General features: G+C 55.5%; 10 protein-coding genes across 13 annotated transcripts in view; 6 read left to right on the forward strand and 4 right to left on the reverse strand.

Moving 5' to 3' along the window:
* The first annotated feature begins 16,023 nt into the window (after positions 1 to 16,023).
* LOC142094282 (uncharacterized) lies at positions 16,024 to 17,577 on the forward strand. The gene is made up of 2 exons (XM_075176273.1): positions 16,024 to 16,171; positions 16,504 to 17,577. The coding sequence occupies exons 1-2, from the start codon at positions 16,034 to 16,036 to the stop codon at positions 17,575 to 17,577; spliced, it is 1,212 nt and encodes a 403-aa protein (XP_075032374.1). The 5' UTR covers positions 16,024 to 16,033.
* A 5,132-nt stretch (positions 17,578 to 22,709) lies between these two features.
* Positions 22,710 to 36,077, forward strand: LOC142094080 (uncharacterized). Its single transcript, XM_075175918.1, has 8 exons — positions 22,710 to 22,847; positions 23,316 to 24,302; positions 24,426 to 24,457; positions 24,574 to 24,584; positions 24,718 to 29,063; positions 29,199 to 29,667; positions 29,914 to 34,781; positions 34,881 to 36,077. The coding sequence occupies exons 1-8, from the start codon at positions 22,710 to 22,712 to the stop codon at positions 36,075 to 36,077; spliced, it is 12,048 nt and encodes a 4,015-aa protein (XP_075032019.1).
* A 3,423-nt stretch (positions 36,078 to 39,500) lies between these two features.
* Positions 39,501 to 41,495, forward strand: S100A11 (S100 calcium binding protein A11). The gene is made up of 3 exons (XM_075176239.1): positions 39,501 to 39,666; positions 40,801 to 40,938; positions 41,207 to 41,495. The coding sequence occupies exons 1-3, from the start codon at positions 39,664 to 39,666 to the stop codon at positions 41,357 to 41,359; spliced, it is 294 nt and encodes a 97-aa protein (XP_075032340.1). The 5' UTR covers positions 39,501 to 39,663; the 3' UTR covers positions 41,360 to 41,495.
* On the reverse strand, positions 41,484 to 62,888 carry COPA (coat protein complex I subunit alpha). Its single transcript, XM_075176238.1, has 33 exons — positions 62,792 to 62,888; positions 62,491 to 62,604; positions 61,944 to 62,017; positions 61,553 to 61,633; positions 61,179 to 61,255; positions 60,597 to 60,706; positions 56,582 to 56,691; positions 55,896 to 55,995; positions 55,169 to 55,304; positions 54,648 to 54,730; positions 53,925 to 54,075; positions 53,432 to 53,498; positions 53,251 to 53,326; positions 51,101 to 51,183; positions 49,975 to 50,114; positions 48,967 to 49,052; positions 48,400 to 48,538; positions 47,897 to 48,059; positions 47,652 to 47,798; positions 47,191 to 47,380; positions 46,963 to 47,058; positions 46,497 to 46,585; positions 46,138 to 46,261; positions 45,754 to 45,843; positions 45,554 to 45,663; positions 45,278 to 45,355; positions 45,003 to 45,071; positions 44,654 to 44,790; positions 43,877 to 44,063; positions 43,685 to 43,795; positions 43,310 to 43,471; positions 43,015 to 43,209; positions 41,484 to 42,701 (listed from the first exon to the last, which is right to left on the reverse strand). The coding sequence occupies exons 1-33, from the start codon at positions 62,829 to 62,831 to the stop codon at positions 42,642 to 42,644; spliced, it is 3,675 nt and encodes a 1,224-aa protein (XP_075032339.1). The 5' UTR covers positions 62,832 to 62,888; the 3' UTR covers positions 41,484 to 42,641.
* An 83-nt stretch (positions 62,889 to 62,971) lies between these two features.
* Positions 62,972 to 76,503, forward strand: NCSTN (nicastrin). Of its 2 annotated transcripts, XM_075176330.1 has the most exons (17): positions 62,974 to 63,144; positions 63,381 to 63,485; positions 64,909 to 65,032; positions 65,548 to 65,666; positions 66,736 to 66,881; positions 67,070 to 67,220; positions 67,697 to 67,806; positions 68,633 to 68,785; positions 70,182 to 70,286; positions 70,461 to 70,538; positions 70,686 to 70,855; positions 72,081 to 72,183; positions 72,459 to 72,554; positions 73,072 to 73,159; positions 73,297 to 73,448; positions 73,768 to 73,980; positions 75,519 to 76,503. In XM_075176330.1, the coding sequence occupies exons 1-17, from the start codon at positions 63,021 to 63,023 to the stop codon at positions 75,639 to 75,641; spliced, it is 2,160 nt and encodes a 719-aa protein (XP_075032431.1). In that variant the 5' UTR covers positions 62,974 to 63,020; the 3' UTR covers positions 75,642 to 76,503. The 2 variants fall into 2 exon arrangements, with proteins under 2 accessions (XP_075032430.1, XP_075032431.1); XM_075176329.1 differs by lacking the exons at positions 73,768 to 73,980; positions 75,519 to 76,503 and having other exon boundaries at positions 62,972 to 63,144; positions 73,274 to 73,448.
* Positions 76,504 to 91,033: 14,530 nt separating this feature from the next.
* NHLH1 (nescient helix-loop-helix 1) lies at positions 91,034 to 92,511 on the forward strand. Its single transcript, XM_075175984.1, has one exon. It carries the CDS (start codon positions 91,438 to 91,440, stop codon positions 91,840 to 91,842), a length of 405 nt encoding a protein of 134 aa, XP_075032085.1. The 5' UTR covers positions 91,034 to 91,437; the 3' UTR covers positions 91,843 to 92,511.
* A 7,524-nt stretch (positions 92,512 to 100,035) lies between these two features.
* VANGL2 (VANGL planar cell polarity protein 2) lies at positions 100,036 to 113,992 on the forward strand. The gene is made up of 9 exons (XM_075176138.1): positions 100,036 to 100,087; positions 106,533 to 106,720; positions 108,387 to 108,654; positions 108,752 to 108,872; positions 110,523 to 111,130; positions 112,120 to 112,256; positions 112,457 to 112,592; positions 112,936 to 113,167; positions 113,475 to 113,992. The coding sequence occupies exons 3-9, from the start codon at positions 108,584 to 108,586 to the stop codon at positions 113,733 to 113,735; spliced, it is 1,566 nt and encodes a 521-aa protein (XP_075032239.1). The 5' UTR covers positions 100,036 to 100,087; positions 106,533 to 106,720; positions 108,387 to 108,583; the 3' UTR covers positions 113,736 to 113,992.
* A 4,465-nt stretch (positions 113,993 to 118,457) lies between these two features.
* Positions 118,458 to 123,816, reverse strand: LOC142094296 (uncharacterized). Its single transcript, XM_075176297.1, has 8 exons — positions 123,749 to 123,816; positions 122,679 to 122,845; positions 121,526 to 121,732; positions 120,392 to 120,493; positions 119,796 to 119,828; positions 119,638 to 119,699; positions 119,338 to 119,436; positions 118,458 to 119,211 (listed from the first exon to the last, which is right to left on the reverse strand). The coding sequence occupies exons 2-8, from the start codon at positions 122,737 to 122,739 to the stop codon at positions 119,152 to 119,154; spliced, it is 624 nt and encodes a 207-aa protein (XP_075032398.1). The 5' UTR covers positions 122,740 to 122,845; positions 123,749 to 123,816; the 3' UTR covers positions 118,458 to 119,151.
* On the reverse strand, positions 123,090 to 131,139 carry LOC142094294 (SLAM family member 5-like). 3 transcript variants are annotated; one of them, XM_075176292.1, is made up of 9 exons: positions 130,992 to 131,139; positions 128,500 to 128,793; positions 128,147 to 128,410; positions 127,950 to 127,976; positions 127,151 to 127,252; positions 126,912 to 126,956; positions 125,344 to 125,396; positions 124,874 to 124,984; positions 123,090 to 124,633 (listed from the first exon to the last, which is right to left on the reverse strand). In XM_075176292.1, the coding sequence occupies exons 1-9, from the start codon at positions 131,041 to 131,043 to the stop codon at positions 124,496 to 124,498; spliced, it is 1,086 nt and encodes a 361-aa protein (XP_075032393.1). In that variant the 5' UTR covers positions 131,044 to 131,139; the 3' UTR covers positions 123,090 to 124,495. The 3 variants fall into 3 exon arrangements, with proteins under 3 accessions (XP_075032393.1, XP_075032394.1, XP_075032396.1); XM_075176293.1 differs by lacking the exon at positions 127,950 to 127,976; XM_075176295.1 differs by lacking the exons at positions 123,090 to 124,633; positions 124,874 to 124,984; positions 125,344 to 125,396 and adding an exon at positions 125,413 to 126,743.
* Positions 131,140 to 131,549: 410 nt separating this feature from the next.
* Positions 131,550 to 135,308, reverse strand: part of LOC142094293 (signaling lymphocytic activation molecule-like) — an 11,227-nt gene continuing 7,468 nt past the window's right edge. The window contains exons 5-8 of the mRNA XM_075176291.1: positions 135,091 to 135,201; positions 134,343 to 134,422; positions 133,571 to 133,738; positions 131,550 to 133,451 (exon numbers count right to left, since the gene is read on the reverse strand). Coding sequence (XP_075032392.1) covers positions 133,395 to 133,451; positions 133,571 to 133,738; positions 134,343 to 134,422; positions 135,091 to 135,201 — 416 coding nt within the window. The 3' untranslated portion in view covers positions 131,550 to 133,394. The remainder of the gene's footprint in view (positions 133,452 to 133,570; positions 133,739 to 134,342; positions 134,423 to 135,090; positions 135,202 to 135,308) is intronic.

Below are 135,308 nucleotides of genomic sequence, written 5' to 3' on the forward strand. Positions count from 1 at the left end.
CACTTCCTGGCAGCAGGGATCCACGCAGGTGGTGGTGCACTTGGACACTTCCTCGCAGCACGGAGGCACACACGTGGTGGCTCCGAAGCAGCATGGATCCACGCACCTGGCAGTCTGGGTCACACCAAGATTACCCAGGTTCACGTAAGTGGTGGTGCCCTGACGAATCCCAGGATAGCAGCAGGGATCCACGCATGGAGGCAAGCACTGGGTGTTACAGACAGTGCCACAGGGATCCACACGTTTTTTCACAGGAAAATTCCTCACCAAGACCTTGGGTGGTGGAAGGCAGACCTGTCTCAGTTGGTATTCGTTTTGGCAACGCATCTTTGAGGGAGGGGTAACGTCTGAAAGCAGGAAAGCAATATACTTTGTGGAAAACAGACACATTCAGCTTTCACAAGGCTATTTTATACACTGAGTTAAACTATGCTTTTTCCAGCGGAATACTGAACAATATCCTGGGAAAACAACCTGAAATCCATAGCAGGGCACTCACTCCACCTGAAAGCATTTTAGACAAGTTTGTACCTACTGGCTGCACGCACATTTCAAACAACTACCTCTCAAAACAGGAAAGAAAAGTGGTGTTATTTGGACTCAGCTAGATTATATTGCAGGGACTGAAGTCATGTCAGCCCCCACCTGCCCACAGCTCCCCTTGGTTTGGGATTAACTCTTTGACATTACTTCCCTATTTCCACCCAAAAAGGAGACTACTAAGCTTCTGATAATGCCCTGTCCAGACGCAGGTCCTCAGCTAGAGGACATGAGCGGAGGCTTCATGCCAGAAAACTTCCACAAGGAAAGGAGCTGACGCTCACAGTGCAGCTGCTTTCCCAGCCCTCCCATAGAAGTCCTCCTAGCTCTTCTCATCCAGACTTCCTTCCAGGCATTGCTTACCCTTGCAGCCTGCAAGTCTCCACTTCTTATCTTCCCTCCCACTTTTTTCCTTTGAAGTTCTAGCCTTGCCTTTTGATCTTTCTCAAACCCAATAATTTCCTGGTTAAAACAGGGTAGCAATGTCATTGGGGAAAGAGAGAGGTTAGTCCGCTCTCAACTACCCTGAGACGCATCTTGATGGAGAAAGCACAGCAACTGCAAAACATACAGCAAATAAAGACTGATAGAAGATGGAATGAATATTTACCCTTAGCTCAGCCGCTTGATAAGTACCATACACAAATCTGCTAAGCAGAAGCACTCATAAGTATTCTAACTTGCTTCTGCAGATAATATTTAAAAATTAAATAACCCCAGCCACTACCTTACTTCCCAGTAAGCCAAGAGAGACTTACCCAATTCACCACCAGCGACTAGCAAACGAAACCAAAACGGTTTGAGAAACACTACAATATGAATCCTTTTATATGATTTCAGTGTCCATGTCTCCGGAAGTGAGACACCTCAGGGGTATGGAAATAAAATTTTTAATAATCCAGACCTGCTCCACCTCCAATCCCTAAATTACTTGCTTACATTATAATTTTTAATGAAACCTAGCCACTGAGGTGGTACATGCGACACTATGACTGCTGCCTGCAAGCTTGAATTCCTGGTCCACCTATTTCCTATGGGGGATGGGGAACAAAGAACTGATGATACAGCCTGGAAACAATCCCCCTCGGGATTAAACTTTGTTTTGATAAAAGTTAGTTTGGTACATTTTCTTGCACCTTCCCCTGAGACAGCCATACAGACCAGGATTACAGATAGATAGGACTCTGTGAGCGGTTTTGTTCTGCTCTGCTGCGCACGTTTGCTTGCTCTTACTAGCGCACAATATCCCTCCTACTGAGAATTTTATTCCCGATAATCTAGTCAGAATTTCCCTTGTTGCAACTTGCAGTCATCGCCTCTCACCCTGTCTCTGGGCACCTCTGAGAAGAGCTTCTCCATTAATACCTTTTAGATAGCTGAGAGGGGCCCCAGGATCTCCCTAAGTCTTTTTCTTTCCAGGGTGAGCAGGTTCTTCAGCCTCTCCCCATCCATCATCTCATCAAGGCCCCTGGACCATCTTGGTGGTCTCCACTGGACTCACTCCAGTCTGTTGGAGACTGTCTTGCACTGTGGGCCCCAAATTGGACACAGCGTCCAGATGTGGTCTCACATGTGCCAGATGGAGGGGAGCACCCTCCTGGAACTGTTGGTGTACGCCGGAGAGTGCAATCCAGTACATGAGAGCACTCAAGTTTTCTGGGCAGCTTCATAACACCTCTGCTCCTCAACCAAGTGCAGTATGCCAGTATACCCAAGATTTGTTATGATTTTGGCAGTTAGGCAGCCAGGGAAGGCTTCACACTGTGTTAGGATCTTCAGTGTCACTTAGGCTCCTTCCAGGGCTTCTCCTGTGGCGGCCCATCCCTATGAAGTGACACTCCAGGTGATGAACCACCTGTGTTTGGTGCTCTGACCATAGTGTCCGTGGTAGTGGCCCTTTTTGATTTGCTGCACACATTTCTATCGTATAGGAGGCTAAACCGAGACTGAGATACACCGTTCACGGAAGATAACGAACTGTGCATGACTCCGCAGCATGGAGCCGCCACTTTCTGCCTGCCACCACTGAGGTCAAGTAAAGATGTTCTTGTCTGAAAATCCCTTGTTATAAGAGAGAAGGGAGAGCCAACAAGTGCAATGCCTGTGAGAGATCAAAGACTGAAACTTCCTTCTCTGCTCACTCCAAACTAGACTTAAGTCACTTGGTGACACAAGCATTGAACCAGTATTACTTGCATGCAGAGACGAGGGCATATATCATCCGGAGACGAAGGTGTGTTCTTGTGTCTGCACACTACTCTCCCTTTAAATGTGCGTGTCCATGTTACTGAGCACGGCGGTGTCCAATGTAGTGGCTTTTGGTTATTTAAGTCGAAATAAATAAATTTGGGCTGCGTGACCACTTGGGTTGCCAGTTTGCTGCTGATCACAGTGATTTGAATTAACCCTTAGTATAGTTCAGCTGACTTTGGTAAAACAGTAGGCTGAAGGGAAAAGCATGGCATCTCTCCTCCTATCACCCCTCTGCTCTTCAGGGGTGTACTGCGTGAGGATAAAGGCAACATCATGGCGACGGAGTAGTGTTATTTGAGTCAGAGCTTTAGGAGAAAATGCAAAACATCACGAGACTAGTGATGATATAAGAGTTTCCAGAACCGCGTCAGGACACTACCACCAGCAGCACCACATCTGAATAGGGCAGTGACAGACAGAGGTCAGATGTGGCTAAAAATAAAAAAATCCCCCAGATCCCACATCCCATCCTGTCTCTAATGGCCCGCATGATGTGTTGGGCTGGAGGATGTTTTACCGTCACAGAAAAACTGACCCATGACTGGCCGAGTATTTGAGAGCAAGCCGAGAGCCCATTCATTTCCCAAATTCTTCTCTGACGTCAGCCCCGCTGAAAGGACACGTGATTTGCAAGCCATCTTTGCTCACTCGAGGTTTTGCTACAACCACGGAAATAGCCCGTTTCCATTAAAAATAATTAGTCAAATAATCTGTCACAGAGCAGAGGCGGAGCAGGTCCGGGTTAGCAAAGGGTAGCTTGTCTGTGTGCCTGGGGCACCTCATCTCCGGCGGCCAAGCTCTTGAATATACAAGGCAGATCCCACGTTAAAGTTGCCGTGCCTGCTCGCCGTCTTTATTTGCTGATACTGAGCTGGGTAAGTATCTTTGGGATCGTACAGACCTAAGCCTATTGCTGCTGTTGATTTTCTACTATGTGCTGAAATAGATTACTACTACCAGCTGCGTAAGGGAAATTGTTTATTGGCTCTCACACCTCCATGGTGATAAGGGTTTGCAAGAGTAATAATCTTCTTCCTTCGCACTTACTTTGCTGTAATTCCCATGGATGCTCCGCAAAATGGTTCCTGTTGTCTCGGCGCTGGATTTAGAGGGATAAAACACCGTCTTGCTCACTGAACGCCTACACGGCAGGCAGGAGCCGAAATTCCTGTGCATGTAGTTATCGTCTAAGTGGTGAAGTGACTGCAGCATCGCGTACGGCAGCGGCCAAGGTCCCAGGTAAGAGTGCCTAGCCTCACGGTAAACCTGAACAACTACGTCTTTCTTTTACCTGTCTAGCCTGTTGCTGGTTTTAGCCATGGTAAAGGTAGGACAGTGATAGCTGCACCTCTTGCAGCTGCTGCAAGATGGGTATTCTCCTGCAAGGGAGTTTCAGCACAAGGAGAAAATGTCTGGAAAAGAGAGGGGATTCACTTGAAGTTTATAAGCCTGCTGAAAATGTTAATCAAATCCACTGCTCTCTGCGCAAGAAAATGCTGCTAGGGTGAAATTGTTTGGCTGAAAACAGATTTTAATAAGAAAAGCTGAGTTTGGAAGTTTATGCAGAAAAACAGAATGATCAAACTTCTTTTCATAAGGAGTGACTGCAGAATTTAAAAAAAAAAAACCAGCAATTTTTCTCTATATTCCTTATTTCGTGACTGAGTTGTGGCACAAACAGCAACCATCTTACTGAAGAATTCACCAGCCAAGAAAATGAAACGTCTGATGCTTTGGGTTAGTAGACACCAAATCGCTCTTCTTCTTTTAGGCTTGCCTGCAGTGCAGAAAGATGTCTTCCCAGTGCAAGCTGCCCTGCCTGCCCCCGTCCGCCTGCACGGGGGAGGCTGCACCCACCGACACTTGCCCATCGCATTGCGCCGTGGTGGAGCTGGATGCCTGCCCTGTGCAGGACATGCACCCCTGTCCTGACCAGACTTTCCAGGTGGTCCCCTGCCCGTGTCAGGGTGCAGCCACCTGCCTGGATGCTTGCCCTCAGGTTGGGCTCGCCTGCCCACCTCCTGCTGTCCCCATGCCTGGGGACGCCTGCTGCCCTGAGCACACAGCTGCCCAGGACTCCTGTGCAACTCCATGTGTGGGTGCCTGCGTGTGCCCAGCAGCAATCCCCTGCGACCCCCCTCAAAGCAAGGGAGGGACCAGCTTCCCATTCCAGCCCACACCCTCGCCAGTGGAGCCCTGCACCCCTGAGACACTTGGGACGTGCGTGGCAACCTTCCCCCTCCAGCATGCAATCTCGCCAGTGGATCCTTGCATCCCTGAGACAGCTGGGACCTGTGTGGAAACCTTCCCCGTGCAGCACCCAACCTCAGCAATGGATCCCTGCACCCTTGAGACAGGTGGGACCTGTGTGAAGACCTTCCCCTTCCAACACCCAATCCCAACGGTGGAGCTCTGCCCCTCTGACACAGCCGGGACCTGTGTGGAGACCTTCCCCCTCCAGCAAGCAATCTCTCTGGTGGAGCCTTGCACCCCTGAGACAGTTGGGACCTGCATGGAAAACATCCCCTTGCAGCACCCAATCTCAACTGCGGAGCCCTGCACCCTCGAGGTGCTCGAGGTGCACATGGAAGAGCCCTGCTGTGCTCAGGGTGTGATCATTGGTGATCCCTGCCTCGATCAGTGCTCGGTTACATGCGTGGATCCCTGCACATCCCAAAGTGTGATTTGTACGGAGCCGTGCGTGTCCCAGAGCGCCGCAGAACCCACAGGGACATGCACACCCCAGAGCACCGTGGAGCTGTGCACACCCCAGGGCACCGCAGGACCCGTAGACACCAGCTCTACCAAAGGCCCGGCCAAGGGGGACAGCGCCCACCCGTCCCCGCGAGCACCTTTCCGCCTCAACACCCGCACCGCCGCCATCGTGGAGCGGTGCCTTTCCAGGTGTCAAAACTGGCTACGAGGCAAGAAATAAGAGTGGCATCAGTGGGCACAAATGAAGAAGAGGTTCCCCTGCATAAATGAGACCTCCTCTGGTGAGTCTCTTGGTTTCTCATGTGTAACAACAAGAGAGAAAATTGCTTCATGTTAAATAAAAAATACTTTTCAATCATCTGTTAATTATGACTCTTATTTGTATTGCCTAATGTTAACTGCAATACTAATGGCAAAAGTGCAATGCAAGTATTAATTGCATTCACAGAGACCCGTTTCATCATCTTCAACCTTTTTACTTCCCACATACAAATAACTACTTTCATAGTCTGTCTTAAATTCAGTTATGATTTTGCCTTTGGGTTTTCTACCCTCTTTTTTAATGGTCTTTTAGATGGAAATTATTAAGAGAATATTGAGAAAAGTAGCTCAAAGGCATCATTTTAACATACTTTTAGAAAGGTCTTTTAAGCAGATATAAAACGGCAGACAGCATTTAAGGTGAAGAAAGAGCAAATGCTGAATAGAAAGAAAACACCAGGAGAAGAGTAATGCTGAGAAATGGGAGTTTTGTTGCACAATGTCCAGTTGAAGACTGGGTAAAACTCTGTATAATTAAAAGTTTTCGTCACGTAACAGCTTTCCCCAGAACCGGAGTTATATCTCTAAATATTAGCAGCAACCTAATGCAGTAGATGGATAAAGCTTTTAAAAAGTTATAGAAAGACCAGGAGGAGAAGGATATGCCAATTATTTCTGCAGTTGCCTGCCATGTAATTGATATATCATCTGACGTTTCTTGCCCAGCAGCCCTATCAGACTTGATGCTATCATCTAGGGCTCCTGGTGGTACTGGGTCACGAGCTGCTGTTTGCTGATTCAGCAGTTTGCTGCCGCTGCAAGAAGAGCCCAATCCAGCTCAGGACAGCCTGGAAGAATTATGAGAACCAGCCCAGACATCCATAAACAGCTGCTTAATGAAAGCCATTTTTATTGGATTATGGCACTTTGTTTGTTGGGTCTTTAACATCCTCTGTTAGAAAGGATTTTTCTGCCTCCATACGCACATCAGATAAAATATCTCTGTGTGTTAGCGCGCTCTGTGTATTTGCAAAGAGATTAAACAAGTCCTTGTAGTATAGCAATAATCGCAGCTTATTGGGTTGAGGGAATAAACGTTGATGAATCTGAAAAGTTTGTCAGCTGTTTCCATTTTTTTCCCAGTAAATAAATCAACAGATATCATTCTCAAGACACCATGCCAGATTACCGTGCCTGAAACTACATATAACACACATTATGTTGTAATATGACTCTTCTGTGAGTTAGATTAGATCTACAGTATTAGACTTTGGAAACACCTATAAATCAAACATTAGTGAAGATAGCCTATAGTAACGAAAAAATGATAACTAAAGATGAACCAGCAAAGACGATAAGCAGAGGAATACTGTTTACTGTAGCACCAAATACGTCCTTACAAAGTCAGATAAGCTCAGCACATTGTTACAAAATGCTCCTTTGACTCCGTATTACGAGGCTGTCCTTTACAAATTGTTGTGCTCTCCCACATAATCCCAGTTACAAAAATAACTTCTCATTACACACTTGCATCGCCCTGGCTGGCGCTTCCCCTCGCCACTGCAGCATTTATGGTTATGCCAACACAGCATGCTCCATCCCAGCGCATTTGACATTCAAACACGCATCTACTGATGCTCAGAGTTTGCTGGCATCACCCTGGGTGCTTCTGAGTGCTTACCAACAACTATAAACCAAAATCTGGAGACCAAGCCGTTTCCTCCAGCACAGCAGCCGCTTAGCAGGCGAGGAAGTGAGTTTCCTTTCCTCAAGTGTCAGTAAGCTGGAGGTGAACGTGTCTTTAGCTCTTTAAAGGACTCCACAGTCCACCCAGGGCCATAAGTATGTCATGTTTTATATGAAAACTAAACCTAGAAAACTTGTCCTTTTTGTTGGGTGCCTCGACTGTAATTTCAGCATTTCTTCATTCAAGCAATCTGGGCCAGAGATGGTCTTTGTGGCTGGGCTGCAGTGCCCTGATCCCAGTCCCGGACCTGCAGTGCTGGTGGTAGAGCAGCAAAGCAGGAAGAGGACCAGATCCAGCTAGATCTTTTCACTGGTCCCTGTTATCTGGGGATGTACTGTGCTTGCATCTCAAAACTCATGAGCAGCCTGTTCATTGCCTTCCCCCAGCTCTTCATTCCTTTGACGGTTCTTGTGTTCCCCTGCCAGGATCTCTTCCCCTCACTCAACTCTCATTACTCCTGCCTTGTGACACCTCATCATCATCAGGGTGGAGTGTAATTGGTACAGCTGAAAAAAGGCATCAGCTGTGATTGTGGCATTCCTAACATATCAGCTAGTAATTTATCCCTTTCCTACAGAGAGGAAGGACAAAATGTCGTCCAACCTGGGTTTGGCCAAACTTTGTTTCCAAAAAAAAGTCAAGGACCTCTTTTCTCAGGCATGGCCGACAAGGCTGAGAGCTTGCCTACGGACATCTCAGCTGGTACTGAGATGAAGGACCTTAAGCAGTACCCCAGGACTGGTACTGCTTATTTCATGGCGCCGGGTGAGTCATTGTAGGAAGCTGATCCTTCAGAGCCGGTCAACTGCTGCACGTCTGCACTTGTGAGCGGTGCCAGTCTGGAGTCCGCATTCTCCTGACCTGAGTCACCAGCTCCAGAGGGTCTTCCAGGCACAGAGAGGAGACCGGGAAGTTCAGCTGAAACTGAAGTTCAGCATCTCCCACCTTTTACTGAAAGCAGAGAGGTCAGCACCCCTTAGCACATCCAAGTAACTCTTCAAAACACACACGAGCTGCACTAAGTGAAGCATTTAACAAAAATAATGAGTTCAGCCATTGCCACATTGGCTCTGAATTCTCTATTTCCTCATCCCGTTTTTTCCCCCTCTGGTTTTCAGGCTTCCATCCAGCATCTTGCTGGGTTCAGGACCAGGTGACTTTTGCCCGTGGGCTGTGATTGGCTCCGTTTCGAGCAGGGTGTAGCTCTAAACTTCAGCAGAAACGTACACCCGGGCAAGAAGTTTCTGAGAATGGCTGGGAGCCTGCCAGAGCCCAGCACATCTTCTCCTGTGCTCACCTTCCCAGAGTAAACAAACAGAAATGTTGCTCTTAAACAAGGCAGGCCACAGGCAGAACTGGTAGAGCCTGGTTTCCACCGTCTGTCCTGTGTCCAACAGCCTGATGAAGGGAGAACTGATTAGTCCTTTCTACTACAGCATTAACCAAGTCTCTACTGATTTTCATGAAACTAGGAGAGATTTAGCATTTGTTTGAACCATGCCACTGTGTCAAATTTGCTTGCAAATAATAGGTAAGGACATTAAAATTGGGAGCGTAGAAGCTTTACTTCTTGGGAAAACCAGGCTAAAGAAAGATGAACCCCTATGAAGAAAAGAAAGCAGGCGATTTCCCTGTCTGTACAACTCTGGAAAAAAGGAGAGGAGCGGGCAGGGCAGGCAGGCGTTGCAGGACAGGTAGCAGAGTGCAGGACAAGGTGCATCAGCCTGCTTGCTGCCTGGCTTTCCCCCCTGCTGCCACCCCACAAGCCTTGTGCAAGCAGCTTCCAGACCTACACCGTTCACCTCCTTGAGTGCTGCTGTACCAGATACACGTCCCTGCCAGGCAAGATCCGTCTTGCCCCAGAGCACCCGCTCTGGGCTGCCAGCCCGACACAACGCCTTGTTCTTCCCCAGTGGCACCTTGCCCAGCCAGATCCACCACGCTGCCAGCCTGGCTCTGGTGGGGTTTCTGTCAGGTCGTGTTTCCCAACATGTCCTCTCTACCCCCTTCCACCCTCTGCTCTAGGCAACGCTCCCATTGTTGCAGCACAGCCACCTCCGAGCACTTCTTAGTTGCTTCCTCTCCACCTGCCCTCGATGGTCCTGTGGTCACTCCTTGGTGGCCAGAGCTTCTTTTCAGGACAGCAGCAAGCAAAGACACTAAACCTGAGACTTTAAGCCATTGCTCCAAAATTGCAGCTTCCTCCAAAAACAAGCTAGCAAAAGGAACTGAAGTTCTCCTACTGATGTGCTGGGCAGTGAGGAAGCTAACGGGCAAAGGCACCAAAATTGTCCCCACCACCAAGGGGAGCAGCCGAAATGAGTGCAGCCCATGACTCACTTCCACCACGGCCACAAGAGGTGACTCAGGTCCCCAGCAAACCCTCAGTTTTCAAGCCAGCAGAGACCACAACTGAGCCAACTGCCCTGTCCCATCCCAGCCCATTTCCTCCACCGACAGCCCTGGGATGAGGCAGCGAGCTCCACGGGCGCACGGGTGGCAGGAGCGATCTGCCGCTGCCTCCATCCCCAGCCGCACACGGCAAGAGCAATGGCTCTGAGCTCAGAATGATACAGTAGGGGAAGAAAATCAAAGAGGAGTGCTCGCAGCCAGGCTGCTACACCTGCCCAGCCTCCGAGCGCTACCTCAAAAAGCTGGTTCATGGTCAGAGCTCTGCCCACAAGCTGATTTTCCAAAGCTAAGCCCCGTGGCTGGCTCCGGGAGCGCGTCTGTGCGAGGTCTGGGTGCGGGCAGCAGACCTGATGGGAGGGATGGCGTCCCAGCTGCCCACACCAAACGCGCGCAGGTGTGTCTGTGCATGCACACGCTTGGCTCGGGCACCCACAGCAAGCATGCACACGTGTGACCGTGCATGCACACACGCAGCGTCCTCTGGTGGTGCACGGCACGGGAAGGGAGGGGGACATTTCCTGCCGGAGCTTGGAGAAGTTGAAAGGCAAGGAACATGCAGGCAGTGTCAAAGCTTGTTTTCTGATGACAGATAAAAAGCAGGACTTGGAGTCTTCTGGGCTGGAGGTAACGAGTAGTAGCTGCACGATTAATTTTGTCTTGATCGTCTGGCAGTAACAGCATTCCCAAACATCGGGGTTGAAGGACTGCCGTACAGCATGCTGCCTCACTGCCTGCCTCCACCTTACAGTGAAAAGCAGGCGCCTTCGGAGGGAGGTGAAATAGCAGTAAACGTGGGATAATCTCACCTCACCTTCCCCCCTGCCCTATTTCCACATTAAGTTTATTCTTTGTTTCTAGTTGCTAAAGATTTGCTTAGAATGAGATACAGAATTTCACACATGCTCTCCATGCACTGGCTAGCTACATATCATCGTTTCCTTTCCTTTTCCAGACCTAGAGCTGTTGAAGTAAACTCGTGAGTTCCTTTGCACCTTCAGAAAAAATAATTTACTCAGTGATAGCTTCTATGTTTTGAATCAAAACAGCCAGCTGGATAAGTTATGAGCAAACGAAACACAGAAAAATTCTGCCTTCACAAGGAGATCAAAGGGTGAGAGGAACAAGATAATCTGAGATACCTGTGTCCCTTTGTGAGTTCTGGGGTACAAATGCAAAGGAAGGGTTTAATTAACTTGTCTGTAAGTATAGTTAACGTATGTATTAAAACTGTCTCAAAACAAGAAAAGTATCCTCAAAAGCCTCATTTCAGCCAAGAGATTAATTCCAAATTTTAATTGTGGGATTATTCAAATGCGGAAAGAGTCTTTTAGATATTAAAGGCATTGCTAGCTGGCTTTCAGTGCATTACCACAGGGAGACTTAGAATCCAATTATCTCTGAAGAAATATGTTAAATATGCTCATTAACATGTAAAAAAGTGGAAACATGTATTAGAGAAAAGCTGATGTATTACAGGTCTTAATGTCACAATGAATTAGCAATAAAGAAGGTTGCAACAGAAGTAACTTGCTGAAATGCCTAGGCAGCATAGGAAAATAAAGCGTTTTATTCCAATTAGCTTAATTCCTGATAATGACATAGATGTAGTGATAAAACTCTCTGTATAATGGGCTCCAGCCCTGGGAAAGTTTAGGAATCGTGCTTTGTGTATGGAACGAGGCAAGAAAAGGGAGGTAAGCCTGAACCTCAGTGTAATCTGCCCTTAGCTCTCAGCAGGCAAAAGAAAGAAGGAAACAACAGGAGGAAAAGGCAAAGGAGGCACGTTAGGAAGGCAGTAACCACGGATAAAACCTCTGGGTCCCATGGCTGCACAGAGTGCAGGCACTAACCAGGCATTTGCTGCTGCTTTTAACTCCCAAAGCAAGCCCCATCCATTCGAGCCCCAAAGCCTCCCAGCTCTCCAAACCCCATATTTAAATGCTTTCTCACATTAAACCTTCACTGCAGCACTTTCCCTCCTTCATCAGCGCTAACCTACGCTTCTGCTTTTCCCTGCCGAGCAGGAACAATCAGAGTCACGAAGGAATAAACAGTAATTTCCTGCTTTATTTTTTGTTGAGAAACCTGACCACTCTGACCTAACTCCCAGCCCCTTGAGCCCCAGACCTTAAACACCCCCAAGTTCTAACACGCAACACCAGCTCAACACCAATCCCTGCCATTACTGCCCGACACACGCTCATGACACACTCTCGACTACTGGCAATGCTTTTTCTGTGCCCCCTTCCCTCCCAATGCCTCCTTCATCTGCTTCTTCCTTTCCTCCCCATTAACCGAGGAGTTGAACAATTTGCCAGATCCACAAGGTCTTCGGGCAGAAGAGAGGAAAACAACCCTGGGCTGTCTGAGGAGGCACCCGTTTTCTAGTTGTATTTTCAAAGAAAAGAATTTTAGGTGAGGTTAGTTTACCTGAAGTTCTACACATTAAAAAACAGCAGGAGAAATTTAAGCACGACCTAAGTCGTAGATCTTCAGCAATCACCATGGTGGTAATAACAGCTACTAAATTGTTTAAAAGCTCTTGCATAACCATACACACTTAGATTTTCCACACCTTTCTTTTTTTTCCTGCACATCCAACACGAATCTTGCTCCAAATGACCATGCCAAAGTCCCAGTGATGCCAGCCGGTGTGTCACCTCCAGCTTCACCCAGCCCTGGTGCACATCACTCCTCCAAACCCATCCCAGCTGTGCAGTCCACAGCCAGGGGAACCACAGCCACCCCTCGTGTGAACGCACAGACCAGTATGTTTAGAATATCCTTTTTTGCCCAAGAAACAGCAAGAAAGATGGACTGGACAGATGTGGATAAAATTAGGTGATCAAACTGCTTAAAGAAAGCAACCAGAGAGCATTTTGCCAACAGCCTAAGCTTGAATACACACTGCCTATCCAGAGAAGCTGGTTTGCCCAGTGCCCCAATGCATTTTCTACAGGTGAGCTCAGAAAATGGAGTTCCTTCAGCAAATACACCTCAAAGATTTGTGAATATTAGTGGAGTGAGTTTGCCAAGTAAACAAAGCGCTGCAGACTTGTCCCCTCCTCTGCCACACCATCCACCTTACCTCCATGTCCCTGTGGTAAATCCGCCTTGGAAAGCCAGCCCCAATTAATATGCATTTTGGCTGCTTCGAACGCAAACTCCCGAAGTATTGATTCTTCTCTCAAGTGCGGGTGGCATCACAGGGGAAGGAGCGATCGATCATGCTAAAGCGAGATGCTGTCCCTCCTGCCCCCAAATTTGAGGTGTGGTGCTAATGATGCCTTTCCAGCACCAGCACGGCTTGAAGGTCTTGGGGGGCCTGGGACTCTCTAACCACATGGGGCACAGCCTGGGAGGCTGCTAGCCCCTTTTGGTATTGGGTGAAAACAGAGAAACCAGAGCTCAAGCTTTATCTCAGCCAAAGGCATCACGAGCTAATTGTATTAAGCAATTTGGCTTTGCTGGAAGAGCAGTTTTTGGGGTAGAGAGCAGCACAAACGCTGCTTTTCTGTTGTAGAGGAGCTCCTGGGAAGATCGGCTTCTTTCCAGACCTTTTCAGAGAGCAACCCCGCCCAGCCCCATCCCAATCCTCCTCAAAACCCCCAGCATCATTGCAAACCAGGTGTGAGCTTGTGCAAAGCCTCCCCTCCTATTTCACAGCTCTCAAGGCAGCACCACTGAAGTTTCATGTGATTTCGTTAGCACAAGCCTCAGAAGCACCTGCCCTCCGCTCTCTGGGTTCAACATGATTTATTGCAAGCTCTGCCGAAAGTGGTGTTTTTCCTCTTTTCTGTTCTGCAGCACTTTTAACTTCTTCACATATCATTTGACCCTCTAACCTTTTCTGCTTCACAAAGCACGTATGCAATCCTGTACAACATAAACCCATCATTGTCTACGGTTGTCTACAAGAGGAGAAACCGCCCTGCGCAGGGGTCTGGGTGGTTTGACTAGAAATAACTTCAGCAAGAACACCCTAAACACTTCTGTCTCTCCAAGGTGCCCCCAGTAATTGGCCCCTACCCTCACTGCAGCTTAATGAGAAGATTAGCAGCAAACACGCCACATGTTAGAGGAAAGTGGTGTGTTTCCATGCAGACACGATAGAAAGGTTAATAGATTGATAGATAGAAATAAAAGGGAGATCATAGCTCCTCCCCGGGCACTGCCCGCTTGGGCTTAAAACTACAATATATTAGAAACCTCTCAGCTTAAAGAAAGGGCATGGTTTCAGACAGAACCAGCCAGAGAAGAAGCAGCCCTGAGCTCAAGAGGACTCGGCACGCAACCAAAGGACAGGACAGCCTGCAAAGCCCTCCTGACCCCGCAGCCTCCCATATCCATCCCCTCCCAGCCCTTCCCTGTACACCTGCAAGGATTTCACATAAATGGAGTGGGACCTATTAACCTTCCCCCTGCCAGGCATGGAGCAAACCAGGGCATTTTCCGAAAGTGCTTTTTTTAATACAAAACGGGATGGGTTTTATTTTCTGTGCCCAAAACACCCTGTATTTTAAAAGCTATGTGGACTTCTGATATAATTTTTTTCCACTCTTTCTTATTAACCATATATTGGCCAAGAAAAGGACTTTAAAAAATGGAAAGCTGTAGTGAGGACACCTAAAAGCCTTACTCAAAGTGCCTAGGAAACAACTTTCATGTCGCACCTGGGGGGCGATAAAACACCATTGGGAGATATAAAATTTATTTTCCTGAGCAAACAGCAATAACTGCATTTAGGCCTGTGGGGCTCCCAGTTAACCCACTGGTGGCCTCACCCACAGGACACAGGGTTGCAGCAGGGACTGGTGCTGGACACAGCACGAGTAATTTAAGTCCCTTCCTTGCCATGTGCCTCAGTTTCCCCTTCTGGTAAATGGGTGATTGCAGCCCACCATGCCCACAGTCCCCAGCTGCTCGCCGGCTCTGGGACACGCCATGTCACCCCCCCATCCTACTCCAAGTGCCACTTGGTGGCACTGTTTGAAAAGATTTCTTTGCTCGATGCCTACCTCCCTGTTGGGATCCAGAAGAGGGAGTTTCTGGAAGGAATCACATTAATCTTGGCATCACAATATCCTCATTTTTCTTCCTTTGTTTCCTTTTCTCTTTATTCACCATGCAAGCACTCCTGGGCGGCCTCCTCCCCTGCGTGTCAGTCACTGGGGATTTCCTTCTCACAAAACATTTGCCAAACACAAGAGTCCCGGGCGTTGCTCAGGTATCACCTTAAACTAAATCCTCCAGTGGTAAAAATAGCCTTTTCTGTTAAATTCCTCTGAAGTGTGTCTGCAGGTGGGGCAAGCTTAGGAAGCATCACGTATTAACTCCAGAGAAAAGCATCAGAGCAGAAGTTAATGAGAAAGAGACAAATTAAGACAGGGGCATGGCAGTGTAATTGGGTGAGAGATGTTTCAGGTCGCCCTGCCGAAGGGGTGTCTCCTCTGGAAGATGCAGGCTGTGATCCTGAACTCTATATAAGACGGCCGAGAGCCGATCTGCTCCAGACTGTGCTCCTGAAGCTCAGTGTTCCTGCTCCTCACCCAGGTAAGCCTGGACAGACTTTTTACACTGTCTGACTTTGCTACCAGCAGGAATGCAGGAGCTTCTGCCCATGAGGATGTCCCCAGAGCTGCCACCGCTGAGTTCTCCTAAAGGAAAAATAATAACAGCAGACGAGATCTGGAATTACACTATTCCATGGTTCGTTAGAGACGACCTCCACTCACAGCTCTGCTCCGCTCCAGAGAAAGCCAAACAGGATTTTTTTCTCTCCTCTCTCACTCTGTGCCCCCAACCTTTCGGCTCTCGCTGTCCCTCACCCCTCCAGCCGTCACCTGCTGGTCCTCACACCCAGCCCCCTCCGCAGCTGAGTTTCATTCTTCAGATTTTTTTTCCTGTGAGATCCTTTTTGCTCTCTCTTTCCCTGCCCTTATACTGTTCCTTTTATCTGTGCCCTTCCCCGGCTCTTCTTTCTCCCTCTGCCTGTCCAGCTGTGTTGTTTAAGAGTAACTTATCCGAAAACCAAGCAAACAAACAAACAAAAAAGCCCCTTTTTGTCTGTGTTTTTCTCGCAGGCTGCCTCAATTTTGCAGGGAGATGGCCCAGCTCCAGGAAAACATCAATGGCATCGTTGCTGCTTTCTACATGTGCGCCAGAAGCGACGGCAACTGCAGCCCCCTGAGCAGGGAGGAGCTGAGGCAGCTCATCGAGCAGGAGTTTGCGGACGCAATGGAGGTGAGGATCCGGCCCCTTCTGGCTGCAGGGTTGGGATCGGGAGTGCGGCGGGGTGGGTAAAGCCATGCATCCTCGTGCGGGCGTACAGGACACCCGGATCCCTGGGAAAGGAAAGGCACCGATGCCTTCAAAGCCCAGGATCTGCAGGTGAGAGGAGAGGTTGTTCGTTCTCCCAGTGCCAGCAGCTTGTAGAGCTCGGTGTGGGGAGCAACACGAACCACAGCAGGGGGGGACCATGGGGCTGGATTTCTGCCCTGAGACTGCTTGAGTGCTCCTAGAGAGATGGCACAAATGGCTCACGGGCTTTGCCAACACCGTTCGTCTCTTTACAGAACCCCCAGGACCCCAAAACCATCAAGAAGGTGCTGTGCTTCCTGGATGATGACAGCAACTGCAGGGTTGACTTCAGCGAGTTGCTCAGCCTGGTTTTCCGCGTGGCCAAGGCTTGTTACAAGCCGCTCCAGCAGCACCAAGCACCAGAAGATGGACAAGAGCCAACAGCACAAGAGAAGGCAGGCGGGGAGCGGCCGCAGGGGCCGCGCACAGCGGGGAGGGTCTCCAGTAACCAGCAGGTCCCCGGGCAGGGTGTGAAAAATCAGGTCCAGGACACTAAGACACAGGACCCAGACAATGATCAAACCCAGGAGAGTGAGACACCAGAGCAGGACCGGGACACCCGTCAAACCCAGGAGGGTAAGACGCCAGACCAGGACGCAGACGACCATCAAACCCAGGAGGGTGAGACGAAGGAGCAGGACCGGGACACCCATCAAACCCAGGAGGGTGAGACAAAGGAGCAGGACCAGGACACCCGTCAAACCCAGGAGGGTGAGACAAAGGAGCAGGACCGGGACACCCATCAGGATGATGGGACTAAAGCACCAGAAGGGGATCCAGAGAGCGGTGAGATTCTGGACACTGCAACCCCACAGCAGGACAGAAATACCCATAAGGCTGAAGAAGCTGAGACACCAGAACAGGACCCAAAAACCCACCAGGCCAAAGAAACTGCGGCACCAGGACAGGGTTCAAACCACCATCAGAGCCCAGAGACGGAGTCAGCAGAGCAGGACTTGAATTGTCCCTCTGAGACACGAGGAAGAGACCCAAACAACAAGACTTGGGTCTGTGAGGCCCCTCAGCAGGACCCCAACTCCAGCAAGACCCAGAAGCTGCTGCCCCCACAGCGGGGTGCAAGCCCCTGTCGGGATCCCAAGCCTTGGGGAACGTGCCACGACCCGGCTTTCCATCAGTTCCCTGAATCCCAGGTGCTGGAGCAGGAGCAGAGTGGGGCAGAGGCTCCGTCTTATCCAGCACAACAGCCCCAAGATGCTCATCACCAAAGACAACCCACTATAGAGCAACAGCTCCTGCAGTCTCTGTATCAGTGGCCACTACAGCAGTAAAGGCTGAACCTTAAGGGAGGCTGTTGCCCCCTGCGAGGAGGCACATTTTCTCCAGTCCCACTCTGGGTTTTGCATTTCTATTTGTCACGTCTTCTCCAATTCCCTGTTAACCCTGGGCTTCACACCCCTGGTTTGTACTGAGCTATGCACGACTGGAGAGCTTCCCTCTTACTCTGTGTTAGGCTGCCGCTGCCGCTGCCTCTCTAAGCAAAGCAATAAAACTGAAGGCAAAACTGCAGAGTGTCCCGGTGTGTTGCTGCAAGCGTGTCCTTGGCCCTGAGCAAACGAGCAGGTTGACATGATGTGGTGCAGAGGACCTGAGCGTCCGTCCCTTGCGTGCCATATGGCCAGATTGCTCCAGGGTGCAGACGGAGGGATGGCTGGCGAGGCAGGTGTGTCTTGGGGGTGGATCGCCTAAGGGAGCTGCTGCTCAGCCGCCTTTGCCATTTAGCCGAGGTGAATCGATTGCTCCCCACGGGCAGGGATGCGACATCCCTGCGAGAGGTGTCTTCAGAGGGGGTGGAAGTCTGGATTAACACCACAGCACGGCCGACCCGAACAGATTCCTCACAGCATCCATCTGCTCCGGGCATTTTTCATGTCTGCTGTGAAAAGAATAAACAGCTGCTTAACACTGAATGGGAGGGATTTGTCCTATTTAACCTCACTTATTAATAATCTCAGAAGCAAGGGGAATGTGAAGCATGCTATGAAGATCAAAAATCCCTATTAGAGATGGAAGTCTCCAGAGAAAGGAGTGGAGACATATTAAACACAGGAAAAATGATGATTTGGGTACATCCAGTCCCAGCAACAACTGGGAGGCCAGAGATGAAAAGCTGACACGCAAACCGTGCACAAATGGAGCCAATCTCAAACTCAGATTCAGTTCAGGCGGTTCGGGGTACCAGGTCCTCGGGCACCTGTCCAGACATGCACGTAGGAATGTGGATAACTCTGAGGGCATGAGCAGTCCGGTGAAGTCAGTGGGGTTTATTAGGGGGTTCAGACGTGCTGGACCACCAGGCAGGCCCAGGACTCGGCATCCCGCAGGGAGGGTGATGCTCAGCCTGTTTTTCACCATGCTATCTTTCACTTGTGACCTATCAGCAAAATCAGCACATGATAAATGCACCCGCACCTCCGGCTCTGTGGCCGGTGACAAGCAGCACGCAGAGACCTCACTGGAAAATAAAACGTCATTCCTCTGGGACACCCCAGAATTTCACAATTTGCTAAGCGCTGAATCAGAAAAACCAGCGTTTCAAAACTATCCCCAGAATGTACATCACAAAAATGATTTGGTTAAAAAGTGCTAATGTCAAAATTAAATGTATTAGACACAAAGTACACCGGTTTGCTCTACTACTGATAAAACATATTAGCAAAAATAAGTTCTGACCTACCTCATGACAGCTGTGGACACGCAATGGGAGAGTCAAGACTTAAATTTCATCACCCATCCGTCAGTATTCCATTCCATTCCATCTGAGACATTCCACAAAACATTTCATTTTCCAGAGAACTCCATTTTTCTTGTTAAATAGGTCTCAGTTAGAGGTTTGTCCAATAGCTCTTTGCTTCTTATTAGCTCTGGCTTAGGGTCTAAAATCACCAGACCCAGCCATACCCCCGTAGTCTCTGTCCATCAGCTGCCACCTTTTGCAGCATCAATAAAAAACTGACCTCCCAGTTCAGGCAGGCACCAAGCCCTGTTAGGGACGTGTTAATTATATCCTCTATTCCGAATAACACTACTTTTGCCATCGGGAGTGTCGTATCTGAAGTTAAGAGGGGGTTTTTCGTTCATTGTAAGGAGAACATTAAAATTATTCCACTGACACAAATACGTGTCTAAGAGTCCTGCAAGCCTGGGAGGTGTTGGAAGAGAAAAGATCTTTTATACACCGCATGAGGAGCCCGGTTCCTCTAAGATTAAATGCAATAGAAGTCTGGTCGCCCTGTATAAATGGTGACGGGGATTGGGTAAGAAGCAGGAGGACGGAGCCCACCCTCTTGGGTAATAGCTTTTAAAAACGTACCAAGTCCCATTTTATGAAAGCATCTTCGGGGAAAACGAAGCCCTTGGAGAAAAGGGGTTTCAGTGCTGCCAAGAACGTGCTTTGAAGCTCTTTGCTTTGTCCGGGGAACGGCAGCAAAAGCCGGGAAAGCAGGCAAGCGTGCCAGCATGTGCATGGCCAAATCGCGACGTACCTTTTCCTGCATCGATACCCCAACCCTGTCCGGTGGCTCACGCGGCGCCCGACCATCCCGCGCTGCCCCAACCCCTGCGGGGGGGATTACAGACTGTTACAGGACACCAAGCCGCACTGTAATACTCTAATTTTAATAATAACTCCAATCTACCATAAAATTACAGTTTCCCAAGGGTATTATTATCCCACAGGTGGGGTATAATTTGCACAAGTATAATTTAATCTTGAAAAAAAGCTCAAAAATGAAGTATGGTTAGTAACGATCCTTCGTACGCACTTGTATGAGTATCCCCAAGGTGTTACCAGCACTAATTAATTAGGCTCCTACACCCAGTATGATCTTACCTTACAGATGGGCCAGATGAGCCACTCACCCAAGGCTGCGTGACAAGTTCATGCTCTGAAGGCTCTCTGCAATGTCTCCGTCATGCCTGTCAAGGCAGCATCCTACCTCCAAAACCAAAAGCAGGGGCCCAGGTGGCACGGCTGGTATCTTCCTTATTTGCTCTGTGTACTGGGAGAGTTCAGGATGAATAAAGGAATCAGTTGGTCTCTAATTAATTTACTGTTAAAAGATTAAAAAAAAAAGAAGATTGTAGAGGTAATTACAGCAAAAGCTGCCTAGGGCAACCAGATGAAGATTCAACATGAATCGACCTCTCAGCAGAGAGGTTTGTGCTTTTATTTTTAATTAAAGATCAGGCAAAGTTGAAATGAAAGTCATTCGTGGAAGACAGTGCTTTACCGTGATTTTTCTCAATGAAAAGTCATTGCTTATTGAACAGATATTTTGTTGTACAAAAATTCATTTTGCAGACTTTACTATTTAAAAGTGTTCTGTTGGTGGTTGGGTTTTTTTCCCAACAAAAACCTGGATAATATAACAAAAAGGCTCCTTAATAAGAAGTTACCAAAAATAAAACACATTTTGCAGCACACTCTACAAGGACACCACACAAGCCAAGATCTGGAGGATTTGGGGATCTCACTGCTGTGCACCCGCATTTCACCATTTTCATAGCGCTTAGGTCTTCTTCTGTCCTTCTGTGAGCGAAAGCCCAGACCCAGACCCCATTGACCTCAGGCCCAAGGTGCTGAAGGAACTTGCAACACAAAAAGCAAACAAAAATAATCTCTGGTATTGCAGTACCAAGCTCATGGGCCATACAGATGTAAGTATGTCCCCGATAATGGACCTCTGCTATGATCAGCACTTCTGTCCCCATCCTCAAAATTTCATTGTGGTACTGTTTTTATGTGTGCGTGTGTATTATACATATATAAATTCATACTTATGCAAATGCACATTTATATAAAAATACACCCTCTCATTAATACATATATACACTTTATAGCCACTCTAGATTTTTTAAAATCTGAAATACAATCAGCCTGTAAAATAACTTTACAGTCTGGATTAGGTGGAACCAGCCAGTGCCTGAATTGCCACATGGCAACTGCTATTTCTGGGTTAAAATGATAGGTAAGGGGATGATAAGTTAAATAACCCGTTTGAGGACGTGAAGGTGCAGCTGGGCTTGGCCAAAGATGAATCAGGACAACGTCCACAAAGGGTGTCTCCTTTCTGTAGCTCCGTCAAGGACCCTATAAAAGCACCCCGGTCCTCCCATCACTCCGCACGGCTTCACAGGAATCCCACTTGATCCCGTTGGTGATTTGGGTAAGTCACTCCTTCTGAAATGTGCCCTTTGCTGGGCAAGGAGAAGTTATTTCTATAGGATTCATGTTGGGTGGCAGCGTCATTCCTGCCGCAGTATTTTCTGAGTCTTTTGTGTTTATATCCAGTGAAGTGTTGTTTTGTGTTATTTGGACACCTGCATGCTGTCACCGTCTGTCCATGTGTAAAGGCAGCTTTTCTCAAAGGGAAAATGCGAGAGGGAGCCAGGTTTTGTGCCTTACTTTGGTCTGGAGTCAGCTCCCGGCCAGAATGAACAGACAGGAGAAATTTTCTGTTTTCTACAGAAATACCAAACCCCAGGATTTCGTATGCAAAGCGCACATGTGTTCATGTGTATGTGCACGTTATAGAGGCAGCAAGGCAGACACGGCACAGCTTCCCCAGCTGCAAACTGAGATCTCAGCACTGATGTACCTGATAAAAGGCTTGGGGATCCTGCGAGGAGGAAGGAAGGAGGTAGCTTTTGAGGTTTCCAGACACAAAGCTCCAACAGGAGCACTGCTTTCTGCCAAGCAGATCTCAGTAAAATCAAATAAGTAGCTCTGACCTAGGTGATCTGACAGTTCTCCTCTGGCCATAATCTATCTGCCAATGAACTGATGCTGTAATGAAAGCTTTATCGATTGTTTTGCATTACTACTGGTCACAGGAGCATCAGCCACAGGGCTTGTTTTAACTCCCTGTAAGCACTCTACCTGTCTCTTGTAAGCACTCTACCAGCTAGATCTTGTCTCAGGCCATGCCAGCGCTGCGTTAGACATCCTCTAACCTGCTTCACAGAAGCTGGTGTGTCTCAGTGCCAGGCAGAGTACAGCAGCGTGGGTCCTGGAAACATAAGTACCTGGTATGGCCCCCTGGGGACAGGTTCTTGGGGCATCTCTTGAGTCATCATCCCCAGTCCCCTCCCTGCGATCCATAAACGCAGGCATCCTGCCATCCCCTATCAAACGTCATTCAAATACGTCAGTAGACAAGTTGGAGGACACTCCCCATCCCACTAAAACCCCTAAGCATTTGAATTTCTTCCCAGTGCTCTGGTGAAACAGAGCTCGCCATGGCACAGGAGCGGACACAGAGCGCACGGCACCCAGCGTCCGATTAACACACGCAGCCTGACCGCAGCAATTCTCCCTCCTCTTTTCACACTCAGAGGCAAGCAAATCTCCCATCTTTAGGTCTGCTCCTTTTCTTGCAGGCTTGCTTGAATCTGCAGGAAGATGTCTCGCTTCTTAGACAGCGTTTCCACCATCATCAGTGTCTTTCACAAACATGCAAAGGAAGATGGAGACTGCTCCAACCTCAGCCGAAGGAAGATGAAAGAGTTCATCCAGAAGGAGTTTGCAGATGTCATAGCTGTGAGTGCCGCTGTGAGGGGGAGGGCTTGAGGCCAAGACTGGAGTGCAGGGACTGCAAAATCTCCTTTTGGAGAGGGGATGCTTCTTACGGCAGTGGGATGGGGAGGCTTTCATCAAAGAGGAGCAGCAGTTGCGTTCCTTTGCACCGACTGCTTCGACAGCTCTTCCAAGACATTTTGGCATGAGCAAATGGGCAAAAGCTGGAGAATGAAGGGGAGGTATGGTTTTCTTTCAAAGGTAGGAAGGAAATGCATCCAGTAGAGGGATACAGCATATCCCAAAGAGAAGAGAGCTGGTCAGCCAGGATAATGGAGAACAAAGACATGGAGTTGTTGCTGAGCTGTAAAAGTGAAGTGTGAGAGATGGAAGGAGAAAAGATTGCAATTGTCCCTGTCTTTGCATCTCTCCAACAAGGAGCAGGAAGGCTACAATCCCTTTTTTGTTTCCCTGTGTGTGTTTTCCCTGCAGAACCCGCATGACCCTCAGACGATTGACAAGATTCTGCAGTTTCTGGAGTGGGATGGGGATGGGGAAATAGATTTTAATGAGTTCCTGCTTTTGGTGTTCAGAGTGGCTAAGGCCTCCTACTGGTACCTGCCGAAGGGACCATGCCTTCTGCAAAGAACAAAGCTGACAACCAGTGGCAAGTCACTCCGAGAGCCTGAAATTAAGAACAGAGAGAGCCGTCGGCAGCTCCAGGAGGAGGAACAACAAACCTGTGAGAGTAATCATCATACCCACTGTGAACCTGAGCTGCAACGAGACACCAGGGTCAACGAGCTTGAAACACTAGAGGAAACGGGGAGTCATCACCAGCAACGTAACACACACAGCAGAAACGATGCAAAACAAAACAGCGAGCCAGGGGAACCAATCCCTCAGGTATACAAAGAACGAAGCCAAGAGCCATGCGACCAACGGAAGAGCCAGAGAAGACGTCAGCCACCGGAGCCAGACAGACGAGGAGATGTACAACTCTGCAAGCACGGCAGCTTGCAAGCACATGAGCCCGGACTGCAGGCAGATAAAAGGCAAAATCAAGAGGGTCCTCAGCCAGAACAACTGGCAGATGTGAGAAGTCGCAGCCAGAACCATGAACCTCAACCACTGCCAAACCGGTGGAGTAGCCATCAGCCACATGAGCCAGCACTACCAGGATATGATCAAAAAAACCAGCGGCCACAAGAAGCAGATAGAGGAAGTCACAATCAGCCACGTAAACCTGAATTACTCACAGAAGAGAGAAGCCGCTACCACCTACGTGAGCTGGAACAAAAAGCACTTGAACACAGCAGCCACCAGCCACGTGAGCCTGAATGCCTGGACTTAAGACGCCCACATCAGTCATACATACAGGAACCGCTAGAACTTGACCTCAGGTACTATGAGACCTGTGAGGTAGAAAGAGGTATCTATGAACAAGGAAAGAACCAGGAAGATGAGCTTGAATGTCCAGCAAGCGAGAGAGACATCCATCAAGAGCAGGAGGGTGAAAAAGGAGATGACGAGACGAGGAAAAAGCCCATGCGGGAGACGAGGATCGATCGCCAATGCGAGCTGGAGCTGGAGGTCTATGAGCGCCGCAGCCGCCAGACACGTGAAAGGGAAGAGCGAGATGCCACGACCAACCAGAGAGACTCACGCGAGAGACGTGACTGTCAACCACGCGAGCCCCAGGACGATGGAAGGAGACAACGTGAGTCACTGAGGTACGAACGCACACGAGAGACCACGGTGGCGGCAGCAGAAGCAGACCTGAAGATCCACCGCGTGTCCCGGGAACTGGAGCCACGGCAGGACCTGGAAAGGAGGGACCGTCCCCGTAAGTGCGAAGAACCAGAGGATGAGAGGAGGGTTTGCCGGGAACGAGAGAGGGAAGAGCCCGTGCGGGAGACGAGGATCGATCGCCAACGCGAGCTGGAGCTGGAGGTCTATGAGCGCCGCAGCCGCCAGACACGTGAAAGGGAAGAGCGAGATGCCACGACCAACCAGAGAGACTCACGCGAGAGACGTGACTGTCAACCACGCGAGCCCCAGGACGATGGAAGGAGACAACGTGAGTCCGTGAGGTACGAACGCACACGAGAGACCACGGTGGCGGCAGCAGAAGCAGACCTGAAGATCCACCGCGTGTCCCGGGAACTGGAGCCACGGCAGGACCTGGAAAGGAGGGAATGTCCGCAGGAGTGCGAAGAAGCAGAGGATGAGAGGAGGGTTTGCCGGGAACGAGAGAGGGAAGAGCCCGTGCGGGAGACGAGGATCGATCGCCAACGCGAGCTGGAGCTGGAGGTCTATGAGCGCCGCAGCCGCCAGACACGTGAAAGGGAAGAGCGAGATGCCACGACCAACCAGAGAGACTCACGCGAGAGACGTGACTGTCAACCACGCGAGCCCCAGGACGATGGAAGGAGGCAACGTGAGTCACTGAGGTACGAACGCACACGAGAGACCACGGTGGCGGCAGCAGAAGCAGACCTGAAGATCCACCGCGTGTCCCGGGAACTGGAGCCACGGCAGGACGTGGAAAGGAGGGAATGTCCGCAGGAGTGTGAGGAACCGGAGGATGAGAGGAGGGTTTGCCGGGAACGAGAGAGGGAAGAGCCCGTGCGGGAGACGAGGATCGATCGCCAACGTGAGCTGGAGCTGGAGGTCTATGAGCGCCGCAGCCGCCAGACACGTGAAAGGGAAGAGCGAGATGCCACGACCAACCAGAGAGACTCACGCGAGAGACGTGACTGTCAACCACGCGAGCCCCAGGACGATGGAAGGAGACAACGTGAGTCACTGAGGTACGAACGCACACGAGAGACCACGGTGGCGGCAGCAGAAGCAGACCTGAAGATCCACCGCGTGTCCCGGGAACTGGAGCCACGGCAGGACCTGGAAAGGAGGGACCGTCCCCGTAAGTGCGAAGAACCAGAGGATGAGAGGAGGGTTTGCCGGGAACGAGAGAGGGAAGAGCCCGTGCGGGAGACGAGGATCGATCGCCAACGCGAGCTGGAGCTGGAGGTCTATGAGCGCCGCAGCCGCCAGACACGTGAAAGGGAAGAGCGAGATGCCACGACCAACCAGAGAGACTCACGCGAGAGACGTGACTGTCAACCACGCGAGCCCCAGGACGATGGAAGGAGACAACGTGAGTCCGTGAGGTACGAACGCACACGAGAGACCACGGTGGCGGCAGCAGAAGCAGACTTGAAGATCCACCGCGTGTCCCGGGAACTGGAGCCACGGCAGGACCTGGAAAGGAGGGAATGTCCGCAGGAGTGTGAGGAACCGGAGGATGAGAGGAGGGTTTGCCGGGAACGAGAGAGGGAAGAGCCCGTGCGGGAGACGAGGATCGATCGCCAACGCGAGCTGGAGCTGGAGGTCTATGAGCGCCGCAGCCGCCAGACACGTGAAAGGGAAGAGCGAGATGCCACGACCAACCAGAGAGACTCACGCGAGAGACGTGACTGTCAACCACGCGAGCCCCAGGACGATGGAAGGAGACAACGTGAGTCCGTGAGGTACGAACGCACACGAGAGACCACGGTGGCGGCAGCAGAAGCAGACCTGAAGATCCACCGCGTGTCCCGGGAACTGGAGCCACGGCAGGACCTGGAAAGGAGGGACCGTCCCCGTAAGTGCGAAGAAGCAGAGGATGAGAGGAGGGTTTGCCGGGAACGAGAGAGGGAAGAGCCCGTGCGGGAGACGAGGATCGATCGCCAACGTGAGCTGGAGCTGGAGGTCTATGAGCGCCGCAGCCGCCAGACACGTGAAAGGGAAGAGCGAGATGCCACGACCAACCAGAGAGACTCACGCGAGAGACGTGACTGTCAACCACGCGAGCCCCAGGACGATGGAAGGAGACAACGTGAGTCACTGAGGTACGAACGCACACGAGAGACCACGGTGGCGGCAGCAGAAGCAGACCTGAAGATCCACCGCGTGTCCCGGGAACTGGAGCCACGGCAGGACGTGGATAGGAGGGAATGTCCGCAGGAGTGTGAGGAACCGGAGGATGAGAGGAGGGTTTGCCGGGAACGAGAGAGGGAAGAGCCCGTGCGGGAGACGAGGATCGATCGCCAACGCGAGCTGGAGCTGGAGGTCTATGAGCGCCGCAGCCGCCAGACACGTGAAAGGGAAGAGCGAGATGCCACGACCAACCAGAGAGACTCACGCGAGAGACGTGACTGTCAACCACGCGAGCCCCAGGACGATGGAAGGAGACAACGTGAGTCACTGAGGTACGAACGCACACGAGAGACCACGGTGGCGGCAGCAGAAGCAGACCTGAAGATCCACCGCGTGTCCCGGGAACTGGAGCCACGGCAGGACCTGGAAAGGAGGGACCGTCCCCGTAAGTGCGAAGAACCAGAGGATGAGAGGAGGGTTTGCCGGGAACGAGAGAGGGAAGAGCCCGTGCGGGAGACGAGGATCGATCGCCAACGCGAGCTGGAGCTGGAGGTCTATGAGCGCCGCAGCCGCCAGACACGTGAAAGGGCAGAGCGAGATGCCACGACCAACCAGAGAGACTCACGCGAGAGACGTGACTGTCAACCACGCGAGCCCCAGGACGATGGAAGGAGACAACGTGAGTCACTGAGGTACGAACGCACACGAGAGACCACGGTGGCGGCAGCAGAAGCAGACCTGAAGATCCACCGCGTGTCCCGGGAACTGGAGCCACGGCAGGACCTGGAAAGGAGGGAATGTCCGCAGGAGTGTGAGGAACCGGAGGATGAGAGGAGGGTTTGCCGGGAACGAGAGAGGGAAGAGCCCGTGCGGGAGACGAGGATCGATCGCCAACGCGAGCTGGAGCTGGAGGTCTATGAGCGCCGCAGCCGCCAGACACGTGAAAGGGAAGAGCGAGATGCCACGACCAACCAGAGAGACTCACGCGAGAGACGTGACTGTCAACCACGCGAGCCCCAGGACGATGGAAGGAGACAACGTGAGTCCGTGAGGTACGAACGCACACGAGAGACCACGGTGGCGGCAGCAGAAGCAGACCTGAAGATCCACCGCGTGTCCCGGGAACTGGAGCCACGGCAGGACGTGGATAGGAGGGAATGTCCGCAGGAGTGTGAGGAACCGGAGGATGAGAGGAGGGTTTGCCGGGAACGAGAGAGGGAAGAGCCCGTGCGGGAGACGAGGATCGATCGCCAACGCGAGCTGGAGCTGGAGGTCTATGAGCGCCGCAGCCGCCAGACACGTGAAAGGGAAGAGCGAGATGCCACGACCAACCAGAGAGACTCACGCGAGAGACGTGACTGTCAACCACGCGAGCCCCAGGACGATGGAAGGAGACAACGTGAGTCCGTGAGGTACGAACGCACACGAGAGACCACGGTGGCGGCAGCAGAAGCAGACCTGAAGATCCACCGCGTGTCCCGGGAACTGGAGCCACGGCAGGACCTGGAAAGGAGGGACCGTCCCCGTAAGTGCGAAGAACCAGAGGATGAGAGGAGGGTTTGCCGGGAACAAGAGAGGGAAGAGCCCGTGCGGGAGACGAGGATCGATCGCCAACGCGAGCTGGAGCTGGAGGTCTATGAGCGCCGCAGCCGCCAGACACGTGAAAGGGAAGAGCGAGATGCCACGACCAACCAGAGAGACTCACGTGAGAGACGTGACTGTCAACCACGCGAGCCCCAGGACGATGGAAGGAGACAACGTGAGTCACTGAGGTACGAACGCACACGAGAGACCGCAGTGGCGGCAGCAGAAGCAGACCTGAAGATCCACCGCGTGTCCCGGGAACTGGAGCCACGGCAGGACCTGGAAAGGAGGGAATGTCCGCAGGAGTGTGAGGAACCGGAGGATGAGAGGAGGGTTTGCCGGGAACGAGAGAGGGAAGAGCCCGTGCGGGAGACGAGGATCGATCGCCAACGCGAGCTGGAGCTGGAGGTCTATGAGCGCCGCAGCCGCCAGACACGTGAAAGGGCAGAGCGAGATGCCACGACCAACCAGAGAGACTCACGCGAGAGACGTGACTGTCAACCACGCGAGCCCCAGGACGATGGAAGGAGACAACGTGAGTCACTGAGGTACGAACGCACACGAGAGACCACGGTGGCGGCAGCAGAAGCAGACCTGAAGATCCACTGCGTGTCCCGGGAACTGGAGCCACGGCAGGACGTGGATAGGAGGGAATGTCCGCAGGAGTGTGAGGAACCGGAGGATGAGAGGAGGGTTTGCCGGGAACGAGAGAGGGAAGAGCCCGTGCGGGAGACGAGGATCGATCGCCAACGCGAGCTGGAGCTGGAGGTCTATGAGCGCCGCAGCCGCCAGACACGTGAAAGGGAAGAGCGAGATGCCACGACCAACCAGAGAGACTCACGCGAGAGACGTGACTGTCAACCACGCGAGCCCCAGGACGATGGAAGGAGACAACGTGAGTCACTGAGGTACGAACGCACACGAGAGACCACGGTGGCGGCAGCAGAAGCAGACCTGAAGATCCACCGCGTGTCCCGGGAACTGGAGCCACGGCAGGACCTGGATAGGAGGGAATGTCCGCAGGAGTGTGAGGAACCGGAGGATGAGAGGAGGGTTTGCCGGGAACGAGAGAGGGAAGAGCCCGTGCGGGAGACGAGGATCGATCGCCAACGCGAGCTGGAGCTGGAGGTCTATGAGCGCCGCAGCCGCCAGACACGTGAAAGGGAAGAGCGAGATGCCACGACCAACCAGAGAGACTCACGCGAGAGACGTGACTGTCAACCACGCGAGCCCCAGGACGATGGAAGGAGACAACGTGAGTCACTGAGGTACGAACGCACACGAGAGACCACGGTGGCGGCAGCAGAAGCAGACCTGAAGATCCACCGCGTGTCCCGGGAACTGGAGCCACGGCAGGACCTGGAAAGGAGGGACCGTCCCCGTAAGTGCGAAGAACCAGAGGATGAGAGGAGGGTTTGCCGGGAACGAGAGAGGGAAGAGCCCGTGCGGGAGACGAGGATCGATCGCCAACGCGAGCTGGAGCTGGAGGTCTATGAGCGCCGCAGCCGCCAGACACGTGAAAGGGAAGAGCGAGATGCCACGACCAACCAGAGAGACTCACGCGAGAGACGTGACTGTCAACCACGCGAGCCCCAGGACGATGGAAGGAGACAACGTGAGTCCGTGAGGTACGAACGCACACGAGAGACCACGGTGGCGGCAGCAGAAGCAGACTTGAAGATCCACCGCGTGTCCCGGGAACTGGAGCCACGGCAGGACCTGGAAAGGAGGGAATGTCCGCAGGAGTGTGAGGAACCGGAGGATGAGAGGAGGGTTTGCCGGGAACGAGAGAGGGAAGAGCCCGTGCGGGAGACGAGGATCGATCGCCAACGTGAGCTGGAGCTGGAGGTCTATGAGCGCCGCAGCCGCCAGACACGTGAAAGGGAAGAGCGAGATGCCACGACCAACCAGAGAGACTCACGCGAGAGACGTGACTGTCAACCACGCGAGCCCCAGGACGATGGAAGGAGACAACGTGAGTCACTGAGGTACGAACGCACACGAGAGACCACGGTGGCGGCAGCAGAAGCAGACCTGAAGATCCACCGCGTGTCCCGGGAACTGGAGCCACGGCAGGACGTGGATAGGAGGGAATGTCCGCAGGAGTGTGAGGAACCGGAGGATGAGAGGAGGGTTTGCCGGGAACGAGAGAGGGAAGAGCCCGTGCGGGAGACGAGGATCGATCGCCAACGCGAGCTGGAGCTGGAGGTCTATGAGCGCCGCAGCCGCCAGACACGTGAAAGGGAAGAGCGAGATGCCACGACCAACCAGAGAGACTCACGCGAGAGACGTGACTGTCAACCACGCGAGCCCCAGGACGATGGAAGGAGACAACGTGAGTCCGTGAGGTACGAACGCACACGAGAGACCACGGTGGCGGCAGCAGAAGCAGACCTGAAGATCCACCGCGTGTCCCGGGAACTGGAGCCACGGCAGGACCTGGAAAGGAGGGACCGTCCCCGTAAGTGCGAAGAACCAGAGGATGAGAGGAGGGTTTGCCGGGAACGAGAGAGGGAAGAGCCCGTGCGGGAGACGAGGATCGATCGCCAACGCGAGCTGGAGCTGGAGGTCTATGAGCGCCGCAGCCGCCAGACACGTGAAAGGGAAGAGCGAGATGCCACGACCAACCAGAGAGACTCACGCGAGAGACGTGACTGTCAACCACGCGAGCCCCAGGACGATGGAAGGAGACAACGTGAGTCACTGAGGTACGAACGCACACGAGAGACCACGGTGGCGGCAGCAGAAGCAGACCTGAAGATCCACCGCGTGTCCCGGGAACTGGAGCCACGGCAGGACGTGGATAGGAGGGAATGTCCGCAGGAGTGTGAGGAACCGGAGGATGAGAGGAGGGTTTGCCGGGAACGAGAGAGGGAAGAGCCCGTGCGGGAGACGAGGATCGATCGCCAACGCGAGCTGGAGCTGGAGGTCTATGAGCGCCGCAGCCGCCAGACACGTGAAAGGGAAGAGCGAGATGCCACGACCAACCAGAGAGACTCACGCGAGAGACGTGACTGTCAACCACGCGAGCCCCAGGACGATGGAAGGAGGCAACGTGAGTCACTGAGGTACGAACGCACACGAGAGACCACGGTGGCGGCAGCAGAAGCAGACCTGAAGATCCACCGCGTGTCCCGGGAACTGGAGCCACGGCAGGACCTGGATAGGAGGGAATGTCCGCAGGAGTGTGAGGAACCGGAGGATGAGAGGAGGGTTTGCCGGGAACGAGAGAGGGAAGAGCCCGTGCGGGAGACGAGGATCGATCGCCAACGCGAGCTGGAGCTGGAGGTCTATGAGCGCCGCAGCCGCCAGACACGTGAAAGGGAAGAGCGAGATGCCACGACCAACCAGAGAGACTCACGCGAGAGACGTGACTGTCAACCACGCGAGCCCCAGGACGATGGAAGGAGACAACGTGAGTCCGTGAGGTACGAACGCACACGAGAGACCACGGTGGCGGCAGCAGAAGCAGACCTGAAGATCCACCGCGTGTCCCGGGAACTGGAGCCACGGCAGGACGTGGATAGGAGGGAATGTCCGCAGGAGTGTGAGGAACCGGAGGATGAGAGGAGGGTTTGCCGGGAACGAGAGAGGGAAGAGCCCGTGCGGGAGACGAGGATCGATCGCCAACGCGAGCTGGAGCTGGAGGTCTATGAGCGCCGCAGCCGCCAGACACGTGAAAGGGCAGAGCGAGATGCCACGACCAACCAGAGAGACTCACGCGAGAGACGTGACTGTCAACCACGCGAGCCCCAGGACGATGGAAGGAGACAACGTGAGTCACTGAGGTACGAACGCACACGAGAGACCACGGTGGCGGCAGCAGAAGCAGACCTGAAGATCCACCGCGTGTCCCGGGAACTGGAGCCACGGCAGGACCTGGAAAGGAGGGACCGTCCCCGTAAGTGCGAAGAACCAGAGGATGAGAGGAGGGTTTGCCGGGAACAAGAGAGGGAAGAGCCCGTGCGGGAGACGAGGATCGATCGCCAACGCGAGCTGGAGCTGGAGGTCTATGAGCGCCGCAGCCGCCAGACACGTGAAAGGGAAGAGCGAGATGCCACGACCAACCAGAGAGACTCACGTGAGAGACGTGACTGTCAACCACGCGAGCCCCAGGACGATGGAAGGAGACAACGTGAGTCACTGAGGTACGAACGCACACGAGAGACCGCAGTGGCGGCAGCAGAAGCAGACCTGAAGATCCACCGCGTGTCCCGGGAACTGGAGCCACGGCAGGACCTGGAAAGGAGGGAATGTCCGCAGGAGTGTGAGGAACCGGAGGATGAGAGGAGGGTTTGCCGGGAACGAGAGAGGGAAGAGCCCGTGCGGGAGACGAGGATCGATCGCCAACGCGAGCTGGAGCTGGAGGTCTATGAGCGCCGCAGCCGCCAGACACGTGAAAGGGAAGAGCGAGATGCCACGACCAACCAGAGAGACTCACGCGAGAGACGTGACTGTCAACCACGCGAGCCCCAGGACGATGGAAGGAGACAACGTGAGTCACTGAGGTACGAACGCACACGAGAGACCACGGTGGCGGCAGCAGAAGCAGACCTGAAGATCCACCGCGTGTCCCGGGAACTGGAGCCACGGCAGGACCTGGAAAGGAGGGAATGTCCGCAGGAGTGTGAGGAACCGGAGGATGAGAGGAGGGTTTGCCGGGAACGAGAGAGGGAAGAGCCCGTGCGGGAGACGAGGATCGATCGCCAACGCGAGCTGGAGCTGGAGGTCTATGAGCGCCGCAGCCGCCAGACACGTGAAAGGGAAGAGCGAGATGCCACGACCAACCAGAGAGACTCACGCGAGAGACGTGACTGTCAACCACGCGAGCCCCAGGACGATGGAAGGAGACAACGTGAGTCCGTGAGGTACGAACGCACACGAGAGACCACGGTGGCGGCAGCAGAAGCAGACCTGAAGATCCACCGCGTGTCCCGGGAACTGGAGCCACGGCAGGACCTGGAAAGGAGGGAATGTCCGCAGGAGTGTGAGGAACCGGAGGATGAGAGGAGGGTTTGCCGGGAACGAGAGAGGGAAGAGCCCGTGCGGGAGACGAGGATCGATCGCCAACGCGAGCTGGAGCTGGAGGTCTATGAGCGCCGCAGCCGCCAGACACGTGAAAGGGAAGAGCGAGATGCCACGACCAACCAGAGAGACTCACGCGAGAGACGTGACTGTCAACCACGCGAGCCCCAGGACGATGGAAGGAGGCAACGTGAGTCACTGAGGTACGAACGCACACGAGAGACCACGGTGGCGGCAGCAGAAGCAGACCTGAAGATCCACCGCGTGTCCCGGGAACTGGAGCCACGGCAGGACCTGGAAAGGAGGGAATGTCCGCAGGAGTGCGAAGAAGCAGAGGATGAGAGGAGGGTTTGCCGGGAACGAGAGAGGGAAGAGCCCGTGCGGGAGACGAGGATCGATCGCCAACGCGAGCTGGAGCTGGAGGTCTATGAGCGCCGCAGCCGCCAGACACGTGAAAGGGAAGAGCGAGATGCCACGACCAACCAGAGAGACTCACGCGAGAGACGTGACTGTCAACCACGCGAGCCCCAGGACGATGGAAGGAGGCAACGTGAGTCACTGAGGTACGAACGCACACGAGAGACCACGGTGGCGGCAGCAGAAGCAGACCTGAAGATCCACCGCGTGTCCCGGGAACTGGAGCCACGGCAGGACCTGGAAAGGAGGGAATGTCCGCAGGAGTGTGAGGAACCGGAGGATGAGAGGAGGGTTTGCCGGGAACGAGAGAGGGAAGAGCCCGTGCGGGAGACGAGGATCGATCGCCAACGTGAGCTGGAGCTGGAGGTCTATGAGCGCCGCAGCCGCCAGACACGTGAAAGGGAAGAGCGAGATGCCACGACCAACCAGAGAGACTCACGCGAGAGACGTGACTGTCAACCACGCGAGCCCCAGGACGATGGAAGGAGACAACGTGAGTCACTGAGGTACGAACGCACACGAGAGACCACGGTGGCGGCAGCAGAAGCAGACCTGAAGATCCACCGCGTGTCCCGGGAACTGGAGCCACGGCAGGACCTGGAAAGGAGGGAATGTCCGCAGGAGTGTGAGGAACCGGAGGATGAGAGGAGGGTTTGCCGGGAACGAGAGAGGGAAGAGCCCGTGCGGGAGACGAGGATCGATCGCCAACGCGAGCTGGAGCTGGAGGTCTATGAGCGCCGCAGCCGCCAGACACGTGAAAGGGAAGAGCGAGATGCCACGACCAACCAGAGAGACTCACGCGAGAGACGTGACTGTCAACCACGCGAGCCCCAGGACGATGGAAGGAGACAACGTGAGTCACTGAGGTACGAACGCACACGAGAGACCACGGTGGCGGCAGCAGAAGCAGACCTGAAGATCCACCGCGTGTCCCGGGAACTGGAGCCACGGCAGGACGTGGATAGGAGGGAATGTCCGCAGGAGTGTGAGGAACCGGAGGATGAGAGGAGGGTTTGCCGGGAACGAGAGAGGGAAGAGCCCGTGCGGGAGACGAGGATCGATCGCCAACGCGAGCTGGAGCTGGAGGTCTATGAGCGCCGCAGCCGCCAGACGCGGGACAGGGCAGAGCGAGATGTCAGGAGATCCCACAGAGAGACACGCGAGAGAAGCAGCCTCCAGATACTCGAAGAAGAGCAGGAGAGAGATGTTCTGTACCGCCGTCAGGTAAATGAATTACAGCTTGAGCCGTGTGAGAGTACTCCCTGTGAGCCCTCAGAAGACCAAGAATGGAGGAGCCACAGGCTTTTACATGATGAAGAAGCATGTGAGCCGAACAGGTGCCGGACATTTGAGGATGAAGGACGAAGGCACGAGAGGAACCTCTACCAAACCGTGGAGGTGGATAACCGAGACCTCTGCCTCCCAGGAGAGGAGGCGTCTGTCTCCGACATGAGGGTTCGTTATATCCCCGCTGAGCCCGATGTGCGGCCAGAGGTGCGGGTCCTCCCTCAGTCCTGCGAGCCTCAGACCATTGCGTACTTGATCCACGTGATCCAGAATTTGAACGATCCTGAAGCTACCAGCTACGAGATCATTTGCCACCAGCCCCACGGCCCGGGGCAGCCCATCTACGTGAAGAAGTGCTACGCGTCGCCCCAGCCGCCGGCAGTCCCGTGTGGCAGGAGCAAGCACCCAGAGCCACGACCCCAAAGGGACGAGCGAGAAACAGGGGAGCCCGAACTGCCACGGCCAAGGGGCACACCAGCTTTTAGCTCCCAGCAAAACACAGGGGATCTCCATGAGCCACAGGAGAGGTCTGAAACTGGGGTGAAGAAAGGGGCTCACCAGGCTCCTGCCACCAAGCTGGGTGGTGTTAAGGGTGACCCTTGCCAGGCAAAGGCCAAGGACAGGAGGGACAGCCAGCGCCCCAAGATGCCTGACGTGGAAGAGAAGGACCGTCACCCCCAGGGAGATGCATCAAAAGCTGCCAGGGAGAGAGTCCCGCGGGAGCCCGAATCCAGCTGCCAGGTGAGCAAGCGTGAGGACAGGGAGGCCAAGAGCTGCCCACCTCTGCCCCAGGCTCCAGAGCCACGGGAAGCTTGCGAGCCGGGCCGGCGAGCCACCAAAGAGAGCCGTCCCCAGCCACCCTGGAGAGATGAAGCGAGCCGCTGCCATGAGGATGCAGAGCTTCCCCCACCGGAGAAGAGCTGCCAGCCACGGCAGGAGGAGAACAGCAAGAGAAGCCCCCGGCAAGTGAGCGATGCCCAGCCTCAACGGGAGGAGGAACCACGTCTTTGCACCAAGTAGATCCAGGGTCCCCCGGTCTCCCAGGAGGCACCGAGCCGTCCTGCCAGGGATGAAGCCAAGGCATCTCCAGGGCAAGTCCCCTCCCTGGAGCTGGTGGGGCTTCTCCGAGTCTCTTTGAGGATCACTTCTGCTCTCTGCTTTCAGCTTAGGATGTTACCGTGTGGTGGCACAGAAGTGTTCGTCACAAAAGGGTTAATGGGGTGCTCTGTGAGGGTGTCAGGTGGGTTTGGGGTTTTTCCAGCTTACAAATCCTCAGCAGCTCGGCAGGCAGAGAGTTACCTCAGGATCTGCCACTTCTGCCTTCCTGCATTATGTCTATCCACCTTAATGCAGTATTTATTCACTTTTCTGCTCTAATTGGATTCCTTGGGTCTCGCTGTCCTTTATGTCCCTGTCATCTCTTCTACCCTGTGGCATGACTGTTCTGCATCTCGCTGCACTCACGTCTCCCCACCCCGTGACTGGCTCTCCTGTTAGCTTCTGCTGGGCAAGGCAAGAAAAATCAAAAATCCCAGTAGCTCAGTCATACTCGTTCTGGGGCCTGAAAATCCTCGAGGCAGGGAAAAAAACCCACAGTTGTAAACTCAATGCTTTTGGTTACACCTTTCTGCTCCCCTAACAGAATCCCAGCTCCAGCCTCACGGAGGCTTTGAAGCAGCTGAGTTGTGCCGTGGTTACTGCAGGGTAGTGGTGGCGGGTTGGGGGGGGGTCTCTTTCTTCTTCACACTGATGTATTGCATGAAAAATCAGAATAAATAGCTGATGACTGCACAGACTGTTGCCATCCTTCATCCTTGCATCTAATTTCTACAAGGGCCTCAGCTTGGTGGGAGGGCGTCCCGGTTCAGGTCACACATTCCTCCTAATCCCAGGCACTTAATCCAGACAGGGGCTGCTGAAAATCCCACCAAATCCCCTCCACTACGTGTCTAGGAGCCCACCCACCTCTAAAACTCTGGTCCTCACCACTGATCTGCATGACTTCAGGGGCTCCCATCGCAGCCCGCACGTGGTCCGAGACCCGCATGGGGATGTGCGGATGTGGCCGTGCGCTCCGGTGTTCATGACAGACGTGCACCACGGGGAGAGGCAGCGGTCCAAAGCCCTCCAGAAGCACGTTTTCCTGCCCACATACAGCTGTCTGCCTTCTCCCCCGGGCTGCCCCGTACCTGGGACCACTCCTGGATCCCTGGGCAGGAGAGAGGCAGCAGCACTGCACGGAAAATACACCGATCTCACACACGGTGCACGAGGCTGGAGATGGAGACATCCATGACCCTCCCTGGAGAAAACCAGATTTTATTCATTTTTCTTTCCCTTGAGCAAGACAGAACCAATTCCCTCAGCAGCAGATGGGGCTGCAATGTTGCAAGAAGACAGAGAGAGGAGCGAGGACAACCCCAGCACCATCTGTGTCTTGCTCTGAAATGCAACCAGAGCCTGTTGGCTGGTAACGGGGCCGGCCAGGAGGAACAAGGGCATCTCGGGTCCACCATAGCCTGATGCAGCCTCAGGGGGCAGCACCCAGGGCTTCTCACTCAATGAACCACGGCCACCACCCTGTGATGTTTGGAACCTGGTGCCAGAGGGACTCAGAAGGGTCTGTCCCAGCCCTACGCACGGGGCAACGCTCCGTGACGGTGGAGCGAGAGTCGCGCGTCTTGGTGACAAACATATGGCAGCACAGATGGTCTGTCTGCAACCGGGGCCAGGGCCTTGACTGCAAACACACAGAGCAGCGGCAAGAAAGAGAAAAGCTCCTGAAATCCCTCACTGCAGCCAGGACGGGGCCGGGCCACAACCCCCTCTGGGATTTGCTCTTGCAAAGGGGGAAATAACACTTGCCCCTCTGAGCAGCTCGTATTTTATTGTAAAGGGAGCGCAAAGAGGAGTTTGGAAAATGCAGGTGGAAGAGCAAAATCCAATGAGAGCAGCAGGTTTCCTGCCCTCAGTTCCCAGGTTTGGAAAATCCTTTCGATTTCCATGGACTGAACCGTTTCCAGTTTGGGAGGGGTTGAATGGCGGGGGGGAAGAAGTACTTTTTCCCCAATACATGGGAAAAAAGGAGAGTTTGGGGGCAGGAAATTGGGGCAAGAAAAGAAAATATATTGGGGACAGTTGCTGCTTCCCTTTCTCCTGCTCTACGCTGAATCACAGTCTCCAGCAGGATTTCCCGAAGAGCCCCGTCCCTGGAAGCTGTCCCAGATCCCAGAGCACACCCTGTTACCCCGACCTCTCTGCTCCAGGCTCCCCCCGAAGCTTTTGGGAAAACACGGCATCTCCCAGGGCTGGGAATCACAGGGAAATCCGGCCCTGGGCGGGCGATTCTGCATCAGCGCCGGTCACAAAGGCGTGGAGATGGGTGCCGTAACCACGGGGCGGCTGCGCAAACATGGCCAAACACCACGTGTCCGAGCAGCTTCCCCGGCTCCCGATGGATGGGGAGCGGCCGGGCACCGCAGCCCCATGTGCTGGGTTCTGAGCGGCACAAGCCCCGCAGCCCCCATCCTGCCTGCTCTGAGCTATTCGAGCACATCACTCGCCCTTCTGGGTGCCTTTTGGGTGCCTCCTGGCCCTCCTCCACCTCCCTGTCTCCCTCTTCTCAGCCCTCCAGGGATGCTCATTCTGCAGCAGCACGAGGGTGGTCAGCCCTGGCAGGGAGCTCAGCACCGCTGGGGACAAATCCTGGCTGCAGCCAGCTCCCAGCGCAGCACCCCAGTCCCACGGGGCTGCCTTTTACAACAGGAGAGGTTAGAAGGTGCTACCAGCAAAGCGCAGCGGGTGGGACCGGTCGGGGTTGAAGGGGACAGGCAGCCCCCAGGGCTGGGCAGCCCCAGCGGTGTCGGCAGGGGAACGCTGCCTGCTCTCTGCTGCCTGCTCTTCTTTCTCTGCCTGCTCTCCTTTCTCTGCCTGCTCTCCGCTGCCTGCTCTCCTTTCTCTGCCTGCTCTCCTCTGCCTGCTCTCCTTTCTCTGCCTGCTCTCCTTTCTCTGCCTGCTCTCCTTTCTCTGCCTGCTCTCCTCTGCCTGCTCTCCTTTCTCTGCCTGCTCTCCTTTCTCTGCCTGCTCTCTGCTGCCTGCTCTCCTTTCTCTGCCTGCTCTGCCTTTGCCGGCCTCATTAGCAAAGCTGGGGAAGCCCAAATCTCGCCGTAGCAAGAGGATGCTCCGGGCAGCAGCGAGGCAGCCCTGGGGGGGGGTCAGCCCTGACCCTGGGGAAGAAATAAAGGGAGCCATAAAGGGACAAGTGGCAAAGGACCGAGGGGTGAAAACAGGTAAGAAGGAGAAAATATGAGTGTAAGTAACTGCAAAGAATAAAACTCGGGAAGGAAAGGGACGGAGAGTCTAGAGGAGGGGCCCAGCACGTTCCTGAGCCTGCGCTGGGGACCGCGGGCACGTCCGGATCTGCCGTTAGAGCCGACGTTGCCCAACGCGGCGCAAGGGGCTGAGTCAGGGCTGGGCGCTGGCCGTGCCGGCGAGGGCGGCGGCTGCGGGGCGAGGCTCAAAACCGCTCATAACCGCCCCGGCTCCTGCTTTGCCACATCGCACGGCGGCCGAGCTGAGCATCGAGCCCCCTCCTCGCACCCCAGCCATGGTGAGTGAGCCAGGACCCGGGGACGGGGCGGGAGAGGCGACTCCGTAAGGGCGATGGCAGAGGAACGTTTCCCGCAAGCGGCCCCAGAGCTGAAGGCGAGAGGCAGTTTGGCACGGGAAAGAGCAGACGGTGCCAAGGGCTGAGCTAAACCTCTGCCGGGGATGGGGCCCCGGCGTGGGAAGAGGGTGCAGAGGTGGAGAGGGAGGGCAGAGGGTCCCTGCAGGTGCGGGGGACCGGGGGGTGGCATCTGTGCTGTTTCACCCCTCCTTTTTCCCACTGATGCTTCCGATGCCCATCACCAGACTCGGGGCTGCAGCTCTGCCCCCACCGTCCCGTCCCCCCCAGCGCGAGGATAAGGGGGTGCAGGGGAGCCAAGAGCCGAGAAGCTGCGGCTGAGGGGAGAAGCAACTCGGCTCCTCTCACATTAACCAAAAAAGGCTGAATTGAGCCTCAGGCAGGGCAGGATGTGGCAGGGAGTCCCCGGGATGCTGAGGTTAGGCAGAGAAGGGCGGACTCCTCCCGGCTCTCCCTTCCACTGCCCTTCCCCAAAAACTGGAGCCATGGGGAGGGGAAGGAGCCCCACATCCCCCCATCTCCCCCCTGTCCATCCCCACTGGAGCAGCCCGTAGGCCAGCCCAGCTCCATCCCTGCCCGGAGGCAGCAGTTTGGGGAGCTGACTCCGCTCGCATTTTTCTCTCATGACTCAGAGCTTCCCCTCTGTCCGGACAGGGCAGGGGGAGGGAAAGGGGGAGGCAGGCTTATCTTGCCAGAAAAGCAGCTCCAGCCGTGCTGGAGAGCATGGAAAAAAACTAGCACGTCGCTGTGGTTGTAGCGCAAGCTCTTCCCAGACCAGGACACTCCTCCGATGGGAGCTGACATCTCCCCAAGGGATTTTCCATGAACCACTCCCCAATCCTCTGGGTCCTTTCTGCACCACAGCGCTGTGCCAAGGCATCAGAGAAATTAATACCAAAGAAAAATGCAGCTGGACAGGTTGGGCACAGGAGACTCCTGGAGGAAAGGAATTGCAGGAGGCCCCCCTCACCCAGCCTTCCTCCAGAAACAGTCAGGTTGCTTTTCTGCAAGCCCAGAGCTCCCTGCGCTGCTCGCCTGAACTTGCTCTTGCTCCTGCAGCCCACGGAGACTGAACGCTGCATCGAGTCCCTGCTGGCCGTCTTCCAGCGGTACGCAGGGAGGGAAGGGGACAACTGCAAGCTCTCCAAGAGGGAGTTCCTGGCCTTCATGAACAGCGAGCTGGCTGCCTTCACCAAGGTGAGCAAAATCCAGGCCGAAAGAGTCTCCCGTAGCGTGCACTTCAGTCCCTGGGACAGCAGTTGAAGCCTCTGCCCCCCCAGGCACCCTGGGGTGGGCAGTGGGCAGAGCTCGCTCCCAGCAGAAGCCAGAGCAGGGCCCGAAAAGAGTTGGCCTGACTCAGTTCTGCTCCCTCTGCCACTCCCTCTCCACCGGCGATGATGCAGCTGCAGTTCCACACCTCCGCCTCGGGGCCGACATCGATTCCCACCTCTTTGGTCTTTTGCAGAATCAGAAGGACCCAGGTGTCTTGGACAGGATGATGAAGAAACTCGATTTGAACAGTGACGGGCAGCTGGACTTCCAGGAGTTCCTGAACCTCATCGGGGGCATTGCGCTGGCCTGCCACGACACCCTGATCGTTAAGGCCCCTGGCCCTTAGCCCTGGCTGCCCTGTCTCCCCCACCACTGTGAACATTCCTCCAACAAGACCGTTGCAAAGCTGGAAGCAATGCCCTTAAGATAGGAACATCCCCATTCCTCATTTTTATGTATAAAATAAACGGTTTTAAATCCTAGTGTAAGGCATGGTTTTATTTCAGCATCACGAGTGGGGAGAAAGCACCAGGAAAGCAGCCCAGCCAGAGGGAGCAGGATCTCTAGGTCCTGCCCTCTGCTTCTCCACCGATGCGAGAACACGCGTGTTCTCATCCTTGTCACTGCTGGAAACTACGATGCGCCTGGCTTTGGAGATCCTCCAGCCTGCCAAGTACCCTGGGGAAAGGGACAGTAATACTAAAGGGTACAACTACGCAAGGCAAATGCAAAGACAGGAGCACCCCCAATAAGGGTAATTTGAGCACTGGCAACAGCAATTACACACTAATAATTAGCGGAAGCAGCCCCTGCTGGCATGATAAATTATTTTAGGGCTACAGCCTCCATTTTCTGGAAACTTCAAAACCCTCCAAGTCTGGTAGCTTAACAGTGCAAAAGGGAGGGGGTGGGGGGAAGGTGAAAAGAGGAAATTAAATCTAATCTCTCTTCTACCTCAGTAAGACCAACTCAGCTGCAAAACAGGAAGATCAAGTTGGTCAATCTACTTTATTCATGAGAGAAGCTGATTATTTTGAGAAACGTTGCTAGGACAACAAAACAAAAAGTCAACACTAGCTCTTGGATGCTGAGCTGCTCTCTTGCCACTTCCGAGGGGAGCGGAGCTGGCCCTGAGCAGGGAGAGGCTCTGCGCTGGCCCCGGTTCCAGACAGTGCCGCATTCCTATGAGAGCCGGGCTCGGCATTTCCTGCTGTCCAGGCTGCAGCAGGGTCTTCGAGCTCTTCTTTCAGGAGCTCAGCATTAAAGGACGTAAGGGGCAGCTGCTGCCTCCTCGAGCAGTTTCTACAGAGTGCACTGTGTGGTAACCAGGGCTCAGCAAGAGCCGCCCTTTACCCTCTGGAAAAGATTTGCCTTGAGACAATGGTGGAGGGAAGCTTCACATCAGCTGGATCTGGAAACAGAAGCGCAAGTTGCTCCTACTTGGAAGCAGCAGAGAGTCTCACTGCAGCATTCCTGGGTGGGGAAGAGCAGGTAAGACACAGCACAGGCACGGCTACGGTAAAGAGACTAGACTAGAAGCTGGAATGGTGGGAGGCGAAGGTTTCCACACTGCGCTGTGAAACGGGACCCTTTCCCTCCGATCTCGCACCTCCCAGGACAGGCATGCCCTAGCGGAACTGGAGCGGGCTGATCCGCAGCCCGATGACATCTTTGCCGATCTCCGTCACCTGAGGAATAAAAGGGAGATGATTAATGCTTAAAAGCAACTCAACAGCCCAACCCCCTATGCAGCGTTCAGAGCCTAGATGGTTCTCGAGAACACACGCTGCCGATCACTGCAATGTCAGTCCCTGAAGGTAGCATTTAAACTACACCGTATTTCACAATTACCAAACTGTTACGCCTCACATGCCAAGTCCTGCGACATTCAGCACAATCCGCGCCAAGTCAGTTGAGGGAGAGCACGGGGGAAGCTGCTGAATGGGATTCTCAAGGGAAACATCATGGGCTAAGAGGTTACAGACGCTGAGGCTCCCTTACCGTAGTGACGCGGCAGATCTGCCCATGGAACTCGGGGCAGTAGCAGGCTCCACTGAGTGGACACTTCTCCACGGGTTTGCCACGGTAGATGGGTCGGTAAGAGGCTGCACAGATGTCGAAGGGGTTGTGCATGTCATAGTTGAGCTGGTAGGTGTCAGTGGGATTCTTCTCACACGCTGACAAGATCTTGCGAGTCTGCAAAAAGCAACCACATTCACCAGAGGGGCAGCGAGGAAGCAGTCCCAATCGGGTCTGCCACAGCAGATATTTCTGCCCATGCATCTCACAGACATACCTGCTGGGCCACCTCAGGCTTTGGACCCAGCTCCAGCAGCCGACGGGCAAAAGTAGCAGCTGTCTTGAAGTTTTTGAGTTTGAAAAAGAGGTTGAGCGCAGTACGCAGCACCAAGATCATGTGGACGGGCTGCAGGTTGGAGTGGGTGAAATAGGCAGCCATCTGCATTAGGAAGAAGGAGGGAAAGTAGCAATACAGTCACTACCAACCACGCGAATAACTGGATGCCCTGAAAATGCTGCGAGAAACCCCTCCCAGGTAATCACTGCCACGTCTGCTTTAAAGGAGGAAATGGCAGAATTCAGGATTCCCAACGCCTTTTTAAACCCAAAGGCTACTTCCCTCTCATAGTGAGGACATTCACAGTTTCTGTACCTCGCAGATTCGCTTCTGCTGCTCCAGGGTCTCTTTGGGCAGCTTCTTCCGCTCGATCTCCATCGAGAGTCCGACAATGTACTCGCGGCAAATGGCTATCAGCTGCTGGGCCTTTCAGAAAGGGAGACAGTCAGGCATTCGGCTCCTGCCCCACAGGCGTGCAGGCAAGGGACAGAAGAGCCTGCCTCTCACCTCAGCAATCTCCTGCTTGTTGTCCACCACCAGCAAGGGCACGCTGAGCAAGATGGAGCGGAACTTCTCCACGGCCTCCTCAAACTTGCCAGCCGTAGTGAGCTGGTAGCAGAGCTGCAGGCGCTGGATCAGGTCGTTGAGTTTCAGTCCAACGGCAGGGAGGGCATTCTTCAAGCCAGCTTCTTTCCTGGGGGCACCAAAGGGGGGTTGAGGGTACAAACGGGACCACTGCAGAGGCCAGCAGGAACACACACAGTCTCAGCTCGACTGCAACTTGTCAGAAATGTTTTGACCTAGGGCCACGCTGCTTTTCTTTGCCGTTAGCTTAGCACAAAAGACATCTGTGCTTCCGTAATTCTGCCACCCACAATGCCCAGCTCTCTCTGCATTAGCGCAGGCTGGGAAGTCTGGCTCATTTTTCTACAGTGGCTTCCAGGCACCACTGTAAAAACACACCTGTGGTTCTCCAGATGCCTCAGACCAGCTTTGTCAGAGGCAGAGCATTAGCGCTAGAAAACACAGCACGGCAACTGCCTCACCCCGGTTTTAGTCTCCAAAAAAAAATGAAAGCAGTTCTTTAACATCTTTACATCTAACAGCAGGCAGCAGAAAAATCCCACTAAGGACACAATGCTCTCTATTTATATCCAGCAAAGAGGAAGGCTCCTCCCTTCACAAGAGAGGGAGGAGACATTTCTGTCTACAACTGTCAAGGAGTCTGGGAGGTATATGGCACGAGGAAAAGAGCACAGAAAAGGAGCCAACCCGATAGCTTACCAGTTGCGATGTGGGTATCCATACATGGTAGGGAGACACGGCAGGGCTTGGTAGGTCGTACGGCCACGGGCATAGGTCTGCAGGAACAGCTGCTTGTAGGGTCCGAAGTTTGTTACTCCTACCTGGTCATGAAGGAGCTGAAAGAGACACGTTGATCTGCTGAGTAAAAGCTGTCCAGGGCTGTACAAAGGCCGCACAGACATCACTCAGGCAGCTCTTATTTTATACCCAGAGAAAACGATGCACAAAGTGATTCACAAAAGGACACAAAACAAAGACTGGATCAGAGACAAAAATACATGGGGACGAGGGCACAATCTTTTCCCTAGAAACTCCAGGGGTAACTTACTCTCATTGCCGTCTCAAAGGAGCCTGCCAGAATGTGGTCAACAGGAAGCTGAGAATTGTTACACCACACCTACAAGAACGGAAGGGAAACATATAGAAGAGGAACTGTGTATATGCACACATTTCTCTTACCTACCCTCATCACCCCTAACTCCCCTTAACAAAGTTCCTATGCTGTGCACACAGATGAGTGTCAACAAGAAGGACCGAACCCGAAAAACGAAGCGCCAAAGTAGAAAGTTCATGAGAAAGACAATCAAAGACTCGTGCCACTACCTGAGCTGGGCTGGCACCCTTGGTGGGTGGCACAAAGAATCCATCCTCTGCTGCTCCTGCTGGACCAGCAGGAACATCCTGGGGGAACACACAGAGCAGCGATTAGCGTGGAAGTTGCCAGCACCCAGATGAAATCAGAGCTGGCCACAGCTGTGGTGACCAAGTCTCTGAAGAAGCCTAGAACGTATTTGCCCCACCACCACTGCCACAAGCTGTCATTGCCTTCCCAAGTAACTACAACTGGGCTATTTAAGAAGCCTCTCGGAAGCCTCCTACCAGTTCAGGGGGAAGATCCAAATCTTCTTCAACTTCCCATCCACCTCCTTCTTCCTGTCCTTTACCTAGGCCTTCCTCTCCAAAGCCCTCTCCAGCATCCACAAAGCCATCTGCATGGAAGGGGACAGGAGGGAAATAGTCAGAACTCTTACACAGGCGCACACTTACACTTTGGGAGAAAAACTCTTGGATTCACCCACCTTCATCCAGCTGCAACTCTGCATCTTCTCCCCAGCCTTCGGTGCCAACAGTGTCGATATCAATATCAGCAGCCAAGGCACCCCCTTTGCCTACAAAAAGGGTAGGATCCTTCATTTACTCATCTCTGAGTGGGTCAGGTGTTAAGCAAAGAATTACGTTAGGCCAGCACCCTCCCCTCCAATTGTCAAGTCCCATCTTACGCTAAAAGGCCAAAGATTTGAGAGATTTGCCAAAGATGGTGTAAATGCCAAGCTGGATTCCAACCTCCGCTAGTAACACACAACAAATCTGAGGTTAACAGCAACTGTTCAGGAGCCACGGAGACCAATATCTCCATTCTGCGTATCCCAGCTTAATGGAGCTTTCCAAGTAGAAAGCAATACCTTTGCTAGCAATTGTTCCTTCGAAGAACCCCTTGGAGACAGTCAGCAATGGCCAGTTGGTATCCAGAGGCATGACAGGAGCAGGAGGCTGCAGCAGCTTTGCATTGTGATCGATGTCTGGAATCTGAGCAGAGAGGAGCAGAAAACAGTTAAAGGAGGAAAATCCCGTTCTTTGACATACCCGCCTCCAAGCGTCACAGGCAGTCTAAAGCCTGGTAAGCGGTGACTGGAATGGAGATGGTTCCTCCCTCCCAAACGGAGCTGCCTAGCCAGTCACGCTAACACCAGATCCCGCTGTCGTCTTCTTCCCAAACTCTAGAGCTCTTGTAATGAAGTAGGAAGCATCAGTCAGTGCTAACCGTTTCCTTTTCAGGATCAAATGTTTCCTTCAGGCTTTCAGCTTCCTCATCCAGGCCATGAGTTGCAGCCGTGAGATAGGCCAGGGACTCTGAAACGAGATATAACTAACATGAGTGCGTGCTCTTCATCGCCTAGAGAAAGAAAACTTCTCACACCAGCATGCACGGCCACACCGTCACAAAGGAAAGATTAGCACCGTACCGAGGTGTAGAATCACACCTTTAGGGGTGTCACTGGATTCAGGACTACAACGTGCAGGCAAAGACTGACCATTTGACCATGCTCTACGGTTGACTCAGGTCTCCTGGGTGATACTCTAGCTCTCGGGTTACTTTCTGCTCATCTGATTCGGTTTCTCAGGTAAGGGATTATGCTGATCTGCCTCCAAATATTACTGTTCATCCCAACAACCTCTCCAGCTTCTCCCCAGCCCACAGGCACATATGTTAGTCTGATATTACTCACTTTGCCCACAGTTCTTCAGGATCCTCACTCTCTCTGCCACATCTCCTAGATACAAGGCATTCTGGTAGTGGCCACTCATATCTTTACGGATCTCAGCTAAACCAAAAGAAAAAAAAGTCACGATAGCTTTGCTGTTCTTGGCCTCCACTGTGACGCTGCTCATTCTCTCTGGGAATGACACTCGGATCCTCTTATCTCATTCTTCTTTGCCACCGCCCCGGCACTCACCTATCTTCATCATCTTCCGAAGCTTCTCCAGATTGCCAGTGATGAGATAGAGGAAGGAGAGCCTATCAAAGTTCTTGGTGCGCTGGTAGCACATCTCCACAATCTGGTGATTTCCCTGCAGCAACGCCACTTCTCCCAGTTTCTCCCAGCAATTCTTGTCATCCAGAGCTTTGGCTGCTTCCAGAGCAATCTAACAAGAGAATTGACAGAAAGCAGTTTTCTCTGCAAGCTTCTGTGGATAATGCCCGTGATGCAAAGCACGGGATTACAAGGATCACTGCACTAAATCATGCCCCCAGCTGAAGGCCTGCACCTTAGTAAGGCTGCAATCGTTCTCAACTCTATCCCTCTCAACTAATATTACTTCTGCCCGATATTCCTCCTCCTTGCAGCAAAAAGTAAGGTTTGCAAGCGATGCCCCAAAGGACACGCTTGTCTCAGAGCACCACCTGCCACCTCACCTCAATGTTGCCACACTCCAGTGCCAGGCTGAAACGGGTCTTCTCATCCTTAACAAAGTGCAGGGCCACTTCTGGGTAGCCCTTTTTCTGCAGGTAGGCAATGATGGACTGGCCCACAAGCTTAGCATTCCTCACCATGTGCAGCACCTGCAAAGAAAAGGCCCAGGCATTGAAGCTGTCAACAACTTCCCTTTACCCTCAGGTATAGGTCAAGGAAGAGTGCAGGGTTTCTCATGTCTCCTCACCTCATCGTACTTTCTGTTGATCAATGCCAGCTTGAATTTGAATTCTGTGGGATCGATGGTGAGGACCCTGGGGCGGCACTCTCTGTCCAGGCAGTACACGTTGTTCCCCTTCACGCGGGTAACGTAGATAGGCAGGTCCAGGGTGCGGATAATTCCATGATCCCTATGCCAACACACAGCACATGCGTGACGTGCGTGCGCACACAACACATCTGCATGACTACATTCCCCACCTCAAAGGAGGCTCAACACTCTGTATGTTATTTTAGCCTGCATTATAAAAGCAAGCCCCAGTCAGATAAAACACCCAGCGATAAAAATACCAGTGCACAGGGTAAGCAACCAAACACGAGTATTTAGCTCTAGCTGTCTTTGGGCACGTCCATGCTGTAATAAAAGTGCCGTTTCACAAGCACCAGCTTTGGGTTCTGCCAAAAAAACCCCATGGTAGTCTGCACAAGGCCTGCCAGTTCAAGGACTCAGTGCACGACTCCCAGACTCACCCTGTGGTGACAGCGTATTTGATGTGATTGCTGGTGGTATAGATGAAAACACCACTTTCATCCCAGGCACCGCTCTTGACACGGATGTTTTCATGGATGTTACACAGTGACTCTAGCTTTCTGTTGCAGATCATGATGGCTGGAGAGGAAAGGCAAAAGAAGTAAGACTAGGGAACCCTCTACTGTTAAACATCTGCCTCTGAATTATGGCTTCTCTCTTCCATAGTCCCAGCAACAGGAACTATATTCAGAGTGTCAGGCACTAAGGAGATGATGGCAACCACAATTAAAGAGTCACCATCTGCCTTTGTTTTATGAGAGATTAGCTAGATCATTTTGAGGAGCACAAGAAGCCCTCTGTTTTACAAGCTTACAGAAAGGTTTATGATGAAGAGACGAAGTGGCAGGGCCCACACCGTGAATGTCTTCAGCTGCACCTTCCCTGCTAGCCATGGCACTGAACGGTTTCTCCAGCAGGCCACGCTAGCAGGGACTCTGCTCCCAACCAAGCAAGGAGCTAGCGTGCACTAGGATGCAGGTGAACGACTGCGCCCCCCCGCCGCTTACCGTGCTTAGCCAGCAGGGCTACATGGGACATGTCAGCCGACCAGATGACATATTTCACCTTGGAGATCTTCACTGAGGCCAGAGTTCTGGGAGAGGACAGCACGGACATCAGAGAGCTGAACAATACCCCTCCACAGCAAGCTCTATGATCAAGCTCTGTATGATAACTACCAGTGCCCAATAGCCTGAACCCAATTTGCAGATGTTCTGAAGCCCCTTTTTGCCATTCTGGAGCTATAAAATCACGAGGCAGAACTGAGTGTCTCTGCAGTCCAGTACAGCAAAACAAACCTCTCTCCATACCTGTGCAGTAACAAATATATTTGAGCGACAATTGACTTCAAAAGCTAGATTTCTGAGGGGGTTTTAGGGATAGATTTAACAGAACAAGGAAAATAAGGTACTTCCAAGCAGAATTTGTGTTGTTTAATTTACTTTAACTTTCCCAACAATACTAGAAAGACAAAGGCATACAAATAAGGAAATGAGGCAAGTTACGGGACATAAGCAATCAACATACACCGTATCTATCTGCAGATCATCCAGAACCTTGCTCAAGCCTACAAAGATGGCCAAAGGCACCAACTCCTGGCCTATTTCTTTGTGGCTAGCAACACGCATACCAGCACAAACATGCTGCCAAAAGAGCATTTTGAGCAGATGTAAAACTTAAGGGACAAGACATCAGGCAAGCTTAGCTTGATTGAGTTTGGGTTTTTTGATTTCTCTCCACTTTTACAGCACCCGATTCTGCAGTCACAGGATTTACAAGGGTATGGCACACATCTCCCTGTGATCAATGGCACGATGCCTGCAGCATAAATTGCACCTTGGCTATGTTTACACTCTGCTCTTCCTAACAGTTGTTAGCCGTGGTTTGGATCAGTCTGAAGCAGCCTGCAGCTGATGCTAAATTCTGGAGCGCATTAATAGCTATTACTTGTCCCCAGAGGGCATACACCAGCAGGATTACAATATTAAAACTTCTCCCGGCAGACTGGATCTTACCGCTTCTGCTGCACGTCAAAGAGGGTGATGGAGTCTGCATCTCTCAGTAACAGGTTCCCTGTGCCAGCATAGAAAATCTCATCACAGTTCGGCACCTGCACCTTCTTCGTGATCTCATTCTTCAGGTTTTTGATTAGGATCTGCCATTTGATGAGAGGAAATGTAACAGCACAGGACAGTTAGGTAGATTCTACACAGAAATTTAGGATTATTTTAATTCAGAATTTTGGTATAGCTGAACGTCAGTGACGAGAGGCCAAAATAAGAGCTGCAGCCTTTCTCGAAGCAGGATCAGCCTTCATCCTGCTAGAAAACCCAACCACAAGTTTGCCAGGGTGCAAACACAGTGTATCCTTTCTTTTCACCCCCCTTGCTGTCATTGCTAGTTGGCTGATGCAGTTTGCAAGCCCTCTCTACAACGAGTGTATGAACAAAGTAAATATTAGGGGGAAGTGAGAGAGAACACAGTGTAGATAGAAAAAGGAAACGAGGAAGTTGAGAGGGGAGAACGGCAAGTGGAGAAGGGGAAGGCAGGGAGGAGTAAGAGAATAGGCATGAAATAAACTTCAATTTACTAAGCCAAAAACCACCCTGAATTAAAAGGGAAAAAAAAAGGAAAAATACAATTTCCTGCATGGGGCAAAGGGCAAGACTTTTCTTCCCCTTCACATCAAATAAATTCAAGCAGGAAAAACTTTCCGTAACTGTCTTTCCCCCTTCTTTCTCCTACTACACTCCGCAAGTGAGAACAAAGAGCTCTATTAAAAATCTAACCTCTATTTTCACCATTTCCCCATTACTTTCATGCTATGAAAGTGACCTGGGTGGCTTCACAGTCCTGTTCTGGTCAGCTTTCATTCCTGAACTCACCCGCGGTAGCAGGCTTCCAGCAACTGAGCTAAGATTTACTGTCAGAGAAGTTAAATAATATTTCAACTCATTACATTTTCACCACATTATATTTCTTCATGTATGTCTGCAGCCCACCCTTTACTGACAATGCTTTGCCAGCCTACTTGGATCTCCAATAATTCCGTTAACCCAATCTCTCCGCTCTCCATCTGCATGCTTCCAAATGACAACACACCCCGTTAAAAAGATGACCCTATTAAGCTTGTCCCCTTACCGAATGCATGCGATCCAGGACTGCAAAGCGGTTACGAGCTACCCACACAGCTGTTAGCCCGGAGGAACGTTTCCCTTCAGGGGCTAGGGAAAGCAAAACGCAGGCAGTGAATAAAACCTCTGGCAGGCTCTTACGGCAACACATTAGTCAGTCTTGTTTGATTCCATCTTGGCTGTTGTAGCTGCTTCCTACTAATTCATGTTTAACCTGAGGCTATTCACAAGACTCATTTCCTCCCCCGATGTCCTTTCAGATCTCAGCGTGGCCAGCGCCAGCCCTTCTCTCCAGCCAAGGCACAAGACAAGTGGCTGTCTGTACCGCCAACGCCACTGCTTGGCGCCGAAGCAGGCCATCCTGGGCGACAGCACCGTCTGTCAAGCTAACGAGCAGAGCCTTGCTGGCCAAACGAACTGAGCAGCGAGGGTCCCGGCTTCAATGCGAGCCCCCCTCTCTCTCCCCCCTGCAAACTGATATAACGAGCTGGAGGAGAAAGGCTGCGCTCTCCCCAGCACGCAGCTGTTCTCCCAGTTTTAAAATGCTAATACAAACACAGCGCTCTGCGTGTCAGACAGCATGGAAAGAACAGTACTGCGGGATGCGCCTCAGATGTGGAGAAGGCTTTTTGCAGCAGCAGAAGGGAACAGAGAAGTGAAGCGAGAGAGCTGCTGCTGTTTTGGTAAAATAAAATTTTCTTTAGTTCTCAGCCCCTTTTCTCACCAGTCCTGCTGCTCAACACGAGCGTTTCTGGAGACTCACGCACTAGACCAAGTGCTACTTCACCAAGCATAATGCCGTTTGTGGCAGATCTACATCCTAACAAATGGTGATTTAAACCTGACTGCCTCGCCTCTCAGCCCTCATTTACTACCCAACACAAGACAGACTTGTCTGAATTCAATTCCCAGCTCCGCTTGGGGTTTTCTGACGGCAACTCCACCTGTTTTTCTGAATCTCCACAACTGAGCATTTTTAGTGGCTTTAAGCCTTTAACACTGACTGTAGATCAGGCAGAAAATGATTGAAATCTATTACTCAGAAGACTGTCGAAGAGCGATAAGAAAGCTTAGCTTCCCTGGTAGGTCAGGTAAATAAGCTGAAGCACATGAGGATGACAACTCCAAGGCACATGTTAAATACCTACATTATAGTCCTGAGACTACAGGTTGCCTACATAGCAGCTTGTTGGAGAAGATACCTATCAACCAGTAGAATTCTATGCTATTCTATTTCTTGAAAATGCATTAAAAATGCATGGTTTTCATGAGGCCTAGACGTTTCTTCCTCTAGAAGAAGAATAACCCCTTTCCTCATTTAAAGGGTCACAAGCTGGGCGTCCCCAGACAAGTCAGCTTTGAACATCTCAATCAAACTAAATATTTGAAATATATTCAGTAACATTTAATCTATATAAAGTTACTAAAAAGCTCCCTTTCTTTTTCTCTGTCCAAATACACCTGCTGACTGTACTCAGCAAAGAAATCTTCCCTCCATTAGACCCGCAGAAATCAATAAATCTATGAACAAGTGAGCTGGATTCCAGTCTAGCTCATTCATCACTCCCACTCGTTTCAAAATCTTTACTGCCGTGACAACAGAGGCAGGAGGAACCAGCTGGAGTTTCAGATCCCAAATGGAATTCATAGTTAGGAGAAAGAATTATTTTTTTTTTCCTAAATCATGTTTTGACTTGTAAATTGCACAAAACTGATCTAGAATTTGCCGAGAGGAAGAATTACTACTGGCACCCTGGCACTGTCACTTTTACAGCCACTTTTCAGAGTATAAAACCTCTTAGAACAAAACATATCTGGTTAAAATCCATCTCTGTTGACAAGCCAGGAAGGCTGCCTGCTGCGTCGAAAGGGAAAACGGAAAGTTCCTAATAACAAAATTATAAAATATATATTTGTAGCCGTAAAAGTTTGGGATGAACATGAATTTTTCAAGTCAGTGTAGTGTGATATAGTGAGCAGGAAGCCTGCCAAATGATGTGTGCTGCAGGGGCATTGGGAAACACAGAGAAAGAGTCCAACGAGAGGCTTAGAGAAATGAAGCTTTTTTATACACACACACACAGTTGGAGAGCGGAGGAGGGGACAACTACACAGCAAAACACTCACAAGGACTAATGTGAAATAAGAAATGCCTACCATCCGGATTCTGGGAGTCTGCATCCTTGGGAATGGTGTATAGGTCATAAGTACTGTTCTCTAAGTTGCTGGCTCTCTGCAGAGAGGGGGAAAAACCCATTTTGACATAGGATTTCACAGAACCGACATTCACAGTCTTGTGGAAAGTTCTTTAGCACATTATGCAGCAAAACTGACTTACTGTGCAGAGGAGGACAGCGTTCTCAGCTGGGTTGTACGACATGTTGAACACAGGGAACTTCGAACCACTGAAGAAAAGACATGAAAAAAAGAGAACGCTACGAGTGGACCACGATTATTTCTACCAGAGTCACCTTCTGATAAACGCTCTTCATTTTCTGAAATATACCAAGTACCAGAAAAGCTCAGTTTTGATTAATTTCCTGGATCAAAACCACTTGGAAACACTGTGAGAACATCAGCGTTTCATAAATGAAAGAGCTGGCATTTCAGTTTGAAACTTAAAACTAGTTAAAAAAAAATTTCTACCTACGTACAGATAAAAATTGACCTAAAAAACTTCTTGTAGGCATTGTAAGTTCATCTGACAGAAGAGTCAGTTGAAACTGAGGTATGCGAATACAACAATAGGACCTATCCGTAAGCGAGAAACTAACGAGGGATTCAGGATGCTGGCACCACCTCTTGTAACGTGATGAGCACCCATCTCCTACCTTCGCAGCTGCATGACAGCAACGTCTTTTGAACTGTTGAAATCAAGCTGGCGGAGGAAACGGTCCTTCACATAATAGAGCATGTTCCCATGCACAGCATAAGCAGGCCTCTCGCGCTCCAGTTTGAACACAATCATGCCACCGTCATGGCCTGAGAAAAGGCATGCGAGAATTCAAACACGTGAATTAAATCCTGTGTTTTTTCTCATTATGAAGATGACGCTACCAAGCCCTTCAAACCAAGAAAGAGCCAACAAAAATCATAACCAATGACTGCCAGCCATGTCTGCTGCTCCTCAGCCTGACTGAATTAAGTGATTCCCCTTCTTTCCTAAGGGCCCACCCCCCTTCAGGTTCCCTAATAAATCTAAGATTGGACACTCTTCTAGAAACACTTTGCCTCGCTGTCATGCATTTCTTTAACTGTTAATAGTCCGGCGTGGGTTCCCTTAGGATCTGTCCCATTCCTTCTTAGCCTTAGAGCATTTAGCTAGCTAATGCAGAGGCTATCTTGTTCCAGCTTTGAACTGCAGCTGATACAATGAGATTGTGCTCCACTAAATAAGGACCTTTTCCCTACGATACATTTAATAAAAGCATTTGCAAGTCAGTGTGTTCTGCAAAGTGTGCTAAGGAAAAGCAAATCCTATATGGATTTCCCTTATGGAATCCATTTTCTCATCATAGCAACCTGTCAGACAGTGAATAGGAGCTTTTTCTTACCTGCAGCAAAGAGGTTGAGGTTGGGATGAGCAGCCAATACCCAAAAGCGATCATGATCACGCCGAAAGGTCTGGACACCCGTGCTAAATATGCAGCAGAAGGAATAAGGAAGATAAACATGGAAACCTTGGTGTAAACTTCAGTTCCCAAAATGAAGATCATTGCCATACCGACCACCTCTAGCATTCAGCACCAGGAGTCCACTGAGAGTTCAAAACACTGTATTCAAAGCCTTCTGTCAAATAATATATTCTCATTTAACATATTTTCAGTAGCAGTATCACTAGACAAGTCAGCCCTCCTCCATTTGCTTTCAGACAATTACAAGCCTTGTTCTTAACATGTGTCTCAAAGGGACAGAAAATGTGAAAAACATGACTTCTCACTCATGAATTATCAAAGACTAGCACTGATGTTTCAAGAACTGCTAGTGTTCAGTTTCTCTACGAATAACTGTAGGTCTTTCATACGTGTAAAAACTTTCATAATAAGATCGAGTCAGAGGCTTGACAAGCACTAACCGTTTAGACATATCCCAGACACGGATGCTCTTGTCTTCCGAATTGCTGAGGATTAGCTCCTGCCGCGGGTGAAAGACAGCGCACGAGACATTGTTGTAATGCCCCCGGCAAGTGTCAACCTCCCAGGCCTTCGATTCTAACCAGAAGTGGAAAAGAATGAGGAAAATAATGCTTAAACAGGTTAAGCTCTGCCATAGCAGAAGCACAGCAAGCACTTTATAATAAAGCGAACTGCACCGGCCACTAGTTACTATACCATTCCCTGCCATTTACATTTATGATCTCTCTCCAACCACTAGCACAGCTCACCTAAGAGAAACAGATCAACCAGATTACTAAAGAGGTGCTAACAATTGTACGTAGTTTAGCTGGACAGAGCTGTCAAAAGCACAACCATTCTTGATGGAGGGCTTCTGGCTCTCGCATCATCTCCCTTTCTTATTCCATTGGTGCATATTCAAAAAACTTCAGAGTCAAGCTCTCCTACTCTTACAAGCTTCTACTCAGCAGTGCGTGCAAATCAAAAGAAGCTAGAAGCGTTTGCCAGAGAACTGAGCTCTCCTCAAACCGCAAAAGCCGATGCTGCTCGGGATTATTTACCCTTCTATCACACAGACATGTTTGCAAAGTGCAAATTCCCTCCGGGTCCTGCCTACAGATGTTCAAACATAAATTTCAACTCTTAACCCCCTTCCCCCTGTGGGCTCCCGCTGGAGAATCCTCTTACCATTCATCCGCCAGATCTTCACTTGCCGATCGTCAGCTCCCGACACAATAAGTGGCATTGTGGGGTGGAAGGCAGCCCAGTTCACCCCACGATCATGGCCCTTCAGGCAAAAAGAAAACAGTCGCTTGAAGCAATTTGGTAACTGAATGGAACGAGCAAAGGAAGGACAAAGCAACAAAGACTGTGGACAGACTTGCCAAGACACAGCTTTCACTATTTTTATACACCATGCTGCTCATACCGAATGCTTACAGATAGTAAGATTATAGATGTCCGCAATAATCTTTGCGGATACCGTTCTTCACCAGTAGAGCAAAGCTGAAGCTCGGCAGCAGAGCAGCACCACTTCCTAGCTTTAACAAGCCGTTACAGAAGGCTGTCTCTACTGTAATCTCCTCTGTTGCTTCCAGTAACACAAGGTAATAACATCTGCTATTTAACTGAGCTTTTGGCTGTACAGAGAAAACTGTATCTGTTTGGTTACAGTGCAAACATCTCCAGATTTCAGATTTTAAACTCAGAAAAAGTAATGCCATAATCTACAAGAGCATGTAACTCTATAGAGCTGATCCAGGTGTTTTAACTCTTTTTTTCCTCTGCTATTTTTCTGAGGATCATTTCTGTCACAGGGATTTCATTACATAAATCTGAAAAGGCTGTACTGCACACGCACATCGACACTGTACCTCAAGAACGTGCTTCACAACCGCATCTGTTGTCCCAAACAAATCCACCCCCGTTATTCCCCTGACATCTGACTCCACAGCTCCAGGGGACAGGTTCTTCTTCCTTAGGCCTTGTGGAACAAAGAGGAAGGACAAGCAGGGGTGGAGGAAGCAAAAATTATATTATCAAGACAATGCTTCTAATTTAACAACAAGTTGAGCGCTCTCCTGTGCTCTTACACACATCTTCAGGTGGAAATTGGGAACTTGAAAGAGTAGAAGAGAAACTCCCTTCCACTTCCTCCAAAAGCGCAAGCTCAGGTTAGACGTACCAAAAGGAAAGTCTGCAATGCAGCAAATCTCTCTCAGCTCACTGGGACGCAGACAGCGGCACCTCCGCAGAGAAGGACTGACACACTCCGATTTCTCCCCCTCTCGCCCCTTTGCTAATCTGAGCTTGCACCTTTCAGGGGACTTTCACCCATGCCACTTTGATATCCTCTTGGTTATGGATTTGGGCAATCTGCCTGGACACAAAATATTTTCAGGAGCTAAAGCTATATGAAATAAAGCTTCTGAAGAAAACCAAGTCATCCAAGTTAAAACAGACCTGTATCTCCTACCCTTCATCAAAACCCAATGGAAGGAGAAGTGAGGGAAGGGAGAAAAGTAGGGAAAGTGAGAATCAAAAAAAGCCTCTCCTCCAACAGTGCACAGGGAAAAGACTGTACACACAACACAAAAACAAAACTTAGAAAATATGCTTTTCCATTTAAAAGTATTTGGCCCAAGGATGCTGTCATGAAATTTATCAAGGATAAGAAAAAACTGTCTAGGATAAAAGCTGAATTGCACTGGTAGGGATGCCAACAGACAGGGAAGTGTAAGGAGAAAACAAACAATACTGAAGACAAAAATTATTATTTTCTTGTTGCAATTCTGATTCCCGAACTCTTCATGGATTAACAGCTCAACAACCACTCTGGCAAAGTTAGTCTAATGAAACCAAGATGTTAAGCAGTGTCTCACAGCAAAGCACAAATGCTCAGCGCACTGAGTGAGGTGCACGCACAGATGGCACGGGTAACGCCGAAGGACTTGAATGGCTGAGTAGATACTTCTACAAAGCTGACACAAAGTACCCCAGAAAGGAGGAATAAAACATACATAATCCAAGAAAGGTGAGTGAAGAAACACTAGACTTTTGGAAGAGAAAATACTTGAGCCTTTGCCAAGCCAGTGAAACAGGACTGGGACACAAGTGGAAAATTTCTGGCGTAACTGCACAAATCGAGGAAAGGCAGGACACTCGCAGAACGCACCAGCCTCCTGTGTTGCTCTGGGGAGGGAGCAGGGACAGAAAAGGGACTTGGAGCAGAAAGGCAGGTATTAGGCATTCTGAGGACAGCTGTTAAAAAAAAAAACCTGAAAAGGAGACTCAGCTCAACATGCACACGAGCAATCAGGAGAACAGGTATTAAAATAACCAGAGTAAAGGGGCAACATGCTACCTGTGAATGACAAGTTGCAAGTTAGGAGAGAAGGAAGAAGACAGACGGTCCTTTGCAAATTCTTTTGCTTTATTCTCTTCTTCAATGGAAACTAAAGAGGGCTCTTGGATACAGACTCTTTCGTGGCTGGGCTCAGGTTCCTTCCTGTCCCTGTAACCCATTCGCATTCAGTGGGCAATTAGAGGCTGAAGTTGTACCAAAGGTTTTGCCAGCCATCAACACACACCCACTGAGGGTGCTCAAGGAGAGGCAGTCTAGGTCTACAGGCGCTGTCTGGGGACTCTCAGCTCAGGTCCTCCCAGTCCCAGGGCTTCTCAACATTGCCAGCCCAAACCCTCAGGTGATCCTCACTTAAGCTGGTCATCCAGAGCCCTGACAGAATAAGGAAGTTTCCTGCCAAGCATCAGACATCGACATTTGCCAACCACGAGTAAGGTTAAAGAGGAGTTGGTATGCGATGTCAGAGCACACACAAAAGCACTCTGATCAGGGTAAGACCACTAACACCCTCCTCGGGGGTTAATATGTATAAAGAGACAGAGAAAAACAGGAGATTATTTTGTAGTTTCTGCAGGTTAATATCAGCATCACGAGCAAGACTTCATTCCACAGCACAGGTGATAATACAAAACGAATGTTCATGCATTTTAATATATATAAACAAGCTTATTCTGACTGCATTCACACAGTCTCTCTCAGGAGATTAGCAGGAAACAGACCCTTTAACCCTCAGCGTACTTGTTTTACATTGAAGATCCTTTACCAGAAGGTTTCAAAGCAAGGAGCACTAACTCCATAGGAATTCAAAACAACAGGGACATCTTCACATTCCGGTGCCCAGTCCGGGTCACGCTCCTCATCCCTCACACTCTCTGCTGAGGCTGCCAACAGAGCTGACAGTTTTGGGAGGAGGATTTTGGAATGCGACCTTTAAACTCATTTAACTGAGGGCATCAAAGAACCAGTGCTCATAATCCCAAAACCTGCTGAAAAAAATTCCCACTGATGTCTGCAGAAGCTGCAAGTTAACAGCAGCACTGAGAAACGGAGTTAAAGCTCAGCACCAAATGATGCTCGCTATGACTGGGATTACATGCACAACAGACATCAGACAAAATGGGGAAATAACGCTTCCCAGGAGACTGCTAGAGCCAGAACAGAATCCTGCTAAGGACATAAGTCATTTTGGGGAAAAATTGGGGAGTGGAATTGTATTTTGAACCCATTTCTCATCTCTCTGTAGGTTTTTCCACACACTAGTATTCTCGCAGTGTCGTGTCTGACTGGAGCGACAGCTGAGTCAATAATTCAGCATGTCTCTAAAACCCCTCATCACATATCAGCTGAGAAAAAAAGGTCTGTACCATCTCCAAACCAATTTGGCAGCTGGAACTCTGCTGAGAGAGAGTGTTTGTGGGAGAATGCAGCAGCAAAGCTTACTGGCAGAATAGCTGTTAAACTCCCCGTGCTGGCAGTACAGAGAGGGGGACAGGTTTTAAATAACCAGGATATCCTGTCCCCAGCCCCTACTGTTGACACAGCTGGCCATGTCTGAGCGTGTACTACAAATAACGCAGCGTGCCCAACCAAAACTGCAATGGCGAGAGCGGCAGGTCAGATGAAGTCTGTCTCTGGAACAGTTTATGCTGTAACACCACCAGAACCGCCCCCGCCTGCCTCCCACCAGTCCCTTAACTCCATCTAATATTTTCTTTATTTCTAGCTTTTCATTTAGGGATCATATTTCATTCTATTAAGTCACCTCGTGGCCTAGGTATAACTAAGAAACAGCTAAGATATCAGCAAAGTACTTCGGAGTTTTGACTTGCAACTCCTGCTCTGATCTTTAGGCCACACTTCACTTTATGAAACGGACAAGCAGACTGAAAAAGTTGAAAGAATTCCTAATAATATTCTCTTTCTGTCACCACCCACAACTAGGCTACCAAGAACAACCCCAAAAAACCAAAACCCTACCCTTTTTGCAGTCCAGAGGCCTTTTTATCTTTCTCCCAGAACGAATGACTTATTGCTGCCTCCAAGAGTTTTTCAAGGGGATAAAGGTGATCCAGAAATTTCTAAAGTCCTCCTACAAGTTTGGCACATCTGCAAAGCTGATCAGTTGACAACCCTATGTCCCCTCTGGCAGCAATACTCGTTGCCTGTATTGGCTATAAAACCAGACCGGGAGATTAGGTTGCAGAATCTCTGTCTTTAGAGGTTTTTTTGGCTGCACAAAGCTACAGCTCACCTCATCTACTGTCGCAGAAGACTTGCTGCAAGCAAAAGGGTGGACTAGATGACGCCCAGAGGTCCCTTCCAGCCAACATCCTACGGCTTCATGGAAACTGAGGGGAATAGGTTCCCGTCAATAGAGAATTTTCTGCCTGAGGCTCCTGCAGACAACAGGCTACTCTTCCTGCTCTCAGACCCCAACCCCTCTCCCCTGCCTCACTTGGCTTTCAGCAATTGCAGTTTTGAAGTGGGCTTTGCCACTGGGAACCCCCTTGACCTGGGCAGCTCACCAGAAATATCCCAAACGCGCACAGTCTGATCCAAGCTGGCTGACACTACCAGGTCCTCAGAGGGGTGAAACTGGGCACACATCACATAGTGGTTGTGTCCTGTCAGCACACTACAACAAAAAGGACAGAAAATACCATTTAAACATAAGATATATTAATACACATTCCAGTTTGCACCAAAAGCAATAAGCTCAGTCTCGGGAAGGACGATGCAGAATACAGGATTGCTAAATGCTGCTCTTCAAGAGTTAGCAGGACTGAACACTGGGCGCGCCTGTTCTTACAGAGAGCATTCAAGGGTCGACCTTCTGACATCAGTAACTTCACAGGCTTCGTATTGACACGTATTATTTTAACCTCAAAAAATTCTCAACCAAACAACATGTGAATTTATGAATACAAGTCTAGCGGCATCAGAATAAACGAGCAAAAGACAAGACTGACGGGAATATTCGTAACTGATCAGTTCTCTTTGTCAGTTCTATTCCTTCAACTAAGCACGGCTTCCGCTTGGAAACAACAGATGAAGACAGCTCGCCCCCAAACCGTGCAGTTATTTTTTAAAGCAACCATTGATTTTACCAAACACAAGTTCTGGACTGCCAGTTCCAAACCCGAATGGTCTGGTCATCAGAAGCACTCAAGATCCAGGGATATTCCTAAAAAGACAAAGTATTCTCTATATGAAATAACACGCATCCCGGACATTCCCTCCCCACATGATATTTTCCAACTGCCCCCAGGAATGACCCTTTTTAAATCTTATTTAAGATCTTGGAAGCAGAATTTATGCTTCTTACACCTCTCCAGAAGGCCACCATATCTGGAGCACCCTCACACCAGCAAGTCCAGCACAATTTCTTTAGCAGAGATTCCCACCCAGGGAAGCAAAAGACAGATTCCCCTGCACACACAAAGAGAGCAGGCACCATGGGGTAAGTACGAGAAGAGCTTACGTGGTGGAAGAAGGTAGTGCGAATATAATCCAAGTGCCCGAGCAGAGTGAAGAGACAACGGCGCAATTTGTAGTTCCAGACCTGCACAACAGAAGCAGAACAATGACAGTATGGGCCACTGCCCGCTAGATTTTTTTGTGTGCATTCTCACATTTCAGTTCACCTACAAGCCTCTCTCTTCCATTTTAAAATGTGTTTCCAATGCAAGCTACAACGAGACTTCAACTCGCTGCAGCTAACTCTCATGTCCCTCAAACAGGAGAATCGCAATTCCCAAACACTATTTCCCTCCCACACACATTCTTTCTCATCTTTTAACCAGTTTCTTTGCACATTCCTTTCCCTAGATAATGTCTTTTAGAGAACAAGGGCTAAAGGGGTAAAATTTTACCTTTATTTTGTAATCATCACCTCCAGAAACAAACAGAGGCTGCTGTTTGTGGAAATCAATACCTCGAACGGGTCCTACAAATAGGAACAGCAGGTTGGACACAGCAAGATGGCTGACAGCTGGAGCAGTCCCTTGTACCACTTCAAGACTACAATTTGCATTCCTCCTCACTCCTCTTGCTATTGATAAATTAAGAGCTTCAAAGCCACGATAAAAAGTCACGTAACAGTCTGAGATCCCATTCCCAAACCCATTCCTTTCCATCAAGATGGAGCAGCAACCCATCACAAAACATCCAGGCCCTCCAGATCTGTATTTACAGTTTCGTTTTCATACCAGGAACAAAACTACCACCCCACTTTCTGCATGTGCAAGCAGCGTTCAGAGCCAGCAAACCGGCCGCAAAGAAACACAGGCTAAAATAGAGAGGATCTGAAGTCAAACAGGCAGAAGCCGCAGCAACACTTCAGCAGAGCCCCCCTTCCTCCTCTCGCGCCCCAGTCTTCCTCCACAAGCAGGTCCCAACACCTCCCCCCGCCACACTGACCGTCGTGCTCGTCGAATTTGTCGATAAGGGTGCACATCCGATAGTCCCACAGCTGGATGACGCCATTGTGCAGGCTGGTAAGGATCCACGGCCGCTTGGGGTGAAAGCTGAGCCCTGCCGAGGCACAGAGGGACGTGACAGCGAGGCCTCCGCGCACCTGGGAGCCCAGAGGCCCGGAGCAGCCCCGGGGGAGTCGCCCGCCCCCCCGCTCCGGGACCCCAGGGGCGGGCGGGAGCTCCCGCCACGGCCTCCCGGGTGCCCCGGGGCTCCCAGCACGGCCCGAGCCCGGTCCCGCCGTTACCTTTCACCCGGGCCGACTTAGTCTCGAACTTGGTCAGCATCGCCCTCCGCCCCGGCCCTCGGCAGCGCCACTGCCCCGGCCCTCCACGTCGGCGCCCCGGAAGTGCCCCAGCTGACTTCCGGTTCCGCCACCTCCCCGGCCATCGAGTGCCAGTCCTCCCGCCATCGCAGAGCGGCTTCCGGCGGCGCCCGTGCGTGGCCGCGACGGAGGAAGCGGAAGGGCTGGGAAGATGGCGGCGGCGGGGAGAGCCTGGGGCAGCCAGGGGATGGAGGCCGCTGCGGGGAGCTGCCGCGCCCCGCTCCCGGCCTGGTGGGGGCTGCTCCGGGGGCTGCTTCTCGCCGTGCTGGCAGCGGGTGAGGCTGGCTGGGAGAGGGGCGGGGCGGGGCAGGGCAGGGCAGGGCAGGCCTGGCCTCCCCGGTTTGGGGCCGCTCCGCGACTGAAGCGGAGGCAGGGAGAGCCTCGCCTGGCCCCCTTTGAGGTGGGGGGGGGGCTCGTCTTCCCCCCCCTCCCCGAGTTGGGGAGAGCCTTTTGAGATGCGGAGAGCCCCTGGTTTGTCCCCCTCTGAGATGGGGCTGTGTCTTCTCCCCAGGCCCCTGCCAGGGGAACTCTGTTGAGAGGAAGATCTACATCCCCCTGAACAAAACGGCACCGTGCGTTCGCCTCCTGAATGCCACCCACCAGATCGGCTGCCAGTGTGAGTACAGCTGCGAAGGCCCAGAGCTGCTCCTGGGAATGGTCGTGCCGCGGGCGGTGGGGTGTAGTGCGGCTCTCCCGTTGGACTTGCCTACATCAGTATTGCCCTTGTTCTCAGCGCTGTTTGCCCTCTTGTCCAATCCTGCTCCAGTAATGCTGAATGTGCTGACCTGTTTCTCTAAACTGAGGGATGGAGACGTTAGAAAGACTGTATTCCTACCTCGAAAATCCCTGCCAAGGCAGAGAGCAGCATTTTGAGCTTGTGCTCTCAGTGCACGCCCAGGACAAAACCAAGCCAGAGTTTCTGGGGGTACGAGGCAAAGCTGTGAGTGTTGCAGAATGCGTTGGGATTAACGAGGTACGAAGGAGTGAGAAGGTGGCATCTGAAGGGAGCTTGGGTTTGGTTGAGCTGCTTGTGCAGTGCTTGTTAACTTTGTAAGCTTTTTTTTCTCCTATTGAATTGGGGAAGGCAGGACTGCATGACTGTTAAAATTAAAGGATAGATAAGGCAACCCCATTCAAGCAGTATTCCTGGCTGAAGTTAGTGTGAGTCAGTGTTTTGTTCCTTTCCAATTCAGTTTTGCTTCCGCAGCGAGCCACTCCCTGCAGCGGAGGTTGTCAGCTGCTGCTACAGGGCAGCGCAGCGGCGCTTGGCCTGTCAGATAACCGAGGGTGCAAGGTTCTCCTGACTCCTCTGCGTGAGCCTAGCGTTGGGGCAGACAGCCGCACGCAGTCCTGCCTTCCTGGTCACAGGCGGTTTCCGACAATGACAGCAGTTACTATCTGGGGGGTTGACAAAAGTGCTTGTTTTTGTCAGTAGCGTCTTATGGAAGTGCTTTGTCTGTCATCCATTTTCTTTGGGACGGGGCGAAAATGACAAGCGCTGGACCTGCTTTGTTGCTAATCCCCTTTGTTGTCACAATCTTTTGCCCCTTGTGCTCCCCCAGGCCTCGCGCTGAGCTGCCTTTGAGCTCTCGGTTTCTGAATTTGCGATCTTTACTCTTTGCTGAGGGGCAGCACTAAACCGCTTCTGTGGCTGTGGTCCTTGAGGCAGTTCCTGTCTCCTCCGAGCGCCTTCCCTGCTATCCTTCCTTACTCTCCTCAGTCACGGGAGACTCATAGTGCTTAGTTAGCTGAAGCTCCTTAAGTGCTTTGATGCGCTTAAACAAAAGATGCTTTCAAAGCATGAGTGCTTATTTCTTAATCTATGCTGTTCAGCTTTTTTCTTTCCCTACTAAAAGCCACTGCTCTTTTTTTCTGTCCTGCTCTAGCTAAATGGTGCAACTTCACCAGATTGCTTCCTCCAGCCCTCTAATCCCATGAGCTGTTCTTAGTAACATGCTGCCCTGCTATTCGGGGTGGTTTGTGGGGTGCGAAGGAAGTAAATCCCTGCGAAACGTGAAGGGCACACTCTCTTTCCACAGCCTCCATCAGCGGAGACACAGGGGTGATCCATGTGGTTGAGAAGGAGGAGGACCTGAACTGGGTGCTTGCTGATGGCCCACACCCACCCTACATGATTCTGCTAGATGGGAACCTCTTCAACAGGTCAGTCGTCATCAGTTTTTATCTTCTCAGGGTGACTGGAGCCCAGAAGACCAATACAGGTCCCTAATCTGGTGATGAAAATGTCATTTTTCAAGTGGCAGATGGCAGAATCAGCGCTGACTGCGCTGAAGTATAGTGAGGTTGAAATATTTGTGGGTTTACTGTGTGTTAGTCCTGAATCTATTTCTTCTTAAATGGGCTGGTTTGCTGCTAGAAGAGCTCTGCTCTGTGTAAATTCTCATGCCATGTTCATCACTGTAGCAGTTAGTAAAGTTGATTAAACAACGTGATTAAGACTGGTCACATCTCTTCCCGGCAGAGCAGGAAAGAAGTGGCTGAAGTTTTCTGCTTGTTGCTGTGTGCATAATCTCCTGCGGTTCTGAGAAGATAAAGAAAAAGGGACATATTTTGATCAAAAGCATCATCCCATGCTCAACTGTAATCCATTAGCGTGTCTTGGATTGTAACTCTTCATTAATGAGTTAAAAATTTCACTCGCATTTCCTCTCTTGCAGGAGGGTAATGCTGCAGCTGAAGGGAACCTCGCGAGTGTCAGGCCTTGCTGTGGCCATTGCCAAACCTAACCCTCCCCAAGGATTCTCTCCTGGTTTGAAGTGCCCCAATGATGGGTTTGGTAAGGAAACGTTAAATAAAGGATAAATCCTCGTTAGGAGGAAGAGAAGTGGTGCCCTTACATTGTACAGTCAAAGCAAGAAGTGCAAAGGGTACTGAAATTGCAGCTACACTGTAAAGTCAAAATGGTGTTTAAGATGACAGGCTCAGTAAGTTCTTTTGAAGTAGTTGGTCTGAGCTGGAATCTCATCGTTTCTCAGCAAGGGCTGGGACAGGTGTTTAGGGGAAGACGCTTAGATAAGCTGGCTAAAACAGCATTAAGTCACTAAAGTGTTAAACCTGACCAACAGCTGTTGTAACTTCTTTTTCTTTAACATGTGAAACTTGTACTTTGTCCACACATGATCATTAAAGCGTCTTGTGTTTGCACAGATTGAGTGGAGTGTGTGTTAACCCTTCTGTCTGGGCCAGTCGCTACCTTTTAGAATGACATTCTCTCTCCCTGAATCCCCCCTGTGGTTTCAGCTAGGTTTTCATTTCACTGTTTTTTCATGCAGCAAATTTACTCTATTGCACTTTGAGGGGAGAAATTGCTATACCTTCTGTAGTTTGCACAAAGCTTACTGCTGTGAAGGATGCCGCGTACGCTCTGAGACGAGTTTGGTGTGCTGGCATTTGTCGTGTCTCTGCCTTCGTGCTGTTTGCACAGTATCTAGGTGTTAAAATGATTGGCACATTATGGATGCCTTAAGGGTACTTCCAGCACATGATGAGCTCAGAAAATGCGGGTTTGTATGTTCCTCCTTTTGAAGTATAATGTTTCTCTGTGTGCCTCCTCCACTCTCTCAGCATGTGATAAATGCTCACCGAGTGCTCATGCCAGCCTCCTGGCACGTGATGGCTTTGAGCATGCATGTTTCTCGTTCTCGCTGCGTGGCACGGCGCTCTGTCTCTGCCACTCTGCCGCATGCGGTGACCAACTCCATCTCTCCAAGCTTTTGTCAGCTGGTTCCTCAGCCCATAATGGTGCTCATTCTGTATTTGCTGCTATTTTCTCAGCAGGCCCTACCTCTCCTGCAGTCTGTTATTCTCTTGCAGGCTCAGATTTGCCCATTTCTTTCTGATTCCAGGTGTGTATTCCAAAGATTATGGCCCTCAGTTCGCACACTGCAATAAGACTGTGTGGAATCCTGTGGGGAGCGGGCTTTCGTACGAGGATTTTGACTTCCCGATTTTTCTCCTTGAAGATGCCAATGAGACGCAAGTTATTAAGCAGGTACTGCACTTCCTCAACGAGTAGGAGCGGGGAACTGCTGCACAGTTCAGGAAAGGGGGCAGAAGTTTTGTTTGCTCTCAGCTCAGATGTTGAAATCTACAGTAGCAATGTATGCTCCAATTTTATATGCAGTACACCATGCTATTACAGAAAGGCTAAGTTTTGTGATGGTTTTTATTTCCGTCCAGTGTTATCAAGACCATAATGTCCCTCGTGATGGATCTGGCCCCGAGTACCCTCTCTGTGCCATGCAGCTTTTTTCCCACATGCATGCTGTCACCAGCACGGTTACCTGCATGAGACGCAGCTCCCTCCAAAGCACCTTCAGCATTAATCCAGGTGAGCAGATTCCTCTTTCCTTGTCACGATGTGGGATAAGGCTGGTGGTAAGAATCCCAGTGGAATACCGTTGTGCAAAAGAAAGAAAATTTTAGAGTTTCCCTAAAGGCTTGCTTGCCAACTGAGCCTTTTCAAAATAAGCTATTCAAGTGGTAAGGGGTTTTGGTCTATGTTTGTTACCAGTTTAGAAATAATACGTAGGAGGGATGCTGGCTGAGAAGGGTACTTAATACCTGCTACGTAGCTCATCAAGAATGGCTCTGGGATTACTACTCCATTAGACTGCGTGTACGTGAATTGAAACCTTGTTCCTGGTTTTGCCAGTGACTTTCCTGGGGCCAGGACTTCACTGCTGCTGAGCAGCAGTTTGCTCCTGTGATAGAACCACTGGTGTGAGCTACAGCTGACCAGAAAGCTCATTTCTCACTTGTCACTGCTGTAGTCTCACCTTAAGGAATGTTGTTTCTGCTTCCTAGAGGTTGTATGTGATCCTCTTCTTGATTACAATGTGTGGAGCACCTTGCAACCTATCAATTCCTCTGGAAAAGTCGATCCAGAGAAGGAAGTGATTATTGTCGCCACACGGGTAGGTACCTCTTAATCGTGTTTTGTAAAGCATGGACTGGAAGGGTTCTGGGAAGATGTGGGCTTAGAGTCTCATGGGAATGTAATCCTCGTGTATTTTCACTTATTCCCGTGTTCCAAACCTTCTTTTAGATCTGACTGGCTATTGTGATTCTGCAAGTATGAGCCTTTTAGTTGGTGGGTTTACCTATTGTTTCAACATAAGGACATCTGCATTTTGTCTCTTTCTATCTTGTTATGTGAGACTTCTTTCAGCATTTTCTTCACTGATGGAACCAGACAAGTAGAAATAGTTAGCATGTCTGTTATGCTTTCCTAAGATATTTCACATCTTTAAAATGTGTTGCAGAGAGGGAGACAGCATGGTTGGCTCATCTGTATTTTTTGGGAGGGAGAGGCTGAATCACGTGGAGATTTTGTTGTGTGTCAAGCAGTGAGTCAGTGTCAGAGCTGAGAAAGAAGTTCGCTTCCCCGTCTAGCAGTCTGTTTTACAGCCGCTTTACACCCTCCAGAGATACCAGTTCAAAACTCCATTTTGTCACCATCTCAGAGGCCTGTGCTGAACAGCGATGCTAGCATTAAAATTATGGCACACCTGATAATCTCAGTTTTCAGGTCAGGGCTGAGGGTGGTGGCTGTGGCAGGGCTCTGAGGCCTCAGGGCTGCCACCGCAATGCAATTGGTATTTTAAGTTTCATTAGGCGGGATGCTTTGGTTCTTTATCAGCAGGATGAGTGGGATAGGAGAGAGGTGATAGATTTGCTTTCCCAATACAGTATTCCTCTGTTTGTGTGCACGTTTCTTACACCTCCTGTTCGTGCTTACAGATTGACAGCCATTCCTTCTTCTGGAACATTGCACCTGGGGCAGAGAGTGCTGTCTCTTCTTTTGTGACCCACTTGGCTGCTGCTGAAGCCCTTCATAAAGTGTCAGATGTTCATTCGCTGCAAAGGAATATAATGTTCACCTTCTTCCAAGGGGTAAGAGCAGCGGCGTCGCTCCACCATTTGGCTTGTTCTAAGATAGCAAATCAGCCCTTGGCTCCCTGCAAATGAACTTTTTCCCTACTCTTTGTGCGGAGTCATTTGTCTGCATCCCCACACCGTGGTTCTCTCTGCTCCCCCAGTGAGAACAGGGTCTTAATTGCACTGGGATAACAGCAGCAGATGGAGCTTCCACCGGGGCAACCCATATTCTGCCCCACAGTTCATTCTGGATAAATGGCTCAAACTTTGCTTTCCGTCCAGTGTGCCCGCCTGCATGTGTCTGTTCTCTGCCTCACCCCCGTTCAGGATGAACTGCAATGGCCAGGCTTTAGATTCTGAAATGAAGCCCAGAAAAGGCTAGATTAAAAATATATGTGTTGACAGCAGCAAAATGTAGCTCATTTCTGAGAGCCCAGCACTGGAGTTGGCAGCTGTGGAAAAGCAGAACAAGCTTGTGGAGGAGGGACTGATGGCCAACAGCTGATGTTCCCCTCAAGGCATCTACACTGATGACTTCTTTTGTGCAGCTTTGTGAAACTGGCTCCCACAGCCCCATGCTGCGGCCGTGTGATTTCCCTTCATTCACCCTCCTCGGCGTATATCCCTAGTCAGAATTTCCCTGGAGGGAGACAGATATGCAGCGCTATGGAGCGGACGTTCTCTGTCGTGCTCCCAGGATGTAGGAGGAATGATAAGACTTGGCTGTAAATTAGTCAAGGGGGAAGTCTGGTGCCTGGCTGACTTCGTTGCCCTTCTTTGTCACGGGGATTCTCTTCTTAGGGGCACCTATTCTTTCTCAGGCAATGCGCAGCTTCTTGCAGCTCCCTTGACAAACTCATTTGTCATCTAGCCTTCCCTCCTTTTTTTCCAGGGAAACAGACACCCCTCCTTTCAGGAAAGCTTCATATCTTTAATGCCTGGAATGGAGAATCGCCCTTTTCCCTGACTTGCTGTCCTCATCACCAAAAAGCAAAGAGGGTGACTTATGCCAGAGTAAAAGCTGTACTAAAGCCTCTCTGCTGTTACTCACATAACAGCATCTTGCCAGATATTGGTGCTCCCTTAAGTCTGACTTTGCCTCCGTGCCTTTCTTGCTTGTGGAATTCAATAGCTGTCCTCTGGTTTTTTGCTCTTTGCCTTCATTTCTGTCCTTTGCTCCATCCCTTCCTACAATACCTTTGTCTTTGGAGCCAGGCGCAATGTAATATTTACTTTGGTCTTTTGGTGTGTGCCAGGCTATGCGAACCTTCAGAAATACTTGGTGCAGTAGTTGGCCCTAGAACTCTTGGTTTTGGTCCACCTCAGCCTCTCAAATATTGCTGTTAGTTGTGCCAGGCAGCTATCCGTCTATCCGTATGTGATTCACGTATGAATTTTTTTTCTGTTGCAGGAGACCTTTGATTACATTGGCAGCTCACGAATGGTGTATGATATGGAAAAAGACAAGTTTCCTCTCCGCTTGGACAACATTCATTCCTTTGTGGAGTTGAATCAGGTGTGGGATTAGTTAGGGGACCTTTTTACTCCCTGTTTCTCTGTGATAATTTAGCTGTGGTTTTCCCAGCCAGCCTTTCACTGTTTTTGATTTTTCCCTGGACTGGACTTCCCTGCTCTGCGAGACTCAGTGATGTCCAATCATGCACTTACATTGGGTTTTGTTTTCTTGAAGGTGGCTCTAAGGAATGACTCAATTTTATGGATGCATACAGATCCCGTCTCTCGGATGAATGAATCTGTGAAAGTGCAGGTAATAGAAAGCAATCCATCGTCGTTCATCTGACCAAAGCGCTGTGGGATCTTTAGCACACTGCAGATGGTCGGGATGTTAACCTTTCCCGAGAAATTACACATCCAAAAGAACAGTGGAACAGCGCCGTTTTTTCTCTTCTTTCAGGTTAGAAACTTGCTAGATATTCTGAGTAATAGCAGCATGGGAGCAAACGTGACTTTGCAGGAAGTTGGATATTCGCAGCCTCTTCCCCCGTCTTCCTTCCAGCGCTTCCTTCGGGCCCGGCACATCCCTGGAGTGGTCCTAACTGACCACAAGACTGCCTTCCAGAACAGGTACTTCTCCGGGGTCGACGGGCACAGGCTGGCCCACGGCCGAAGGCAGCGGAGCCGGCAGAGGGCATCTGAGCCTCCTGCAACGCCTCTGCCAGGGGCGAGCTGCCTAACATACATGTAGAGCGGCAGTCCGGGGGGAGCGGAGGAGCAAACATGTGCCATGTAATTGAACAAGCGCAACATAATTATTCTGACAACCGAAAGAAATCCAGTTTTGTACAGAAAATGTTCCCCACAGCTGGCTGGAAGCCAGAGGTGAGCAAATGGCAACTGAGCGTGCCTAAGCCTCATCTGTTCTTCCAGAAGCTAGCTGCCTTTTTTTTTTCTTTTTTTTTTTTTTTAATATAGCTTTCTATTTGTGATGGCAGAAAGCCCCAGGCATTGGAAAGGGCACTTTCATTCACCCCACATGACCCTACTACAGCGTGTTCCTTGGGGATCCCCTGCTCCTCTTCAACTTTGGAAGTGGAAATGTGGGGTAGAGGACAGGCATATGCCTCTCCCCTTTTCCCTAAACTCTTCAAATTGACTCTTTCCCTTCATCTTCTATCCTTCTCTGCTGTTTCTGAGAATCTCTGTAGCAATCGAGGGGAAGTAGCTTCCCTTTCTCCTCTAAATCTGCACTGCTCTAAAGGGATAAAGAAAAGCTGGGGTGGAGGAAAGCGCAACTCACTGCTGTGTGACCCATCGTTAGACTGGGGGGATCAGTCCCATGTTGGCTGGGAACGTCAGGTGCTTAGACCGTGGGGAGGACTTTCAGCCCAATTCCCAGTTCAGCTGCGTGTGCTGCAGACGCCTTGGTGTAAATCTCTCAAAGAGTTCACTTGGAATTCCTCGCTGCCTTCAAGATAAGGCATTAATAAAATCCACTGGCACGACTTGCATCAAAAACCCTGTTCCCAGGAGACCTTCTGCATGGGTTGTCCTTGCCTCAGTTTCTCTACCCATTTAATAGATTGGGCTGTTGCCCACCTGAAAGCTAATCACAGCTTGTAAATTGTGTGGAGATCCTCAGATGGGAGAAGCTGTGGAAGGGCCAAGTTAATTATAAAGCCTCATTAAATGGTTTAAGGAGCGTGTGGCAGGGCAGTGCATTGGCAGGGCTGTATCTCTGCTCCCAGGAGACTGCTCCCACTGTTTGCTCTAGGCACACTCTGAATTGAATTCCATGCCCTGTGGTTTCTTTCTGTCCCTCCCCAACCTCTGTTTGCCTTCTTCTTTTCAGATACTACCAGAGCATGTACGACACTCCAGAGAACATCCGGATGCAATACCCCGAGGGGCTTAGCCCTGAGGAGACCTTGGAGTATGTCACGGACACAGCCAAGGTTCCTACTTTGTATTTCTTTAGCTGCTGTATCTGGGGTGGATGGGGCTTTGGGTAGGGGCAGATAGAAGCAGGGTCATGGGGAGAGAGGGAAGGCTGTTTCCAAAAAGGGCAGAAAGAAGGTGGGAGTGTTTTGTACGGTGACAAAGGCAATAGGCACTCAAATGCTAGCACGATGTAAGCGTTTTGATGGATGTGTGGATTCTGGCTTGCTCTCCTTGCGTGTTTTGCTGGATCTGCCTATCTTGATTAACACAGAGCACTCTTCCTTTGCAGTCCCTGGCAGAAGTTGCCACAGTGGTCGCCCGTGCTCTCTACCAACTTGCGGGGGGAGCCAAAAACACCTCTGCTATTCAGGCAGATCCAAAAACGGTACGAGCAGATGGAATTGAGTCCCTGGCATCTCTGATGAGCCCTCACGTACCTCCCTTCTGTCTCTGTTTATATGTGTTTACACAGCGTGCTGTCCTGTCTGTCTCCATGAAGGCTTTGCCTCCCCCCTTCTCTCTTTCCCCACCACAGCTGAATGAAAAACCCTTCACCCTTCTCTAGCTCCTTGCCTTTCGATCTCAGGGCAGACATTAAGCTTCACAAGCCCTCTGCAAAACAGAGCTCCTTTATCCTCGTTCCACAAATCAGAGGAGGAGCTGAGGTGAAATGGCAATGTGTGCCACAGAGATCAGCTAAGGAGTCAGTGGAGCTGGAATCAAACCCAATTTTCACAGCTCCGACCTGAATTATATACAGTTGTGACATATAGTCTCTCCTCTGCTGTGCTCTTGGCCCTTGTAGTGGGAAACATCTGTCAGCCAAATAATCTTGAGAGGTATAGCTGTTAAGATGCTATTTTCTCTCCTCTTTGTCTAAACCAATTTCCATCTCTTTCCAGGTCTCTCGAATGCTGTATGGGTTTCTGATTAAAATGAACAATTCCTGGTTTCAGTCCATCATTAAACCAGACATAAAAGGAATTCTGGGTAAGTGCAATATAGGGAAGAAGAACACAGGAGTGGGTTTGACCCCATATGTTACCTGGCAGCTTTCTAAAGCGCCATGCTAACATTGTCTGCTTCTGGCCACCTCCCCGCCAGTCCCATTTCTCTGACTGTTTCAGGTGATGTTCCCCAACATTACGTCGCCGTTTCCAGCCCTGTGAACACTACCTACCTTGTACAGTATGTCCTGGCCAACCTCACGGGCACTGTTGTTAACCTCACCAAGGAGGAGTGCCTGAACCCTGAAAAAACACCCAGCAGTGAGAAAGAAGTAAGTATCCATTAGAGTGGGGTGAGGACAGATCTGCTGTCCGATTTGCTGGTTTCCGCTTTTGAGGAAAGCTGGTTAAGAATGCTTTCTATTGCTCGTAATAACACATGGGAGAACTGGGAAACTCCTCCAACAAGGAGGCATCTTAATGCCCAAGGGCAGGGGAGGAGTGGGCAAAAGGATCCCCTTACAGTGAGAACAGTCAGTAAAGCCCCTCGCTCTCTCCCCAGAGACACGGGTAAGGTTCCAGAACAAGGGGATAGTCTGGTTATTTGCTAGTGGTGGTTTGCTGTCTCTTACTCTCCTGTTTTCTTTGCAGATGTATGAATATGCCTGGGTGCAGGGTTCCCTGGACCCTAACTCAACATCACGAGTCCCCTACTGTGTTCGCTCAACCGTTCACCTAAGCAAAGCGCTCTCTCCTGCCTTTGAGCTGAGGCAATGGGGATCTACAGAGTACTCCACGTGGACAGAGAGTCGGTGGAAAGAGATCCGTGCCCGAATATTTCTGGTAGCTAGCAAGGAGCTAGAGGTGAGTTTGTACACGTCTGAAAAAGAAAGGAGAGAAAAAAATGTGGCTAGCTTTGAAAAATATCTCCCAACAGCTGGAGAAACAGTTCAGAGTTTGTTACAAGATCTTGTGCCGTGTGAGCTCCCCAGTTAAGAACAGCCAGGCTTTGACGCTTGAAAATGAAGTAACCAAGAATGCATCACTGGTGATAACCCTACCACCTCCAGCCGTTCGTGGGTTAATAACCTAGTTGCTGAGGCCGAGACAGTGCAGAATAATCAAGAGTCCCATGAGCAGGCTGAGCTCTGTGAATGAAAGCTAGAAGTGACAGGAGTCTTAACCCCTTCCCCCGGCACAGGAAGCCAAGCCAGCGAATCTGGCTGTGAAGGTGTTTTGCCTGATGGGCAACCCTGATCTTCCTTCCTGCAGTCCGAATCCCCTCTCGACAGCGCAGAAATAACTTTTGCACAAACCTTCACAAACAAAAGCCGCTGTTGGTTCAGCATCTCAGATTCTAAGCAGCCCCTAGCTGGGTGTGATGTGGCTTAAATGCCAGCAGAATAAGGGTTAAGTGTACAGTCACTTTGGGACTCTGTGCCTGTCTTGATGCCCTCTGGTTGGCTGTTAATGATGTCATACCCTGTCAGGACGGACTCAGGAGTGCACAGCGCTGTCGTCATCATGTGCTAGCAGTAAGCCACCCAAAGGCCATGCAAGCCCAGGCAATTGTTGCATCTCTCGGGTGGTTATTTGAAATCTGAGCAATTTATTTGTGTGGCGCTGGGCCTTTTTAACACTGTCAGGCAAGCACAATGCCCTGCCTGTGTCTCTCGGCCTGTTACAGCCCAGTAGGTACTGGTGCCCTGGAGATGCACAGTTTGAGGCCAGCCATCCCCGAAGTGTTGACCCGATATAAAATGTACTGAGAGAGTTGGAGCAGGGGTTGAATAGCTGGCTGCTGCACGGGGACTGTTCTGAGATATCCAGGGCAGACTGGGAATGACAGTCCTACCGTGCGAGGAGGGGGGTTGGCAGGAAGGAATCTAACGAGGCCTTAGACTGGTCTGACACTTAGGAAAGGTGCTGAGCGGGAGGTTATCTCAGTTATGCAAAGGGTACTGACAGATGCTGATTCTGCCAGCAACTGTGCTCGTTGAAGGCATTTACAGTTCCTTGCTGGAGGAGATGACAGTTCATGCAGGAGTAGCCGAAGTGTTACATTAAATACTTTGCAAAAATCTTTGCAAACTGCGTCGACCACTCCGAAACGCGATACGTTCTTTATCCACCATAAAACTTTCTCACCTTTTTCTTAAACATCAGTTTGCGTGCACTGTTGATAACTACAATGAAAGCTGACCTGATCCTGTCTGGCAGTCGCTTTTGTCTAAGACTGTAAGGTCCTCGGAGAATCTCTTTATTTCAGTGTACGTAGTGCCTCAGTAGTGAACTGGTCTCTGTAGCTTTCTGACGGAGACGCCCGTTCGATGCAAATTCTGTGAGGTGCTGCAGGTCTGTGTTTGTAACAACAATGCTGAGTGTTTCTCATCCCTTCCTAGATAATCACTTTGGTTGTGGGCATTGCCATTCTGATCTTCTCTCTCCTCGCCACGTATTTTATCAACGCCAAAGCAGATGTACTTTTTAGCATCCCGCGGGACCCTGGGGCTGTGGCTTACTGAAGAGATGTTCTCGGGGCTTGAGAAGTCTTAGCCCTTGGATTACAATTGTCAAAGATAAAACTACACTGGAATGCCCCTCTCTCTGGATAGGGACGCAAATGGTTCTCTCCAGAGCTCCCGGATTCTGGGGACTGAGCCCTAAAACATAAGAGACTTTCCCAGAAAACCGTGCCGACCAAGCCCTAAAGAAACTGTGACTGAGAAGTTCCCAAAGCCTTTCTTTTTAATTTGTCCTTACTTTTGATCAACTTCAGAGGATTGGTCCTGAATGCCACTGAGACAACAATGTGATGGATGTGTTCCCTAAATGAAGGCAAGGGTGGAAGGGGTAAAGGTATTTTCTCTGGGATGTATGTGGACCAGCAGATTTCCATGGTGTCTGACACCTCTTAATGTCCAACAGTTGCTGTGAATCTGTGTACACTACAATGCAGGGAGGGCAAGGTGTGTTTAACAGATGATTAGATGTAAAATGTCCTTTTTTTAATGGTGCAATATTTTCTGGGTTTTGTATATATATAAATAGTTCCATTTAATTAAAAAAATCTCCGCTTACAAATTAACCCATTGCCTGTTTTGTCTTAGTTGCTGCCAAAAGGACCAAAAACACTGGGTGTTGCAATATGTTTTGGTCTTGGGAGAAACAGCGTTTGTCTGATTTGTTTTTTGACTCACATTGAAACTTTGAATTCTTTCTACGGCTGGGCAAAAGAAAGACATTGTGCCCTCAGACAAGACAGGGAATTAACTCACTGTTGTTTAGACAGGGATGGCTGATCACGCCAAACAGTGCTTTGTACGATGGTACCTTGATCTCAGTCGATCCCTAGGCGCTGGTATAATAAACGTGTTTTTTAATGAGCATGCTCACACACTGTTTCCTTCGATGCTATTGCTTAGTGCCCAGCAAGACTGGGCTCTCGGGGCTAGCGGTTGTGACTGACCAGGCACTTGGATATTCCTGGTTGTTTCTTTTGTATGAAAATTCACTTGTTCTTCAGCAATCATGATTTAAAGGTGCGATAGTGCTGTTGTCCAAAGCGAGGAGCTCAAAAATAGGTAGAGAGGATTAATTCCAGAAATCAGAGCTGACGAGCAGTAAAGCAGACATCGCTTTCCCTTCCCTAGAGGACGGTGCGGGCTTATTGTGTTTAAGTCTTTTCTCAACTAGGCGTACACTCTGGAGTTTTAAAGTAATTCAGACCTTGTACTTTCAGTGCTACCCTGAGGGAGACTTTTTCCACTTGCTAATGCATCCTGCTATCAGGAAACTGCTCCTGATACTTGGTGGAATGTTTCTGTGCCTGATTTCTTTTCATTTCTCTTAGCAATGCTGAAGAAATTCGTATCTCAATTTACATGGAGATATCTTTACGTGGAGATGTCTTTACAATAAGGATTTTCGTAGCCTGTAACTGCTAATCTTTGGACTCATTCTAACTTTGTCAGAACAAAATCAGTTTCCCAAAATTATCCAAGTAGACTATTTCTGTGCATGAAAGTATTTTGGGTGTGAGACAGAGGACCTCAAGACAGCATGTGGTCTGGCAGAGAATTTTGTAGAATATGTTTTTCCTTCCCTAAGGTAAGTTTATTATGGTTTTTTTAACATATCAAAATGCAAATACTTAATTCGTGGTGGAGCAGTGTTGTGTGGAGAGGTGGTGGGATCAGTGATGGCTAATCAGCAAATTGGGTCAATATACACAGGGTTCTTGATAATTTTCAGATTAAACATGCGTCCTTCCCATACTGCGCTCTCTCCCATCTTTCAAGTCTAGATTCTGCGCTTGGGTTTGGGCTTTTCTTTTTTTCTTTCCCCTGAAGGCTTCTGGTTGGAAATTCTTTTTTTTCCTCCTTGTTTTCCCCATACAAACAGAAATAAACCCTTTTACCACTCCCAGCCCCATTTTCCACTCCCAGCTTTTTGTTCGGAGCCGCTCTCTGGCGAGGCGAACAAACAGCTGCCTCCGTTGCCTGTGCCTACGCCGCTCCTTGGATGGCCAACAGGTCTCCCCTGTGGACGCTGCAATGAGCAACCCTCCTATCAGTGGCTGACAAAAGGAAGGGAGAAGGGGGCTAGGCTGGCAGGCACTGCAGCAGAGACACATTTTCCCTCCTGCTGCCAACGCTGGAGAACACCGCAAGTCTTCGCTTGACTGTCAGCCCAAAATTTACCCTGAGCTGGGGGTTTGCGCGTCCCTCAAACTCTCTTGGTGCCAGCCCTGTCGCTGCACAGAGGGGTAAAAGGAAAGGCAGTAGCCATCGGTGTTTCCAGCCCTCCTCGTTGTGTTTTGCCATGGTCAGTAAATTCGTTTTGCTCAGCTGGCTTTTGATGATGAGGCTTGCGCCGTGCAGATCTGAGCCTTCCCTCCCTGGGGAATTGGGCCTGAGTATTGGATGAAGGGGGGTGGGGAAGAAATAGTCAGGATTGCGGGATTCGTCTGGGAAGTAAAGGGGCTACGAGAGTGAGTCCTAGTCCCCAGGTTTCCCTTCCCTGTCCTTCCCCAGGCTGGCTGCGGCCGCTTCCCTTCCCCTCGCAGTGCCCTTCTCTCACCGGTGACACAGACCCTGCTACAGCCCTGTTTCACAGGGGTATGGGGATGCTCTCGAGACCTTGAGGTGAACAGTACTTGAAATACAAAGGTGTTTTGTTAAAGTAAAGCTAATGTTGGTGAAAGGAGCTGCTTTGTGTGTCGTGGAGAATGGAATCCCATTTTATACAGAAACAAGACCATGTGAAAAGGTGTTCACCTGCATCCCTCTCCAGATCATAAATGGGGCGAGTTGGGAGGAACGGGATCTCTGTGACCTATTCAGTCGTTCACTCTCACTCCTGATCTTCAAACAAAGAGCTGACAGTGGATCTGGGAGTGCTCGTTCCCCTCCGCTGGGACCAGGAAAGCCTTTGCTGCTTTGTGTACAGCTACTAAATCGCTGCTCCTTAGGGAGTTGCTGCTTTAAGCCCAGAGTTAGTGTCTTAGCCCTGGAAAGGCTCACCCGTAAGCCGTCTGTTCCGTGCCTTCAGTCTGAGTACAGTTATCTGCAGTAGATACATGTCCCCAGTTTAAAAATGGAAGAGGCTTGACCCCTTGTGTATCTTCCTTTGTAATGTACAGTAGCTGCCTTTGGTTTGGGGCTGAGTTGTATCCCTAGTTCCTCCTGCCCATCCTGGTACAACAGCAGCTGTCCTCAGCTGCGCAAACCTTAAAGTTGATAACTCCCCTGATACACTTTTCTCCATCACTCCTGAGATTATGTGCATTAATTAGAGCATCCCTAATGCTAATAAGCAATGGGGAATAAGTGCCTTCTCAGTAAATTAATGTGGAAAGTAGTTTGAGTATTGGTATATATGTAGATTTATTTTTGTCTTTGCGATAGAAACACAATTGCTGAGTTCTGAGGATCAACTACGTGTATTTTGATGTGTGCTGGCTAAATAAGGTAGAGTCTCAGTTGTGCTGGGTGACAGTGCAAAGCCAGCGGTATGGCCTTTTTTGAGGTAGGCTGACCTGAACGAGAGAATTCCCCCATTCAAAGCCCATTTGCTTTGATAATTAGAAAAGTTTGCATGGGAAATTATGCAAAACATATGGAAGGCAAACAACTTTCCTGCTCTGTGTCTGGTCGTCTTTGAAGCCGCGGCTCACAGCAGAGTATCCCTGGCTGCCTCTTGGTCTAGGGAAGGGCAGCAAGCACCTTGCGTCTGTCGTAGCTGGTCCAGGAGGACATAGTCCAGCTGGGAAACAATTCACAGGAACGCTCTAGAGATACCTAGCTGTTTTCTGGCTTCGACAGATTTCTCCTGGCAAACCTTGCTGCAGTGATTTAAGGTGCTCTCCCGGCTGACAAAGGTTGCCATCTCTCTAGCACAGTCGGCAGAGGAGACAAAAGCTCACTCCATTTCAGTTCAGCATCGCAATCAAGTTCAGGTTCTGGGAAAACGCTCTCTTCTGACTCTTGAGACTTTGGCTTGTTACTCCAAAGCATGAGTACTTGAATTTCTTCCAGAACTACTACATTTTGAGGTTGTTTTACATCATTCCTGGTCTAACCAGTTCTTCCTGACGCTTATAGATGCTGGACAGCTTTGAGTTCTGTCCAAGCACTTGGCATCTTTGGCATCTTCTAGGCACTGGGTTCAGCAGGTTAGTTATTCTTCTGGTTTAGCGGGATGGGGATTCTGCAAGCTCTCTCCCCCGCTCAACGCTTGACCAAAGAAACAGGGAAGAAAGGAGAAAGCAGCTGAGGGGCAAGTTCACCCTCAAGAGATGGAGCCTGGAAGAAGCAAGTTCTGCAACCCTCTGCCAGGGGAAAAAGAAGTGATGCAACTTCTAGCAAGTCTTGCTGAACTACTCCTCAAAATAAACAGGCCCTTGACGCCAGCGAAGGCTGGGGCAGCTGCTCCCAGGGGCAGTTGCCTGTCTGCACCTTGCGCTGTGTTTTGCTCCTGAAGGTAAAGGCTGCAGCTCTGCGCCTGCTCCCAGCTCCTCCCCGCACCCAGCTCCAGTGAGTCTGGTGCTGGCAGATCAGCCAGACACTGGAACCACCTTTCCTGTTGTGCTTGGAGAGAAGTAATTCACTACCTGCTATCGGCTCTTTTGGCTACAGTGTGCCGAGCCAGGAGTAGAAACCCAGGGCTCTCTGCCTCACTTTTCTCCTGACTGTCCATGCCTCTCCTCCAACATCAGCCTCATCCCTCCACCTTGCCTTGCAAAGGTCCGTGAGAAGTCCTGTCCTTACTGATAACCCCCAGACTCTCCATGGAACTCCCACCCGTGCCTCTGGGACTGAGATAGTGCCTGGATTACCAACCTGCTGCGAAGAAACTTTCCCCAAACCACCTCCAGCTACATCAGAGCCCAGACTAGGCTTTTCGGGCAGCTCCTGACTCCCCTTGCTGAGGAGGGCAGCTGGCACATGCTGCCTCCGCTGTGGAGCCCCCAGGCATCTTGCCGAGACACACGCTCCCCCCTTCATGCACACACATAATTTGCAAGCATCAATTTCCTCTCCCCTCTCCCCACGCGACTCTACCAGGGATTTCTGCACAAAAAGAAGATGCCACTGACTCTCTCGACCTCTGAACTCAGCTGCCTCCCAGGAGGCGGAGGGCTGGGGCCGAGCCCAGAGAGGAGGGTTTGCAGCTGCCCTTGTGCCCTGAGGGGGGAGACATATGGGGGTGACAGTCAATGAGACAAGGAGAAAGGAGAGGAAATGTGTGTTTTCTTAGCGCCCGGCCTCCCAGCTCCTGGGAACTTTATGGCTCTGGAATATTAAGAGGCAGGAAAGTTAATTAATACCCAGAACAAAGCCAAGGCTGTTTGGCTTCTGGGAGAAGGAAGCGGTGGAGACGGGAAGAAAAAATTGGTGTCTTCTTAAATAATTTGTTTTCTACGTTTTATCAGCAGCTAAAATAGAGATGAAGCCCACTGTGGGGTTGAGAGGATTGATTTTTGGAGACCAGACAAAGGGCAGGAGAGTTTGTTGGGTGAGCTTGGAGGCACAGCTACCGTTGCCTTATTCAAGCTGGGGACTGAGCCTGGGACATCGCAGAGCAGCATTCGTAGTACCGTGCTCTCTGTCACTTCTCTAAGAAGTCGCTATTTCTCTTACTTGAGGTGACACTTCTGCTCCCCATGTAGCATCCTTCCTCTCCAGTCTGCCCAGCTTCTGCTGCCTCTCCTGTTCCCAGCACTGGAGCCCAGCATCTGTGCTTTGGGCAGCAGTGGCTGCAGCTGGCCCGGGCGAGCTGTCCCACAGATGGCCTTGCTAGGACTGTCATTCACCCCCTTCGCTTCGCCCTGACGGTCAGCATTGCAGGGTTCGGCTCCCAGCTGGGCTATTGCCTGCCTGATATCTAGCTCAGGATTTAGAGGGACTGAGGTGTTGCTTTAAGGCGTATTCAGACAAGCAGACCCTGTTTTCACAAGCGACAATTGCTTGGGCATGGATTATTTAAGGGAGAGCATTTAGCTTTAACTCCCAAATAAATATGTGGAGAAAACCTGCTACCTGCCACAAAAGCTACTCCTCTGCATGGCTTTGAAACTGCTCTAGATCTGTCTGTGCTGAATACTTTAAAGACTTCTGAGCTTTGTGTGCCCTGTGCCTGGAGTCTCTGGGAAGTGCGTCGAGCCCATCCTTTCCCTACACGCAGGTCTTTGGTCCATGGACCAGTAAAGTAATGGAGCCTTGGTGTGATGTTGCTGTGTAAAGGATACATCGAGTCCTGTCTCCCAGTCCGCTGCTCTCTCCAGTAGCCTATGGTCACTCTCCAGTAGTCCTGCTGCCACGATCGTTGACCACTGCTTTCTGTGTCCTACCCATGAGCAGCAACGAGGTCCAGCTGAAGGGACGAAGGCAGCTTAGCTCAGGATAACTATCGCAGCAAGCAAGGGCCGTTGGCTGGCACCCAGCAGGCATCTGAGTCCAACATGTGTTTAAAATCAGGGTCTGACTACGACAAATAGAAGTGTAGGAATTGCCAGACTGGATCATGCCCAGGGTCCATCTCTGCTGCTGCCCTTGTCTCTGACAGAGACCAGCACCCGCTGCTGCTGGGAAAGGCACAGAAGACCCTGGCGTGACCCCGCGCCCCAAATCCACAACACCCCGATGATACCTGGGCACCTAGTTCCCACACTGGGTACCAGTGCCCTGGCTCTGCTTGACCTTGTCCTCTCTCTGTGTGCAGCGAGAACATCTGGTCAGATCTCACCACCACCACGCCTGTCCATCCGTCTGTCCGTCATCCAGCCAGTTGCGTGCGTTCCTGGAGGAAAATACCAGGGCTGGAGAAAAAAGGAGGTAGTTTTGGGAGAAGCTGATTCAAACTTGCTCTTCCCCAGTCTGCCTCGTGCAGCCCTGTGCTCCTGGGGCCCCGTCCTTTTATCTCCAGCCTCTTTCACCTGCGTGTCCGGCCCAAGCGCTTGTGTGTGGTGCAATTGCTCGGAGGAGGTAGATGGTGAGGCAGGGATGGAGGATGCTGCTTAGGACCTACAGCTCTCTGCTACCCAGGTGATCTTTCCCCAGTGCCAGCACAGCTTTAACAGTGAGGTTTCTGGGGCTAATCAAGATCGACATACAAACAAAACAGCATCTCTGCATCTCGCAGCCAGCAGAAAGGGAGAAGCAGATGGGCTAGAGGAGGCAGGGAGCTGCTGCTAAATGGATTGATGGAGAGGCCTTTAAGAGAGATGGATTGGAGAGGGAGCCGCTGGAGGAAAGGGCCGGGGCGGCCACGCTGCGAATGGGGCAGGGGCCCAGGGAGATGATGGGAAGGGAGAAAGGCCTGCAGATAACAGATGGATGGACACAAAGACTGGAAGGGAAGAGAGGGACAGATGGACAGGCAATAGAGAGAGTCAGGAGAAGAGAGGGATCTGAACGTAATTAGATTGGATCCGATTATGACAGACTCGATTAGAGCAATATTATGATCAGGAGCTTCTGTCGCTATTTGGCTTTTAGGGGGGAACAAAGCCAGAGAGCACGTGTGGAAGGGGGACAAGCAGAGGCGAAGGGAACCGGGAAGGATGAAAGGAAAGGGGCTCCTTGTGAAAGCTGTCAGTGGTGGTGGTGACAGATTGTCTAGTTATCGAGCACCGGGGCCGTCTGTCACCGACCGCTCACAAAACCTGCACTCAATAAAAGCCAGGGAGACAAAGGCGAGGAGAGGAGAGGGGCTATCGGAGCCGAGAGCTTCTGTCACTAGCCAGGCAAGCGTGGCTAGGGCGTGGAGAGAGCCGTGCAGATCAGGGGCCTTCTGTTATTAGCGAGGCACATGCACAAGTAAACAGGGGTGTGTGCACAAACGCATGTGCCGAGGGGTGCTGGACCTTGCTCAGCCACCGACCCACAGGCACGTGTACTCTGCAGCCCAAGTTTGCACGTGCACGCACACTTGTGCACACCCAGCTTGCACAGACAGCCTGCACGTGCACACGCGTTTGCCCAAAAAGGCCTTGAGCCCTGGCTTCGCAGGGCATCATCACCCTGAGTGAAGGTTAACAGGCTGCCCCGGTGCTTCTCCAGCGTCAATCCAAACAGCTCTGCTTCCCGCTCGCTGTCTGCGAAGAGTCTGGGAGCTGGAGCATCACCCGGCTGAGCATCGCAGTGTGGTCAGCGAGGCCTCGCGCCGTCTGTGCGGAGCGTCTGAACCTTCGCAGCCCGCCTGCGCTGCAGCTGTTGGTTGCAAAAGCGTGCTGCAAACCAGACGTGATGGAGCTGGCAGCTGCCCCCTCCGCAAACTGCACTTGTGCATGTCCGGACAAAGTATAATGGCACCAAACGCGACACTGTGGATGCTACGGGATCTCTGATGGCTTGGCTGCAGGGAATGGTCCAAAAAGGCAGGTCTGCCAGAGAAGACTCTGCCATGAATGAGCAGCTGGGTGGTCACAGGAACACGGCGAGCCCAGCGCCTTTTGTTCTGCAGAGGGTCCTTGCTGGATGGGGTGCAGTCCCACCACGTGCGTGAAGGTACCAGTTGATGGGCAGGAGCAGTAATGCCCCCCCCGGGGACTCTGTCTTTCCAGCATCTATGAGTTGTGGCAGGGATGTCCTTCCAGATCTCCCACCCGTTGTTTGGGTGTGCAGCCCCTCACTGTATAAAAGTTACAAAACTCTGGCTGGATCTGCTCCAGCAGCACAAGGGTTAAAGCTGCCTGTTTTCCCTGACAAGCCCAGGCCAGTGTGGTCCCCAGTGGCTCTGTACAATATGTCGCCTCATCTCCTGCCAAATGCTGCCTCTTCTAGTCTCTTTTCATACCTCGCTGTGCCCTCCCTGCACGCACGCAGGAGGCCTGCAGCGGCGAGCCCGGCTCGGGTCCTCCCGGCCCCGTGCCACAGCTCCCCTCTCTGCAGCTGATCCCTGCACCTTGTGGGTCGAGGTGGGCAAGTCCTGGAGGGCTTCATCCCCTTGGATGGAGACGCCGCGATGGACCCACCTGGGTCCATCAACCTCACAGGTCAAGCCGAAGGTATCGAGAGATTTTTAAAAGTTGGCTGTGCTCCCACGGGTGTTCACCAGCCTCTTTCTTCTTGAACGCTGTGTTGAAAAGGGTTTTCTGCAGGCTCCAGCTTGTGGGCTCCTGCAGTTAAGAAACCTGGTTGGTTTTGACAAGGAATACCAGTTTCTGCCAGCCAGGAAGTTGGGAAACTCTGAAGTGAAGAACAAAGCCAGAGGGTCTCTTGTTCTCCCTCCCCCAAATCTCATCAGTTTTTGGCCAGCCTTAGCATATTTGAAGCTCAGAAGTTCTTGCTGAGGAGGTAGAGAAAGAGGCAGCAGCCAAAATCGCAGGGACCACGGCAGCTCCCGCGGGCTGGAGGCTCTGAGTGGGGACCAGGGAGGATTTCAGCCACGGGGGGAATATTGGCTTGGATTGCAGGAGAAAGGTGTGGAGTTTCTCACTCTGCCGTCACCCTCCCACGAGACCCGTGGCTGCGGCTTCATCTTCCCCCGCTCCCCGGCACAGCCCTGCCGGTGTTCATCTCACCCTCCACGAGCCAGTCGGCTCTGCAAGGCTTTGCGGGCTGTGTGCTCAGCATCAGGGCTGCATCCTGCCTGTTAACACTTCTCAGGTACAAAAAGCAACCGTTTTCCAAGCTGAGGGACGTCCCCAGATGAAATCCTCCCTCCCGGCAGTGCAAAATTTGGATGCTGACAGACGAAGGGGCCTTTGCAATCTCAGCTCTTACCTGCGGGAGGAGGAAAGCTGAGAGTCTGCGTCATCCCAGGGCAGAGTTAAGGTGACGGCGTTATGGGAAGGGGGCCTCGGCTGCTGGGAGCGGGCGCTGTGCTTGTGTCACTGCAGCCGAGCAGAGAGGGATGTCCCCAGTTAGTGTCCCCTGCCCCGGGGGCGAGCCAGCCGGTCTGCATCCGTGCAGAGCACTGTGCATCGCTCCCCGGGAGAGCCGCGAGGATCCGGGGTGGGAGGATGGATCTGCCAGTGCCTCGACTTGAGAGAAGAACTTGAGCGGGAGCCGAAACCTGCCCGCTCGCCTGGAAGCTGCACTTGGCGGTGGCCGCGAGGCCAGCACAGATCGGGCCTGGCGTCCCCAGTGGGGAGGCTCCGGCAGCCAGCTCCGCTCCTTCCCTCCCCTCCTCCCCGAGCCCAGCCCGGCAGGATGCCCGGAGCAGCCCAGCATCAGCTGTGGAGAGAGGTGGGGCCCTGCTGGCGTCCTGGCAGGGGGAGAGGAGCTGGCCCTCGGGGTGGGCAGGCGAGACGGGAACAGAGGAGGGACGGGGAGCGCAGAGCGAGAAATAAATACAAACAGCCCATCGGCTCTCGGGGGAGATGGGGGACCCAGGCGAGGGACGGGGGGACGTGTGTGCACAGGCAGGGGGACGTGGGGTGTGCAACGGGGCTGGAAGGGGTTGGTGAAGGGTGTGCACACGCATGGGGACGTGTATGTGCTGCTCGTGTGCCCACACGTGGGAGAGGAGTGATTTGTGCGTGAGAAGTGTGCGCAGGGCGTGCGTGTGATAGATGCATGACGTGCGTTGCATCCAGTGCATTATCCAGGCATGCTGTGCATCGCCCGCGTGTTCGTCTCGGGGCGGATGTGGCTATTGCCACGAGCTCATTAGGCGAATATTGTTTTATAATCGGTGCCATAGCAATGGTGAGGCAGGCTTCTCGCTGCCACCTGATCCCTCTGCCTCGTCCGCCGCTCGCCCTGCAAACTCCGAGACCATCTGCTGATCCGTGCCACGGGCTGGAGCCCGCCCAGGTGCGAGTGCCCATCACCTGGGCTTCGCCTGCCGCGCAGGGGAGGGGGAACCAGCCCCCAGGGCCTGGGAGGGAGGCGAGGAGGGGGGCCATAACCTCCAGCACTCGGAGGAGGGAGAGGACGAAGGTGGAAGACTCCAGCAAGCAAACTGCAGGGCGGTCTGGGATATGCATAGGATGGGGGACGCAGGGATTTCAGAGCAGTTTACTGATAATGAGGACAAACGAGCAGATTTTCTCAAGACAGAGTTCAACAGGAGAATTCGAAATCGGAGAAGGGTGAGAGGCAGAGACCAAGTCTAACCCACAAAAGAGATCATTGTCTCACGGTTAAATAGAGAATCAGTGTTTCAAAGCAATACCTGTGTATTCTGGGCACCTCCTTCTTTCACTTTCTTTCTCTTTCCTCACCAAACTTTACTACAGGTGAATTTTACGGCAGCTCACAGGCAGGACCTATGGGATAGTTGTTGCTGCTGGTAGAGCCTGTCCGTGGTCTGGGCACCCACCGGTGCTCGCCCGCCCCACACCTGCACCCGCAGTCCCGTGCATCACGCGGCTGCGTGCAGGCAGACACGCATGCATGCCGGCACAGCACGGACACACAGCCCAGCTCACGCAGGACCCACGCCGCGGCTGCGGGGGCTGCACGCCAGTGGGAAGGCTGTGCCGTCGGTCCCGCTTCTTCTGCAGACGCTGCTCCTCGTCCCACCCTGGCGCAGGGACTTGCCTGCCTGTCTGTCTCTCCCTCTCCCCTTTCCACGCTCGCTCCCATCTCTCTATTTCTCCTTTATGAAATATGCATGGAGAACAGATGTCGCCTTCTCCCGGAGCACCCCCACCCTCCTCCCTCCCTCCCTCCCAGCCCACCACCTCCATCCACCCTCCAGGACCACATCCAACCTCCACCTCCCTCCTCTCCCGGGGGCTCCAACCTCCCGCACAGCCAATGGCATCCCCTTTCTTGACTTTAATATTTATGAGGGGGGGAGCACCAGAGCGGCCAATGAGGCTGCCGGGGTCGGACCCGGCGTGCGAGGCTGGGGTGTATATATAGCGTATGGGGCACATGCCTCCTTGGGGCGTCCATCTCGACGTGCGGTGGCCCACTCGCACTCCTGCCCAAGGAGTAGCATGCCTGGGCCCCAAGGCTGCCGGGGTTCCCCCTGACCCCCCAGGTCCGTCCCACGGAGCAGGACGCCGTGCGCACCCGGGGAAACTTTCTGCCTCCTCAATGGACGGATGAGCCAAGCGGTTCCTCCCTCCCTGGATTACTTTGAGCTTCATCCTGCTGGAAGAGAAAAGCTGGAGCCTGGGAATGGTCATCGGCTTGGGGGTAAGGTGGCTGTCCTGGGGATGGGTGAGCGGTGCTCCTGGACGTTGCTGCGAGGTTTGGTGCTGCTGAAATGGTAGCGTGGCAGGTGGGGGAGAGGGACAGGGAGACGAGCAGCGTGGTCGGTGCAGGAAGGTAGCCCTCTGTGCAAAGCTGCAGGCTCTCTCGGGAAGGGGGCTTGACCTCGGTGCCAGGTTTAACGCACAAACCTGCCTGCGCATCCTTCGCTTTGGGCTTGGAGGTGGCATGGGGGATTTCTGAAATCGGGAAAAAGAAAAGGAGCCTCCATTCAGATGGCCTGAAAGTGGGTCTCAGACAGACTTTGCGTGGCCAGGCAGTTCTTCAAAAATTGTTACGCTGCTGGTCTGGAGCGTAAGGAAAAGGGCAAGCGAGGAGGTGGGAAGCATTGCTTCCCATCGGGAGTTTAAGCGTTACTGGGGTTTTGCTGAAGGCGGGACTGGAGCAAGTGTAGGTTTAAACAAGGTTCTTGCAACAGATGAATTTAGGAAGATGGCAGTTTACAGTTCGTCTGAAGGAAAGAGTGAAAAAGAGCCCCTCAGAGCACAAGTCACCCATGTGAAGTAAAAGCTTTTTGAGGACTGGGCTGACCCCGCAAAGGAGGAGTGGGATAAGGAGTTTATTTGGGTCCAGTACTGAAACTTGTCATCATGCAAATGGTCCGGCGTCTCCTGCCGACATCCTTCCACGACTGAGAGACCCCCGTGCAGGACTCCTGCCTCCCGTGTTTGATACACCTTAAATTCACTCGCAAGGACACCGAGACAGCGACAGCAACATGTCCCACAGCCCGTGACCTCTGCGGACGGCGGCAGACCAGGGAGCAGTTCCCAGACTGTTCCTGGGCCAGGTCGCCATCCCCGTCTGCCCAAGGAGAAGGAGTTTTTGGAGCCTCCGCCACTCCAGGATGGAGTGGAGTGCCTCGGTGCTGGTGTCCTGGGAGGGGACAGGAGGCGGTTGTTTGTCTCCTTCCCTGCCCTGTGCTGAAGCGATGGGGCCAGGAGGCAGCGGAGCAGTTTCTTAGCGGGGTGGCTCGCCCACACGTGGACTGCACCTCCAGCACGGCCCCGGTCGGATGAGGCAGCACCTGAGTTTGCAGAGCAAGAGGAGAACAGGCCTGCTGTTTTCAGAGCAGCAGCGCCGGGATAAGCGGGAGACAGAAGAGCGGTGAAGCTGGTGCAAGAGATCGAATGCAGTTCCCTGACCCCAAGAGCAGGGGGGAGAGTATTTAAAGAGAAGCTGCGCACACCAGGTGCGGGGCTGCGCGCGTGAGCGTGACCCTGGACGTCCGCGCACCCACTCCTCGCCACGGGCCGGGAGCTGAAAGCGCCAGAGCTGCCGTGGCACGTGTCCAACCCCAGAGCCGACCTTCCCTCCTTCTCCCGGCCCGGCCGCAGCCTCTCCGGAGCTTGCGCTCGTGGCTGGAGCAGCAGCCCTGCCCCGCTGCCAGGAGCCGCTGCTGCTGGGAGCGATGCTCCGGGGACAGCTCTTGTGAGCGGGAGCGGGGTGGCAAGCATCGAGCTGGCCATGAAGGGCTGCCGCTGCTCGCCGGCCAGGCACGGGGCTTGCTTTGGGTGCTGTTCACCCACAGACACGCTGCTCCCGAGGGCAGAGCAGCCGGCAGGGCAGGACTGCTCCCTCTGAGCACCAGAAGGGAGGTCCCGGGTCTGCAGGAAAGGGACAAGAGCGAAAGGAGAAAAGAAATTAAAGCGGGAGGGGAATGGAAAAGGTTAAACAAGGAGTCACGGCTATAGTGGACGGCTACAGCAGATGGGGTTAATTCAGGAACCTGAGATGCACGCTCCTGCGTTGGTTGTGGTTCTTGGTCCCTGGCTGGTTTGTCTCTGAAGCTGATCGCAGGGAGAGCGAGTTAAAGACAAAACCAAACTCAGCCGTGCTCTAAGGGCAGTGCAGTTTATTGCAAGCTCAGAGCCTTGAAAGGGCATCTCCATGGATCCTGAAAACCACGTTTCCATCAGCCCTTCCATCATCGCCAGGCTAAGGGCTTTACAAGAGTAACTTTTTGTTTAGGATTTGGATGGTTTACTGGTACTCTCACGCATAGCTGAAAGGTCTTGTGTTATAGAAAAAAAAAACCAGGTTAATTTTTTTAGTGAAATCTGAATATCACAGTGCAAGGGTGAGTGTGTGTGTGCACACAGAGATGCCTGACTTGGGGTAGATCTACGAGCGTGGGTGTAAATTATTGTGCATAAATGGATGTGGGATTCTCGCAGAGGAGTTTGTGACTGGGAACATTTGTACATGTGTGCTGGGAAACGTGTCTGTGTGTGTATGTGTACGTGTGCGTGTACATGTGTGTTCGTGTAAGCATGCAAAGAAACAGCCACGTAGGTTGGGGGGGCTCAGAGGGGCTGTGCAGACATTTCTATACGCTTATGGGGCTCCTTGTGTTTCTTGGGCAGTGCTTCTGCAAATGCACATCAAGGGCTCTGCCCGCCGCCCGTCTTAAAACGGGACGTGGCCTATTTCTTCCCAGTCATCGCCTGTCCGTATTCGTTTAGTTTCCATTTCTCAGTCGTATGGCTCATTACAAGCTTGTCAGGCCTGAGAGAGGTAATATGTTGTACATCTCTGCCTGGCTGGCTTCCCAGCCAGGCTGCCGTCTCTTCCAGCGGCAGCGTTTCCCCATATGAAGTTTCTTCCCCTTCCCCTGCTCCACCCCAGCCCTTCCCCTGCCTGGGGGCAAGATGCGCCTGCGGCAAGACCTGCCTTTCCCAGACCTGCTGCCGGGGTGCCGGAGGCATCTCTGCGGGCCTGGGGCCCCCGTGCCGGAGCCACGCAGGGAAGGCAGCGGGGGGGAGGAGAAGGGAGAGGAGAGGCAGCTTTCCCGGCCGGCGGCGCAGCGTCCCGGAGGGAGCGGGGAGCCAGCGTCTATTTGGACACATCAAGCAAAGCAGCTGTGTTGGGTTCCATATGTCGGGGGTGCCAGGATCCATGACATACGGGCTCATTTAGTATACAATAAGCCCCCCTTCCTCTCGCCCCCGCAGTCTGTTTTTCCCCTCCGCTCATCCACCACCTGTCCTCTCTCCGGAGAGCCAGGAGAAATGGCTTCCACCTTCTCCCAGAGCCACCCCACCGGCTCCCTCTCCGCCGCCCGTGACCGGGGACCCGGAGCCCCATCCCAGCCCGGCGGGGACGGGCCGTGCCCTGCTCCGGCTGGGGCCAGCGCCGCGGGGCAGGTGGAGCAAAGGGCCGTGCTCTTAGCTACGTCTCTCGTGTCCGCCGGGAGCCGGGCGGTACTGAGAGCCCCTGTGCTTCTGTTTTCTAGAGCACGCGGGAGGAGTTCGGCTCTGACACCTGACGGCTCCGAAACTGGGTCCTGCCACGGCTGCACGGAAGAGCCCGGGGTCCCTGTGCACACGCGCGTGCGGAGGATATTTATTTATTTATTTATTTTATTTATATGCATCCCGCCATCTTTCTTACATTATTTATTGTGAAAGCTGTCGCCCGCCCAACGAGTTCTCCAGGGAAAAGGGAAAATTTTGAAATTCCCTTGCGGAGGCCGTGTGTGATGAGGAGGAAGAGGAGGAGAATAACCAGGGTCTTGCTGTGATCCGGAGACCTTCTCTTTAAAGTAGAGCGGTTTTGCTTCGACCTCGCGCCCGGGTCAGTCTGTCCTCCTGACGTACCACATCTCTGAAGCACCCGTCTCTCCGTCCACCCCTCTTCCGCAAAGATGATGCTCAATTCGGACCAGACAGAGATCGACCTGCCCCCGACACACTCCGAGTCCGAGTCCGTCTTCAGTGACTGCGGCGGCGGCCGCGCGGGCAGCGCGGAGGACGCCGGCGGCATTGGCTTGTGCGCTCAGTCCCGGATAGCCGAGCCGGGCGAGGCCGTGAAGAAGGACCTGCAGCACCTGAGTCGGGAGGAGCGGCGGCGCCGGCGGCGCGCCACGGCCAAATACCGGACAGCCCACGCCACGCGGGAGCGCATCCGCGTCGAAGCCTTCAACATGGCCTTCGCCGAGCTGCGGAAGCTGCTGCCCACCCTGCCGCCGGACAAGAAGCTCTCCAAGATTGAGATCCTCCGCCTGGCCATCTGCTACATCTCCTACCTGAACCACGTGCTGGACGTCTGAGCCGCCCAGCCTGCGTCCGTCTGTCTGTCTGCCACATCTCCTACATGTGCTGGGCATCTGAGCCAAGAGCTCAAGTCCGTCTGTCCGTCTACGACCTGAACCACATGTTGGGCATCCAAAATCCTGTGCCTGTGTTCATCCGTCTGTTCAAATGGACCAAGTCCCCAGCTGTCTGCTCTACCCCCTATCTGAACTGTGTTCTGTATTTCCCCACCACCAAGCCCACGTCCGTCTGTCTTTCCATCCTGCCTGAGTCAGGCTGGATGTTTGGTCCGTCAGCCATCCTTCTGTCCTGCTGGATCTGCTGCCTGAAGCCTGTGCTGGCCGCGTATGCTCCCAACTTCTGTCTGTCCTTCTGCTGCGCATCCCTCCGATACTGCCTACGGGATCCCGAGCCCCCATCCGTCAGTCTGTCCGCCACGTCCGCTCCCTGACCCACAGCAGGAGCCGCTGAGCCCAAGTCTGTCTGTGCGTCACCTCGTTTATAAAAGCCACAAAAAAATGGACCTGTGAAACACTGCAGCACCAAGCAGCCCCGGGGTCTTGTCCGTCTGTCTGTCTGCGCCTTCTGCCACCGGCCGCCCCACCAGCACAGCCAGTCTGGGCATTTTGTCTGTTTGCTGCTGCTCTGCCCCTGGCATCGTGCTGGGCACTTAAAGGCCCGCGTCAGGACCGTCCTCTCCGCAGAGGGAGCACAGCCCAGGAGCATCCTTGGGCACAGAGCAGCTCCTCTGCGTTTGCCCTGGCTTTTCACACCCCAAAGGGAAGCCCAGAGCGTGGTGCAGACCTGGCAGGACCTGGCCACGCTTTCCACGGCCGACAGCGGCAGGTTCCCCTCCAGATGGAGCAGAGAGCCGTCCCAGGCTGGAGCACCTCCCGGGGTCTCCCCAAGCCCCTCCGTTGCACATCTGGTCTCCCCGAAGCTCAGCACTCTGCTCCCCAGACCCGTGCATCCCAGGCTTTGCTGCCCGACCCTCCTTTGCACTAGTGCACGACGAGTGTGAAGCCCCCCTGGCCTGGCCCGTTGCAGACGCGACCACCCCGGGGCACCAGACCTCCCCATGCAGCACTTCATCCCTCCCCACTCTTCCTCTGTCTCCCCTTCGGTGCTCCTGGTGAAAAAGGCCTGAGTGGGGTCACAAGCGTGGCACGTGCCCCAGCGCGGGGGGACATCGGCGCTCAGCTCCCCCAGCGCCGCGTCCCTCTTCTGCGGCGCAGAGGCTCACGGGGCTCACGTGCAAAGAGGCTTTGCCCCGGGGTACCGCAGGTCCCCCCGTTTACACCAGTACGGCACTGGTGCAGCGTGACCTTGCTGGGGCAAACTGCACTTTACCTGCGGCTTGCGGGGCAGCGGGGTTGGAGAGGGGAGGGAGCAGGCACGGCCCTTTTGCCCAGCTTCCAGCAGCGGGGGCTCTCCCCAGCCCCCCCTAACACGGATCAGCACTTTGGGAGAGGGAGGGGAGCGGGAAGGGGAAGCAGAGCCGAGCGGCCTTTTCTCCAGCAAGGGCACGCTGAGGCTGGGGAAAACTCGTTGCAAGAGTGAATGTTTTGCCTTGTTTTATGGGTGTTTTTTTTGTTTTAAGAGTTAATTTTGCACTGGCAGTGGCAAGAGCACAAGCAGAACCCGGGTGGGAGACCAGGACCGCGCAGGCACCACTGGCTGTGCTTAGAACAACGCTCCCGGGCCGGGAGCAGAGCCCCAGCCTGGCTCCTCCTCGAGCCTCGCCCGCAGGGTAGGTGCTGGGGGAGATGGACTTTAGTGTGCAGAGATGAAACATTCGCGGCGAGGGGGTCAGTGCCGTGTCCTACGAACACCAGCAAACCCCCAGAGCCGGAGCAGGGGGTCCCAGCAGCACCTGCCCTGCTCTGCCCTCCGGGGTCCCACCCTCCGCTTTTTGCCATCCCGAGGTGTTGGCCGCTGCCCGTGCCGGGTGTCCGAGCCCCGCCAGCCCCCGCTGGGCTTCCCGGGACCTCGCAGACCTCCTGGCTCCATCCCACCCCTGTCTCTGTCGCCAGCTCCCAGCGACGCCTCGCTCCGTACCTCATTTTCCCCCTCCCCGTAAAAGCAGGGAGAACAATCGCTACCTCTGTCTCGCAAGGACTCGCCAGGGAACGTGGGATCCCCGAGGGCCGGAGCAGCGGACCCCGCAGCCGGCTCCCCCGTCACCGCACCGCTCAGCGGGGCAGCGGCAGAGCAAAACAGAGCAGGGCAGCCCACCCTTCCCCTACACTCACCAGCCACGCCTCTGTGCCACGAGAATATTTATTGAATTAATTTATTGATAAATGTTATTATTTATTTGCTGTGTTGTGCACTTTTGGGAAAGGAAAACTAGAAAACAAACAAAAAAAAATAATGACCACGGCGGAAAACCAACCAACCCACCCTTGTACGCGGTGTGCCCCAGCGTGTGTTTGTCTTGGCTGTTCAGACTGTGCAAGGATTTATTATTTATGAGTTCACAAGGAAGTCGGGGAGCGGGAAGTGAATTAAACTGCCAGCAAAAGAGAGATCTTGAACTTGGAGTGCCTGGCTTCCCTTTTTCTTTCTTTTTTTTTCTTTTAATCTTGTTTTTAACCGTCTCTTCCTTGCGCTGTTCGGTGGCAGCGGCGGATTCCCCGCACAGGAGTTGTGCCTGTGAAAGGAGGCGGTGGGAGGGAGGCCGTCACCCCCCGCCCCGGCCAAGGGACCAGGACGTGTCCTCCTGGCGCTCGGAGAGTCCCACCAGCACCGGCCGGGCTGGGGCTCGCTCGGAGCCGGGGCGGACGCCGTGTCTTTGGCTTTCCCCGGGTCTGCAGTCGCCGTTTTGAGCCCAGCTTGGGTTTGCTGGGACAAGCAGATCCCGAATGGCCCAGTCCCTCTGGCGACAGCAGAGGGATGAGGACATCTGGTCCAGACATCAGCATCTCCAAACGCACCCGATAAACCACCTTCTCTCTCCTGCCTACCCCTGGGAAATCAGCGTGGCCCCGGCTCCAAAGTCACCCATCACTTGACCAAGCACCTCTGCCTCGCAGAGCCCCTGCAGTCCCCTTCCCCACGCCCCCCAGCCCTCTCCCCTGTCCCGCTCGCCCCTGCGAGCCCCCAGCGCTCTCCCCGCTTCCTCGGCCCATCAGGAGCTACGCGGGGAAGCAAGTTTGCGGCTCATCTCCTTTGTCTGCGCCGATCCCGCGCGTCCCTGGGGGCAGGTTGCAGCTGTTCGCCGACTTGCTCCAAATTTCTTCATATAATCAATTGGCCTCGGCTGCAGCTCGGCTCAGCAGAGATGCGTCAAAGGGGAAATAATAAACATGGGGGAGGGAGCAGGGGAAGGAAGCGGGGAGACTTTGCACCGGGCTGCAGGGGCAATAGCGGCTGGGAGGGGACCTTGGGGGACCTCGGCGCTCCCAGAGCCCCTTTTTGTCCCAGCTCAGGGATTTCTCGCTGGTGTTCACCCCTTGGGATGCACCGTGTCTCCACTGCATCCAGACCCAGCTCTGCTCCCAACCCCTCCGGCACCAGCCTCCACGCACGGAGGTTCGTGCGGGATGGCCGTCTCCATCCCACCCCCGGCCACGCGCGCTCCGGGAGGTGGGAATCGGGTTAGGGCGGCGCGAGCTCGGCGGCGGCGGCTCCCAAACCTCTGCGGGGCCCGTTGCTCCAGGCTGCCAGCCCCGGCCCTGACATATGGTCCTCATTGTGCCTCGCACAATGGAAACACTTCGTGCTAATTTAGATGCTGGTTCTGGCCTTGCTGTCATCTCCGACAGATTGGGTCCCTTGCCTGCTCTTTGTGCTTGCGGGCAGGCAGGGAAACAGGCAGCTCGGCTTCTCCTCTACCTCCCTGAGCGTTTTCCTAGACGCTTCCCAACTCTCTCTCTATTCCCACAGCTATTTCCTTCTCTCTTCTTCTCCTTACACGTCTCCATCTCTCCATCCCTTCCCCGGCCTCTGGAGGACATTGGTCCTGGTGCGCGGGTAGGTGCGTGCACAAGGAACGTTTCACAATGGCTTTTCGTTTGAAAAACACCCATGGCAAATAGTCCTGAAGGTGCAGATAAACAGACATGCATGAAGCTGCTCAGCTGCTTCTGCCCGGCTGCATTTCTCTGTCCCTGCCCGGGGGACAACGAGGTGGGGATGGCTGCTGGCCCCCTTCCGCGTCCCTTCCTCTCCTAAAGAGGAGTAGCTGGGGCAGGAGGTGACACCCCGCTTCGGGAAGGGGGAAGGACCCCCGCCTTGTTTCAGCCTGCTGTCCCCCTGGTCCCCCGGGGGTGTCACCGTGGGCAGCAGCTGTGTCCCCAGCTCGCCTGCGCGAGGCGGCAGTGCCATCTGCTGGGTCCCCAGGACGGGGCCCCTGCACGCTCACACCAGACCCCTCTCCCCCCCCAGGCTGGGGACCCCCGTCCCTGCCAGCCAGGCCCTGGAGCATCCCTGTCCCCTGCGACGGGACCCGCCGCAAGCCCCACTGCAGCTCTCGGGCGGGGCTGGCACCGGGACCGCTGCAAGGGACAACGGCAAACGGCACCCGTGCGCGCACGTGGGACCTTCCCAAAAGCATCCTCCGTGACCCATCGTTTTAAACGCTCGTTTCATGCTTGGTTTGGAGCACAAGGGTCCCCCGAGGCCGCGATGCCGATCAGAGACGGGTGGCTGGGAGAGACGGGGCCCTGGCCCAAAAGGGCCGCCGGTCTCCCTAGATAAAGCGCGTATCTGATCCCTTCCTTCGAGACAGGGAGCAGGAGCCACTGCGCCATCGCATGCCTGGCGTCGGCGATCGCGTAGCAGAGATAAAGAGCCCGTCTGGACGGAGACCGGAGCCAGCAGCGTGGCAAAAGCCAGGTGCGAGGGCGTGCAGCGGCGGCAGTTTGGGACCCACGTGTGTCCCCCCCAGGCAGGGTCCGCAGCGCGTGGCACTGGGAGAGGGGGGCCAGCGAGCCGAGGAGGGTCCGGTGCGATCCCCGGCAGCCTGCCGCCCCAGGGCTTGCAGACGGGTCAGACAAACGTCTGTGGGGATGGGTTAGGCGCTGCTGATCCTGCCCGGGGCAGGGAGAGGGTAGCCACCCTGCGCGCTGCTTTCTAGGACTCCTGATCTCCGGAGTTATCTGCCTGGAGCCTCTGCCCCACTCCCTGCGGAGCGGGAAACCCGGCCATGATGCCTTGGGACTGATGGGTGTTGGACCTGTCTGGGGTCCGGTTGTTAGGGTGGAGGGGCGGCTCTGGGCGAGGAGAGGGCTCTGGTGAGTGTGGGGGGCACAACTGCCCCCCGCTCCGCTCAGGGAGGCGTACGAAGGACTTTGCAAGGGCCCTGGGTCTTCCCTGCTCTGCAGAAAGTCATTTCCAAGAACAAGGCAAGACAGAGCTGGTTCTGGGGACTCCTTCATCCCCAGGAGACGGATGGGAAGCGTCCAGCACCCCGTGCACTGCCGATCCCAGGTGCTCCACGTGGGGTAGGGCTGGGCACCTTGCAGAGCCGGGCAGGCTCTTCCGTCCTGAAAGCAGGGTGCGGAGGGAGGGGACTGTCCCTGTAAATCACAAGGTGGAACAATGCGGCCCTTCCCAGACGGCAGGGAGGCTCCAGCAACCCCAGCTGGCCAGGAATGAGCTCCGAGGGCCCATTAATCACTCCCGGAGCCGGAGCCGGAGCAGGAGGACAGCCCGGGGCAGCTGGCTGCGGGGGAAAGGGAGAGCAGAGGGGGCCCATGCCCAGCAGCCATCCCCAAGCCCTGCTGGGTCACAAGGACTCAAACTTGGCCACAGCTCCTGCACCCCCAAGGTTACACCTCAAGGCTGCTCCAGTGACTCCCACAGCCCACTGAGCCATGTGAAAAGGGGGGGGCCCTGACCCCCCAGCTCTGTGCCAGGAGCCAGGGGACCAACACAAGCTGGGATCCACCTCCCTCAAGTCTCCACGGCCAGTGCAGGACGCAGCACCGTGTCTCCTTGCCATTTCGTAGGTGGAGGCAGAGGGACCTGGAGCACCCCGAGGCTGCTCAAGCCGGGGACAGGCTGGAGCTGGGCTTCCCCGTGACAACTGCAGCGTGGAGCCCAGCTGAGAGGTAGGAAAATACACAGTGGGATAAACGTCACTGGCTGAGCTGCGTGGGGCACCCCGGGGCAGGACCCACAACGATGGCTTCTCCGTGAGAGCCAAGAGCCTCGATAAAAAAAAGGAGGGACAAGCTGGCCAGACTTGGGGGGTCCCTCCCGAGGTGCCCCAAGCTCCATCCTCCAGCTTACAGCTCTGGCTGTCCTTTCCCTCCCTTCTCTCCGACCCAGCAGCTCTCAGCCTGGACCATGCATTTCTGGATGCCGTGGAGAGGACGTTGCTGGACTCCACTCGCCTGGTCCCTCAGCTTATGGGGCACCCACTGGTGGGGAGGTGACCCAAAACACATGGGCTGGGCTGTGCCAGGGCTCAGACAGGGCAGGACCCCTCCAGCCTGGCCTAGCCAGGGACAAGCCTAGTCTAAACATTAACCTGCCCCTGCCCCTGCCCCATCGCTCCCTGCCCCTGCCCCTGCCCCATCGCTCCCTGCCCCTGCCCCTGCCCCTGCCCCTGCCCCATCGCTCCCTGCCCCTGCCCCTGCCCCTGCCCCTGCCCCTGCCCCTGCCCCTGCCCCTGCCCCTGCCCCTGCCCCTGCCCCATCGCTCCCTCCCAGCCCAAACCCTCCCTCCCCATTAAGGGAAAACAATCCATTTAAATCCGGCCAATGGCGTGCGCCGGGAGGAGAGCGCCTCACGCCATTGGGCAGCGCGGGGGGGCGGGCCCGGCCCGTTCCCAGCCTCGCTCATTGATATAAAGCGCTCGGCGGCCCGGCCCGGCTGTTCCGGGCGGGTGATGCGCCCCCGCCGCGGGGTCCCCCACGCGTGGGGGGAGTCCCACGCCACCTGGCCTTCCCCCTCGCCCCATGGAGGGACTGGCTTTGCAGGGCGCTCTGCGTGGGGGTCCCTGGGGCGGGCAGGGGTGATTGGGGGTCCCTCCCTCTGGAGCAGGTGGGGGTGCTGGGCCCCCCCTCTTTGAGCAGGGCCCTCCCTGCTGCCGGGGGGGGCGAGTGGCCCGTGAGAGCACAGGCTCTTTCCCACGGGCCCCGCTGGGTGAGGGGATGGTGCCACTCCAAAACCCTGAGCCCCCCCCGCTCATAAGGGACCTCCACGCCTGGTGCGGGGGCTTGCATGGGGCACGGCTCTGTCCTGTCCACCCCCCACTCCGGCTCCCTCTCTGCAGACGGGTGGGCTGCAGGTGTCCCCTGTCCCCCCATCCCTCCTTGCTCCCTGTGGGTCCCTTGTCCCTGGGGAGCGGGGCTGGGGGGGGGTCTGCCAGGCGCTCCCAGCAGCCCAGTGCAGCGGGAGCCTGGTGGGGGCTCCCACGTGCCGTGACCTGTTCCTGGGCCGGGCCAGGACACCTTTACCTCGAGGGTCATGGGTGGGCTCTCCACCCAGACACACTGGGGGACAGAGCCACACCCGAGCGATGGACCCAGTTTTCACGGGTGGGGGCATCCAAGGGCCGCGGGGAGTCTCTTGTTTGCAGGCACGTCCTTACCCCCACCCCAAAACAGCCCGGCCTGGCACAAAGGTGGGAGCAGGGGCACGACCCCAACGGGCCGATACCCCCCGGGGGCACCGCTGCCAGGGCGAAGCCTCGTCCTCCCCCCCCCAGCGGGTGCAGAGGGGCACTTGGGGGCACGGTGACCCCCGGACACAAGGGTCTCCTGGGCTCTGCATGACCCCACCGACTGCCGAAGCCGGGGGAGACCCCAGTGGGGCTTAACCCTGAAGCCCCACCGTGCCACCCCCCCAAGCCCCGGGGACCCCCCCGGGACACCCCCACCACCGCCATCCTTATCCGGGGGCTGCAGGTCGAGATCCGGCGGAGCGGGTGGGACCCCCCCGTCCCCACCCGCAGGTACGGGGGGAGGAAGCCGGGGGTCGCCGCCCGCCTTCCCCCCCCCCCCCAAGACAATGGCCCCGGAGGGGCGCCGGGAGCGCGGAGCGGAGACAATGGGCGGGCGCGGGGGGAGCGGCCGGGAACAGCGGCGGCGCGGGCGGGAGCTGCCGGCCCGGGGCGCGGCGGGCCGGGGCCGGGCGCACGGCGGAGCGGCGGGGGGGGCCGCTCCGCTGGGATTCGGGGTTTCCTCCGCCTCCTCCTCCTCTTCCTCCTCCTCCTCCTCCTCCGCCGCAGCAGCAGCAGCAGCAGCAACAGCAACCCCGGGATTTTGGTGCGGGGAGGGGGGGGACGCGCACAAAGGTGCGGCGGCGATGGTGAGTGCGGGGGAGAACCGGGGGGGAGCGGGGTGCGGGGCAGCCCCCCCGCCTTGCAGCCGGGAGGAGCGGGGCCGGGCGAGCCCGGCTGCGGGGACCGGGGCCGGGGCTGAGCTCGGCGCGTCCCTCCAGGAAGGGCCTGGGAAGCCGGGGACTTTCCTGGGCCGGCAGCCAGGCGGGGAACGGCTGCTCGGCGAGCCCCGCTCCCGGGGGTGCCTCGCTGCGTGGCAGGGGGAGATGCGGGGCTGCCAGGGTTTTTTTTCCACCCCCAGCTCGGAAGCAGGGGCCGGGGTGGGGGGGGTGTCTCTGGGTGGTGGGTGCTGAGGATGCACCCGGGGATGGGCCCCGCTCCCAGGGTGCTGGTTGCTCCTTTTTCGCAAGGCTCCGCTGGCCCTGGGGGACCTCCCCGGTGGGTGATGCAGCGGGGCCGCGTCCCCCCCCCGCCCCCGGTTGCATGCAGCCTGGCACCGGTGCCTGTGGCTTTCCCACTCCGCAGCGGGCATGCTTAGACTGGAGTTTACTGGCCAAGCTGCCCTGCTGCGGTCAACCACCCCTTGGCCTCCGAGCCCTTTGTGCCCAGCGCGGGTGTTTAAGCACAGGGCTTCCACCCTGCGAGCAACCAGGTGACCGGTGACCAGGGTGGGCACCTACGGGGTGTCCGCCCCGTGCCAGGGCTGGGTGGCTGCTCCCAGGACGGGGAAGTGAAAAGGGCCGATGTCCCTGCCGGATCTGCGGGACCCGCGGGGCAGGGTCTGCCCGCTGCGCCCGTCCCCGCCAGCACGCTCACCTGCTGCTGGGAGAGACCCGGCCGGATTCTGATCCGGTTTATCTTGGTCCCGTCCTGGCGCAGCGCCCTGAGCCAACAGGGAGTTCCCTCTGCTCTACGCCGGGCGCGAGCTCAGGCATCGGCCCTGCTGCTCTGTCTGGGCTGAGAGGCTTTATTTCCTTGGGAGAGGGTGTAGAGTCTGTCCCCCCCCCCCCCCCGCCAGGCCTTGGTATAATAGCCAAGGCGGAGGTTTAAAACCAAAAAAAAAAAAAAAAGGAGAATTAAATATTATCTTCACGGAGCCTCTGGGGACGGCTGTTGCTTAATCACAGCAATTCGGGATTGTGTTGGGACCGAGCTGGGCTCCGAGGCAGCCTGAGTCAGATGCGATCTCCGCGCAGCCGGGCTTCTCCTGTGTATTTACGCCGTCTTTGTGCTGGGGCGGGGGGAGCTCAGGATGAGACCGACTGATTTAATTAGCAGACGACTTCATTGGAGCCGGCGGTGGCTCCTCGCCTGGCTGTTGGACCGTGGGGTGGTTGATTTAGGGTTGAGGGTCGCTGGGTTGTGGGCAGCCCCCATCCTGGAGGCACGGTCCCGAGGCCGGGCACGGGGCTGGGGGCACCGACTGCCCGTCCCCGGGCTCCTTCTGGGCTCCCTTCGGCCATTTGAGTGATGAAATGTGGTTCTTGTTTTCATCCGCTCGCAGACAATGGGGCCGAAGGGGGTTTGGGGGAAGGCAGGGAGCCCATCACCCTGGCATCGGGCAGGGCTGAATCAGCCTGAGGTCTTTGGTCCGAGGTCGTTTGAGATTTTGGTTCTGTTTTCTGAGGGCCGGCGCAGCTGGCAGATGCTTTATGGCTTTATTGTCCAGCCGGGATGCTTGGGAGGGGGCCTCGGAGAAAACCACGGGGCCTTCGCTGCCCTGCCCTGGCTGCCCCCGCGCGAGCGCTCGGACCCGCGGGCACCGGGGCGGCAGGACCAGCCGCCAAAGCCGGACCCCACGCGAGGGATTTTTTCCCTTGTGCCCTGCTTCGAGCTGAGCGTGGCCGCACCTCGAGCACCGCGGTCGGTGGGTGAACGCGGTCGCCTTGCTCCTTGCCTGGGTCTGGACGGATCCCATCTCTACGCCGCTTTTCCAGGCTCCGAGACGCAGATAATGCTGCCTGCCCGCCGCAGCCTGGCAGGATTTAGTAGGGTTAAGTATTAGGCACCCGGAGCTGATGGAGCAGAGTTATAATCGATCTAAAAGTGTAGTCGTTTACGCTGCGGGTGTCCCTTTGGGGTAGGAACCGGCCTTTTGGGGTGTTGCTGAAGCGCCCTGGGGACAGAGGTTCTGATGATGCTCGTGGAGAATGCGCTGAAATCGAAGTCACGGCCCGAACCACGAGCGCGGAGCCCTGCGCCTCCTCGGCTCGCCCCGTCCCAGCACCCTGCGGCACCGCTGGATGCTCGTGACCACCGGAGAAGCAGCCTGGCACTCGGGTGTTTGCATCCTCCTGTGCCCCGGGGTGACCGTAGGTTTGTCACCTCGTGCTGGCGTCCCACCCGGAGGTGCCACCGGTGTGGCTGGAGGGACAGTGGGAGCGGGAGGGGACAGGGGGATGTGATTTGGGCGGCGGGAGGGAGACGTGGCAGCTGCAGCACCTCGCCGTGGGGCTGGCGATGTGCTGGGCATCGCGGTGCCATCCCGCCTCCGCCTGCACCCGGCATCAGAAACCACGAGGGCAAAGATGCCGCTGGTCACCCCGGGGAGCCCCGAGCGCTCCCGGCGAGCTCGGGCCGAGGCGGACGGGTGCTGCGAGGATGCGGGGTGCAGGCTGAGCCCCTCTGCCGGGCGCCCAGCCCTGGGAAGGGGGAGATGGAGCAGGTAAGCGGGCGGTGGGTGTCGGGGAGCCGGCTGCGGTTAGGATCCCTTGGTGCCGGCAGGTTTTGCAATGCAAATAGCTCTCTCTTCGTATGGAGCCCCGTTCTCATGCAAATCCCTGGGTTTTGTCCTTTTTTTTTTTTTTTTTTTTCTTCTCCCTCTGGTTCTAGATCTCGGTGCAATCATTTTTACCTGCGCGGAGGCAGCTAGCGCATCCCCGCCGCCCGCCGCGGCCGCGACCTCCATCGCTCCCGGACACGCAGCGGGATTGAAATGCCGGGTGAAAGGCTGGGCTTTGTCCCGTAGTCGCGCAGTGGGACTTCCCCGCCGGAGGAAACTTGGTGGGGACCGAGCGCTGGAGGGACTGGACGTTCCTGTGGATATTGTAACAATCCCGAGTGATCGTAATTAAAGCTGGCAGTTTGGAAAGGATATTAAACCTTCTGCATCCAAGCTGACGCTGAGCAATTTGAGAGCAGAATGAGACCCCATGGGGGAGTTGGATTAAGCCACTCGGGCTTCCCGTGGGCCTTTCCCGTGTCCCTCTGAAGCGCCCGGTCGTGCCAACGGACCAAAGAGCTGGAAGTTTGCGGATTCCAACCAGCGACGGCATCTGGAGGGGGCCGGAGCGGCGGCGGGGGGGCCGGGGCGGCCGCTTTCCCAGCCCGGCGCGGGGGGGGACTCGGCCGTGGAAAGGAGCGGAGTTGGGGGTCGAGGGACGCGCCGTGAGCTGGCCGTGAAGCCTCAGCTCCGCCAGCCAAGAGGAGGTGCGGGGCTGGATACGGCCCGGGGAGAAGGGAAGGAAAATTGTTTTGCTTCGGGAGGGGGTGTGCGAACGGGGGGAGGGCAGCGAATTGCCTTGGCGGCCTCTCCCCAGCTCCTCGGTAGATGATGCACGGCCGGTGTATGGTGGGGGGGGGGGATCTGCTTCGACCCCCCAGCTCCTCCTGGGGACCCCGTCCATCCAAGCAGGGGTTGGGGTTTTTCCTAGCCGTGCGCCCACCTTCTGCTCTTTGCCTGTCACCCGTGGGCACCCAGCTCCCGGGGCCGGCAGCCTCCTCCGCCTCCCCAGCGTTTGCTGCGTTATGTGAAATGCGGTCATTGCTCCGTCCCCCCGCCGCCGCCTCCTGCTCCCCCGGCAGCGCGGGGCTCCCGGGGCCGGTGGCCGGCCGGGGAAGGCGCCCATTGTGCGGAGGCAGCAAGGCGTGTTTGTGTAGCCAAGCAAGCAAACGTGCCAGGCGATCGGCTCGGCAGACCCCTGTGCCGGGGCCGGGAGGTGCCTCCCGTTCCCAGGCCGGTTTCGGAGACGTGCGGCACCATCCCCACCGTGGGCATCGCCGCTCAGGGGGTCCTGGTGTCGGCGTGGTGAGGGAGGACAGCCCCAAAATGACGGTGTGAGGCAGGGCTGAGGCTCGCGTTAGGTTTCCTGCCTGTCCATAAACAGCCCGTGCGGCTACGGACTCCGGCTTGCGGTGTGCCTCAGTTTCCCCATCTCTGTCATGGGCAGAGCCATGCTTCCAGCCCTCCGGGCTTATTGGGAGGATAAACAGCGGTGGAGTCATCTGCCAGGAATCCAGGACCCCGGGATCCTCCTGGCTCGCTCCGTGACTCAGTTTCCCCGTTGCTGCGTTGCTTGTCGGGTCGAGCAGGAAAACACCTGCCCAGATGTGGCTGATGTTTCCGTCTGCTCCGGCTCGGCCCCGGCGGTGGGGAGCCAACTGTCGCCGGCGTGCGTAGGGCTGCGTTCACACCCCTCTCGTAACCACATCGGAGCATCCTGACTTAACGGTGGTATTTAGTTAATTGACCTAGATTTGCAGATGCTGGAAAAAGAGCAGCGGGGGTGTAAATCGCTGAGCTCTGGCCTGGGAGCGGGTGGACGCTCGCCCATCCGCTCCAGCGCGAAGGCAGCCGGTTCGGTCCCAACCCCCTTGGCCGGGTCTGAAGTTGTTCGGTCACCGATTTCCCCCTCTCTCCTTTGCTCAAAGCGGGTTTTTCTCCAGCAAACGTCGTGCCCAGCTCTGGCGAGGTCTTGGTGCTGAATAAAGCGGGGAGAGAGCCACGCGGCGCCAGTTTGTGCTGCCCGGTCCGAGGGGCACGCTGCCTCGCCGGGGGTGAGGGGAGAGGGTTTCCCTCTCGGGATTTGTCCTGGAGCTGTTTGAAATAAGAAAGCTTTCTCATCTAGAAACGCTTGGATCTATTTTTTTGAGCGTTTGAATGCAAAAGAGAGTTCGTGTTTGAGGTTTGCGGACTCAAAGGCAGGAGAGACGGCGGCAGCGGCTTTTCTGACCGCCCCGAAGCCCCAGCCGAGCTCTCGCTGCTTTGAACCCTGTGATGTGCTCCAGCATCCTCCCGAGAAGCCATCCAGTCTGGACTTGAAGATGTCAAGAGATGGCAAATCCTCTCCTCCCCTGGGGAGTTTGTTCTGATGGTTAATCACCTCGCTATTAAAAATGTGAGTTTTCCTCCTCGTTTGCATGCGTCTGGCTCTCGCTCCCAGCCCTCGGCAGTTGCTCGGCGTCTCCGCGGGCTCGGGAAGGTGAAGCTGATTCTCCTCCTGGAGACGAGGCATCCATTTCCAGCCTCTCCACCTGAGCACCTTGTGCTGCCGAACCGGCTTTCCCCACTCTCCCAGGCAAAGCATCCAAAAAAAAAAAATCCCTTTCTTCCCCACCGGAGCGGCCAAGTTGCTCCGCTGGCACCGGAGCGGCCACGGGACAGAGGACGAGAAGCTCCCGGCTCCAGCGACCCGCGGGATGGCCGCTTGATTTACAAATTAACTTTGCAAAACTGCTGGGCTGGGGGTTATTTCCCCCGCCAGCCTTTGCTGGGGAGAAAGTTCGGCTGGTTTGGTACGGGCAAGACGGAGGGACTTCGGCGGCCGGAGCCGAGCCCCGGTCTGGATGCGGAGGTCGCCCGTGGCTCATCCGTGGATCCTGCCGGAGCAAACCATCCCGCACCGCTGCTCTGCCCTGGGAAAGGGCCCCAAAACCTCGCTCCGTAACCCCTGCCCCGTCGCCAGCTCGCGGTTGAAGGACCGGGCTCGCCGCAGCCGTTCCCGTGGCTCGTTGCTTGCTCCCCTTGGAAATGCGTGCCCGGTTCTCCCTCTGAACGGATCGACCTTCATCTCCCGGCTCCGGCTTTTCCTTCGGGAGCTGGATGGCCCCGGGGTCCCCACTACGCCACTGGGGCAGCCTTGGGGACCCCTGACTCGGGGGTGGACTTGAAGTGTGGCTGCTGGCCACGGGATTGTGGTGGCCGAGGAGAGTTAAATCCAGGGGCTGGTGCCTGGGATCACGGAGATGTGTTGGAAAACCCCATCTATAAATGGGCTTCGCCTCCCCGGGAGCGCGGGGCGCTGGCGGGAGCCGGGGGTGCGGGAGCGGAGCTCGGGCTGGCTCTGGACACCTCGGGGAGGGTCGCATCCAGCCGCGGTGCCGGGGTACGGGGCAGGGTGCCGATGCGGCGTGGAGGGGACGCCGGGGCAGGTTTTGGGCTGTAATGATGTCTGGGGGGGGGGTTGTCCAGCCCACCTTCGTTTTCCTCCCCGGCCCGTCGCTCCTCTCGGGTGCTCGCCGGGGGTCAAGGCCAAGCGAGGGGCTCTCCTGGGGTGGGTGCCCCCAGAGGGAAGGGGGGTGGGTGACCTGCGGGGCAAGGGCTTTGGCTGGCGGTGCCCGCTGTGCCGCGCCGCGGCTCGCCCCTAACCACGTGGCTGGGTGGTCCCGGTCCCCGGGGAGGGGATGCCGCGAAGCATCCGCGTGCGGCAGGGACGCCCGGTTCCTGATTTCCTTCTCTCTCTTGCTTCCCTCCAGCTCGACCGCGGACCCCCGGCGCGGCCGCCCGTCCCGTGAGCGGCCCCCCATGCGCAGCCCCCCTCCGGCGCCCGCCAGCTGGATGCCGTCCCCGTCGGAGGCTCAGGATGCCCCAAGTGCCTCGGTGACCACCGGGACGGGGGACAGCACCCGCCTGCCGCACCCTGACCTCCCGCACCGCCCCGCCGGTGAGTCCCCCCGGTCCCGTGAGTCCCTCGGCTCCATCCCCTGCCCCAGTATCAACCTCCTAATGGTGTTAATGGACCAGACTGGGGACAAGCCGGTCCCCGGCCCCCTGCGCAGCGGCCCCGGCATTGTTCCCAGCAGAAACCCGATCCCTGCCTGCAAACAAAGCCCAGAAGAGGGGGGGCTGGCAGGAGGTTGGGGGGGGGGGGGACAGGGGGGTCCTTTCTCTCCCAGCCCCTTCCCCCATCGCTCTCGCTGGGGATGCTGGGACGAGCTCCCGGCCCCGTTGCCATCTCCTAGACAACCGGCGTGGGCAGGGGGGGGCTTTTGTTTCCATAGTGATAAATGTGTGAGCATCCAGCATCTGGGACAAAAGGACCCCCCCTCCCTTCCTTTTCCCCTCCTCGACCCCATCTCCCCCTCCCCGAGGCCTTGGAAAAAGAGGCCAAAAGACATTTGGGTTTTATTTGGTCGAAATGGCATTTCCGTGGTAACCCGGCACAAACACAGCCGGCGCGGCCCCCCCAGGACGCAGGACTGGCTGGGAGGGGGGGTTTGGGGCTCTGGGGGATGCCTAAAGCCCGCAGCCCCCCCAGCACCCTTAGGGTGAGGGCAGGAGGATTTGGCAAGACCCCTCCGACGGGGTCCGGCATCCCCCGGCGTGGGTCAGGCACCGCCATGTCCCCTCTGCCTCCCCGAGGGCGACCCCCATCTCCGCTCCCTGGTGCGATCACAGACCCAGGCAAACCAGCACCCACCCCGCGCCGGGGCTTGGGAGTCCCCAAAACCCCCGGGCTGGGACCCCGGGAGACCACCGCCGCAGACCCCAGCTCCTGCCCCGAGGTCAAGGTGCCTGGCGCTGCCCGGCTGGGATCTTTTCCCAACCCAGCAGAGATCCGACACCATAAGTAGGCGTAGGTTGGTATCGCGTGCCTGTGTGTATATATTTATATACGTCTGTGCCTCCAAACGGCCGTGATGGGAGTTTGGGGTTGGCTAATAACGGCGTGAGTCAGGGCGGTGGTGTCTGCGCCGAGCCAGCCTTGCGATGGTCCCCGGATGCTGCCGGGGTGGCCCAGAGCGGTCCCATCCTCGGAGCCACCGCGATGGCTCCCGGCAGCCTGGGGTCTCCCGGCTTCCCCCGGCAGCTCCGAGCTTGCCGCGGGGGGGGGGCTGGAGCCGGTGCGATGCTCCTCGGCACAGAGCGGGACTCCCGTGCCGATCTCCTGGGCGTGAGATCCCGGCTCCGCGCTGGGAAGCGTGTCCGGGCAGAGCCCCGCGCCGCGAGATGGGCCTGAAACGTTGCCTGCGCCCAATTATTCATTCCTTTTTCTTTTTTTTTTTTTTTTTTTCCTGTTGGCCCCCACCCTAGGCGCTCTCTTGGCAGTTAAAATAACGATCGTGATATTAATTAAAGTGTAAATCACCCGAAACAGAAGCTAATCACGCAGTATCGTTAATAAAGGGGAAGGTGGCCATCCCGGACCCAGCTTGGGCGTGGGATAAAACAGAAAATGCCCCAAAGTGACCCAAATTCCCTTTCCCTGCCGAAGTCCCGTCCCCGTTTGCCGGTGGTGCAGGGGTGGCGGGCGCGGGGATGCTCACCGGCGGCCGGGACCCCCGGGATGCCGCCGCGCCGCCGCTGACCCTTCCCCTTCGCCTCGGCAGGCGGGCGAGCCGTTTTCTCCTGAGACGAGCCCAACCAGGTGATCAAAATAGAGTCCCTCAAGGTGACGGTCGACTTCTTGAAGGTGCCCCTGGGCCTGAAGAAGCCCCCCCTGAAGGAGGCCCTGGCCGCCGTCCCGGGGCCGGGGAGACCCAAGCCCCTCGGCGTGGAGCGGCACAAGCCCCGGCGCTCCGACACCATGGACAATGAGTCGCAGTACTCGGGATATTCCTACAAGTCCGGGCATTCCCGCAGCTCCCGCAAGCACAGGTGAGGGGTCGGTGCGTGCCCGAGGCGGGGGGTCCCTGGCCCCAGTGGGTGCTGCCACCCTGGTGCACCCACCCTGCTCCCCTCTCTTGCTTTCCAGGGACCGGCGGGACCGGCATCGCTCAAAAAGCCGGGACGGGAGCCGCGGGGACAAGTCGGTGACCATCCAAGCGCCGGGCGAGCCCTTGTTGGACAACGAGTCGACTCGGGGGGATGAGAGGGTGAGTTGGGGCAGGGGGGAGGGATGGGGTCGGCATCCCTGCCCCGCCGCGGGGATGCTGCCGAGGGTGGGAGCCGCCGGCGGGGCGCGGGGGTTCCCGGCATGCCTGGTGCTCCCCGGCAGAGCGGTCGAGCCGGTTGGGCTGGCCCTCGGCTGGCGGACGGGCTCCTGCGAGCGCTGCGGCGGCGCCGGCGGGGAGGGCGGGCGGGCGGCGCGGGCGCAAATGAAAGGGGACCGGCTGTCGCGGCGCCCCGGGGAAGCAGCCGGGGTGGGCAGGGGCTGCCCAGGGTGGAAAACACCCTGGGGACCCACTCCCTAGGGATCCACTCCCTGGGGATCCGCTCCCTGGGGATCCGCTCCCGAGGGATTAGCTCCAGCTCCTCGCTTGGCGCCTGCAGGTGACGCCGGCTCGGCCATGCCAAGGCGTAATAACCCCAGCCCGGCTCCCGGCAGGATCACACCGGCGAGCAGGTTGGTGTGGAGGAGGCTCCCCTGCGGCACCCCTCCGCCCGCCGCCCCAGCCCCGCGGCCCCACGGGGGTCCCTCGACACCAGCGGCAGCGGGGGCGGCGCTGCCGTGCCCCCCGTGCTGGGTGCCGGCACCCCTCCGCCCGCCGCGGAGCCCGATCCCTGGCTTTAATCATCTCCCGGCCACCTACGCAGGCGGCTCCGGCTCTTTTCATCTTCCCCCACCGAGAAGCCGGCGCCGGCAGAGGCTGGGGTTTGCGGTGGCCAGGATGCCGGCGGCTGAGCCTGCCCGGTCCAGGCGTGGCCGGAGCGAGCCGACGGCAGCGTGGGTTCGCCTGGGGATGGGCTGGGATATGGACGGGTCCTCCCGGACCCTCCTCTGCTCCACATCCCTCTGGAAAGCCCCAGACGGTGGTTTTAGTTTGCTGCAGGAATTCCCGGCTTTCCTGCAGAGATTCAGGGGGGAAAAAATACGATACGATAAAACCCCAAGTTTCAGGGATGCCAAAGTGGTGTAAAACAGAACGGGAAAGTCCGAGTGAGAGGACGGACGGACGGACAGAGCCGTGGCTGCGCCGGGGCGGTGCTTCCAGCACCTGCGGTCCAACGTCTGCTCCCTTCCCGTGTTTTAGCTGGGAAGGGATCAGATGGGGACGGGACATTTCCACACCCCTCTGGCTTGAGGAGGGGATTTTCGGAGGTGGTGGGAGACCTGCCCGGTGCTCTTGAGCCGCCGGATCACCGGTGACTTTGTCCTGCCCGGCGCGGCGCTGGGGGAGGCAGCACCCGCCCGCGCAGCGGCGGCGAGGGTGTGTTGGGACGGCAGCCGGGCATGTTCCTTCTGGCCCCGCTAATGAGGGGGTTTGCCTGGAAGCAGGATGCTTCCCACTTCCAAAGCTGCTCTCGCCGGTGCCGGAGAGGTGGAGCGCGGCACGGAGCCGCCGACGGGGTTTTCCTAGAGGGTCCTGGCCAAATCGCTGCGCTCCCCCCCCACCCTGAGGTTTCCGCCGTCTAAATGGGGGTGATGGCGCCGGGCAGCGCGCCGGGCTTTGAGGTTTGGTGGACGGGAGATGCTGGAGTTGGGGTGGGGTGGGGGGCCGGCGCGGCGGGCACCCCCCGGGGCGCTGGGGCCGGGGGGGACACGGAGCCATCCCCCACGTAACCCTCCCATCCGCCCTCCCCAGGATGACAACTGGGGCGAGACCACCACGGTGGTGACGGGGACGTCGGAGCACAGCATCTCGCACGATGACATCACCCGCATCACCAAGGACATGGAGGACAGCGCCCACCTGGACTGCTCCCGGCACCTGGGCGTCTCGCTGGCCGGGGCGCTGGCGCTGCTTGCCTTCCTCACCCCCCTCGCCTTCATGCTCCTGCCCCAGCTGCTGTGGCGGGAGGAGCTGGAGCCCTGCGGGACACCCTGCGAGGGGCTCTTCATCTCCGTGGCCTTCAAACTCCTCATCCTCCTGCTGGGCAGCTGGGCTCTCTTCTTCCGTCGCCCCAAAGCCTTCTTCCCTCGCGTCTTCGTCTTCCGAGCGTTGCTTATGGTGCTCGTCTTCCTCCTCGTCGTCTCCTATTGGCTTTTCTACGGCGTGCGGATCCTGGATTCGCGGGACCGCAACTACCAGGGGGTGGTGCAGTACGCCGTCTCGCTGGTGGACGCGCTGCTCTTCGTGCACTACCTGGCCGTGGTGCTGCTGGAGCTGCGCCAGCTCCAGCCCCAGTTCACCCTCAAGGCCGTCCGCTCCGCCGACGGGGCCAGCCGCTTCTACAACGTCGGCCATCTCAGGTACGGGGGTGCCGGGGGGGGGTTCCCGTGTTCGCGTGTGTGCAGGAGGCGTGTGCACGTACGTGTGTGCACGTGCCTTGATGCGCGTGCATGTGGGCACATATGTAAACGCCCATGCGTTGATGCGTGTGCACGTACATATGTGCACGGGCATTCGGGCGTGTGTACGTACATGTGTGCACGAGCATTCAGGCATGTGTACATACATGTGTGCACGGGCATTGATGTGTGTGCACGCACATATGTGCATGGGCATTCAGGTGTGTGTACGTACATGTGTGCACAGGCATTCAGGCATGTGTACATACATGTGTGCACGGGCATTGATGTGTGTGCACGCACATATGTGCATGGGCATTCGGGTGTGTGCACGTACATATGTGCACAGGCATTCAGGTGTGTGTACGTACATGTGTGCGTGGGCACTGATGCGTGTGCACGTACATATGTGCACGGGCATTGATGTGTGTGCGCATACATATGTGCACGGGCATTCAGGCGTGTGCACATGCATGTGTGCACATACGTAAATGTACATGCATTGATGCGTGTGCACGTACATATGTGCATGGGCATTCAGGTGTGTGCACGTACATACGTGCACGGGCATTGATGCGTGTCCATTCATGGAATCACAGAATTACTTAGGTTGGAAAAGACCTTTAAGATTGTCAAGTCCAGCCGTAAAATTCGTGCGTGTGCACGTACATACGTGCATGTGCAGCGGTGCGTGTGCACGTACATACGTGCACATGCACTCAGGCATGTGCCTGCCTGGGTGTCCAGGCGCCCGTGTGCACACGCGCACCCGTATTCGCGCCGCTGCTCCCCGCAGCATCCCGTCTCGCCACCGGTGAGCCATCCCCGCAGCGCCGGGCGCTCTCCGCGCCCCCCGCCCGCCCCGCCCCGGCTGCGTGTGCCCCCCGGCGCGGCGCGGCGCTAACCGGCTCTCTGTGCCCGCCGCCGTGCCCGGCTGTGTCTCCCTGCAGCATCCAGCGAGCAGCCGTGTGGATCCTGGAGAACTATTACCACGATTTCCCGGTCTACAACCCTGCCCTCCTCAACCTGCCAAAATCCGTCCTGTCCAAGAAAATGTCCGGGTTTAAAGTTTATTCCCTCGGCGAGGGTGAGCTCCCCTTCCCTTGGCTTCTCCTCTTGTTCTCTCTCCTCCTTCCTTTCCCCATCCCTGTGTTTTCCTCTCCGGAGGCTCCTCTCGGCTCTGGAGAACCCGGAGCGGGATCGCCGCAGCCTGGCCGTGGGGCAGGGGAAGCATCGGGCACCTCGCAGCCCCCCAACTCCTCTCTAACCTCACCCTTTTCCCCGCAGAAAACACGACGAACAATTCCACCGGCCAGTCCCGGGCCGTCATCGCGGCGGCTGCCCGGCGCCGCGACAACAGCCACAACGAGTATTACTACGAGGAGGCGGAGCACGAGCGCAGGGTGCGGAAACGCCGCGCCAGGTACGGGGCCGGCGGCGGGGACCGGGGCTCCGTGCGGCAGCGGGTGCCCCGTTGCCGCGTGTCCCGGGGGGTGCCCATCCCAGGACCCCCGTGAGGACCTGGGCTGTGCTGGCAGGAGGGAGGTGGGGGGTCCTGGGGTCACCTCCAGCCCCCCAAGACGAGGCGTCCCTGCTCTTGGGGAGGCGCATCCCCAAGCCCGGCTGTTGCGTGGCACAGCCAGATCTGCCCCAAAACTGTTTTGGGGTGGAAGCGGGGTTCCTGCCGTCCATAGGTCGGCAGGCGGCGAGGGGCTCCCCCCAGCCCCAGGGGATCTGCCCCACGTCCATGGCTTTCCTCCCGGCAGGCTGGTGGTGGCGGTGGAAGAAGCCTTCACCCACATCAAGCGGCTGCAGGAGGAGGACCAGAAGAACCCACGGGAGATCATGGATCCACGGGAGGCGGCTCAGGCCATCTTCGCCTCCATGGCCCGGGCCATGCAGAAGTACCTGCGCACCACCAAGCAGCAGCCCTACCACACCATGGAGAGCATCCTGCAGCACCTCGAGTTCTGCATCACCCACGACATGACGCCCAAGGTGCGCCGGGAGCACGGCGAGGTGGGATGGGTCTCTGGGTTCGCCCAAGGGCTTGGTCCAGAGCGTGAGGACTTGGGTGGGGCTTTTTCCCCACCGGGTGAGAGCATCGCCCCGGGAGGAGAAGGGGTTGGGGGATAGAGCCAGAAAAGCGGGTGTAACCCCAAGGGAGCAACACGCAGCGACGGGAACCAGCCGCACGGGGATGTTTTTCCTGCAGGACCTGCCGAGCAGCTTGAGGCTGCAAAAAAAAAAAACCTAGGCTGAGCCGTAGGAAGGCGACGTTCACGTGTCCTTTCCCTCCTCCAAGGCGTTCCTTGAGCGGTACCTGACGGCCGGACCCACCATCCAGTACCACAAGGACCGCTGGCTGGCCAAGCAGTGGACGCTGGTCAGCGAGGAGCCGGTGACGAACGGCCTGAAGGATGGGGTGGTCTTCGTGCTGAAGCGCCAGGACTTCAGCCTGGTGGTGAGCACCAAGAAGATCCCTTTCTTCAAGCTCTCGGAGGAGTTCGTGGACCCCAAGTCGCACAAGTTCGTCATGAGGCTGCAGTCGGAGACCTCCGTGTGAGCTGAAGAGGGATGGAGAGGGGTTGGGGGGGAGACCCTCTCCGGACCCCTCCGTCTCATCCTCCCCGTCTCCGCCGGGGCTCAGGGAGGCCACGGCTCGAGGGCAGAACTGCGGCGGGCGCTGGCAAGCAGCACCCGTGCCCAGCTCCATCACCTACCTGTGACCACTCGCCCTCCGCCTCGGCTTGGCCCTCGTTGGGGTGGGCTGAGCCCCTTCCTCCTCCTCTTCCTCCTCCTCCTCCTCCTCCCCAAAACCCAGGTCCGTGTAGCATCCCCCCAGAAGGTGCAGCCGGCGGCGGACAGCGGCACGGCCAGGAAGGAGACGGCGTTTCGGTGCCATAACTCAAGGGCTAACTCTACACCTTCTTCACCAGCGTCTTCAAGCACCGTCCGGTCCCAAGGACCTGCTGCGCTCGCCCGTTTTCTACCTGGCAGCTGTCCTGGCTCTGACCTTAAACCACCGCCCGCCCTCTGGGGCTGGTTTTTAATCCTAGAGATTTTTTTGGGGGGCAGTATTTTGCAAACACCTCCGCGATCCGTGGCTGCTATGAAAACCTCCCCCGGCATCCAAGACACCGGAGCGGCGATGCTCTCGGCTGTAGGAACGTCCTCCTCGCCTCTCTGCCGATGGTTTCCGCGCTCAGCTCTTAACAAAAGCAAGTGAAAATCTGGTTTTTAAGAGAAGCAGAAGGGTTGGTTTTTTTTTTTAAGTGATTTCCCTGCTCCCGAGGCGACCCGGGTCCCAGCAGCATCCCTGTGGGGCTTCCCCACGCCGGTTGGAGCTGCAGCCGTGGGTTGCAGGCAGAGCAGCTTAAAACGTCTCTGGAGGTCCAATCCTGGACCCGGAGGCCGTGGGGTGAATGAGACGAGGGGTTCCTGGCGAGGGTGATGAGGGCTCGTGGCTCAGTGAGGTCCTTAATTAATGGCCCGTGGTGGCCGGTGGCCCGTGGTGGTCCCACGAGCCGGGGCTGGCTCACCGTGGGGGCACAAAAGCTTTTGCCTTCCCTTGGTTTTGTTAAGGTCGCAAATACCTCATGGATTTATTTTAATTTTTTTTTTTTTTCCCTCTGGATCCCCTTGTCCGGCCACGCCGTGGCGGGTCGGGGGGGTCTCAGGGGGTCCCGGGGAGGGGGGGGGGTGTGGCTGGGCAGGGGGGGTTGGTTTGGTCGTGGGAGCTGCCAAATTTCATCCCGGGCAGGCGTGCGGTTGGATTTGATTTTGGTTTATTTTGTCCTGAGCACTAAAGGGGGGTGAGTTTAGTCGGGGGGGGCGGGGGGGGCGATGCCACGCTGGCCACGTGTGCCCCCCCCGGAGGGGCTGGGGGCTTCCCCAGTAAGTACCAGTAGCAACATTAAGATGCTGGAGGGGTCCTGGGGGTCCGTCCCCACCCGGGCACCGTGGGGATCTCCATTTTTTGGGCGTTTCTAACCCCTGCCTGGGCCCCCCTCGTCTTCCAGCCTCCCGAGGCCGAAGGACCCAGGTTTCACCCCCCCAGCTCCATCAGTGCTGCTGCCGCTGGGAGCCCGTTTTGGGGTGTTTTACTGCAAAAAAGACTTCAGAGAGCGCGAGCGGTCGGGTCGGCCAGGGAGGGGGCGTTTTCCACTTGGAGTTTAAGAAGAATAAACCCTTTTTCGTTCGTTTTTGGTTGTTTTTTTTTTTTTCCCCGCAGAGCCGAGACCTTGTGCATGCGTGTAGAAAATTGTAAAATGTAAAATTGTTTTTTAATATATAAAAAGCTTGTTTTTACAGTTTGCAGTGGATCGAAGCATTACGGCAGTGGTAGGAAGTTTTGTTGGTTGGTTTTTGTTTGGTTTGGTTTTTTTTTTCCTAGAGGAACTAAAATTGTACAAATTTTTTTTTTTTTTTTTTATAAAATAAACCCATTTTGACTTTTTTTTTTTTTTTCTTTTTCTTCTTTTTCTTCGTCTTCCCACACCCGGTGCTTCGGGGGTGAGGCAACTGCTTTAGGAGCCAGCTCAGGAGATGCTGCAGTGGCAGGATGCGGCCTCAAGGGAGCACTCGGAGAGAAACCCTTGGAGGACGCTGGGTGCGGGCTTGGGCTTGGTGGGGCCATGGCTGTGGGGTCAGCGGGGCCAAGGAGTTGGGGTGTGGGGGGTCGAGGGTTTGGGGGTCGTAGGGCCAAGGAGTTGGGGTGTGGGGGGTCGAGGGTTTGGGGGTTACAGGGCCAAGGAGTTGGGGTGTGGGGGGTCGAGGGTTTGGGGTTTGAGGGGCCAAGGGTTTGGGGGTTATGGGGACCAAGGATTTGAGGTTTGAGGGGCCGAGGGTTTGGGGGTCGTAGGGCCAAGGAGTTGGGGTGTGGGGGGTCGAGGGTTTGGGGGTCGTAGGGCCAAGGAGTTGGGGTGTGGGGGGGTCGAGGGCTTGGGGGTCCTAGGGCCAAGGAGTTGGGGTGTGGGGGGTCGAGGGTTTGGGGGTTACAGGGCCAAGGAGTTGGGGTGTGGGGGGTCGAGGGTTTGGGGCTCGTAGGGCCAAGGAGTTGGGGTGTGGGGGGTCGAGGGTTTGGGGGTTACAGGGCCAAGGAGTTGGGGTGTGGGGGGTCGAGGGTTTGGGGTTTGAGGGGCCAAGGGTTTGGGTGTTATGGGGACCAAGGATTTGAGGTTTGAGGGGCCAAGGGTTTGGGGGTTACAGGGCCAAGGAGTTGGGGTGTGGGGGGTCGAGGGTTTGGGGGTCATAGGGCCAAGGAGTTGGGGTGTGGGGGGTCGAGGATTTGGGGTTTGAGGGGCCAAGGGTTTGGGGGTTATGGGGACCAAGGATTTGAGGTTTGAGGGGCCAAAGGTTTGGGGGTTACAGGGCCAAGGAGTTGGGGTGTGGGGGGTCGAGGATTTGGGGTTTGAGGGGCCAAGGGTTTGGGGGTTATGGGGACCAAGGATTTGAGGTTTGAGGGGCCAAAGGTTTGGGGGTTACAGGGCCAAGGAGTTGGGGTGTGGGGGGTCGAGGGTTTGGGGGTTACAGGGCCAAGGAGTTGGGGTGTGGGGGGGTCGAGGGTTTGGGGGTCATAGGGCCAAGGAGTTGGGGTGTGGGGGGTCGAGGGTTTGGGGGTCATAGGGCCAAGGAGTTGGGGTGTGGGGGGTCGAGGGTTTGGGGGTTACAGGGCCAAGGAGTTGGGGTGTGGGGGGTCGAGGGTTTGGGGGTCATAGGGCCAAGGAGTTGGGGTGTGGGGGGTCGAGGGTTTGGGGGTTACAGGGCCAAGGAGTTGGGGTGTGGGGGGTCGAGGATTTGGGGTTTGAGGGGCCAAGGGTTTGGGGGTTATGGGGACCAAGGATTTGAGGTTTGAGGGGCCAAAGGTTTGGGGGTTACAGGGCCAAGGAGTTGGGGTGTGGGGGGTCGAGGGTTTGGGGGTTACAGGGCCAAGGAGTTGGGGTGTGGGGGGGTCGAGGGTTTGGGGGTCATAGGGCCAAGGAGTTGGGGTGTGGGGGGTCGAGGGTTTGGGGGTTACAGGGCCAAGGAGTTGGGGTGTGGGGGGTCGAGGGTTTGGGGGTTACAGGGCCAAGGAGTTGGGGTGTGGGGGGGTCGAGGGTTTGGGGGTCATAGGGCCAAGGAGTTGGGGTGTGGGGGGTCGGGGGTTTGGGGGTTACAGGGCCAAGGAGTTGGGGTGTGGGGGGTCGAGGGTTTGGGGGTTACAGGGCCAAGGAGTTGGGGTGTGGGGGGTCGAGGATTTGGGGTTTGAGGGGCCAAAGGTTTGGGGGTTACAGGGCCAAGGAGTTGGGGTGTGGGGGGTCGAGGGTTTGGGGGTTACAGGGCCAAGGAGTTGGGGTGTGGGGGGTCGAGGGTTTGGGGGTCATAGGGCCAAGGAGTTGGGGTGTGGGGGGTCGAGGGTTTGGGGGTCTTAGGGCCAAGGAGTTGGGGTGGGGGGGGTCAAGGATTTGGGGTCTATGAGACAAAGGGTTGGAGGCTATGGGGTCCAAGGAGTTGGTGTTTATGGGGCCAAGGATTTGTGGTTTATGGAGCCAAGGGCTCGGGATCTGTGAGGCCAAAGATCTGGGATTTATGGGACAAACGGCTTGGAGTGTAATGGGGCCGAGGGTTTGTGATTTGGGGGGGTCAAAGTTTTGGGGTTTATAGGGCCAAGGGCTGGGAGTTTATGGGGGTCACGGAGTTGGGGTCTATGGGACAAAGGGTTCGGCGTTTGTGGGGCCAAGGGTTTGGAATTTATAGGGGCCAAGAGTTTGGGGGACCAAGGGATGAGCAGAGGGCGGGGGGGGCTGCTGCTCTACCTCCCCTCAGCGCAGGCTGCGGAGAAATGCCCCGACCCTCCCCGGGGCGGGGGCGAGTCCCCGTGTCCCCCCCCCCCCGCACAGCTCCCCGGGGGGGCTGCAGAGCCCTCGCCTGCCTGTGACAGCCGAGGTGGCGGATGTGCCGGCACCTGCGCTCCCCCCACCCACCCCCCCAGCACGCCCCTGCACCCCCCCAACCCGCCCGGCGCCCCCGCACCCCGCTTTGTGGTGGGCCCCCCCCCTCCCCCCACGCAGCAACGGCAGCGCTGATTCACTGGGACCCAGCGTCGGCGTTTCCTTTGGCTTTTGCACCTTTTCTCCCCCCCCCGTCCCCCGTGTCCCCTTCCCACGCTCCGTGCACCTCGCAGGAGGACGTTTGCTTGGGGGGGGGGGAGCAGAGCGAGGGGAAACTGAGGCAGGGCAGTCCCCAGCAGCAGGGGACAGGAGCCAGCAAGGAGGGAGTCGGGGGGGGGGGGGTTGCTGGTCCCCCCCTGCCACGCTGGGGCTCAGGACCCCCCCCCCCCAGGCTCCTCATTTCCCTGGGGACAGCGTTGTTCCTCCCAGGGACCTTAAACCCCACCCCGGGAGCCCCATTTCCAGCCCTCGCCCCATCTCTGCCCTGTGATGAGTTCAACAGTCATCGGAGGAGCTGCTGGCCCGGGGGGGGCGGGGGGGGGTATTTCAGTCCTGTGTGGTTTTGGTGGGGTTTTTTGGTTGTTTTTTTTTTTCCCCTCCGTGAGTAACCCAGCAGCACGAGAAACTCCTCCCCCCGGCCGCCTCTGCTCCGTTCCACGACACGGGGGGGAAAAAGTGAGGCTGGGCTGGGGTGGGGGGGGGGCTGCCCATCCTGGCAGAGAAAGTCCAGGGGTTCTGGGGTGAAATCCTGCTTTATTGGCTCGGCCGTGCTCAGCGCAGGCGCCCCGAGCCCCCCCCGTCCTTGCAGCAGTAGTGGCACACGCACGGCCACATCCCACGCGGGTCCCCGTCCCACGCGGGTCTCCATTCCCACCGGGATTTGGGCACACGCTCGAACACCCTTCGGAAGGGCCAAGGCGGAACACGGCGCTCGTGGCCCCCAGCCGCTGCGTGGCCCCCGGCCGGGAGCACCGTCCCGGCTCGGTCCCGCGGGGGGTGGCCTCTGCTCCCTGGGGGTGTCTGGAAGCCACTGGGCTCCCCCGGGAGCCCTCAGTCGGCACCGGGCTCCCCGGAGCAGCGGGGACCACCGGCGGCTGTGGGGGTATCGGGCTGGGGAGAAGCAAAATCAGGTGGGGGGGGGGCTACAAACCCTCCCCAGGGCCCCGCATGGGCTGGGGGGGTTGGGGCTCGGCTGGCAGCCCCCTCCCCGGGGCTCAGCGCATTGGGGTGAAATACCTGGGGTGGCAGCGGGTGGGGCGCGGGGGGGTCCGGCTTGCAGAAGGTGGTTTCGGTGTGCTCCGGGGCTGGGGGCTTCGCTGGCCCCTTCCCCTCCTCCTGCGAGAGAGGCGGCGGCTGCTTGAGGAGCTGCACGGAGCATCCTCATCACCCGCGGCTGGATGGGGAAACTGAGGCACGGGCTGGGGCTTGCCCAAAGCCATGCAGAGGCTGGAAAGCGGCTCTCAACCCCCCCCCCAGCTCTCAACCCCCCCCGGCTCACGCGTCGCCGGCGAGAGGATCCCCATGGGCCGGGCTCACCTGGGGAGCGGGGATTGTTGAGGGGGTGTCGCGGATAGGGAGGTGGTCCAGGGCTCCCAAATCTGCAATGCAACGAGCCGGGATGTGAATCACGGCACTGAGACCGGGGCAACGGCGGCGTGAGGAGGTGGCCGGGGCTCGGGCTGACCCCGTCTCACCTGAAGAGTCGCTGGCGGCTCGGTCCCGGCTCCCTGCGGGCCAGGGCAGAGGCAGGGTTACAACAGCGGGGCCGAAGGGGCTTTGCAAAAAGCCCAGCAAGACCCTCCTGGGAAGTGGGGGGTGGTGTGGGGGGGGGCTGGTTTGCCTTTGCAGGAGGAAAAAAAATCCTCGAGGTGGAGGTTTGTGTTAAAGCAGAGAAGAAGCACCCCGGGGGGGGGGGGGGAAGGGCAGAGCTGGCACCCAGAGATGCAAAATTGAGCAGAAAAGGGAGTTAGGGGTTAAACTTCTGGACTTTTAAAGCCAGAGCTGAGCGGGGGGGGGGGGGGGGGGAACCCTCAGCGTGGGGCTAAGCCGTGGCCAAAGGGGTTTCTGGGGACAGGCTCTGGCTGGTGCAAGGGCCCGATCCTGCCCCCCCCCCCCCAGCATGAAGCCAGACCCCACCCCCCATCGAGCCGCAGCAGAATAACGGACTTTTTGCAGCACTTCTCGCTGCTTTGAGGATGTGGGCTGCGAGATGGCTGCCAGCCTTTCCTGCTAACCCAGCGCGCGGCTGAGCGAAGCGGGGAGATGCAGGTGGCCCGGCGGGGGAGCTCACCTTCCCCCTTGGTCCGCCGGTAGGTGAAGAAGAGCACGAGCAAAGCAACCAGCACGAAAACGGCAGGGGACCAGTACCTGATGGGAACAGCCGACGCATGTTCTATGGGAAGAGAGAAGAGTCAGTTTGGAGATGACACCCAGCTGGGTGGGATGTTGATCTGCTGGAGGGTGGGACGGGTCCACAGAGGGACCTGGCCAGGCTGGGTCGATGGGCCAAGGCCAATGTATGAGGTTCACCAAGCCCAAGTGCCGGGTCCTGCACTTCGGCCACAACAACCCCAGGCAACGCTACAGGCTTGGGGAAGAGTGGTTGGAAAGGACCAGAGGAAAAGGACCTGGGGGTGCTGGTCGACAGCGGCTGAACATGAGCCAGCAGTGTGCTCAGGTGGCCAAGAAGGCCAATGGCATCCTGGCCTGTATCAGAACTGGTGTGGCCAGCAGGAGCAGGGAGGTGATCGTGCCCCTGTACTGGGCACTGGTGAGGCCGCACCTCGAATCCTGTGTTCAGTTTTGGGCCCCTCACCACAAGAAGGACATGGAGGTGCTGGAGCGTGTCCAGAGGAGGGCAACGAAGCTGGGGAAGGGCCTGGAGCACAAGTCTGATGGGGAGCGGCTGAGGGAACTGGGGGTGTTCAGCCTGGAGAAGAGGAGGCTGAGGGGAGACCTCATCGCGCTCTACAACAAAGGAGGTTGGAGCGAGGTGGGGGTCGGTCTCTTCTCCCAAGTAACAGCGATAGGACGAGAGGAAATGGCCTCAAGTTGCGCCAGAGGAGGTTTAGATTGGACATTAGGAAAAATTTCCTCACCAAAAGGGTTGTCAAGCCTTGGAACAGGCTGCCCAGGGAAGTGGTGGAGTCACCACCCCTGGAGGTATTTAAAAGACGTGTAGATGAGGCGCTTAGGGACATGGTGTAGTGGCCATGGTGGTGTTGGGTTGATGGTTGGACTCGATGATCTTAGAGGTCTTTTCCAACCTTAATGATTCTATGAATCCATGATTCTAAGAGATGTGGGCATGCTGCCTGCAAAGGTGGCTGGGGGGGCTGCCAGGCACTTGGGGGGTCTCTGCAGGACCCTCCAAGGATGGTGGCACATCCCAAGCCACATCTCTTCCTTTCTCCATGGGACTCACGGGTTTTGTTCCCTGTGGTGCCTGCTCGTGTCGGCACGGGGGTGGCGATGGGGTCCCCGGTCCAAAGAGGTGTTGGGGTGACCATTGGCCACGTCGTCAGCTTGTCCGCATCCCCGGCGGTGGCTGTGGGGTCTCCCGTGGGCTCCAGGACGTCGTCATGCTGCGTAGTGCTTTGACGCCTTGGCTCCTCTTTTTTGAGGACGAGAGCTGGGAACGAGGGTCATTAATTCATATTAATGCTTCCCCAAACCAGACCTGCCCCCGAGGCTCGAGAACGGGGTTGCAGAGCTGGGGGGGGCCTGCACTGGCCCCACCGTGGTCCTGCACCGGGAGCTCAGCCTGCACCGCGGCTTAGGAAAAGGCAAGGCAGGAGCAAGAAATGGCTAAACCACGTCCCTCCGGCCTCGGGTGACTTTGGGACGGAGGTGCGGGGCTGGGGGGGCATCACCTGAGCGGGCTGGCGGATGCCAGCGGATGCCGGCGGAGCAGCGGGCGAGCGGCCACGTTCACTTCTCCTGCACTGCTCCTCCGAGACAAACCCCCGCTAACGAAGAAGGTGCTAACGGCGGCAGTGCCGCGGTGGATGCCGGGGAGACCAAGGCGAGGGCTCGTTGGAAGTCGTGCACGGCCGCACGCTGCCGGGCGGCGTCGCGCTGCCGCAGCCCCCGCGGAGCTGCCGGAGGTTGGGCAACTGGCAGCGGTGCCAGCGCAGACGGGCGCTCTGCGGTGGCGAAATGGTGTCCCCAAGCAAACCAGCCCGCAGCCGCCACGCTCCCGGCCGTGAAATGGGCCGGGCGGTCAGCGAGCATCCCCGCCGCTTGGCCGGCAAAGGGCTGGGCAGGAGCCGGGGGAGCCCCGGGCGCAGGTTTGCGGCACAGCTCGGTGCTGGGAGAGCCCAGGAAGCCCCAATCCTCCCCCCGCGCACGAGCCAGACCCAAGCCCAGCAGTAAAGCAGGCGGTCTGAGCCTTGCCCCGCCACGAAACGGCCGGGCGAGCATCCTGCCCTGCCGCAAAGGGGGTCCCCCCCCCCACCACCCCGGGAAGGCATCACGGTACCCGCTGCCTTCACATCGCCCCTTCCTCTTCCTCCCTCCAGCCCCACAGATGGAGGGAACCCCCGGACCCCACGGCACCCCCCCCCAGCCCCACTCACCAGCTCCAGAGCAGAGCACCGCGATGCAGAGCCACCCCGTCCCGACGCCTCTCGGCTCCATCCTCCTCTGCCCCACCGAGCCTTCCACCGCCGCTCCCCCTCTTGCAATGGCTTCCTTCCCCTTTCTGCCCAACCAACGGCTTCCTGCGAGCTCAAAGGTGTTGGCACTGAAATAGGGTGATTAATGGTCAGAAACCATCCCTGGGGGGTCATTTCTGGGGCTGCGTCCGGGGGGTAAGGGATGGAGCCCGGTCAGCCGTCGGCGTGGGCGAAGGAGGAGGTGATGCTCCAGCACCGCCCCGGCTCCCTTCGGGCCAGTCCCTGGTGCCATCGCCTCTGTTTTACGCCCTGTCCAGGCTGGGGATTGGAGTTACGAAGACGGATTTGGTGGCACACGGACGAAACCCTTGGTAAAATGCATGACGCACTGAGGTATATATTTTTAATTGATCAGCGTGAATTTGAGAAACTCAGAAACAAACCTGTCACAAACTGTGAAAAGGCAAAGAATAAACAAATCACTCCACGGGCTCGTCAATAATGGACTGTTTTCTATATGCGGACAGAAGTTGAGCTCAGATGCATCTTGCATTTTTATTCCAGTAGCTCCTAGAGGGCTCTCCTGTGCCAGGCACTTCAAAGAAATCTCCGGTTTCATCCCTGAATAATTTACTATCCGCACAGACAAGACAAAGAGCAGGGGGAAGTGGAACGCATGGGAAGAGGCTTCCCGGCGCGGGCGGCATCTGTCTGTCCAGGGGCACTGGAAAATTGATGCCAACGCCCGTGTTTCGCTCAGTTGCCGGCTCTGGGTGGGTTTGGGGAGCAGGGAGGGTGGGGATGCGCCCTGCTCACTGGGCACCCAGGTCCCTGTAGGTCCCAGCTCGGGGTGAACCCACGCAGACCCTGCTGCAGGACACGCATCCCGGCGGGATGCAGCCACTCCCCACCCCGGCAGCATCGCTGGGGGCTCGGATTGCCGCTCTCCTCCCTGGGAAGCCGCCTAACTCCAGAAACACAGCGCTTCGCACACCGGTATTTCAGCCAAGAATAAAACCTCGTATACAAACACGTCAAAGGAGTGGAGCAGAACAGCACCAGCCACGTTCCTTGTCCTGTTTTCCCCCAAACCCAGATCACCTCCTGCCCCTGCACCCCGGCACGGCCCCGCGGCATCTCAGGGGATGGCAAGCAGCTCGCTGGGGGCATAAAGCGATGCTGAGCACGGTGCCGGGGTGCTGTGAGGTTTAGAAGGTCCCCAGCAGGCCCGGGAGCAGCGACCGCTGGGGAAGCAGCAAAGGCGCGTGTGTTTCCTTATTCAGCTTTCTACCACATCAAGTGTTATTTTTGCTTTCTCTTGGTTTAGCAACCAAATGAAACAGCCAAAGTATTTGCCACGTTTAAAAGGATAGCAAAAAGAAAAAAAAAAATTAAAAAGGGTTTTAAGAAGCTCCTCAAGTTTTCCCATCCTCCCATCCCGAGGCTCCGCACCGCGAGGCGCTGCAGGGCGAATCCCGGGAACATCAGCTCCCGTCCTTGCACCAGGAGGGCTACTGGGTTTGCAGCCACAGTTTTGGTCCGTGTTCCTTGGTCTGGTCAAAGAGGGCAGAAAGAGGAGCCCGAACCCCACGTGGATGCCAAAACACGGGCAGAGCTCCTGTGCCAGACGAGCCCGTGCTTACGGGGCGCTTACATCCTCACGTCGATGGCCGGGGACCGCTGCCGACAGGCGAATGGGAGGCAGCAGCGATGGGGGGGAAAAGGGGGGGGACGCTGCAGCCCCAGGGGCGGGGGCCGGGCAGAGGGGAGCACCGCGCTCAGAGCAGGCTCATGGGTGCAGCGGAGCCGTGCCGGTGCTGCGCCGCGGGGTCTGGCTGGCTGACTGACGAGCAGAGGCTTTTCTCATCCTGCTCCCGGCACCCCGGCACGCTGTTGCCCATTTTCTCATCATCCGTCTGCAATTGCAAAGGGACAAAAGCTTTGCGTGGGCTCGTGGCAGCCGATCCCCTCCGTTGGCGAGAAAGAGGGGACCCACGGGCTTGGCTTGAAGCTCTGGACCCCGAGAAAGCCCAGTGAAGACCCGTCTGGCCGTGCCCCTTGCTCCAGGGGCTACGTCTCCCACCCTGGGGTCTTGCTCATCTCCTTGCTTGGCGCTGGAGCCCCTCAGGGGGAGATGGCCGTGAGCACCGACTCACCTGAGCCGTAGCCTGGATGGTGAAATAGATGGTTTTGGAGGTCTCCAGATCAGGGGTCAGTGTCTTCTTTGGGGCGTCTTGCTGTGCATCAGACAAACTCTGCAGGTTCACCTGGAGAGAAGATTTTTAAAAGGTGTTTCCAAGGCTCGGAGCTGGCAAAGGGATCTCAAAGCCTGGGTGAGCCAAAGAAGCCAAGTTCGGTGGGGCCGGGGACAGGGCGATGCACCGGGAAGTGCAGGCAGGTGGCCGTGCCGGCTGCTCTTGGGCAAGCCCCGGCGCTGGCGTGTCCCCCTTCAGCTTCCCAGGAGGATCTTACAGACAAACCCCGGGGCTGTCCAGCCGCCGTCCTTCCTCCCCATCCCCGCCACGTGGCCCCCAGCCCATCCCCGTCCCGTGCAGGGACCCCCCGGCTGCGCCGCCCGGTCCAAGCCACGTACCTGGAGGAGGGGGACGAGCCTGCACAAACTCACCTGCCGGGAAGGGCCGACTTGGGCATACACGGTCGTGTACTCTGCTCCGGCTTCTGCAAGGAGAAAAAAGTGGAGGGTCAGCGAGGGAGCAGGCTGCCGCGGCCGGGAAGGGGCTGCGGTGGATCCCCTCGCATGAGCCGCAGTGCTGCCGGGATGCTCCTCGCCGAGGGCCGGAGGGAATCCCGGCTTAAAGCGTGCTTAACCCTCGGGTGAAAGCCCGGCTGTGCAGGAGGAGCAGCACCCGGCAGCCCCTCGGAGCTGTTGGAGGTGTTTGCTGTGGGTCTGGGTCGAGGTGAGCATCGCTTCTCATCCCACCGTCCCTCCTGCCCCGGCCGCTGTGGGAGCGGGGTGCTTGCTTCCAGCTCAAAGGACAGCAAATGAAGGGACTTGCTAGTGAAAAATCATCTTTTTTTATTTAAATACAAGATCCTTGGCTGCTTTCGGAAGTTGATATGCGTTTGTCTGTCCTGCATACGTTGCCACCATCGCAGCAAGCATTAGCTTCAGCTCATTCTCTCGCTCATAGAACAGAGAGGGGCAAGAGAGGACTCAAATCCTTCATAATCCCATTTTTTGGTCAAAATTTCAGTGCCTCTCATTTGAAGCGTTGTTGCCAGCCTCACAGAAGAACAGCCACGCAAGCTTCAGCCCGTGCGGAGAGGAGCGCTTCGGGGAGAGGTATTGCCCAGGGTTCCCAATGGAAGAGCTGGGTCCAAATTATTTGCCGGGAGGAGCCCATGGTCCTGGTGTGCTCCGACATCCCGCTCGGGCACACGTAAATGCAAAACACAAGGCAGGAACTCCCCTATTTGTGTCAGCTTTATTTCAGCTTATAGAAACAACAAAACACGCATGTTAAAAAAAAAAAGTCAGTGAGATCTCTGCTGGGCGTTGGCTCAGTTGTAGCGGTGATGGGCATGGCCCGGCCCATCACAAAATGGCCCCGAACATCAGGGAGAGGAGATGGGAACTGGTCCAGTGGCCTCTTCTTCCACCACGTTTCTCGGCTGGACTCGCACCCTGAATCCCTGAGTCTGGCGGAGCTGATCCCGAAGCGATGCCGAGGGCACGCTTCAGTCCCTGTGGCCGCCGTCGTGCTGCTCCACTTCTCCCGGGAGCTCCTGATCTCTGCCCCCAAGAGCCGGGGAAACCTGTGGCCGTTTCAGGCAGCGGTGGCAGGCAGGGGGGTTGTTTCTGGCCGTGGGGGCACACGACCCCTCGTTGCTTGTCTCTGCCCTCCCAGTTGTCTCTTATCTTCCCTCCAAAATCCCTCTGATCTCACGGCTGCGCTCCCGGCTCCTTCTTGGTGAGTTGGCACGAAGTTTTCCAGCAGAAGACTGGGGGAGAGCATGGCTTCAGCCACCGCGACGTCGCCCGGGATCGTCCCCTTTCGCTTGCCTCTGTGCGTGCAGGGCAGGGAGGCGTCGGGGTCCCGCGAGCCGGGGTACGCTCTGGTACCAAGCCATGGCGGTGGATGATTTCCCTCCTGATCTTAAATGCGACCAGGCTGTTCCCACCAGGAAAAAGGAAGAGGAAGGGAAATGCCTGGGGGAGCCCCAAAATCCTACCTGTGTTCGCAGCCTCGGCTGCAGGCAGACGGAAGATCACCCAGCCTGGGGGAGAAGCGACACGGGGCTCCCGTCAGCAGCGGCAACCAAAGCAAACCCCACGCAGCACCCTCAGCTCCGGCTGCCGTGGCCCCCCGGGTGCCCGGGGAACCGGGGCTGGCTGTGTCCTCCCCGCTCAGGTCCCATCTCCTGCTTGCCAGGTCAGCAGGGACGGTTGCCCGCCGGGGGAAGCGGCTCACCTTTGGACTTACAGCAGATCACGAAGATAACCACTGCTAAGAGCACGCTGGCTCCAATCACCAATGCGGCCACGATTCCAGCCTGCCCACTGGAGTAGGTGCCTTCAAAGAGAAGAAGGTCCAGTAACAACATCCCAAAACGTATCTGCTTCTTCCCGGCATCAGAGCCGGGGGGAAACGGGCCCGGCTCTGCTTCAGCACCCCGCCGAGCCCTTCCCTGCTGCGCAGGGACCCTTATTCCACGATAGCACGGTCCAGCGCGGAAAGGAGGCGACACGAGGACGAGTGGCTTTGCAGACAGAGCAGAGGCCGGGAGGCTCCCACCCCAGCCCCGCCGCGGCTGCCCCCGCTGACGTCCCTTTGCACTCCGGGGACCTCACGGGTGGCTTTTTTTTTCTGGGAGGGGGGAAAACCCCACGTGTGCTGGGGAGAGCAGGTACACACGGAGCCACGCTCCCACCTCCAGCCCATCCTTGGCTCTGCCTCTCCGATTTGATGCTCCCCATCCCACGCTGGGACTTTTTGGGGGACAAGCTAGAAACGTGGACGCACCTCCCCTCCCCGAATTCCCCAGGTGAGGAAGACAACGCACGGAGCGCTGCTAAGAGCGCTGTCCAGGAAACCTGGACATCCCCCGTGAGCTGTTTTGGGAGGAGATGGACTGGGCTGGCCTCAGGCTCCCCATCTCCCCCTTCCCCAGGCGCGGGGGTCCGGGGCGGCCGGACGCTGTTAGCCAGCTCGAGCACACTCAGACACTTAAGAGCGAGGTGGGACACAGACGGGCGGTTCAGCAGCTCACCGGTGGTGGGAGGGTGGGTTGTGTTTTCTGGCGGCACAGCGAGGGGAGAGAACAGGGAAAGAGGTAAGTGCCTCTGCCGGGGGTCCGCGTTTCAATCTTTGCATGCCGAGGCACAGCTCGGGGGGAAGCTGGAGCCACTGGGAGCGGGATACAGCCCATCCCCGCCATCCACCCGCGCATCCTTCCATGGCTGTTACCTGCACAGAGGGCAGCGGGCGAGATGACAGTGGTGTTGCGGCTGCTGACAGGGTTTCGCGCCGTGCACGTGAGCGGCGACTCATCGGGGGGTGACTCTTCCACCAGCACTATGGGCCCCTCGCTCCATTGCCAGCCCCCCATGCTCCAGCCGTAGGAGATGTTACCGGAGCCGGAGCCCGCCGCGGTGCAGTGCAGGGTGTAGCGGCAACCGTCGGCTGAGCAGTTCCGCGCCGCGCAGGTCACCGTCGGCACCGCCAGCTCCCCTGTGGGAAGCCGGGGGCTGTCAGGAAATCCCCGACCCCCCCATTTAGCACAAAACATGAAAAAAAACCGCGCCAACAAAGGCACTTACTGTACACCTGTAGGGTGAAGGTGGTTTTTACCCCCGAGTCCTTCACGGTGTAGGTGCCGGCATCGTCCATCCTCAGCTGGGAGATGGTGAGCTCACTGCCATCCTTGAGGAAGGTCAAGCGCTGCTTGTATTTCTCATCAAAAAACGTGACTTCAGGAGGATTGCCAAATTTGACGGTCGCTATGACATCGTTTTGAAAGCTCCAGGCTGCCGCTTTTCCAGCCGGGCTCTGGAGGTGGAAGGTGACGGACCTGCCCACGGCCCCGGTCACCTCCGCCCCGTTGCCGGTGCACGCTGGGGAGAAAAGCCGAGCTGAAGGCGGCGTGCCCAGGGAGAGGATGCACAGCGAGCTGGGGGGCTGGCTGGTGGGGAAGGCAGGAGGGCTCGGGGAAGGGTCCTTGGCCAAAAGAAGAGCCTCAGCCGAAAAGAAGAGCCTTGTCCCCCTGGGGTCACACAGCGTGATGCCACGGACAGGCTGATCTCCAGGGGCCAGAGTCCCCGGTGCTATCATGCACAGTACCTCTGTTCAGCTGCGGGTAAGCTCATAGAGCTGGTTTGGGGTGGAAGGGACCATTAAAGGTCATCTGGTCCAACCCCCCTAGCAGGGACATCTTCAACCAGATCAGGTTGCTCAGAGCCCCGTCCAACCTGACCTTGGATGTCCCCAGGGATGGGGCATCTGCCACCTCCCTGGGCAACCTGTGCCAGGGTCTCACCACCCTCAGCATAAAAAATTTCTTCCTTATCTCTAGTCTGAATCTCCCCTCTTTCAGTTTAAAACCATTCCCCCTTGTCCTGTCGCTGCAGGCCCTGCTAAAAAGTCTGTCCCCATCTTTCTTCTAAGTACTGAAAGGCTGCAATCAGGTGTCCCCGGAGCCTTCTCTTCTCCAGGCTGAACAACCCCAGCTCTCTCGGCCTTTCCTCACGGCAGAGGTCTTCCACCACCTTTGTGGCCTCCTCTGGACCCGCTCCAACAGGTCCGTGTCTTTCCTGCACTGAGGACCCCGGAGCTGGATGCGGTACTGCAGGGGGGTCTCACCAGAGCGGAGCAGAGGGGGAGCATCCCCTCCCTCGACCTGCCGGCCACGCTTTGCTTTATGCGGCCCAGGAGATGACTATTGGTTTTCTGGGCTGCCAGGCACATTGTCCCAAACCCTCTGGGGCATCCCTGGGGATGAGGATGCACGCCGGATCACCGACGCTGGATGCAGAGAGCACCGAGGAACCGCTCCGTCGCGGGGTGATTGCAGGAATTAGGGAATTCCTTTTTATTTTAAATAAACTGGTTGCCTCTGAGGCTCTGGGCTGAGGTCCCTCAGGAGGACCTGTGCTTTCGCATCCCCCGAGGGCTTGTAACTGGAGTGGCACCAGGTTCCCCTGCAGCTACAGGACATCCACGCTGCTTCCCATGGGCAAAGGGAGTGCAAGGGTGCCTGAGGTGCAAAATGAAAGTGCAAGAAGGAGTTTGCAATGGCTCAGAAAGGTCAGGCAGGTTCCTTTTCATCACTAGACTGAAAGGCCAAGCTCACCTACATGAACAGGCAAGAAAACGGGTGGCTTCTTCCCCCTGTAGCTGCTTCTCCCCTCTACTGAGGAGGAGAAAGACATTTCCATCTTATTTTCATAGAATCATACAGGTTGGAAAAGACCTCTAAGATCATCGAGTCCAACCGTCAACCCAACACCACCATTTTGCCTACTTATTTTAAGAATCAGTGCTGCCCAGTCTGGGCTGGGGATGGATGTTTTCTCTCCAGTTCCTGGAAAAGGAACTGATCCCGGCTCAGCTGGGCAGCCAGACCCCGAGGCTGTCACATCTCCTCAGGGTTCTGCATTTCTGGTCCCCCCCGCCTGACCCTGCGGTGACGCCTCCCGGACACCGAGAAAAGGCATCTCTGACCACGTGGAATGAAGAGCTGGTCAGGGAGATAAACTCGAAGGAGGAAATTCTGCTGAAACAACAGACAAGGCAGCTGGAGGGCTCGTCCGGTGGCAAAACCCTCCTCGAGGCTGTGGGGAGGGGGCCGGGGCAGAGCCAGCGTCTCTGCCCATTTCCCCTTGCCTGAAAGGGGAAGTGTCTCCTGTTCCAAACAGCCCTAAATACCCCACAAAGAAACCACCGGAGCACGGAAAACTCAAGAGACAACACACAGGGGAACAGACCCTGAACAGGGAGCAGAACGGCAACCTCAGCGGCCGGTGCACATCTGGCAGCAGCTGGGCTGGAGCTGAGACCTGATGCATTCACTTATTAGCAGAGGGGCCCCACACGAGAGCGAGGGGCCAGCACTGGGTCGTGCTGGGCATCTTTCACTCTGGTTTGCCCAACATCCTTGGGACAAACTCCATCCCCACAGAGCTGCACTTGGCTCCGCTGGTCCCACAAACGCCAGCCCTGTCCCCGCTGTCCCAGGAGTCCCTAAAACCACCCCGAGCCCACTGTGGGCTCCTTCCCTTCCACCACCAAGGGAAAATGAGCACTTTGCACTTACTTGCTTGGTGGAGGAGGAGGAGGGTGAGCGGCAGGCACCAAAACACGTCCATTGACCCGTGGCGCACGGAGAAGGGCTCTCCGCACCCAGCATCTGCTACAGATCGTGGTGGCGAGGGGAAGATGCAAGCGCCTGCGCAGCTTTCCCTTCTGTGGTTGGATGGGTGGTGATAACCACGTGCTTCACCCATCGCGGTGACATCAGGCAGTGATACTGGGCCTTGTACCACATGCATAATGAAAAGTCGAACTGAAAGAACTCTTATTTCCAAGCAAAGGGAGCTGGGACAAAGAGCATCATCGTGGCCATGTGCGACGTATGGGAATCAGCCCTAAGAGAGGGGTGTCGTGGAGACCATCGCGGCTCAGCGCCCAGGAGCACACTGGTGCCCATGGACCGATGTCACCGGGGCATCCTCCATGAGGGATGCTGCGATCCAAACTCTCCATCCCCCCAAACGCCATCCTCCATAGACGGGATAGCTGAATGACAACTGCAGGGAAGCAGCCGCTTCCCTACTTGGGATTATTCTGAGAAGTAGCATGACTCTGGGCATCATACTGAAATTCAGGTAGGGGAAGCACGCTGGGCCAACTGGGGATGTTGGGCTTTAAAATAGTCCTGGTTCCTCTACCCCAGCGAGGGAACGGGGGCTGCTGTCCCCCCTCAGCGCTGCCCCAATGCTGCGCGAGGCTGGGCGATGGGATCCGTTGGCACAGGGACGGCATTGTTGCTCAATACCAAAACATTAACACCACTGAACTCCTAAGAAGAGCTCCTCTCTTTCGCAGCACCCTGGCAGGGGGGTGAGACGAGAGGCACAGACACCCTGCCACCCCGTAAGGCACCTTTGCCTCCTCCGACCGTCACCTGGGAGCCGGTGGGGTGGGGTCTGTGGCATCGCGGCTCGATGCTAATATTACCATTTTTACTTGAACTCTTCCCCATATCGAGCATCTGACGTCTCCTCGCAGCCGTGGGGCAGGCTGCGATGTTTGGACGCACGGCACATCACAGAGTACCCCGTCGTTCTGCAACACGGGTAGCACTGAGCTCCATCCTGCAGCAAGTGCCAGAATTTGGGGCTTTTGCACCATTTCAGAGGCACGAGGGCAAGCGTGACCTTGCCCTTCCCTGGACCTGCCCATGCTCCTGGGGGAAGTGGTTGCATTGCGGGCAGACTTTTCCAAAGAAGCAGCTCAGCTGATTTTCTATAGTAACGAAAGAAGGAAGCTAGGGAGGTGCAAAAACACTGATTTCTCTCCCCCCCCGAAGCCTGATCCAGCCCCTGACACACTCCTCCAGCAAACCTTTCCAAAAGGCTTTACTATAAATTTATTTTCCTTTCCCTTAGCAGCGGCACACGAGATCAGACCTGCTGTACGAGCTGAGTTATGTTGGGATTATAAAATAGCTCGGACTGGGGGAGGGATTGGAAAGATTTTACAGCCCTGGTTCCTCCTCCAGGCCACCTCCAGCATCCCCACGCTGGGTATTTCTGCAGGGAAGTCGGGAGCTGCCGCGGGCAGGGGGTGGCCGGGCCATGGGCAGGGGCTGCCTCCTCCTCTCAGCCAGAAATTCAGCTTTAAATCGTCCACCTGGAAGATCCTCGCCTGTTCCCGTAGTCATCAGTGGAAAAGGATGGGGATGGAAAAGTGCTGCGGGACGCGGCTGCTTCCCCAGGCGCGGGCCTGGGCTGCCGGTGCCCTCGGTGCGGGGGGTCCGGCCGGGGCTGGGCGGGTGCTGGGCAGGGCTCAGCTCCGAGGGGATTGCAAAACTTTCTTCACCACTTGGGCCAAAACCCGGGCATTTCGTAACACGTTGCAGAGCAGAAGTCAGGGGAAAAAAAAAAATGGCTTCTGATTTTTTCCCGGCTGCTGTTGTACCCACGTCACCGGTGTCACCGGCTGCCACGAGCCGGGGGCTCCCTCTAGCGAAGCCAGGGCCACAGGATGAGGCCGTGGGGTGAAAACCCACGCGGCAGGGATGAGGTTGGGATGCAAACCTGCTCCGGCCACGCTTCCCGCTGCTGCACCGCGGTGCTGATGGGCTGAGCCTTCCCCTCCAAGGCGCCGATTCTCCCTCGCTCATGCCCAGCTGCGGGGTCGCATCCAGAGCCCCTCTACCCTCTCCCGGTGCTTCGGCATCTTGCCGGCTTCCTTTAGCCACAGCCCGGGGACATTTCTTGCCTTGCTCCTGCCCTGCTCTTTGCTCCACAGTCCCCCACCTCCGCGGCCATCGCTGCAGCCCCAGCTCGGCTGCGGCAGGGGTTGGCGCGTGCCGGAGGGTTTTGCCCCCATTCCCCAGGGATGAGCGGGGTTTCCTCCAGCCGGGAACGTGGATGTCGGTGCCCGGCGAGCAGAGGCGGGGGCCGGGCTGGGTTCAGGGAAGGCTCAGGATGGCTCAGGCCATGGGCATCATCACGCTGGCGTAAACTGTCGTGGGCTCCTTGTCGGGGCTCTGCAGCAAATAGCAGGGAAGCAAAGGGGTCGGCGAGGTGCCTGAGTTTGGGGGGGCTATGGGGTGCCCCGCGGCAATGCCCAGCCGGGGCGAGGACTGTGGGGGGCAGCCACCCTTACCTGCGAGAGGGGTGGGTGGCCCTGCAGGGTGGGAGGCTCTGTCGAGGGGCTGCGCAGGGGGCGGGGGGCTCTGTCAGGGGCCGGGGCCGTATCCGGGGGCAGGCCAGTGGCTGCGGCGTAGATGGTGGTGCAGGAGGGGTGCTCAGCGGCGGGGGGCACTTTCTGCTTCTGCACGGAGAGCGAAGGATGAGCAGCGGCAGGCAGCTCGCCACGGGGGTCCTTCCCTCCCTCCACCCTACGTCGGCCCACCATTTCCTCCCCAGTTTGTGCTGAGCAGGACGCGGGGAGGGGGGGGAAAAAACCACAGTCTGTCCCCAAAGCCACCCTGGGATGCTGGGGGCTGGGGAAGCTGCAGCACCCAACCTTATTCCCAGCGATTCCCAAATTAATGGCGACCAGGTTGGCTCCTGGAACGGCAGGGATGAGTGGCCCTGGGGAGCCCACGGCCACCCCAGCCCCTCCCCAGCCACAACTTCACCCTCTCCCTCCCCAGCCGTGGGGCTGTGTTGACACCCAGTGGCCAAAGCCCATCACAGAGGGTGCCGCAGACCAGCGAGGAGGCACCCAGCAACGACCCGGGGCTTTGGGTGCTGCTGCCCAAAGCCAGGCTGCCGCTGTCCAAGACCCCCACCCAAGAAACCCCGGTCGTGCCCGCGCTCCCCACCGGCTGCAGTGCTCGGGGTCCCATCGCTACAAGAGCATTTCCATCGCCAAAGGAGCATTTTTCCCCCATGTGCCGAGGCCGGCGGGGGTCACGCTGGTCGTGGCTCACCTCCACCCGTTGCACTTGGGAGTAGATGGTGTGCACCACGCTGTCCTCGGTGGGCGGCGAGGGCTCCTGCTCCTGGCTGGCTGCGGGGGGGGGGGATAAGCAAGTCACCGAGTTGCAAGGGGTGCAGGGACCGGGGGGGACCCCAGCGCTTTGCGAGCTGCATCCTGCTCCCATGCACCCAGCAAGGGTGTGAGCCCATGCTGGATCCATCCCCAGCACGGTGCCCACTGGCTGGACCCGGCTGCATCCCTATCGCTGCCCGGCCGTGGTTGGAGGATTTCTGGCTGTCACAGGTCAGCTTTGCAAATATGTCGCTAGACAGGGAATGAGAGGGGGGGCACAGCCCGGCGGAGGCACTCGGAGATGATGCTTTCTCGAATTTGGGCTGGGATCATTCAGTTCCCTTTGAGACCGTGCAATAAGATCTCAGAAGCCCATCATCCGGGTAAAGCGTTGGAAATCACATGCAGCCACATTTCTCCTTTTTTTCTTTTTTCTCTTCTGTTTTGTTTTTGTTTTTTTTTTTTTTTAAGCTGGTTTCCTTCCTGCCTTCTACTCTGTGCTTCAAGAGAAACACGTTTTGCTCCTTCCTAAGGGCCAGGGTACTCCCAAGACGAGGTGCCTGCGGGGATCAGCCCCTTGGAACATTCACCAGGGCTGACTGGGGGCAGCTTCTGTTCCCCCCCCCAAGGCTCATCCCACCCACGCACCACCAACTGCCCCAGCACCCCTCCCTCACGTCACTCACCGATGGGCATGACCAAATGGGTGACCATGAAGAGCACGGCGAGTATCACCACTGTGGCGATGGGCACCACCACCATCAGCACGAGATGCTCCATCCTCAGCCCGGCGCTGCCTGGGATGGGGGACAGAGAAGGGAGGGGGTCAGCCACCAGCCCTGGGGCCCAGGGTCACCCAGAGCTGAGCAGAACGGGCTGCTAAAAATCTTTCTTCATCTCGTCA

This window comes from Calonectris borealis, chromosome 29, assembly GCF_964195595.1.
Source record: "Calonectris borealis chromosome 29, bCalBor7.hap1.2, whole genome shotgun sequence".
Lineage (NCBI taxonomy): Eukaryota > Metazoa > Chordata > Aves > Procellariiformes > Procellariidae > Calonectris > Calonectris borealis.

Excerpts from the sequence above, each read along its gene's own strand:
- LOC142094282 (XM_075176273.1), top strand. The coding sequence starts at position 16,034 with ATGGCCCAGCTCCAGGAAAACATCAATGGCATCGTTGCTGCTTTCTAC. Across the intron at positions 16,172-16,503 it reads AGTTTGCGGACGCAATGGAG|AACCCCCAGGACCCCAAAAC; the intron begins GTGAGGATCCGG and ends GTCTCTTTACAG.
- LOC142094080 (XM_075175918.1), top strand. The coding sequence starts at position 22,710 with ATGTCTCGCTTCTTAGACAGCGTTTCCACCATCATCAGTGTCTTTCAC. Across the intron at positions 24,303-24,425 it reads AAGATGAGCTTGAATGTCCA|CGCCGCAGCCGCCAGACACG; the intron begins GCAAGCGAGAGA and ends GAGGTCTATGAG. Across the intron at positions 29,064-29,198 it reads AAGAGCCCGTGCGGGAGACG|CCCCAGGACGATGGAAGGAG; the intron begins AGGATCGATCGC and ends CAACCACGCGAG.
- S100A11 (XM_075176239.1), top strand. Across the intron at positions 40,939-41,206 it reads AGCTGGCTGCCTTCACCAAG|AATCAGAAGGACCCAGGTGT; the intron begins GTGAGCAAAATC and ends GGTCTTTTGCAG.
- COPA (XM_075176238.1), bottom strand. The coding sequence starts at position 62,831 with ATGCTGACCAAGTTCGAGACTAAGTCGGCCCGGGTGAAAG. Across the intron at positions 62,605-62,791 it reads TAAGTCGGCCCGGGTGAAAG|GGCTCAGCTTTCACCCCAAG; the intron begins GTAACGGCGGGA and ends GTGCCTCGGCAG. Across the intron at positions 48,539-48,966 it reads AGCCCTGCTGGCTAAGCACG|CCATCATGATCTGCAACAGA; the intron begins GTAAGCGGCGGG and ends TTTCCTCTCCAG.
- NCSTN (XM_075176330.1), top strand. The coding sequence starts at position 63,021 with ATGGCGGCGGCGGGGAGAGCCTGGGGCAGCCAGGGGATGGAGGCCGCT. Across the intron at positions 67,807-68,632 it reads TGATTATTGTCGCCACACGG|ATTGACAGCCATTCCTTCTT; the intron begins GTAGGTACCTCT and ends TCGTGCTTACAG. Across the intron at positions 73,160-73,296 it reads AGACATAAAAGGAATTCTGG|GTGATGTTCCCCAACATTAC; the intron begins GTAAGTGCAATA and ends TGACTGTTTCAG.
- NHLH1 (XM_075175984.1), top strand. The coding sequence starts at position 91,438 with ATGATGCTCAATTCGGACCAGACAGAGATCGACCTGCCCCCGACACAC.
- VANGL2 (XM_075176138.1), top strand. The coding sequence starts at position 108,584 with ATGGACAATGAGTCGCAGTACTCGGGATATTCCTACAAGTCCGGGCAT. Across the intron at positions 108,655-108,751 it reads CGCAGCTCCCGCAAGCACAG|GGACCGGCGGGACCGGCATC; the intron begins GTGAGGGGTCGG and ends CTTGCTTTCCAG. Across the intron at positions 112,593-112,935 it reads GTGCGGAAACGCCGCGCCAG|GCTGGTGGTGGCGGTGGAAG; the intron begins GTACGGGGCCGG and ends TCCTCCCGGCAG.
- LOC142094296 (XM_075176297.1), bottom strand. The coding sequence starts at position 122,739 with ATGGAGCCGAGAGGCGTCGGGACGGGGTGGCTCTGCATCGCGGTGCTC. Across the intron at positions 119,700-119,795 it reads AGCCGCCAGCGACTCTTCAG|ATTTGGGAGCCCTGGACCAC; the intron begins GTGAGACGGGGT and ends GTTGCATTGCAG. Across the intron at positions 119,212-119,337 it reads CCCACCCGCTGCCACCCCAG|CCCGATACCCCCACAGCCGC; the intron begins GTATTTCACCCC and ends GCTTCTCCCCAG.
- LOC142094294 (XM_075176292.1), bottom strand. The coding sequence starts at position 131,043 with ATGGACGTGTTTTGGTGCCTGCCGCTCACCCTCCTCCTCCTCCACCAA. Across the intron at positions 128,794-130,991 it reads CCTCCTCCTCCACCAAGCAA|CGTGCACCGGCAACGGGGCG; the intron begins GTAAGTGCAAAG and ends TTTTCTCCCCAG. Across the intron at positions 127,253-127,949 it reads AACCCACCCTCCCACCACCG|GCACCTACTCCAGTGGGCAG; the intron begins GTGAGCTGCTGA and ends TTCTCTTTGAAG.